General features: G+C 40.6%; 5 protein-coding genes across 12 annotated transcripts; 1 reads left to right on the top strand and 4 right to left on the bottom strand.

The window, feature by feature from the left end:
* Window positions 1-7,723: 7,723 nt before the first annotated feature.
* Window positions 7,724-23,268, bottom strand: ADNP2 (ADNP homeobox 2). 4 transcript variants are annotated; one of them, XM_083825866.1, is made up of 6 exons: window positions 23,091-23,268; window positions 20,751-20,938; window positions 17,512-17,663; window positions 16,316-16,435; window positions 12,611-12,700; window positions 7,724-11,139 (listed from the first exon to the last, which is right to left on the bottom strand). In XM_083825866.1, the coding sequence occupies exons 4-6, from the start codon at window positions 16,421-16,423 to the stop codon at window positions 8,128-8,130; spliced, it is 3,210 nt and encodes a 1,069-aa protein (XP_083681992.1). In that variant the 5' UTR covers window positions 16,424-16,435; window positions 17,512-17,663; window positions 20,751-20,938; window positions 23,091-23,268; the 3' UTR covers window positions 7,724-8,127. The 4 variants fall into 4 exon arrangements, with proteins under 4 accessions (XP_083681992.1, XP_083681995.1, XP_083681994.1 ...); XM_083825869.1 differs by lacking the exon at window positions 20,751-20,938 and adding an exon at window positions 14,732-14,782; XM_083825868.1 differs by lacking the exon at window positions 20,751-20,938 and having other exon boundaries at window positions 17,512-17,624.
* A 13,687-nt stretch (window positions 23,269-36,955) lies between these two features.
* On the bottom strand, window positions 36,956-56,579 carry RBFA (ribosome binding factor A). 3 transcript variants are annotated; one of them, XR_014579880.1, is made up of 8 exons: window positions 56,389-56,579; window positions 55,896-55,938; window positions 54,486-54,662; window positions 51,765-51,877; window positions 50,484-50,568; window positions 47,300-47,370; window positions 39,535-45,559; window positions 36,956-39,351 (listed from the first exon to the last, which is right to left on the bottom strand). XR_014579880.1 is itself a non-coding variant. In XM_083824478.1 (7 exons), exons 1-7 carry the CDS (start codon window positions 56,517-56,519, stop codon window positions 45,169-45,171), a joined length of 1,011 nt encoding a protein of 336 aa, XP_083680604.1. In that variant the 5' UTR covers window positions 56,520-56,579; the 3' UTR covers window positions 36,956-45,168. The 3 variants fall into 3 exon arrangements, 1 of the variants encoding a protein (XP_083680604.1); XR_014579881.1 differs by having other exon boundaries at window positions 36,956-37,859; window positions 44,624-45,559; XM_083824478.1 differs by having other exon boundaries at window positions 36,956-45,559.
* Window positions 56,580-58,464: 1,885 nt separating this feature from the next.
* Window positions 58,465-81,207, bottom strand: LOC310895552 (uncharacterized protein; the record flags this gene model as incomplete). Its single annotated transcript, XM_083827021.1, has 14 exons — window positions 79,799-81,207; window positions 76,487-76,871; window positions 75,234-75,405; window positions 74,242-74,420; window positions 73,360-73,456; window positions 72,812-72,959; window positions 70,161-70,408; window positions 66,994-67,172; window positions 64,033-64,087; window positions 63,030-63,183; window positions 61,809-62,193; window positions 60,699-60,870; window positions 59,129-59,307; window positions 58,465-58,565 (listed from the first exon to the last, which is right to left on the bottom strand). The coding sequence occupies exons 1-14, from the start codon at window positions 80,276-80,278 to the stop codon at window positions 58,465-58,467; spliced, it is 2,934 nt and encodes a 977-aa protein (XP_083683147.1). The 5' UTR covers window positions 80,279-81,207.
* A 1,127-nt stretch (window positions 81,208-82,334) lies between these two features.
* On the top strand, window positions 82,335-92,155 carry TXNL4A (thioredoxin like 4A). Of its 3 annotated transcripts, XM_083824475.1 has the most exons (4): window positions 82,335-83,182; window positions 83,363-83,536; window positions 90,238-90,341; window positions 91,332-92,155. In XM_083824475.1, exons 1-4 carry the CDS (start codon window positions 82,943-82,945, stop codon window positions 91,501-91,503), a joined length of 690 nt encoding a protein of 229 aa, XP_083680601.1. In that variant the 5' UTR covers window positions 82,335-82,942; the 3' UTR covers window positions 91,504-92,155. The 3 variants fall into 3 exon arrangements, with proteins under 3 accessions (XP_083680601.1, XP_083680603.1, XP_083680602.1); XM_083824477.1 differs by lacking the exons at window positions 82,335-83,182; window positions 83,363-83,536 and adding an exon at window positions 84,682-84,759; XM_083824476.1 differs by lacking the exons at window positions 82,335-83,182; window positions 83,363-83,536 and adding an exon at window positions 87,998-88,027.
* Window positions 92,156-93,107: 952 nt separating this feature from the next.
* On the bottom strand, window positions 93,108-96,184 carry HSBP1L1 (heat shock factor binding protein 1 like 1; the record flags this gene model as incomplete). Its single annotated transcript, XM_083827020.1, has 4 exons — window positions 93,108-93,410; window positions 94,353-94,447; window positions 95,462-95,528; window positions 95,687-96,184. Coding segments are annotated over 4 exons (666 nt in total), but the record flags the coding sequence as incomplete, so codon positions are not given.
* Between the last annotated feature and the right edge of the window lie 5,702 nt (window positions 96,185-101,886).

Below are 101,886 nucleotides of genomic sequence, written 5' to 3'. Positions count from 1 at the left end.
CTTCTATTTTCCAAATCATTAGTAAGTACCTCTTTAGCATCTATCCTATTACCTTGTTCAGTGCTTAGCTGAAGCAATCTGACGTCTACTGAAATTAAATCTACACCACACTGGAAAAAGTAAGAAAGCTCTTAAAAGCATAGCCCTAGTGGAACTGCATAAGCATATATTGTGACTTTTTTTTTTGTACACCTGTAAAGATTTTATTTGATGAAAGATAATATAAAAATAGTTCTCAATTTGTACACTGAATTAAGAAGCTGGAAAAAGCAGAATTTAAATCCAGGGATTTTTGCAGTCATATGTGAACATCTAGTACTTCATGGAAAACAGTGATGCTTTTGAATGGGTATGTTAAATATAGGCAGAACCAATGAAATTTAGTATAATCCCAAATATAAATCCAGCATCAAAAGCATACAGGGCTTAGGTTCTTTTTTGCTGAATTAACAAAATTACTTGAATATTTTCTAGGTATTCTCAGGATCTCTGGCTCCCTCACAGGACTGAAGAAACTTATTTACTTATGGGTTTTGAATTCAAAAGAACCAGAAGAGACTGAGCAAACCAAGCACAATTTTACTTGCAATTTGTGAAATTTGAGCTTACTGGGGAGACATTTGATAGAGTGTTCAGATGCTATTCCATTTAACATTAATGAAGTTCTGTCAATATCTGAATGGAAATCTGGGTTTTCTTAAGAAGGGACAGAGAGCAATTCAAAGCAGCATAAGGCTGTTTGTTGTTTTTCTACAGGATATGGCTGAAACATACAAAACGTTATTTTCTTGTCTCCTGAAAACCAGAGTTAACATCAATAATTGGCTCTAGCGAGATGCCTCAGTCCTGTTTCTGCTTGTTTAGTTTGACTCTTCTCAACAGAGTGGTAGTAAGGCTGAGATGCCAGCAGTGCATATTCATATGACCCGCCCCCCCCCCCCCCCCCCCCCCCCCCCCGAAGTGGACCAGCCAAGGGAACAAATATCAGAGTAAGCGATTTCTGGCTTACAGGTTCTATTGAGCTTTGAGCCCAGCAGGAGCCAGGATCTCTGAATTTTCAGCATGGTAATAGTTCAGTTCTGTAAGAAGCAGTTTTCTGGGGAGCTGGAGGGCATGAAATCTGCACCTAGAGCCACAGTGTCATTTCATAGCCCTGCTCTTCAGTCATGCTGTAATGAAAAAAAAAACTAGCAAAGGAGGAAACTTAAAAAAAACTAGCAAAAAAAAAAAAACTAGCAAAGGAGGAAACTTAAAAAAAACTAGCAAAAAAAAAAAACTAGCAAAGGAGGAAACTTAAGTTATAGCTGGAGATGCCAGTGGAGAAGACAAGAACAAGAGACGTTAAGCCTTCTACACTGTATTTGGCAACATCTCAAGTTGCTGGACCATTTATCTATCATTCAAAAAAGACATCATGTGTTTCTAACTAGTATTTTAAAACCTGAATAATAAACTCTAGGCACCAGCACCATTTTCTTCTCTGATATTAGGGACCTCTGTAAGGGGAGTACTGGGAAGACTGGTGTAGAGTCAAGGACACAGTTTGGTGCATGCGATCCAGTTCCAGTTCACAAAGCTAACATCCCACCCCTGCTGATGGTTGTCAGGGCAGAATGCCCATCTTCTAATTATGGCAACGTTGAATTGTTTGATATGCAACCACCTGGAGATGTGTATAATCTGCTGTCCAGAAGTACGTAAATTGACCATCATTTTACAGGAGATGGTGGATAATTATTTCTACTGAGATTGCCTAGCACTGTTTACTATCAGCTCATTTCTTTCATTACTTTTTGGCACTAGGGCTCATGTATTCTCCATAGGTTTCCCAAGTTGCATACCAGCACCTGAAGTGCACAAAGTAAGGCCTTTAAAGGCCTGGTGTTAGGTGGCACCACTGCTCCACTGAGGTGACCACACAGCTAGTTTCTCCAGCAGCTCCATCTTCAGGAGAGGCCCTTGTGTTCCCCTAAAAGAACTAAATTCATCCCTACAGGTTCTGCTGCTAGAAACCCTCACAGAAGTGCCAGAAGCAAGGTCCTAAACCTGTACAGCCAACCCCTTCCTACTGCGCGGAACTATCACACACACCTCGCTCTTCAGAACTGAAAAGTCTTGTGCCCTAATCAGAAAACGGGCTTTTTGCCCTAACTGCACTGAGGTTGTAGCCCTCACTGAATCTCTACTAGGTTGAATTAATCTCTTCTAGCATAGATGACTATAACGGTGGTAGAATGATCACTAGACCGTGTTTCAGAGCAAGTTTCACATTACAGCAGCTCCTTCACTTCCAGCAGCCATTTCTTTCTCACCCCTGGAAGCACATCATATCACTGTCACAGCTGTGTCACGATGACAGCAGGATAACTGAAACAGCTAATATACTCGTTAGAGAAGTCCCTAAACATGACGCTGTATTAGATCTCAGCACTCCTGTTCTTCAAATAGGATACTGGCTCTGCTCTATATAGATGCTCACAGCTTTTCTTCCATTAACAAGTTTGGTTAACACAACTGCATTTTTCACATTATTAACATTAGTAAGATCTGTCCTAAAAAGTACCTTAAGCATTCTATTCTAGAATAAGCAAGCCAAGATACAGTAGATTCAGCTGCACTGTCCATGGCATCCATGCTCTACCCTCCATCTCTGCTAACGTACAGCCCTGCCACATGTAGGGTCGTTGTTGACCAGCACACTTTACCTTTAGCTCTACTGATCACTGGAAGATGAAGTGCAGTCACTGTGGCAGTAATCAGACAGAACTTTATCACATGCATGGTCGCACATACAGCTGACTGGCAGAACTTGCAAAGGTAACTACCTCTTTTGGCATAAGTAATACCCTGGCAACCCTAATCCTCTATCCAGATCAGGAGAGGAAACCATCCTGAAAGCTCCAAGCACGTAAATCAGTCCTCAGCCTCTATCTTAGCATGTGATGCCAGTTCTCAGGTAGATGGATGATGGTGCATGGTTTTGCACCACACAAAATGAATTAAGGGGAGTTTGTTAAGGAGACTTGTCCTTCATGATGTAGAAACTATACCTCACAACCCATGTTCTGGAACTAGGTTTCTATGTGATATGCCAAGGATAGTATCTTACAGAGTCTCCAATAGCATCCTTTCTTCACTACCTTTTCTAAAAAGTGACCTTTTGGTATACCATGTGCATGACAGCACGGCTAACAAGCCCAATCCACAAGTGACAATCTTCCGCATCTCTCAGTGGAGACTGGAATGTGCCAGATGAACTTCTCACCCCTTTCACTGTTGTTCTGAAAATAAATAAAATCTGCAGTGTTTACTCTGTAATCTCTCTTTGCTACTCACTTACTAATACTGACTGTGCTCGAGTAGCTGCCTTGGTGTTTTTCTGAAGCAGTTCATCAATCCTAAACTGTGTGTTCTTCGGTTATACAACAGCTGCTCTAAAACCACGTGTCCCACTCCCGATGTGGGCCAGTCAAGAAACACGGAGCAGCAAAAACTACAGCAATTATACCAGGAAGACTGCCAAAACCCAAATCTTACTGTTGTCCTTTCATTCACCACAGATCTATGCAATACAGCATGCTGAGGACAGCTATCTAAAAGTCACCAGTGTCTTCCTTAGCAAGCCTGTCACATACCCATACAGCAAATGAAGAGCAACACTTCTTTAAACATTTTTCACTTCATTCAAAATTGAGTATCTTTTTCACTTCCAAATGGGTTGTAAGCTAAAATGACGCACTGACTCAGATAATGCAATTCATCAGATCTTTCTCCAAAAACGTCCATGCCCGATGGCTTTCAGTCATACGCTTGTACTGTCAGTTGTTCAACACTTTGCTTTCTTGGTGAAGGTCAGTGCATAAAGTACCTACCAGTCTCAGTCTTTACGACTTTATGCTATTGATAGCAAGAACCGCTATTTCTTTGACAGACAGCCAAAATGAAGAACAGTACTTTCAAAGACACCCAAAGCCTAAATTGATTTCATTATGAAGTGCATTTTAACATACCACTAACAAATAACACTTTATGCAGAATGAGAAGATAGGCATCCAGTCCATGTTAACGTTCCAGGTATCTGCAGAACCACATTCTTCTCGAACACATAGGGCAGTACTGTAAGCACATGCTGCATATGCCCTGTATAACTCAGAACGTTAAGCTAAAATTCAAAGGAAAGAGATAAAGACTATGTTATAAATGTTTGGGGATGCTGTACTTAAGTAAAAAAAAAAAAAAAAAAAGAAATATTTATGGTCACAGTTGCAACTTGCCCCTCAAGTCAGAGCAGCAGAAACAGTGATGGCACTAAAGCACACCGTTAGGTCAGACTTTAAATGCAGCACCACCAAGTTCTGCTTCATTCATTAATACCCTCGATTTGTCATTTTCAAATACGTTGTGAAGGAGTGAAAATTCATATGAACTTTAAAATAAGCCATGCATATTTTTGGAAGGCTTTTTTTTTTTTGTATTTTTCCCCTTGCTATTTATTAGACTGCTGCTTTTTTCTTTCCATGTATCTGTACTTTGCTACTTGACTTCAAGCATCTTTACCCCCCGCAAAGTGCCCACAGTTAAGTTTGACAATTGTATGTTTGAAAACTGCATAGCCAGGTGCAGCAGAACTAGATTTATAGAGGTATCTGTTAGGAATTGCAGACCCAAAATTGTATATAGCAGCTACTTCGATAAGCCCCTGATTTTTGCTGAGCAATATAAAGCAGTGAAGGACAAAAAGCATTTGATTCTGTGAACTATTGTGATTTGAAAATAATCACACTGGTGTTTTTTTGTCCCTCAAGAAAAAGTCAGTTTACCAAACACTAAGAACTTAACCTCTAGAACGTATGCAGAATAGGTGCGACCAAATCCCATTAGAGTAACAATCCTTCCTATTACATATCCAAATAATAAGCCATCACAGTATTTCACAAACATGATTTTCCTGCTCAAAAACTTGAGACCACAACAAAGTATTTCTCAAACACAAATGCTTCTATGAAACCAATAGATTACAGAAGAATAAATACAGTTTTGTTTGCTTTATTTCCATGAAGAACAAATACTTGCCACAATCTTCCTGTGAACGAACCAGGCATTCCTTCCAAATGCATTTCTTTTACAGCGGATCAGAGCTTTACCTGCATGCTTTCAGGATTTACATTTGGAAAGCCTACTGCAGACAGAGCACTTGGTTAGACCCATCTTGCCCAACAGCAGGTACCAGGAGTGTTAAGCTCTTTCCTTACAAAGAGAGACGCGCACTTACCAGACTACCCACACCATGTACTCCTAGACAGGTGCAGCATCTTCCCAGAATAAAAATTTCTGACCAAGTGACTTCACACTTGAGAAGCCTATAGCAAAGCTTAAGCTTAAGCTTAATTTAGATAAAAAGACAAGTTTAACTTTTTTTTTTAAACCAGCATCCTCAGCTTTTCTGATCACCACAACCGTACTGTAACCTGCGCTTTGATATTTCAGTTACTTGTTTCACATTTCAAAATGTATGTTTGTTGCTCGTTTTTGGAGTCCTAATTTAATGAAGAAAGGAGTATTTAGCAATAGCAAATTAGTACCGAGACTTCAGTTTCCTGGAAAACAGTCAGTATTTAATGCACAGTATTACAATAAGGCACTATTTCACTTTAATATTTACCTAAAGCATCTGGATCTAGGTCCTACTTTACTTTTGTGTCTCTTTCAACACCAAGTTGCCTGAATATTTTATTTCATAAATAAATATAATGGGGGGGGGGGGGCAGAGTGGGGCGCCACACAATTATTTGCGCACACACCTAAGAGAAGGTTAGAAAGCTGGTTTATTTAAAACTGTGAAATCCAATATATAAAATGCTTAACATCACCACTAGATGCTATGTAGGAAAGCCAGTAAGACTGGACTGTTTCCTTGATGCCCCAAGCATAGATGAACTCTGATATGACTTCCCAGCTACCCACTCCAAGCAGCACTCTCATCTCAAAGGTGAATCTTCAACCATTTATCATATGCCTTCCCCAGATGCACACTGGCAAATTCCTTCCTGCCGGAGTCTCACCGATATCAGCAGAACTACCCCAAAGATGACACAGCACAAAGTATCAACATTTGAGACTGAAAATGAGTGCCTAAGATTTCAGGACTTTTACAGCATCCCTCTTTCTCACTTAAGAGTCTTTCAAACTGCTTTATAAACTGCGCTATGCATAAATCTCAATTTTGACCGTTTATTCACTGACTTTTTAATGAGCTAATATTAAGCTCTAAGAATGCACTACTACTTGTTGTAGCAGGGTGGCAGGTGTGGGCAAACCCATCGAAGGTGATTAAGTTTGTTCAACTAAGTTTTTTCGGTATTAAACAAATAGATTTTTGCAAATAGACTGTTTAGGTAACTGCATGTTACATATACATTAAAATTCTTGGAAGGGGTCAATACGAAAATATCAAGATTGTATCAAAAATAGAATTTTTAATTGCTTATAGAACCTCAGGTAGGCTGCTACAAAATTATGTTAAAATGTCACATCCTTTTAGAAACAGCACAAAAACAATCCTGCATCTGCTTTAAAAAATATTGCATACGATAAACATATGCTTATTAATTTAAAAAAATAGAAAATAGTTTGGGGACATTACCTTTTCCTTATAACACTGGCACAAATTAACCGGTAGAACAGTTTCCTTTTTTTTTTTTTTTGTCTTCTACGAAAGACGAGGGGGAGGAAGGAAAATAATAAAAATTATAGGTTATTACATGACTGGCTATTAATGAATTTTGGAAGCACTGTCTTACAAGCCAGCTGAAACCAAGCATATCCTGAAAAAAGGAACAAAACTAAAGACCTCAATGTAACCACCAATAATTCAATATACAATTTGTTATAACCAACTTTCCTGTAGTAGGGATATTAAATCATACTGAACAAGATAATCTATTGGAGTTTTATACCATTCTTATGCTCTCTGTAATAAAAATAATCACTATATATATATATAGCTCTGTTTCAGGAAATGGGCAATTCAGAGTCTTAATGCCGCCTATTCAACCAGTTTGTGTTCGTATTATTCCTCACTTCATGCACTTAAAGATATACTTAATTTGCTGGGGAAGAAGCACTGCTCAGTTACTACCTCATGCAACACCCATTTAAAATGAAAGTAAAAATCAGATTTTTCACCAAACTTCAGTGATACTTGGGTAGGGCTTCTAGAGATCGGTTACGTGCATGGAAGTCATATTCCACGCTATCAGAGCAATGTGACACAACCCAAAGCAGTTTTGCTTTTTGAAAAAGGAAAAACTAAATGCTGGTACCAAGCTTTGAACAGCATTTAAACAACCAGGTTTCAACACCAACAAAAAAAAGAGTAAACAGTTCTGGTTAGCAAGATCTATTTAACAGATAATAAACACAACCATTTCAAGTCAGTTAACTGTAACACTTCAGTAAGCACCCCCAGCCCCTCAAATCCCCACCACGTTAATACTAGTTGGGTATTATGAGTCACCAGACTTCACTGGCACAGGTGTTATTATGATTCAGAAAAGAGAATGCCAGGAACTTTATTGCTACCAGCACATTCAGAATTTGAAGGGACCAATGGATGTAAAGGCTATAAGCAGTTCTTCAGCAGATTAAAAAAAGAAGTTTAAAAATTACAAGGACTGAAAAATACAAATAATCAAATAGATGTATTTCATCTAGTTCACCTCAGTATTTTAAACATTATACATTTTATTGTTTAGAAAAGATGATGACATTGCAGAAAAATAAAATAAAATTTGTATTTAATAGCACAAAAAGTTTTACATGGTGGTATAAAAAGTCTAATGGGAGCCTGGAGGAGGAAAAAGGGAAACAGAACAAAAAAAAAGACTCCAAAAAAAGTAAAAAGCTAAAACAAATTCCAGAAGTGTAAATCTGAAGGTTTTAGCTGTTTCAAATACACAACTATGTGTGCCTTTCACAATAACAGTCACAACTGAATGAGACTTTCTGTCCTACTGCAACCCTTCAACAGGCCAGTCTGCAAGTTAAAACAAATATTTCAATATAATAAATTGCGAAATTGTTAAGTATACAATTATGGATTGCTTTTAGTTGTTATAAAAAGCTTGTTTACATATCTAACGCTTCATCTTTTATATTCAAACGGTGCTTAATGTTTTTTAGTTCAGACATACTGAAACCCAGCAGCACAGATGGTTTGTGATTATTTATTGCCTTTAAGCATGTATTCCTCCTTTTCCCAAAAAATGACGCAACATCAATTTTCCAAGCATACAGCAGCGAGGATAGCAATTCCAACTCTTTTTTTGAGGGATAGGGCCTCTCATGAAAGTAGTCTGTCAAAAACTGTTTCTGAGCATCATACGAATTGTGATCATATTGTTTAGGATCTACTGCTAGAATATGCAGATCCTCACTGGAAGGAATTTTCTTTATCTCAGTCCTATTAATCTTCTGTCGTTTGAAAGGCACTAGCCCTGAATACAATTCTTCTTCTGGAGATAGAGCTATGCCAGTACACAAGCTTAGAGGCTGCTGTTCCTTATTCCTTTGGTCTTCTGCAATGAAACAGGAATCAGATAGCTTTCTTTTAAGTATCACGGAATCATGCTTTTCACCATTCACAAACAGTAACTCTTTCTTCTCAGTACGTTCAAGCTGCATCTTCACGCTTGAGTTGCTGTCTTTGGGAGCACTTCTACAACGGAGCAAATGCACAGCAATAGCTGTTAGAGTCATATTTCCAGTGTACACGCCACAACAGTGGATGCACTTGAAAGCAGGAGACTTTAAAATTGTATGTACAGTTGGCATAATATGATGCCTTTCTTTCAAATGCATTTCATAGGTTCTTTGACTAACAAATGTTCCAAAACAAAAGGGACAGGTTAACACTTTTTTGCTGCACCTGTTGTTCACTTCTGCTGCCTGAGGTTTCACTTTGATGTAAACGGGGACTAGCGTCCTCGAATTTACTCCAGCAAGCACTGCCAAATGTACTTCTCTTTCACCGATGTCTTCTTTTGGTAACACTGTACTGAAATCAAAGTGAGGAAATACAAGGTCACCCTGAGCCTCATTACCTAACTGAAATCCTCTGTTGCTATAATCTGCATGTAACTGCTTTTTCCCGTTATGAGTAGTTTTATTGTGCTCCACAAGGCTTTTTAAGTCATGGAAAGTAACTGTGCAAAACAAGCAAGCTAAGCCATGCATCAAGAGATGTTTCATGAGCTCTTCTTCACAGAGAAAACACTTACAAGAAAAACACCGGACAGTCTTCTCTGTCATCCACCTTAGAAAGGGTGCACAAGCTGCAAGTTTGTCAGGTTGCTGCATATCCTCAATTTTTACTTCACTATGTTTGTGGGCCACTTCCATGTGTACCTCATACACATTTGATGGGAAGAGCTCATTGCAAACAGGGCAAGTCTTCCATTGCTTAGCCTGTCTGACAGCCTGACTTGTTTCAGGACCAGGTGGGGGAGCTTGTAATGATATATTCTGAGACGTTAAAAGCACAGGTGGAGAGGGTGCACTAGCTGGTGACTGAGATAACTGAGTTACTGCTCCAGACTGCATTAGTTGGATAGGCATTTGTGGTGGAGTAACTGTTGCTACTCCACCACCAGGAGGTACAGGCAATGTCACTGAAACTGGGGCAAGCGTGTATGTGGGTATCCCATTAACCTGCTTCCCAGTTGGAATCAACTGCCGAAGTATAGAACCTGCAGTCAAAAAAGCTGCATTTTGGGAAACTGCAGGTCTAACTGGCTGATTTACAGGGATAACTGCTGGGGCAACAGGTTGATTAAGCTGAAGAAACCCAGGTCCAACAGGCTGTCTGACAGGAACAACTCCAGGTGCGACAGGCTGATTAAGCTGGAGAACCCCTGATGCAACCGTCTGAGCCATAGGAAGGACTCCAGGACCAGTGGGTCTATTCACATTCCCAACCGCATGGTTGACAGAGAGAACTCCTGGTGCAACCGGCTGATTCACAGGGAGCACTCCTGGCGCAACCAGCTGATTCGCAGGGCTGACAGGCTGAGTAACAGGTAGTGTCGCAGCTGCAACTGGACTATTTATAGTACCAAGAGACTGATTAATAGGAAAGAGTCCAGGCCCGACATGTTGATTAAGAGGAAGAACTGCAGGGGCCACGGTTCTGCTTAGGGTCCCAACAGAATGATGAAGAGGAACAGCCGCAGTCCTGACAGGCTGATTAAGAGGAAGCCTATGAGAAACAATTATAGGCTGAGAAGGTGACGGCTGAATATTAACACTATTCTGACCTACAGGAAGATGACTGGATACAAGAGTAACATGTGATGGGGTAACAATCGGAGCAGAAGTTGTATGTGGAACACTACCAGAGGCACTTGGAACAGTCAGAGATCTGACTGTGTTCTGAACTGGTTTTGACTGCACCACAGTCTGGTTTTGATTATTCTGCGGAAATGCAAGTTGGATGCAAGCTGGAGCTGTGATGGAACCTGCTGAGGCTGCAGGAGGCCCTGAAGATGGAGCAGGCGCAGCCACACTTTGAGGAGGCTTTGGAGCAATATGCATTTGTTTCACAAGTCCAGGTTTCTTAATATGTTCTGAAATCACAGACCGAAGTTTGTTCTCCAGGTCTCTGTGTGTTTCAGCTGTCAAGACATGATACATTAAAGAATCTTGGCTGTTTGCAGAAGCATTACATTTTTTACAGTAGTGCTCAACCACATTCTCTTCACTTTCATCAGATCTCTGGCCAAAATATATACTTATTAAGTTTTGAAAGTGGTTCATCAGAACATGTTTCTTCATATTATAATACAATGTGTCTGTAAAATTACATTTTAGACACGTGAAGTTTATGATATCACTCCTGAATTGTTTCATGCCATCCAAAATGCTGACTGTATAGTTCTGTATTCTCTTATTAGATGAATGAAACATCCGGATATGTTTTCCCACTATTTTTGGCTCAGAAGCAAATGCACATTTTGGGCAAGGAACCACAAGCTCTTGGTCCATTTCATCCTCATGGCAACGGTGCAAGTGATTCTTGAATGAAGTAAGCAATTTTGACGAGAACTTGCATAAACTACAGCAGTACGGCTTTGTTCTGTATCTCTGCAAACAAACAACAAACAAACAAAATCCACTTAGAAACTGCCATTTCCTAAATCCCTGTTATCTGTTTTAAAGTAAGTCTGCTCTATCACCTGTCAAAAATGCTTTCACTGTATGTATAGCATGTATCTTCTCAGTTTCACGGAGATCTGTTTTTGTTGAAAAGCAGACTTAAAGATGGCATACTTAAAGGGAGAAAAATTTGTGCCCACCTTCTTCCCTTGTAATTTATTACGCCTTAAGTGGATTCATTTCTACTCCAGGTCATACAAACTAATTATGAAGCCATTTTTAAGAACACAGATTTGACAACTTTTTCTCCCTTATTGCAGCAACTTTGGAATAGGACACCTTGAAGGACCATCTTCTTTTCTCCCAAATCTAGGCAGCATGAAACCAAATAAGTGAATGACACAGATCAAAGAACCAAGGTTGTCTGAAGAGAAAGACAAGCTTAGCATTCAAAAGACATAGCTTGGCAAATCGGATCAACATCTGGTCCCAAACCTGTGAATCCAAGTTCAGAAAAGGAGAACTAAGAACTAGAAGACAAAGCAGACAAAGGTCATGGGAGAGGGGGAAGTCACTTCCTACTAAATGAGCTTGGCAAAGTCTGATTGATTTGGTAAGCCTGGATGTTGAAGGCTTTGTTATTAAAGGCAACTACTGTACTTGATAGCCTTAGTTCTCATTTTAAACATAGTAAATGCAGATAAAAAATCCTGGCAAACCACCGCCATACAATTCTAAACCATTACCTTTTTACTAGGATGAAAAGAGGAGACCTACTACTGTTTACAAGTTGTAAAGGCCTTCCTCATGGAAAAAGGAGTCTCAAGACTCTTCAGCAAGACTCAGAAAAGACTATCTTTTCTCTGGATATGCTCCTATGCTTTATACAGGATTTTGATGATTTTATACTCCAATGGGTTTCTAAGATACTTCGTTTTATCCATCTCAACCCTGCCTTTCTTGGAGATTCTAGCTTCACACAAGATTCTATATAAAAAGTAAAAGCTGTTTCACATACGTAAATCTAACTGGAATGTGTTTTCCACTACAACCCTATCCCAAGCTGCTAATGAGAATTTCAGCTTAATCCACTTCTACCTATGTAATCCCATTTTCATCCTTCCGAAGGAAAAAGAAGCATGTTGTGTACAAAACCACGTTAAGACTACATATCAGATGAGGCTAAAAAGGCAGAATGTTAGCATGATACATGAAATATTAATGTTCAGGGTTGTATCCTTCAAGACGCCAAACAGCAAACAGAATAGTCTTTATAACCTGATGAATTACAGAAAAGAACATAGACAATGAAAGATTATTACCCAACAGTATTTAGAAAACAAAGCTATTTATTTTTACCCATAAACATGTATTTTAGCTTTAGAAGGACTTCTGAAATTAGTAAGATACAGCAATTCCACATGTACATCTATTCAGAATTTCTAATACAAAAACATACCTTCCTTTTGCCCACAGACTCCCAAGGAGAGACATCACTCCATGAAGTGTTGCAAAAATATTTTTCACCTGGGTCAAAACTTTTAAGATTCTAAAGAAAAAAAAAATAATCTGGTAGGTCTGTTCTCAACACAGAAACAGTCTCAATACAAAGCAAGTAAACAGGATGAATGCAAAGTTCATACAGTATTCAGATACAGGTTTCAAAACTCAGTCCAGAGTTACTTCTCTAACTCAACTTTGATTTATTTTACCTCAATTACTAGCTCAAATGACTGCCTCCTGTGATAGTGGGAATTCTGAGAACTTCATGGTTACTTAAAATAATATGGGAGCAAAAACATTTATACTTTAATTCCCTTGCTTCTAGCCAAGTTCACAGTGAACAATGAAAGACCTTTTCTCCCTCTACCTTCTCCTTCTAAAACTGTAGTATTTCAGCATTTACTTCCATTTATTAACTTATCACTATGGTTTACTTTGCAACAGGTTTTAGTATTAAGTTTCCATAGCATTACTATACTTTTAACTTGCAAAGACAAAGACATTCCCAGAACCTTTTCCCAAGGACTAGCAGTATTTCTCCTAAATCTGTAAGAGTGGCATTATTATTATATCTGGAACAACCATATCAGAGTAAACAACTTTCCTTACAGCATTCTTCTATGCAATTATATTAGAACAATAAGTTCCCCAACCTTAAGTCAAATACTACTATAAAGTTCCTCTCCAATTTTCTGAGGCCCACATACCTCCAAGTACAAACTTCATGAAAAAAAATAAAAATAAAAAAACAGATTCCTGTTTACTAGGCATTTCTAAAGATCCTTGGCCAACTCCAACAATACACTAGGGTGTCTTAGGTGAAACAAAAGTTTTCATTTATGCACCAAAACCACTGGAACAGCAGAAGCAGGTAATTAAGACTAGCTAAGATTAGCTCACCTACAAGAGACGTGGAATTTATGCATCCCCATAGTTTGTGGTCAAAAACATGATACAATACTTACAAGCAACGCAGAATATAAGTAGCAACAAAAAAAATCCTGTAGCAGTCAATGCTACTTAATGCAGGCTTTGTTTGCACTAGGTTCCTGCCTGCATGGTGCTAATGTAAGCATCACTATCTGTGCGACAGAAAGGCATGCTAGTGATAATTTGATTTAAATGATCTTTTTCCAGGATTTAGAGAAGTGTAATCAAGTCTGCAATAAGCTTTCTAGCTTTTTCAACTTGCAAGTTGCCCCAAAGAGAATCCTGAAAAGCTCAAAACAATGAACCAACTTTTTGCGTTCTAATTAAGGTATTGGTACTACCCAAGTTTACTTCTTAAGCCAAACACTCCCGAAAGCTCATGAACTTAGAGAGAACCCTTACCCTGAGCAAGAGAAGTTAAGTTCCACACCCTTATAGCATACAGTGATTTTATTTTAAGTCTTGATAGAGAAAAAGACTCAAGATTTACTAACAATTGTTTAGTTGAACACACCAGAGTGAGCTTCCTGAAGTTTATGTGGCCTACCTGAAATGTTTTGCTTCTTGTTTGAGTACCCTCCACCAAGAGAGGCTCCTAGACTTGAACACCAGATTCCTACAACCCAGGCGTGTGCTAGTAGGTCTAGATCATTTTGCTGAAATGTCTATTTTGTACAGAGAAATATTCACTGATAAAGAACCATTCTTATCACTACAACTGGTAAGTGATGCAAATGGCTTATTCTGAATTCTTGCTTGATGTCCCAGAAACAACCAGAAAGGGAAGGAACCAGAAGGGGAGGAAAACAGGGAGGAAAACTGAAGAAGTGAGAGGTAACAACAGGAGAATAAAACCCTCCGAGAACCTGAAAAACTCTGACATTAGAGTAATCATACTTAATAGTGTTACTTTGAGAAACGAATGTAATTTAGCACAAAAGGTTGTTATCTCCCTAGCAGAGAGCAATTAAGAACTTTGAGCCTAACACCTAATCCTGCTGGTCTGAGCTACAAAGAGATAGTGAGCTGTACATTAAGTTCCTTCACTTTCCTCAAGCTACTGCGCACTGTCATGCCTTATTAGAATGTTTTAAAACCAATCTTAAGCCCAGATAAGAAGTCAAGTCTGCATCATATCACTTCATACCGTTTTCTCAATTGTCCTGCCTCCTCAAAAGCACGATGTCCAGAAATCCACCTTAATATTTGAAGAAAAAAACAAAAAACCTTAAGCTACTTCTCTCCTACTAAAATATCAGACACCCTCTTCTACTAAAACGACAGTCTGTCATCATACAAGCCAAGTACAAATCAATCCTAAAAACAATCCTTGTTGCTGGTTAAGTCATGGACAGCCCCAGATTGTCTGGAAAAACAAAAGTTAAGTTATAAGCTTGGTTGAGAGAGAATTATTTGCAAAATATACTAAAATGCTATTTTGGGGGCCTGCATTTCACATCATTTCCAGAATCAAAATGGTCACTGGGTTCCCTGCCACCATTTTTTTATTTTTTTTTTAAGTTAAAACAGAAATACGTATTCCTTATTCACCATTAAACCTCAAAGAGCCTTCAAAAACTTAAGATTGTAATCAATTCCACAACAAAAAAACTAACATAATCAAAACATGTTTACTTCAAAGGATCAAAATAGAACAGCTTCTGAATGTTAATTTCCAAACAATATATAACACAATGAAAACAGTGCACAACAATTACTAGACAAATACACTTTCTGAGCTCTTACGTTTATTTAGAGCTAACGTTGTTCAACCACAATAACCAAGAATGTTCCAGAATTAGATATGCATGTAGATCTTAGGTAAATGATTTGAAAAAATGCTTATGCATTTTCATTTAAAAAAACATACCACAAAAGACACAACAGCACCCCTACACAGAGTTAAATTATTTTAGTCCCATCACAGAGAATTAATCCAAACTCTTGCCTACAGTCAATGTGAAGTTATGAACATATCAAACAGCCAAAAAAGGCCACTTATCAGCTGTTTGAAACACACTACTGTTTAGTAACTGAGTTGCATTACTAATACTTGCACTTTTTCTGGTACTAGGCTTGCCAATCTGATGGCATAAATTCTTCATACAGGGGAAGGTACTGTGCAAGAAGTAAGTGGTGACAATGGCACTAAATTCACTTTGATCACCTCAGTACACTTACGTACACTTTTGGAGATATAGAACTGAACTACAACTCAATAAGCCAAGTTTGGTATTTCTCCCTGAAAACAAGTTTTAGAGGCCTGCAGCAAGATTACTTGGATCCAACTGCTTGTTGGTTTTAAAAATTCCAGTAATTTGTATATTCTTCAGAGATTTGATTCAAGTCTTCATCTGCTTGTGATTTTAAAAGAATCATAAAAAAGTCACTTGTGTATTACACAGAAACATTTCACTTGTCGTGTTTTTCTTCAAGTTGTACTGTTTCCTTTTGTTGCACTATTACTAGTAGAGAATACGCAGTACCATGTATAACATATCTTGTTGAGAAATGGAGCGTCTTTCAACCTGATGTACTAAAAAACTAAGTTCCACACCTAGCAAGTAAGTACTCATACTTAAGTAATCCTTCAAGTCAATATGCAATTTTCTTTTCTTTACCCCATCATAAAGATCTAGGGCAGAGAAACATGATATATACACTAAACACTGAAACATTTTTCAAGTTTTTTTTTCTTCAAGATTATTTTACATTATTTCAAATGCTTTACCTTCAACAACTCCCTGCAGCTGTCAAGCCCAAGATCCACAAGAACGCCCTTCACCTTTTTTCGAGCCTTCCTGATATTATCAAGATTTTGCACAGGAATTTGAAACATTTTGCACTTTTCCTGAAAAAGAAATATTTAAAAAGTAATATTTGAAGTCATATTTGAACACAGGCACTTGCATTTAACAATATTATGTTTTAACAATAAAAGTATTAACATTTAACAATAAAAGTATTAAAACATTAAAATCTCAAAAATATATTCCTCAAAATGTAAGAGCAAAAGCTTTAAAACAAAGAAGTGGTCTCATTAATAGTAGCCAGTAGATCAATTCCTTCTTCAGGGTAGGAAGTGAAGGTGTAGTAGGATGGAATCCCTTGGTTTCTTCTCTGCTATCTAAACAAAATTTCAAGTTCCTTCTTTCAAATCTCTTCATGTCTACATGCAAGCTATAATGCTTTTTTTTTTTTCCCTGGAGAACGTGAACATAAGAATTTTACTAAGCTGTCTTCAAAAAAAAAAATTGCCATCAGTTCTTTTAGGAAAGAAGAATATCAACACTTTTTCACCTTGAATGTTACAGTGCCTAGATGAGATACTCTGATAATCTGGTATGTTGACACATGCATATATGTCTTAAATACGACTGCTAGCAGAACCTCGAATTTCCTTTTTTCTCCTCTTCCTAAAGAGATCTGCTGCTTTATGGGCTCTGACATAAAACAGGCTATTCCAAGATTAACATAGTAGCAAAAAAAAGTCATTAAAAACTACAACTGTATGGCACTGATGGCTAAATATGCTAAAGCAGAGCAAATTTTTGAAATGCATATATGCTTTTAGTGCCCTCCTCTGAAGTGTACACAGCTTTATTGCCTTGCCCTTCTCCAGAATTTGGATTTACACCCTATCCCAATCCCTCCAGAAAGGTGGGATAGCTGGAGGTCAATATATAGAGGAGGAAGATGACTGCAGTCAGATTGCAGAAAGATAATTTAATCTGCTGGTGGTCACCTATTTGAAGGGTTGTTGCCAAATGTGTTTGCCCATCTGTCTAAAACATACCACCAGCAATGGTCTAGTACTTCCCCAACAGCTGGGCTATGGGGGCATCATTTGTATGAAAATCTTAATTTGTGGACAAAACATACAATTGAAATGGTTTAATCTGAAAAAAAAAAAGTCAAAGAACTCACATGCTATTCTCCTCTTCTTCTCCCCCCAAAGGAAAGGTATGTAGAGAGAAATGGAGATGGAGACCCATTTGACAGATGCTAGTCTTGTTTTCTAATCTTCATTGGCAAGAAGTCTGGAAGACATTTTGATACCACCATGGGTGTGGGTGAACCTATACGGAATGGAATAAATCACAGTGACTAGTCTGACATTCTACTATCAAAATCCAAGCAGTAAAATGAAGATTTGAAATCCTCTTTTTAAACTAAAGTCAACTGGGTACTTGTATTCTCTGGTTAAAGCTTTATCAGTCACTCTATGATAGCAGGTTATGTGCACAAACCCCATGGTCCATTGCAGATAATGACAGAGCTGACAGGATGCTCAGATCAGCAAGAGGGAGATGGGGTTCAATACATTAGATTCCACTGGAAACAGTTCCTTCATCTCAGTCCTTTATTTTACACACTGACACTACTGAAGAAGTAGACATCTCTTGAGCCAAGTCTATCTCACAAAACAGAAATATTAGTATATAAAGGTTATATAGTACATCACATCCACACATCTTAATTTTCTTAACCAGCAAACTTTCTGAAAAGTGACTTCCAGCCATTAATCCAGGAGAAAGATAAGTAAAAACAATAGCAAAAGAGAATCTTGAATACAGGTGAATTATTTTCCAGTTTTCAAGTAGTTGGTCTTCAGTCCAAACAGATGTGTTTCTGTACCATGTACAAGGTTATTCAGCTGGTCTTTAAACAAGCTGCTTGTGAGTAAGATTTTAAGTTATTCACCTAGTGTACTCGTATCCATTAGATACAGCGATGTCCTACCATAAAGGTCATGAAATTTCAACTTTAAGTTAACCCTTCAAGCTCTCAGTTAATACCTAGATTACTATACAGTTTATTACCCATACTCATTTTCTATGGATTTATTTCTCTTATTTTGGACATTCTTCAAGCCTTAGCTTCTACACTGTTTCCATCTGTAACTTCGTCAACCTTTTGTCAGTATGCACCCCATTCTTAACCAGCAAATTGAACATAAAAGCACTACAGTAAAATTAAACCTGAGCTACTCTAGCGAAAGAGTCTTGATCCATTTCCTGTGTTGTTGAAGGTAAATTTATTTTAAATTGTACCCAACCATTGTTACGAAAAACTACTAGTCCACTAAGTTTTCAGAGACAGCACATTTTATAAAGGAAACAAGTTAAGAGCATGATAAAATAATCATTACAGCAGCTTGTGTCCCAATCCAAACTCAGTTAACATCAACAGTTCTGAACAGGTCATTCAACCATTTCCTGGGCATTTTATCTATTGATCTATTCCTGCATCTAGTGTTCAAGTAGATAACACAACCGTAACAATACACTTCATTGGAGTTTTACATAACACTAAAGGTTCCCTTCCCTTTCTACAACATCTACAACATTTTGGGCCCCTCACTACAAGAAGGACATGGAGGTGCTCAAGAGTGTCCAGAGAAGGGCAACGAAGCTGGTGAGGGGTCTGGAGAACAAGTCTTATGAGGAGCGGCTGAGGGAGCTGGGCTTGTTTAGCCTGGAGAAGAGGAAGCCCAGGGGCGACCTTATCACACTCTAGAGGTACCTTAAAGGAGGCTGTAGCGAGGTGGGGGTTGGTCTATTCTCCCACGTGCCTGGTGACAGGACGAGGGGGAATGGGCTGAAGTTGCACCAGGGGAGGTTTAGGTTGGATATTAGGAAAAACTTCTTTACTCAAAGGCTTGTTAGGCATTGGAATGGGCCCAGGGAACCCAGGGAAGTTGAGTCACCATCCCTGAAGGTCTCTGAAAGACATTCAGATGTAGAGCTTAGCGAAACTGTTTAGCGGAGGACTTGTTAGTGTTAGGTCAGAGGTTGGCCTAGGTGATCTTGGAGGTCTCTTCCAACCTAGATGATTCTGTGATCACATGTTATAATGTACAGTTACATTCAGCTTTTCAACAAAGACCACTACCGCAGCTCTACCCCTTTCAGTAATAACAAGTATTTCAACACAAAACAACAAGGTAACAGACAGGACAGTGTCATCCTAGCAAAAGGTAAATACTACCTGTTCACCAAGTAACTATGTTTGAGTATAACTTCTCTGCATTAGAAAAAGAAGTAAAAATATCAACATTTCACCTCTTGAAAGTGAGAACTCACAACATGAAAGTTCCTGCTTGCCTTCCTTTTAGACATTTTTTAAAACAATTCTCATTCACCCAGGAGGTGACCCAGCCCGGCCTGCTACACAAAGCAGGCACAACAACAAATCGCAACCATGGTACTCAGCGTCTTGTCCATTCAGGTCTTGAAAACCTCCACGGAGGAATTTCCCAGACGCTCTGTGAAACCTGTTCCACTGATGGACTGTCCTCACAATATTTTTTTTTTTCCTTATATCAATCAGCACCATTTTAATTTGTGTCCCTAAGGAAACTAGGTATCTGCAATCCAATTAGATATGAGGCTGATATGGAGCTGGACCAAAGACATACAAGCAGGCTGTCCTCGCGCATGCAAGATGTTTCCAGAAAATTCATGCAAACGGGCAGCTAGATAGAAACCCTATTAGAAAAACCCAGAGAAGAAAAGGCCGCAGTGTGGCCCTTTTTAGACATCAGATAATCTACACAGAAGCTAAATCTGCAGACATGTTCTTAGGAAGCCAACATTCACTAGCCATTGCTCATAGAACTGTTTACAATAGAAAAATTATGAAATGTTTACAGAATTTCATCCTTTCGTATTATCTGCTTTGGAAATTCACTCATTTTTAGTTTTTACACCTTCTCAACTAGGAAACTGCTTAATGAGTAACTCTGGAAGGAGAGTTGTAAAGATTGGTTTTATGAAGACAGCTTTGAGGTATTTCAGTCAGAAGCATTTTAAAAGGTTTCTTTGTTAGGTTATATTTCCATGATACCCAGAGTTGACAAATACTAAGGAATTTTTTATTCTCATTTTAATAAACTCATTTGAAGTTGGTAAGTCAATTTTAGTTGAGAAAACAATAAAACCAATTCCATTCCTGAAAATGAAATGAGAGCAAGCAATCTACTAATTCTCAAAATCTAAACAAAAACTCTGAATGACAAAAACAGCAGAGAGGAGGGTACGCACACTACGAAACTGCCTCATGGAATCCAAGGTCAGCTTGGTCATGCCAAATTATACTTTCATCAATTTTGTTTCAGTCAAGGACCATTCTGAAAGGCATACAAGCCCTCAAAGAAGTCATACCTGGATATCCGCTCAACCGTGTGTTATACGGATGGCTCCATTCCCTGGACTCTTATCCATGCTTGTGACATACCCCTAACCAAATTTAATAGTACATTTGTACCAAAGCCTTTGAAGGGAGAGAAGAAATATATATAGCTTTCTATCAACATCTGTAGGTGTCTTAAGAGCTTTGAAAGATTTGACTCCTGAAAATAGAAAAACAGTCAACTGATTAGAATCGGTATTTTTTTTCTTTACTATTTCATTTGTTGTAAATTAGTATTAAATTGACTACAGGGAAAAAACACAGATTAATAAAACAGAGTAATTCTCAAACAAGGTAATGCACTGTATCTTCTCAAATTTCAATTTTTAATCCAAGCACAACTTGATAAAAATCTCAGGTGAAACATTTTTTTTTTCCTGCAACTAAATCAGAAACTTTTAGGGGTCTGGAAGTATACATCTCTTCTAATGACAGTAACGTTGCTCTTTTCTTAGCTATAAGTCACATACCACTTAAAATAGTCCTCTAATCCAACAAAAAGATGGCCATCAATTCAGTATTTGCTAACAAAGTAAAAAGCACTGAGATATGTGATTATATAGATAACAATATCAGCCTGCATCTTATCTGCAAAGTCAAGCCAAAACAAATTTGGATCACTAACTTTAGCTACTTTGGCTTAAATAACTACTGCAATTACTATGAGAAAGGGACTACATCCCTCAAGAGCAAGAATCCTTCCTAGAGCGCTGTAGTATCACACAGAGCTTGACTCCTTTCCAAAGTCAGCAATTCAGCATTAGCCAAAGATCAAAAACAGCAGGACACAAACTTCTTCTGGAGGCCTGGAGCATCTATTTCTAGATTACTCAACTCCAGCAGGGCTCATTAGCCCCATGCATGTTAGGAGAAGAGTCACACGCAAAGCCCAGCTACTCCAGGAAGAAGCTCAACTGTGTTTGTACTTCAATCATAGGTATGGCATGACTCAGAGACATCTCACACAGATGCATATACAGATTCCATAGCATCGATAACCCACAACCTGAGTAATTCAGCAAGGGGACAGAACTGAAAATTATTTAAGACTGCGCTATAGGTTTCAATTGAAAGATTAAATCATTCAAACACAAACCAGTTCTACCAGTGTTCAGCAAGACTAACCCCAATCAAGGGATTTCCAGTGCTAAAACATAAGACATTAGAACTGTTTTTATATCCTTTTTCGTTGTTTCTGAATATTTCCTATAGTTTTTATCCCATTAACACTCCTTAGCTTTTCATTCGTAATTTTGCACGCATACTAGTCATGTGGACACTACAGCTTTCTGGAAAGAAAACTATTTCAAATATCCATTTTGTCTAGAAGTAATTAAAAGTTATCATCCACAGACTTTGAGACACTTCAAATCAGTTCCTTAGGTACTCCATCACTCAGCGTAGACAGAAACTGGAACAAAATGTGGCTGTAAGAAGCTGTTTAGGAAACACTAATCATAAGGCATTAAAACTCTATGCTAAAAAACCTCATTACGCTAATTTCTAGTTCTCGATCACAGGCAAACCCAGAAGTCCCTCTTTCGGCCATGTGCAATGCAAACGCAGGAAAGGGAGATTATTCTGATACAATCTTTTGAGACAGAAGGCTGTCTGCAAGAAGAAACAGGTGGACATCACTAATTTAGTGAACTATGGCTGCAGTCTCCCCAAGGGACAGAGGCATCCAGCAGCCACACCAGGAAGCCAAGCACCCTGGAGTCGTGCCTTGCCTACCTCCTGCTTTAGTCTTCTGCAGCTAGCTACATCCCTAGAAGCATGTCAATTGATGATTTACACCACGCCAGCATGCTGGCATTCTTTTGAAAGCATCTTCCTGGAGGATTGGATGGGCTTTGGGGTGCTGGTAGCCAACAGGAGCCAACCTTGGGCCTGATGGAAAGGGTGGTTGCCAAAGGGCCACAGCCCCTCTGACAGCTCCTGCCTGTGCCACATGGGATGGCTGGAGAGGCTTTGGCACAACATCCTCCGGTACCTCGAGGTGCTTCGCCGGGATGTACGACTTGGGAACTTCACAGCAGCGCCCCGGCTCACCGACATCAGCGCCGACCTTCTCACTGCCCGGGACAGCCCCTGGGCAGCCGGTCCCCTGCCGTGCTCCCTTATCCCCACACCCTTTGTGAAGCGAGCCGAGAAGCGAGCCAGTCAGCCCCGTTTCACCCGGCATCCCCATCCAGCCGCCAGCGGGCCGGGATGCCGGCACGCCCCCGCCGCCAGCGCCGCCCCCAGCTCCCCGCGCCCCCCTCGGGGCGGGCCGCCCGCGGGCTGCTCGGGCTGAGCCGCGCTGCACCTACCCGGCCGGGCTGCAGGGGGCGCCCACCGCCGCTCTGCCGCCTCGCCGCCGACGCCGCCGCCGCTGCTGCTGCTGCTCCCGCCGCCTTCGCCGCCTGCCGGGTCGAGGGCCCGCTCCGCAGCCTCCGCCTCCCGCTCGGCGCAGCGCCGGCCCCGCCGCCGCCGCCTCCGCCGCCGCGCCCCCGCCGCGCTGCGCCCGCCGCCCCGCCCCGCCCCGCGGCTCCTCCTCCTCCTCCTCCTGGTCCTCCGCCGCCTGCTGCCCGCCGCGCTCGCCCCGCGCCCCACGAGGCCGGCGGCCGCACTAGCACGGCCCGAGCCCGGCCCCGCGCACAGCCCGGGCCCCGCGCCTGGCCCCCGGCCTCCGCCCGCTCCTCATCCGCGGCCAGAAAGAGAAAATGGCGCTCGATTTACCGCAGGAAGTGACGTCGCGGGTCATTTGCATGCCAGGCAGGCGGCCAATGGGGAGAGGGCTTGGGCAAGGCCCCCATTGGCTCCCCCGAGGAAGTGGGCGGGGCCTCAGGTGGGAGGGTGGGCGCCGCGCCCCGGGGGCGCACCTGAGCCCTTGCACCTGCCCCTCCTGGCCGTGCCCCCCGGGGGGCACCACTGGCAGGTCTCGCGAGATCTCGGGCCGTGACGTCATCCTGGGAGGGGCGGGGCCAAGCAGCATTGATGGAGCTCACCTCCATGGGTGGACATCCAAGGGTTCACCTCCATGGGCTGGTCCCTTGGGTCGTGTCCATGGGCTGTCCTCTGTGGCATGACCACATCAACCAGCCCTACCGCAACCAAACCCGCCAGACACACCGCTGGCGTGGGTGCCTCTCAACTGTTGGGGCACCTGGTGTGGCTTCGTGGCTGGTAGAGCTGGGATGCAGGTCATGGCAAGAGTTGCGTTGCAGTAGGAGTGTGTGGCGCCATGCTGGATCCCATTCTGGGCACGCCACAAGACGCTTCCCACCACCTCTGCCGCCTTCATGGGGTGCCTTCCAGTGTCACTTCTCTCTGCAAGGTTGTTCTGGCTTCACTCAGCCTCTCTTGGGCGCATCTCCAAAGTGTTCTCAAACTAAAGACTTCGCTGTGAATGAAATGGTCATCCCATGGAAGTGAAAGAAAATTTTGCCATTTGCCTAGCCATAAATTTCACCATATGTGTAAATATAGATCATATGCAGGTCAATGTGTTGGCCACTTTCCATCAAAGGCTGTGAAGGCCACAGCAGTAGACTGACTGGAATCATCCCAAAAAACAATACTAATAAAATTTTCACCTTGACAGGCAATTATCCTGCTTGTTGGTTTTGTTTTTTTTTTACCGTAATGACCACGAAAAAATTCATCTTTGTATTCAATGTTCCAATAATTATATTGAAACGTTACTTGTAGAATGTTTTGTATGATACCTTTCCTATATTAAAAACTGATAAAATACAAATTCATTAGTGAAGTATTTTCGGCACAATTGTATAGTCAATAATGGTGTAGGCAAGTCAAGACTCAGAAAATTTAATGCCAAAAAAATGGCAGCCGTTTATGAAAGATAAATTATTCATAGTAGATACACAGCCACAATATTATAAAAAGTTATTAGTGCCAGGAGTTACAATTTGACACAGTAAATTACAACATAAAATTTTTTAATAAAGTTGTTAGCTTCTTTTTAATATGTTGCTAATAGTTCATAAATAATGAAATATGACACTGCCAAAATGGAAACCCCCAGTGGCTCCCATATAATCAACAACATTAAATTTCTGTTGCAACAAAGCATCACCAAATAATTACGGAGTGTTTTAAACAGCAGATGTGTTAGGAAGATTAACTCAAATAGAGAAAAAGGTCGTGAAAGGGGCCTTCCACCGCCGAACTGCAAAACGGGAACCTCTTAACTTTTGCAGAATCACTGAATGGTTGAGGTTGGAAGGGACCTCTGGAGGTTATCTGGTCCAACTCCACTGCTCAAGAAGCGCCGTCTAAATTCGGTTGCCGAGGACCATCTCCAGACAACTTTGGAAATCAGCCCGTTTTCTAGCACTGTAGTAAAAATGGGAGGTACTTTATAAAATGCATAAATTAATCTACCTACATGGTAATTTAAGTTGTAAATCTGTTATGTACTTATCTCCAGCTGTCAAATCCTGCAGTGTGCTCAATAAATTCAGCTCCTATTTGAATTAATTTGAGTTATTGCTCATTTACTTGGAATGGGAGGTTACATTTTCACACTGCAGGACCAGCACTTAATTATACACATTGAAAGTAGGTCTAATAGCTTCCAGCATGTGCTTAAGTCTTTCTAAAGTGAAACTGGTGGGTAGACTTCAAATTCCTCCAGTTACAGAAGACAAACAGGATAGCAACATGCAGAATTAAAATACGAGGATGACGTAGAAGAATAAAAACGGATAGGGATAAAACGGAGGAGCCATGTATTTTTCCCACAAATCAACAACAATGTCAAAATATAAAAAATATTTGTATAAAAAAATAAAAATAAGTGGTTCTGAGGACAAAGTAGATTTAAAAGAGAAGTCAAAAACACACAATGTAGAGAAGAGGAAAAAGTAAAAAGATGAGTTATTTCCTCTTAGATAAAAGTAATAGCTTTGAGCAACTAAATACAATGGGATTAGACGTTGAAATGTATTTCAAGACAAATAGTTCTCCAAGGCATTTTGTATGGACATAAGAAATTGGTGGATTGTATTTTATTTACAACTTTGCTCTCATACCAGACTTAAGTATTTGTTCAGCTAATTGCACCCTTTTAGTAGCATTTTAATTAACATTTAACAGTAACATGTTAAGTAACGTTTTCGCTTATCCTATGTGAAAGTTCAGGTCTGGAGGAAGGGACAACAGCAAGCAAGCACTTTGGCAGTTTGCAGTGACTTCTGAGCACTTTAGTCCTGTCTTCTTCTTGAAGGCAAGATCCACAACTTCAGATCTTTCACATTAGTTCTACTCAAACAGAACAACGGGAGCAAAGAGCACCTACCTGAAGAAGTACAGCCAACAGCTGTGTTGGCAGAAGGGAATCATCAGTATCTATAGTAAAGACAGAAGAATTAAGTTCTATAGCTGCCTTCTAGGTCCTGGAGTATGATCCCAAACTGGAACTGACCTAGATGGTTCAGGAAGAGCTTCCAAAGGGTCCATGCACCGTTCTCCCACTGTCATCCCCGCATTGCTCCCTTCATTCTCTAGTCCATACTTCCTAAGCAACAATACCCTACAGTCACAACTCCTAGATTCCTCAATTCAAACACAACTACGTATTAAGGGCTGAAGTGCAGTTTTTCACTGAAATCCAGTGAAAATAGCAGAATATCTACTGTGCTCAGGGTTTGGTGACGCTGATAGAGCCTATTTCCTTAAAATGACCCAAGATTCCACTGAAGTCTAGAAAGACTATTACTGAATGCAGTAGACAAAGAAGCAAGTTCTTATTAAGAATGAAAGAGCAATAGCTCTGGGAAAATAAAATGAAGTCAAGAAGCAAAACACAAAGAAACGGTAAAGCAAAATGGAACACAAACAAGTTATGCAAAAAGTAACCATATTCAAAAAATCTGGTTGCTTTCACAGCTTAATTCACACTACCAAGTGAGTGCTGGAGAAGTGAAAAGGATGACAGAGTTGAAAAAATTGACTACCATTGTATAAACAAACAACAACAACAACAACAATGGTAGAGAAGCTCCTTCTCAGGAAGCTATTGTGTCATTTACTGTAACAAATCCCAACTCTTTGAGTTTCCACTGTTCACTGCAAGCAGCTGTCATAGCTAGAGGGCATGTGACTTTTCTGAGAATTCTTTAAAACTCAAACTCTAATTTGGAAATTGCACAATGGATTTTCATTTCTGTGCTGAAGTTAGATACATTAGTAACAAAAGAAGAGGCATGTGCCAATCTCTAACCTCAGTCCTCATTAGGTAATTTTAACAAAACATCATAGGCATATGTCAAAGTACAATATCTAGGTAAGGTTAACTTGTGCTTGATATTTATCCCTAAAAGAATTGTATTAGTTTGGATACTTAATGAAATTACCTCTCCTCAGTTTCTATACAAATATTTTTCTATATGAGCATACTGTAAAGGTTTCCAGAAGAAAAAAATATATATATATTGCAATATTAATTATCAGCTGAAGTAAAATCATCTTATTTATTAAAGTAAACAATAATTATCAATGTGGTTTTATCTACAAATATAGATTTAAAATTACTCCTAGTAATTTTAAATTGTGTTAGCACACACAATTCTGATATTTTATTCTTCACATATTCACTATTATTCAAAGAGGAAATAGAATTAAAAAAAAAAAAACAGTTCTAGCAATGTATTATATCTTTCCAGTCACTGCCTTTTTAACCAGCCATCCCGTTTCCTTCAAGTTTGGTCCAAATTTTGCAATGTAATCCTGAAAGTACATGGAATTGTTTCTACCAACATCAAAGGGATCAACACTGAATACCACTTTCTTTAGGAGAACATATTCAGTTCATAATGTGTGATACTAATAAGGCTAATAAAGCCTATTAGAATTTTAACATTTCTACTCTCCTTTGAACTTACTAAACTGGAGAATATAATATAAAGAATGAACCAGTATTGTTTTCTCCTTGTTTAAGTTTTATCAGCAAGTAAGTTTTCTATAGTGCTTAATATTATCCCACATGCACATGTCACATGTAATTTGTGTGATAAATGTTTATATATGCAGATTCTTACTAACCTACTCAGCTTTTCTTCTATGTTCCACTAAAGACAGTGTTTCCATCAAACAGTTATTAGAGAGACAGCTATAAGCCAGTATATCCAAGCTTCTATTTAAAGTGTGTACACATACCCTATGCAAAGATTTCAAGTATTTTTCTTTGTTCAGAAATAATATTTAGTAAATTCTTAGAACAGATTGTATTTGTGTTTGCATGTATTTATATAGACACAATAGTGACTGGATCTGGATAGGGTATACTCTTTAAGGAAAAGCAGCATTTCAGGATGCGTACCCCATCTCAGCTTAGCATGGTGTGCTGGGCATTTCGTGGGAGATAAGATCAAACAAAACATAGAATGGCTGATATTAATCAAAACTCCAGAGTAATTTATGAGGGAATAATCAGAGCCAAACTCTGTGGTTCATTGTCACCGGATTTAACATTAAGTGGAGTTTTTGAAATTACCTGACTGAACAGATACTATATCTAGTCCTTGACAAGGTATAAAATCAATGTCTTTCAGCTAATTCCATGTAGCTAAGCTGATTTTGGCCAGTCCAGATAAAATGTTTGCAGAGCGATTTGAAATAAATTCCAGCTTAATTTTTCCACAGAGTGTGCTAGATATGAACTTGAAATCATTAAGTGAATGTTTAAATATTTGATCCTATGCTATTCACATGTTAAGGAATTTTCCCATTGATTTGAAAGGCAATAACTTAAAGTCCAAAAAAATAACAATTTTATTAAATATGGAGACTATGAGTCTTCATAGTCAATCTCAAAAAGTTAAAAGTTTATTCACTTTAAAAACATAACAGTTGAATATTTCTAGTGCTGAAACTTCTTTGCCATCTGCACAAGAGAAAAGACATAAATTTGCAATTATAACAATATGCCTATATAACACCCCAATCAATGCCTACTCTTGCATGGATTCAGAGGCTTAATGAAATATTGCTGGGAAAAAAAAAAAAAAAGTAATAGTAATAATAATAAAACAGAATGAAAGGTCACTTTGGAGTTGTAGCAGTCTGTCAGTTTAGCCAGTGTCCCGCACTGATGACTTGCAACCTGTTCCTGGAAAAGAGATGTTTCAGCTGTATAAATGAAAAAATGGTTGTAATGTTGCTTCCTCTCCCAGCGTTGACAAATAAATCCAAGTCACAATATTTAAAAAGGTTAAGAGAGAATTCCATGGTGCAAGATTCAGAGATGTCTGGTTTGTACGTATTCCTAAAGCAAACAGAAAGGTTTGCCTTCTGTTTTGTGAGAGATTAAATTTATGTTGAGTGAGAGAGGTACAAAGGTCAGCTGACAGTACAGCAAGAAGATAATTTGGCTGTTCTGATGGCTGGTCTGGACTAGAAATACATGGGTTGGAAAAAGAAAAGATTGGTTCTGTCAATGTAGCAAAGCAAATTCTGATTAAGTTAGGTGCATACAATTTCTTTTCTTCAGATTCTAGGTATTGCTTGAAGAGAAGGCAAATTATGAAGTTGATTTAGACAATATTCTGAGACCACCTTATGAAAATTAGGGTCTTCAACTTATCTTATCCTGATAGTATTCTAGTGGCTTTACTCAGGTGGGCATCTGAGCTCCACCACAGCCGTTCTCTCACTCCCCCTCCTCAAAGGGAAAGGGGGAGAAAATAGGATGCAAAGGGCTCAAGGGTTCTATTAAGAAAGCATTTCCTTAGTTCATCTCTACCATGCATAGGAGGGTGGAAAACAATTGCTCACTTGGTAATTTCTCTTACTGTAAACGAAAAGAGACTGAGAATACTACCTGTGAATCATAACAAGACATTCACCACAGTTTTCACAATTTGAAAGTTACTGAACATAAATTATTTTTTTCCAAAAATAAAATGGGGAAAGAATTACCACTGCCTGTGTACTTAAGATTAATCATCAACCTGTAGGAAGTTTGGACATTCCCACTAACAACAAATGATGCGTATCAGTTTAGCTGGCACACACCCCACACACACCCCTAATAAATAAATAAATAAATAAATAAATAAATAAATAAATAAATAAATAAATCTATCTTTCTCCATTGGGAGAAAAAAAAAAAAAAAGTTAACTGCTTTTTTCATTGTCAGTTGGTTTATAAGCCATCATGAATAACAACATTGAAAATAGGACTCCAGCCCTCACCCCTTCTACCTCTCTGGAACCTACAGAGTACTAAATATGCCAAAATGAGCAACAGAGCAGACAGTGAAGCTATTCTGGCCTCTTTGCACTATAGTCTTCATCAAGGGAAAAACGCTTAACAGGAAGACATGCTACCTGTGACTGTTCCTCAGAGGCTGTGCACCACTGACTCAGGTGGAAGAGTTCCTGTCCACAGTGCTACACTGTGAGCGAACTCACCGTTAAAGTGCTACTTCATTTACAGACATTCAGGTGGTTAAAATTACTTTTTTTTTTTGCAACACAGTTAATGAAATGCAATTGTGCAATTGAGTTCCTTTTTGTAAATCGCATATATACATATATGTATATACATATACATAGATTGGTATGTCCAGAACAATGTAAAAATATGTGTGACTCAGATGACACTCATTATTTTAGTTATACACACACTCATTATACACACTCATCTTAAGACCTGTTAGGTTTCGTATTTTAAACTATTTAATATAGACCAAACTAACCTAACAGCAGAACAGTGCCAAGTGGATCTGCAGTGGCAGAGGGTCCTCCTCTGCTAGTTCCAATTAAGTAAAAATCGTATCATCTTGGGTCTCATGCTGCCTCACATATAAAAGATTCCCTACACATTTCATTATGGAATACCAGTTACTCATCTTCTATCCTATAAATCATCTGTGTTGTTTATTTTATTCCCTTTTAAACAGCAAGGAGTCAGTTTGGATTTTTTTTTTCTTTTTCCTTTTGTGATCAGTTCCTAGTACAACCACTTCAGGTGCAGTTAGGCTGAAAGGAGCAGGATGCAAGTAGTAGTAAAATAGGAAAAAAACATACCTGTTTTTCCAAAAACAACGTAAGCGCACTAATCATAAAACTGGAAAGGTCTATAGAATTTAAAATGATTTGTGTTTTTATTTGTGTATGGGAGACTTGAGAATGATTGTAGGGGTGGCCATTTCAGAACAGAAATAATTCAAAGTTGTAAGTAGCCTTTCTGAATAAAGGACTGGCACAAACCCAGTTGTCATTAATATTCCTGATAATAAACATCTGATGGAACCTCTTTACCAGATTATCACCTACCTACCAAAGCAAACAAACAAATAAACAAAACAAAAGAAACAAAATAACAAAACAAAACACCAACAACAAAATAGGTAGAACAGGTAGGAGTGAAGAGGTCAAGTCTCCTGAGCTTAAGTTACTTGCATTCATAATGCTCCAAGTCACCAAGCATGCTAGTTCAGCATGTCTCACTAACACAGTTACTGCTCTGCTTTAAAGCTACTCAACAGAGGCCAAGACAAGGCATTAGCAGCATTATCTGGAGCTCATCAGACAGAACTGACACTACCAGTAAAAAAAAAAAAAGTAATCATAGAATTATTAAGGCTGGAAAAGACCTCCGAGATAATGTGGTCCTACCATCCCCCTACCACCAATATCAACCACTAGAACATGTCCCCAAGCACCACATCCAGCCTCTCCTTAAACACCCCCAAGGGACGGTGACTCCACCACTGCCCTGGGCAACCTGTTCCAATGCCTGACTGCTCTTCCTGAGAAGAAATGTCTCCTCATTTCCAACCCAAGCCTCCCCTGGCACAACCTGAGGCCATTTCCTCTAGTCCTATTGCTGGTTATCTGCAAGAAGAGGCCAGCCCCCGGCTCTGCAGAACCTCCTTCCAGGTAGTTGTAGAGAGCAATAAGGTCTCCCCTGAGCCTCCTCTTCTCCAACAACCCCAGCTCCCTCAGCCACTCCTCACAGGTCTTGTGTTCCAGGAACTTCACCAGCTTCTTCACCCTTCTCTGGAAACACTCCAGGGCCTCGATGTCTTTCTTGTAGTGAGGGGCCCAAAACTGAACACAGGACTCGAGGTGCAGCCTCACCAGAGCAGAGTACAGGGGGACAATCACCTCCCTGGTCCTGCTGGCTGCACTATTTCTGATACAAGCCAGGATGCCATTGGCCTTCTTGGCCACCTGGACACACTGCTGGCTCATGTTCAGGTGAGCATCAATCAGCACCCCCAGATCCTTTACTCTGCACAGCTTTCCAGTCACTCTGTCCCAAGCCTGTAGCATTGCATTGGGTTGTTGTGACCAAAATGCAGGACCCGGCACTTAGCCATGTTGACCCTCATCCCATTGGTCTCTGCCCATCGATCCAGCCTGTCCAGGTCCCTCTGCAGGGCCTTCCTACCCTTTGGCAGATCGACACTACCCCCCAGCTTGGTGTTGTCTGCAAACTTACTGAGGGTGCACTTGATTCCCTCATCCAAATCATCAATACAGATATTAAAGAGGATGGGCCCCAACACCAGCCCCTGGGGAACACCACTCATGACCAGTTGCCAGCTGGATTTCACTCCATTCACCGCCACTCTCTGGGCCCAGCCATCCATCCATTTTTTAGCCCAGCAAAGAGTGTACCTGTCCAAGCCACGGGTTTCCAGCTTCTCCAGGAGAATACTGTGGGAGATCGTGTCAAAAGCTTTGCTGAAGTCTAGGTAGACTGCATCAACTGCCTTTCCCTCATCCACCAGGCAGGTCACCCAGTCGCAGAAGGATTTAATTCTAACTGGTCCTTAGCCTTCCCCATTGCATCCCTGCATTCTCTAACGATGTTCCTATTTTCCCCCCAGGTGGTCTGTCTCTTCTTCCACATCATGTAAGCTTTCTTCTTCTGTTTAAGTTTTCTCAAGAGCTCCTTGCCCATCCACACAGGTCTTCTGCCCCACTTGCTCGACTTCTTTCTCTGAGGGATGCACCAATCCTGAACTTGAAGGAAGTAGTGCCTGAATATAAGCCAACTCTCCTGGGCCCCCTTTTCCTCTAGAGCCCTGGCCCTGGGGATTTCTCCAGTTAGGTCCCTGAAGAGGTCAAAGTTAGCTCTCTTGAAATCCAGGGTTACGGTCCTACATTTTGCCCTGCTTCCTCCTCGCAGGATCTTGAACTCCAACATCTCGTGATCACTGCAGTCGAGACTGCCCTCAACCTTCATATTTCCAACTAGACCACCTCTGTTTGTTAGTACCAGATCAGCAGGGCCCCTCTCCTTGTTGGCTCACCTACCACCTGCATCAAGAAGTTACCCTCAGTGTTCTGCAGTAACTTCCTGGACTGTTTGTTCTGAGCTATGCTGTCTTGTGAGCAAATATCTGTGTGGTTGAAGTCACACATAAGAACAAGTGCTTGTGAACATGAGGCAACTTGCAGCTACCTGTAGAAGGCCTCATCCACTTCTTCTTCCTGGTCTAGTGGCCTGTAGTAAACACCCACCACAATGTCACCTCTGTTGGCCTGCCCTTTAATCCTCACCCATAGGCTCTCGGCTCACACTTCGTCCCCACATAGGTAGAGCTGCATAAATTACAGTTGCTCACTCACGTAAAGCACTAATGAATTTGAAGAGACAAATCAAGAAGGCGATTAACATGCTAATCCTACAGATTACTGCAATTCTCACTTTCAGCTGACCAGAAACCATAGTCAGACTATAGTTATCTAGAGCAGGCTAGTGAGCTTGAAAAATTACACTGTCTTCAATTCTTTGGAATGGAAGACTCTGCTTTGAAGACAAAATATCAATATACTTTTGCATAAGATAAACACATACATTAAAGTACTTCTTTCCATTAATGTGAGGTGTATTCTTTTTTCACGCCTCTTTTATATAGCAGTTTATCATCAACTCTTCTATAGTGTCTAGTTTCCCTTGAAATTGCCAACCTCTCTGAAGAGAGAAAACTGAAGAATACTGTCAAAGACAGTCATCTGTTAAGATAAGGTAATTGGGAAGGTAGTCTTAAAAAGAAAAGGAAAGTAAAAAGTCACATGAAATAATACGAAAAAAAATGTTCTTTGGGCACTATCAAATAAAACTTTGTTACAGCTAACAGTTACACAGGAGATGGCGCACAGTCAGATATCAAAAATGCTAGGACCTGGAGACCAGAAAGGACCACAACTGCAAAAGGCAGTGCTATTTGATAGGCGTGTTCTGTTCTCCCTCAGTTCATCTCATCTCATTTTACTGGAAACTTACTGGAAATGTTCCCAGAAAGATCAAAAACACAAAGTAATTGCATAGTTTATAAAACTGGAAGGCAAACCTATTGGGAAAAGTAGAAGCAAGCCTAACCTTTTGGGCTTGCAAATTGCGGTGTTTCTTTACGATGACAAACTTCTCGTGAATCTGCCAGCAAATAACCTGTCAGCATAAATAAAAAGTATGAACTTGATACGCAACGCAATCAGAATAATGACTTTTAAAGATTTTCATCCTACAGATCCTAACACAAAAGGGACACAATTATGAAGAATCATACACCAAAAGGCAAACATCAATGTGAGGATCTGATGCTTACTAAGTGATACACATTCATTTTGTATTCTAATACAAGTGTTGACTCCCACCAACTACTGCTGCTGTGACAGAAATATAAAAGCACACAATATCGAGCTCTTTGACAAAGAAGTCAGAATGACTTCCAATGAGGAAGTCAAAATTCAGGTATCCAAACCAGAGTGGCACACAGAGAGTACTTAGCTGTGTCCTGTTAACATTCAAACACTGATGACATGATGTGCAGAGCTTGTCCCAGCTTGCTCCCTCATAATTTTTAATGCCATTCTTTATTACAAAAATTAAAAATAATAATATTTTTTTAAAAAAGTGAGCCTGATCTCCATTGGAATTTTTGCAAACAGGAGAATTTGGAAGAATGAAGAGTGGAAGAAATTTCCCTTTTCCTTGCAATGCATCTCAGCAGTGAGAAGAACAAAAATACTGGAACTGACTTTCCACTGAGCAAATAATGCACAATTTTACTGCTTATGATCTGTTGAATAACTGTCCTTCAACACAGATTCTTTGAATGAGCTAAGCTGCCAAATTTTGATTTCAATTTTGCACCAAGACCTACAGCAGCCCCACCGCCCACCTGACCCCCTTGCCTCCCTTACCCAGCAGAGGTAGGGGCTCCTGCAAGCCAGCAGGTCTACCCCACTCCTACCCGGGTAAGGGAAGAAGAGTCAGCATATGCCCATGAGGCCAAAGGGAACATGTGATTTGTTTCGTTCCACATGGTCAGTCCTGAAGCTTCCTTGGGGTTTTACCATGACTCACCATGTCTTCACAGTAAATAGAAAATGACTCCTGAGCACTTCAGAATCACAGAATATCCTGAGCTGGAAGCGACCCACAAGTATCACTGAGCCCAACTCTTGGCTTCACACAGGACCACCCAAAAATCAGACCATATGTCTGAAAGCATTGGCCGAACACTTCTTGAACTCTGTCAGACTCGGTGCTGTGACCACTGCCCTGGGGAGCCTGTGCCAGTGCCTGACCACCCTCTCAGTGAAGAACCTTTTCCTGATATCCAGTCTGAACCTCCCCTGTCACAGCTTCATGCTGCTTCCTCAGGTCCTACTGCTGGTCACCAGAAAGAAGAGATCAGTGCCTGCCCAGTGCCTGCCCCTCTACTCCCTTCATGAGGAGGATGTAGGCCGCAATGAGGTCTCCCCTCATCCTTCTCTAAGCTGAACAAACCAAGTGATTTTCCACCATGTTTGAGGTGTTGTCTGATGGCAGAGACCACGCTACATTAATGAATAGCAGTGATGAACAATTTGGCTCTTACGTCTTAATGAGGAGATGGAGTCTAAGCAAAACACTGCTTAGCTCTGCTTTTGAATATTCATTTATGTCTAAGTTATTCAAGATTTCTTCAAGGAGGTGCACACTCTGTAAGCTGCAATAACCCTGTGGAGTCTACCAAGGAAAACTAGCATTGCTAGAAAGACATACCAGTCTGTATGTTATCTCTTTAAGCCTGTTGTGCTGCCTAGGGAAAAAAAAAAATACATGACATAAACACTTTGGTGATTCTTTAGTATCTGATATACAAACTGTGAAAGGCTAGATGACAAAATGTACTGTTATTTTGCAAGAGTTCAGCTTCCTCCCCAGAAATACTGGCCATCACTATAGCTATTTGGGGTCCATTACCTGACAAGTCCCTTTGTCTTTTGAGGATTAATCATTTAAGATTGGTTTGATCCTTGCTCTGGAAAAAATGAAATATTTTATTGCTTTAGTTCCGGATTTTTCTCGCTATACGTTTGCAGTAGGGATTTTTGTTATCTGTGTCTCCCCTGGAGTTCAGGAATGACTGACAAACAAACCAGTGACTTAGGTGCTTCTGCATTGTAGTGTTTTTGTTTGAATTGTCTGCTTCCTCTTTAGCTGCTGATTTAGAAAGGATATAAATATCAGCTCAATATTAAGATGATAATTTATTTCAGAATTATTAATTGTTCACAGTATTCGGCATGGAGCATCACTCATACAAGGAGAGGCTGAGAGAACTCAGCATTGATACAGATCCAGAGATGATCTTTTCAGTGTTTATAATAAATATCTGACAGGAAGTATAGAGAAGACCGAGCCAGACTCTTCTCAGTGGTGTCTTGACAGGAGAAGAGGCAACAGGCAGAAGCTGAAATGTGAGAAATTCTTTCTGAAGAAAACACTTTTCTTTTCTTTTCTTTTCTTTTCTTTTCTTTTCTTTTCTTTTCTTTTCTTTTCTTTTCTTTTCTTTTCTTTTCTTTTCTTTTCTTTTCCTTTCCTTTCCTTTCCTTTCCTTTCCTTTCCTTTCCTTTCCTTTCCTTTCCTTTCCTTTCCTTTCCTTTCCTTTCCTCTTTTTTCTTTTCTTTTCTTTTCTTTTCTTTTCCTTTCCTTTCCTTTCCTTTCCTTTCCTTTCCTTTCCTTTCCTTTCCTTTCCTTTCCTTTCCTTTCCTTTCCTTTCCTTTCCTTTCCTTTCCTCTTTTCTTTTCTTTTCTTTTCTTTTCTTTTCTTTTCTTTTCTTTTCTTTTCTTTTCTTTTCTTTTCTTTTCTCTTTTCTTTTCTCTTTTCCTTTCCTTTCCTTTCCTTTCCTTTCCTTTCCTTTCCTTTCCTTTCCTTTCCTTTCCTTTCCTTTCCTTTCCTTTCCTTTCCTTTCCTTTCCTTTCCTTTCCTTTCCTTTCCTTTCCTTTCCTCTTTTCTCTTTTCTTTTCTTTTCTTTTCTTTTCTTTTCTTTTCTTTTCTTTTCTTTTCTTTTCTTTTCTTTTCTTTTCTTTTCTTTTCTTTTCTTTTCTCTTTTCTTTTCTTTTCTCTTTTCTTTTCCTTTCCTTTCCTTTCCTTTCCTTTCCTTTCCTTTCCTTTCCTTTCCTTTCCTTTCCTTTCCTTTCCTTTCCTTTCCTTTCCTTTCCTTTCCTTTCCTTTCCTTTCCTTTCCTTTCCTTTCCTTTCCTTTCCTTTCCTTTCCTTTTCTTTTCTTATCTTTTTTCTTTTCTTTTCTTTTCTTTTTTAAATTAGTGGAATGTTTGAATATTGGAACAAGTTGCTGAGAAAGGTTTTAGAGTCTTCATCTTTGGAAATATTTGAAGCCCAACTGGATATAGCCCTCGGCAACCAGCTTGTAGCTGACCTTGCTTTGAGCAGGGGGTTGGACTCAACAGTCTCCAGAAGTCCCTTCCCACCTCAAATGCTCTGTGATTTTGTGGTTGCCATTGTGACCTCATCTGGTCAGCATGAGAAGAATTCAAGCTCTGTTGTACTGGGGTTTTCTTTCATCAGGAGCCATCCCATATTCCTAAGAGACTCTTATTATTCTGATTGCAGCTGAAGAACATGTCTTAGGAGGGAAGGCTGGTAGGCTGCCTAGAGTTCAGCAGTAGCAGCTCCTTCTCTCTCATTGTTTTAAACCTCTCTTCAGAATCAGATGATAATTTTCAGTTACAAGTTATCAATATGAATGAACTTAGTAAGGTCTTGTGAACCACATCTTGTGAACCGCATCACTAATGCAAAATCCTGGACAAAAGTTTTCACTGAAAGGGTAAGCAGTAGAAACAACAAAGCCTCCCTCCCCAGAGGCACACACCAGCGGAGGCAGACACTTACAGACTTCCTTGTCTAGTTCCAAAGAAAGCACCTACCAACCCTCATGTCAAATGGAATAAATACTGTCTTCTGGCTTAGTGGGAGAGACAGGAACAGACATTTATGCATTGCTTTCTTTGGAAAGCCACTAATACACCAAAGATAACAAAAAGTTTATAAGTCTTACTATTGCAGATAATTCAACAAAAGGCTACAGTTATTGTCTGAACCTGCAGAATAGAGTAATCTTCACTTGAAATTATACCAGGTTGTCCCAGGTAACTTGCTTAAAACCATGTCAGCTCATAAATCTCAGCCACAGAACTTGTCTTCTTTGCAAGACACCACAGAGCTCAACACTCCTGCCATAGCGCTGCCTTTTTACTACACCTCATTCCCTAGGCTTTGCTCTCTCTCTCTTACTTTCCTTACCTGTTCTTTAGAGCCAGAGAGAAATTAATCAAAATTAAATAGAAGAACAGACTCCTGGAAAGTGAGAACTAAGCACACCAAAATCAGTGGGACATGCTTCAAGTTAGGCAAGTATGGACATGAATTGCAGCTTTAACATGTATCCTAATAAAAGTGATGCATATATTTGTAAGACCCCCACCTGTATTCAAAACAAGCTTTAAACACTTTATATGAATAACATATGGACATTGATAGCCCATATCCTCTCCATGTTATTACAGGTAAAAAGAACATCAAAATAAGCTAAACGGGGTTTATTAAAAGAGAACTGAATGTGTTTTAATTGTCATTTTTTAATTTTAATTCTGTTTTTATACACATGTGCAAGTAAATTGTAATTGCTTTATAAGAAAACCTTAAACCTAACCAAACTCTAAACCTAACTCTAACCCTAACCATAATCCTAACTCTACCCCCTACCATTCCCTAAACTTAACCCTACACCTAACTGAAAACTAACACTAACTCTAGCCCTAACCCTAAACCTAACCCTAACCCTAGCCATAGCCCTAATCAAACCCTAACCCTAACAGTAACCCTAACCCTAACCAATAACCGTAATGCTAACGATAATTCAACACTAACCCTAAGCCTAAAACTAACCCTAAAAATAATCTAACCCTAATCCTAATACTAAACGTAACACTAACCTCAATGCTAATCCAAACCTAAATCTAACCCTACCCGAAGGACTAAACCTAACCATAAACCTTAAACTAACCCAAACCCTAAAATTAGCCTTAACCCTAAAGCTAATCCACCCAAAAAGCTAGCCCTAACCCTAAACATAACAATGCCCCTAAGCCTAACCAGAACCATACCACTTACCAAAACTCTAAATCAACCTCAAACTGAACCCCAAACCCAATGCTAAACCCCAAAACTCAACCTAACACTAGCCCTAGCCCTAGCCATAAAACTAACCAAAGCCTAACTCTAACCCTAAACCTAATCTTAACCCTAAAACTAATACTAACCCTAGCCCTAATCTAAACCTAAACCTAATCCTAACCCTAACCTTAAATCTAACCAGAAACATACTACAAACCCAAACTCTAAACACAACCTCAACCATAACCCTAATCCTAACACTAAACAAATCACAACCCTAACACTAGCCCTAGCACTAACATTAACAAAACCATAAACCTAACCCTATCCATAACCCTAAACCTAAACCTAACCCTAGCCATAAACCTAAACTTAATGCTAATCCACACCTAACCCTAAACCTAACACTAACTCAAAACCAAATCCGACATCACCCTAACACTAACCCTAACCGTAACCCATAATCCTAATGCTAATGCTAATCCAACACTAACCTTAACTATAAACCAAACCCTAAACATAATCAAGCCTAAATCCTAACCCTAATACTAACCCTAATGCTAATCCAAACCTAAACCTATCCCTAAACCTATCCCTATCCCTAACCCTAAAACTAACTATAACCCTAAAGGTAATCCAACAATAAAGCTAACCCTAACCGAAATCCTAACACTGACCCTAAACCTAACAAAAATGATACCACTAACCCAAACTCTAAATCAGCCTCAACCCTAACCCCAACCCTAACGCTAAAACAACACCAATCCTAAACCTAACCCTAACCCTAGCCCTAGCCATAACACTAACCAAAGCCAAACCCTAACCCTAAACCTTAACCCTAACCCTAATACAAAACCTAGCCCTAATCTAAACCTAAACCTAATCCTAACCCTAACCCTCACCTAAAACCTAACCAGAAACATAACACTAACTCAAATTCTAAACCTAAACTCAACCATAACCCTAACGCTAAAAAAATCATAACCCTAAATCTAACCCTAGACCTAAGCCTAACCATAGATCTAGAGCTAACACTAACAAAACCCTAAACCTAGCCCTATCCCTAAACCTAACCTAACCCTAACCCTATCCATAAACCTAACTTTAAAAAAAATTGTAAAAAGGTTAATCTGACCCTAACTCTAACCCTAAACCTACCACTGACACAAATATAACCCTAATCCAAACCTAACCCTAATCTTAACCGTAAAATAGTCCAAGCCCAACCACAAACCTAATCATAACCCTAACTCTAATCCAACCCTAACCCTATACCAATCCGTAACCCTAACACTAACCCTAAACTGAATCCGTGACACTAAACCTAACCGTGACACTAAACCTAACCAGAAAAATAACACAAATCCAAACTCAAAACTCAACCTCAGCCATAACCCTAATCATAACACTAAAGAAATCATAACCCTAACCCTAAACATAAACCTAACCCTAACCCTAAATTTAACCCTAACACTAACACTACCTGAAACTCTAATCCAAACCTAGACCAAGCCCTAACCCTAACAGTAAAACTAAACCTAACCCTAAACCTATCTGTAACCCAAACCTAACCCTAACCCTTATCCTAACCCTAACCCTGAACTTAACTGTAACACAACCCTAACCCTAACCCTAAACATAACACTGATCCTAACCCTAATCCTAACCGTCACTCTAATCCAGCCCTAACCCTAACCGTAACTCTAATCCAATGCAAACACTAACCCAAACCCTAACCGTAACCCTAGGACAAGTCAGACCCTTAACCTAAACCTAAAGCTAACCATAACCGTAACCCTAACCCTAACAATAACCCTAAACCTAACCTAACACTAAACCTGAACCTAACCCTAAATCTAACTGTAAAACTAACACTAAACCTAAACATAAAGTTAACCCTAACCCTTACCCTCACTGAAACTCTAATCAAACCCTAGAACTAATCCTAAACCTAACCCTAGCCCTACATGAAACTCTAATCCAACCCCAGACCTAACACTAACGCTAACCCAAACCCTACCATTAAAACTAACCCTGACCCTAAACCTAAACCTAACCCTAAGCCTGAGCCTATCCATAACCCAAGCCTAACCCTAACCCAAACCCAAACCCTAATACTAACCCTGAACCTATCCATAACCCAAAACTAACGCTAATCATAACCTTAACACCAACGCTAACCCTAACCCTAATTCGAACCCTAATCCTAAACCTGAACCTAAACATAAACCTAAAACTAAACGTAACCATAACCCTAACCCTAAAAATAATCCTAAACCTAACCCTAATCCTAACTGTAAAACTAACCCTAACCCTAACCCTAACCCAAACCTAACCCTAACCCTAAAACTAAGAGTAACACTAACCTTAAATGTAACCCTATTCCTAACCCTAACTGAAACTCTAATCCAACCATAGACCTAACCTTATCCCTAAACTAACCCTAACCCTAATGCTAATCCAAACAATAACCCTAACCCGAACCCTAACCCTAGCCCTAAATGTAACCCTAACATAACACAAAATCTGATCCAAATCCTAAACCTAACCCTAACCCAAACCTGAGCCCTAATCTATCCTTAACCCTAACCCTAACCCCAACTGAAATTCTAATCAAACCTTAGACCTAACCCTATCTCTAACCCTAATCCTGAACCTTACTGAAACTCTAATCCAACCCTAGACCCAACCCTAATCCTAATCATAGCCCTAACCCTCACCGTAAACGTAACCCTATCCCTAACCCTACCTGAAACTCTATTCCAACCCTACACCTAACCCTATCCGTAACCCTAAACCTAATCGTAACACTAACACACTAACACTAAAACTAATCCTGAACCTAACTCTAAATTTATCCATAACCCAAACGTAATACTAAACCTAAACATAACCATAACCCTAACCTGATCATGAACACTACTCAAACCAGAACACTAACCCTAACAAAACCCTGAAACTAACCCTAACCCTAATCCAGAACCTACATATAAACCTATATGTAGCACAAACCTAACCCTAGCCCTGACATTAACCCTAGCTCTACCCGAACCTGAACCCTAATGCTAAACCTAACCATAATCCAAACCTAATCCTAACCCTTACCCGAACCCTAATTCTAACCCTAACAGTAACCCAAACACGAACCCTAACCCTACTGCACCTCTGAAGCTAATCTGAACCCTAACCCTAAAACTGAACCTAACCCTAACCCTTATACTAACCCTAAACCTTACCCTAAACCTAAACCTAACCGTAATCCTAGCCCTAACCCTAACCAAAAACCTAACCCTAACCCCAACAAAACCTTAACCCTAACCCTATTTGCAACTCTAATCCAATCCTAGCCCTAGCTCTAGACCTAACCCAGAAACCTAATCCTAACCCTAACCCTAATTGTAACCCTAACCCTTACCCGAACCCTAAACATACCTCTAAACCAAACCCTAATTACAATTCTAATCCAATCCTAGACCTAACCCTAGACCTAACCATAACCCTGACTGTAACCCTAACCCTAACTCTAACCCTAATCCTAATCCAGCCCTAACCCTCACCCTAACTCAAACCCTAACCCTAACAGTACCCCTAACCCTAACCAAAACCCTAACCCCTATTCCTAATCCAACCCTAAACCTAATCCAAACCTAGCCCTAAATATAACCATAAACCTAACTGTAACCATAACAACACAAAAAAACACTAAACCTAACCCTAACCCTAACTGCAACTCTAATCCAATCCTAGTCCTAACCCTAGACCAAACTCTAACCCTATCCCTTACCCTTAACCGACCCCTAATGTTAACCATAACCCTAAACCTAGCCCTAACCTTAACCCTAACCTTAACCCTAATCTCAGCTCCAATCCAATCCTAGATGTAAATCTAGACCTAAAGCTAACCCTAACCCTAAAACAAATCCTAGCCCTAACCCTAAACATAACCCCAACCCAACTCCTAACTCTAAACCTAATCCCAACTCTAATCCAATCCTAGCCCTAACTCTAGAGCTAACCCGACCCAAACCCTGATCCTAATGCTAACCTTAACTCTAAACCTAACCCTTACCCAAACCCTAACCCTAACCGTAATTTTAATCCACCAAGAACCATAACCCTAACCCAAATCCTACCTCTAACCATAACCCTACTAGCAACTCTAATCCAATCCTAGCCTTAACCCAGACGTAACTCTAAAACTAACGCTAACCCTAACCATAACCCTAACACAAAACCTAATGCTAACCCTAATCCTAACTGAAACTCTAATCCAACCCTAGACGTAACCATAACCCTAACCCTAACCCTTACCCTAACACAAACCCTAACCCTACCTAAAATTCTAACCCTAATCCCAACTCTAATCCAATCCTAGCCCTGACCCTAACCCAAACCCTAACTCTAACCATAACCCTAACGCTAAACCTAAACCTAACTCTAAAGACTAACGCTAACTCTAATCCAACCCTAACCCTAATCCCAAATCCAACCTAAACCCTAACCGTAACCCTAAACCTAACTCTAAACCCAAAACATATCCTAACACTAACCCTAAGTGAAACTAATCCATTCCAAGACCTAACACTAACCCTAACCCTCAGCCTAACCCTAACCGTAATTCTAACTCGAACCCTTACCCAAACTCTAACCGTACCTCTAACCCTAACTTTAATTGCAATTATAATCCAATCCTAGCCCTAATACAAACACTAAACATAATGCTAAACCTAAACCTAACCCTAACTCTAACCCTAAATCTAAACGTAACTCTAACCCTAACCCTAATCCAACCTTTACACTAACCCAAACCCTAACCCTAACCGAAATTCTAATCCAACCCTACACCTAACCCTAACGCTAATCCAACCCTAACCTGAACCCGAACCCTTACTCTAACCCTAACCCTAATCTAACCCTACCCATAACCTCTAACCCTAACCTAGCCTTAACCCTAACCATAAACCCTAACCTAACCCTAACATAAACCCTAACCATAACTAAATCGTAACCCTAACCTAACCCTAACCCAAATCCCTAACCCTATCCATAACCTTAACCCTAACTCAAACCTAACCTAACCCTAACCCTATCCTAACCTTAATAAAAGGTCAATATATCCAAGAAGTGCCATTTCCCAATTTTATATGATTCCTTATTCATTTCTAAATCTTAAACAGTTACTGAGGCACTCTTCCTTGCTCCTTTTTTTCCACCTTTGAGTTTTCAGTACATTTTTTCAGTCACAGTCAGTGCTTTGCCCAATTTTTCTCAAGAGGTCAGCAGTTCTCCATTCTTTTCTGGTTACAATTCTCTTTGCACAATTGTCATTTTCTAAATATTAACATAAATAACTTGATTTTTCTTTCACGGTTGTAACTTTACTGGCCATAGCCTCAATGGGTTTTACCTTCTTGTGGAATGAGTCCCCCCCATTAGACTAGGATCCCTAGAGAACATCCTCTTCTGGTCTTCCTGTGCTGAAGGCTGCTCTTTGAACTCCACTATCAGTATTTCATTTCCCTCTTCCTTCCTGACCTGATCTTGAAATAGCAGGTACCATCACTTAGAAATTATTCTTACCCAGATTACTGAAAAAATAAATAAAATAAAATTTCTTCACAGAAGCAATAATTTTATTGGAAATAACAGAACTGCAACAAGTTTCAGCATACAGTGTTGCACTATGTATGTTTTGTTATTAAAAACTGCTGTCTAGCTGGAATCGCTACAACTGTGTCTGCTTTAAAGCTGCTTAACAGAATGTCACAAACACCATTTTAACTTTTCTTACATACCATCTTGTGCTAGCAAACCTCCATGTGTGGCAAACATCTTTTTTGAAAGAGAAAGTGGTAAACAGGCTATACAAAAGTAATCTTCCAGTGTTTTATTTATTTAATTAATTATGTTTACCGTTGTCAACCTCCATTTCAAACAGTGTCTTTTTCCACTTCATTTCAGTTTAACAGGAGGCTGACTTTGAGTTTTGCCATCACCTGCCTCCAATTCATTTACCTCTTCCTGTAATTCATCTTCTATTTCATAGTCTGAGGTTGAATCAGTGTTATCATCCAAATAATCAGCTTCGTATCTGTCCAGTAAGTGTTTCTGTGGTGTGATGTCATCATCAGGAGGATTTCTCGTCTTTTTCTTTTTCATTTTCTTTTGAATCTTTGACAGCTGCTGCTCCTGTTTTTGTGTCCAGCAAATGCTTTCTGTACCTCTTGACACTTTCAGTCTTTTGTAGTCCATTATCTGCTTATTCAGCAGTTCATGATCAATACCAAAAAGATTAGACCGCATGGGTGAATCAGAAGATTGGGTTGCTGAGGAGAATGGTTTACTGTGGAAAGGAAAAAAAAAATAGATGTATTTTTCCCCCCTGCATATAATTTAAGGAACAATACAAACTGGGACAACTTGAGGAACCTACAAATAAACTGGATTTTTCAGTTTGACTTTATTAATGACCTGTGTTCAGCATTGTGCTCCTTATGTTAAGAAGTAAGCAATACCACTGCACTATGTGTGGACTGGCTATGTATAATCTGGTCAGCATTTCAACAGATTCGGGGGGGGGGGGGGGGCAAACAACTACATTCCAGATTAAAATTTCATTCCAGAGTGAGCACTGGATCTGGGAGCCCCAAGGAAGTTAGACCACTCCTAGCTTTTTCAAGAAGTGAAAAACAGCTGCCTGTGCCTAGCACACATCAGACACACATACCAATGTCCATGTAGCACCTTAAGCTAGACAGAAGTATTCCCACGAGATACAAATAGAACAAGCTGTTAGGTGCCCTGTGGAAAAGTCTGTCACAACAAGCAATTTCCCCCAAGAAGCAAGTTCTGATTTGCAACTGATAAACAGTCCTATGAGGCATTAAAGTCTGAAAAGTCATTTCTACCAACAGACTACAGCACACCAGTAGAAGGCTCCTGGTTTTGAGCATCCAGTTCAAATAATCATTATGCTAGTAGATCATCATTGTCCCTCAAGAGCCAAAAATCCCTCATAGAAGAATGCTAAATTAAGTAACATTTTGTTAATTTAGAGAGATTGATCACTAAAATGTATGCAGGTATGTCTGATAGAAGGTGTACCTGCCCATGGCATGGAATTAGAAGATCTTTAAGGTCCCTTCCAATCCAAAGCATTCTATGATTCCATGATTCTATGCACAAGTATAACAATCCAAACTTATGCCAGTAAAAAAGTGGACAAATGGAAGGCGAGCAATCTATTTATATTGGTAAATATAAGGCTTTTATTCTCATGAGAAGACTAACAGCAAGAAACAAATATTACTGCTCTGAAACATTTTTTTTAAATGTTTAACGATTGCAAACACAGTGAATCTTGAATTCTAAGAAGTTCCAAAAATACTTCTCTAATAAAAGTTAAGATACTAATACCAGAATAAGTATTGGGTCTGCAAGTAAAAAGGTCTTATGACTGTGTTGCTTCAAGTATAGATGTTAAACACAGCTGATTTTTAGAACTATGTTCTGACATCACTTTATGGGTTAGTTGCCTCCAAAAGCATATACAGTACAGTATACAGTTACAAATGACAATTCAGTCATTTTTCAAGCTTAACAGAGGTCCACTTTTATACAAAACCCTTTCTATGTTTGCAAACCTGCAGCAAGGTACCTGTGCACAAGAACCACAGAAAAAATAACCTATAAAAGTGTGTCTGCACTAAAATATGAAAGTAGACTAGAGCATATACAGTAAGAAATATTTTCTCTCAATTTTAATAAATGGGTGTGATGTTAGCAAAGAAAGCTTAAAGAACAAATTAAAACGCCACTGATTTTCTGGGATGATTACATATTTTGTCCTAGTTTTTTTGTTTTTTTTTTTTCTTTTAATAAAAGGCCCCTAATTTGTACGGTCTTCCATAAAGTCTCTTTTCTACCTTTTATTTCCTTACAACACGTTGCTGAACTCTGAGATAACAAAAATATACACATCTAATTAAAATAAACTTTGTGTCATGCCAAATAATACCCTATTTTAAGCTGGTCAACAGAGATGAAAATGGACATTTGTATTATTTTAATTCAAAAAACTCACCTGGAATCATTTTGAGATAATATATTTTCTTCTTCAGGTCCAAAATCAGCAATTGACAATAATTCCTCAACCTGTAAATACACAAAGACAATACATATTAAAGTCACTGTACTAAATTACTTTGTTCATACCTCTACAAGAAACAAATACAAAACAGTATGTTTTTTTCTACGTTAGAATACTTAGCAAAACCATTTCAAAATAGCTTTTTCCTCCATTTACATTTCACTACTGCAAAATATATGTTAGGGTATAATTCTTCACTGGCTGTAAGCTGAATTTACATCACATCAGATCTTGTGAATAGGAAGTTTGTGTCAAATAGTATAACTGAGCCATGGGTTACTATTCTCACAAGGTTTTTTTTGCCTTATGTATATTCTGAACAGCTGGTTAGGGATTGTGTGATAGATGTAATTTTTTTTTTTTATATGGTCTTACTTCAGCCTTCCAAATCATTTTTCATACCATCCTTACACCGGGATTTCACAGAGGTATGGAATGGTTTGGAAGGAACCTTAAAGATCATCTAATCCCAGCCCCCCTGCCATAGGCAGGGACACCTCCCACCAGACCAGGTTGCTCAAAGCCCCATCCAACCTGGCCCTGAATACTTCCTGGGATGGGGCATCCACAACTTCTCTGGGCAACCTGCTCCAGTGCCTCACCACCCTCTGAGTGAATAATTTCTTCCTTATATATAATATAAATCTCCCCTCTTTTAGTTTAAAGCCATTACTCCTTGTCCTATCACTACACTCCCTGGAAGAGTTCCTCTCCAGTTTTCTTGTCACCCCACTTTAGGTACTTGAAGGCCACTATAAGGTGTCCCAAGAGCTTTCTCTTCTCCAGGCTGAAATACACCAACTCCCTCAGCCTGTTTCTTTTCAATTTCTGCAAGTTTTTGTCTCTATTATAGGGGAGTTCCAAGTTCCCTTTTAATATATAACCAGTAAATGCTAAAAATCTAGTATATTCAGTAACGACAAACTTTTCACAATTAGGTACAGTTTATCTCATTCAAAACTTTTATTCCTTCTTTTCTTTGCATTCCTTCCCTTCTAATTCAGGGTTTAATCCTTTTAATGAGAGTTGAATAGTATGTTCCTTCTCTCTTGCAAAGCTTAAAAAAGTTTCGGCTATGTTATTTCAAGCCCTGTTATTTGAATCTGTAGATTACATACATCTGATGGTCTTCAAAGTATGAAAATACGATCCATCCAAGTGCTTTCTAGTGCCATTCACTGATAGGAGCTATATATGGAGGGATTTTGCACTTCTTGAGTGGTTAACTTTCTGGGTGCCTGTGCTTCAAACAACTTCAAGGTAAGGTGGTCCAAGGGTTTTTCATCTTCAAAAAGAGTAAGTGGTTGTTTAAAGAAGTTTGAGATACACTGATTAACAAAACAGGTTCCATAATAATCAACCTGAAAGGTAGGGCCTGCAGGAATATCTATTTGTAGCTCCATCTAGATAAGTTAATAACACAGTGACTGTAAACAAAGCACTTCCATAATCACAGGTAGGTTGTGTAAAAATTCTTGTGGTGATTAGGTGGAGAGTATGAACAAATACAAACAGCCTCCAGAAGTGTTTAGTTCATTTTTATTCTTGTGCTAACGTAGGTTAAAAAGATCTGCACTGTGGATCAGTACACTGTCATCAAAGTATCAGAATTTTTCACCAATAAAAGTTCTAGCCATTTTACTGCATTTCTAGAGAGTATGAAGCTTTGTTATTTCTTCCAGCTCTGCTAATATGCACTACATGAGCCCATAAGTAATTAACAGAATTTACATATGATGGTCACAATAGTAACACATCTAAGAATAAGGCACTTCAGGGCACAGAAATGTGAACATACTCTTTTCACCTAATGTCCTTTAAATTCACATCAACAGCTTCAGGAGGCAATTTTGCACATAATTTCACTCATTGGTGTCACTCTTCTCTTCCAGGATTCTCACTTCACTGTCCTAGTAACAGTGAATTTCCAAATAACATTATTCTAAAACTATTTCCACACCATGATAGAAAATGAGTATTCGGAGAAACAAGCTGCTGGTATATAAGGAATTCAGGTAGCTATTGTTTCACGTTAGTAGAGGAAATTTAGTGATGCCTTAGACCACAGCATGAGCTCTGCATCAGCTGAACCTGGTATGTAGTGGTGACTGAGCAACTGTGAATGGCATTGTGTGGGTACTGGGTGGCGCCAACAGGGAAAGGGGGGATGTATTGACCAAGGGCTGCACCAGATCAGAGCCTGCCGAGATAACAGAAGCCACCCTGCTGTGGGCAGTAAGAGAACCCATCCTGCCCTGCAACAAAGAACCACCATTCTGAAGGAACATAACGTATATGTGCTGAGAACTGATTGGACTATAGAGGACAAAAAAAGATTGTACAGGTACAAGAACCCATGGAAAATTTTGAGCAGGGTCCCTCCTTAGAGGCACCCAGCTTGAACTGATATATAAGTACCGCTAAATTCTTGCTGCTTTAATTAAGAGTCGACTCTCTGAGTGAATCTCAGATGTCTGGTGAGACCCATTCTACTAGGAGAAACAACAGGATCCCCCAACAAATAATAAAGGTAAGTTAAAAAGAAGGGAGAAAAAATAGTATGAGTGAGCTTACATCCTCTATGCAAAGATATGCCTTTCCCCAGAAACATTATAACAATTCACAAATGGAAAAAGGTTGGGGTAAGAAAACTAAAACTAAAAATCACGGATTAGATTCACTGACATTTTAAAAACACATAATATTTAAAATATGGAAGACAGCTCCTCAGACCTCATTTTATACATAATCACGTATGCCCATATATTGACTAACATGTATTATTCCTTAAAAATGTAATATCATTTTTTAGGATTTATTTTTTAGCCTAATTAATTATCTGTCACAAGCTTCTCACATCAGAAGTTTTAATAGTAGCCTCAAAAAAAAGTTAATGAGGCAATGGCTGCAAAGGTTCTTTTACATTGTATATAATCATGAATCTTACTAAAGATTCTTTGCTAAAACGCTTTGGAACATGAAGTACAACGAGCATAGACAAAGACTGATTTTTAATGTAGCAATTAATATATCAGCTTTCTCAGTATTCCTAAACATTATGATATCTAAGTCCTACATCTGCATGATATTTGTACGTTGAGTCAAGGATTACAATTACCTTTTTTACAGCTGCAGCTTCTTTGTCTTTTACAAATACTATCGGGGGTACATTTCCTAAAATTTGCTGACTCATCAGGAGATACCTGCAAAAATACAACATTCACCAGTATGAATAACAGTACAGCACCTCGAGGAAAGGTAAAATACATTAAATTAATTCTAACAGTACCACACATTTAAAGATCCAGATTGCAAAACTTAACAGTCTGACCTGTATCCATTCTGGTTAGTGCAAAGGCACTAAATAACATCACTGCAAAATCCCAACTCTGAATGTGTAACATACAAAAACTATTAGCTGTAGATCCCTAAGTAGTGATGGTATTAGATTTGTCTCCTATATGCACAGGCTGGTTCAAGTCTTTCCAATCCTGATTTGGCTTCCTCATCCCCACTGTAACAGTGAGAACAGTGGTGGGATAGAGCCCTCACAGCATGGCAAGACAACTAGCCCTACATGGTAGCTGCAAGAGGGACTGACTGAGCTTCCCTTGTCATCTTCCCAGCCAGCAACATTCCTGCTCAAAGTGTGGAAGCTGTTGAGAGTAAAGGAGGCCATTGTGATGGAGCAGGAATTACAGGCCTCGGGAAACAGAGGAAAAAGAAATAGACCTACAATTATGCTTCAATGACACCTTCCCCATGGGGTGAAATCCTGATCTTCCAACAGACTGGCTGGATAGCAGAGGGTTAAGCCATGCACAGAGGGAGACAGAAGTCTCCATGGTATCCTGAAAACTCATTGAACCCTCCACCAGAAATGAGTAAATGTATCAATACATGGTAACATTTTTGTTTTGTCTTGAGTATTGTGAAGGATTTCTATAAAATCAGTCATCCCTTCTAGAGGTCCAATGTGTCTCTAGTGATCAGAATTGCACAATGAGCCTGTACGGAGATAACCACTGTAATTGCCAATCCTCTTGTGCAGCATCACATTCTGACCTACTGTTAAGTACAGCATATTCAGGCCACCATCACTGGTATAATGAAGTGCTACTTTAGCCAAACTCCTCTTTCTTTCTGCTCAGTTCAGTCCAAACCTATGAAAGCAGAGAAACCAAGTAAACCAGCTGCACTCCACTGGGAGAATTCACAGCTGGTCTGACACAGCCATCCAGCCCTGTGAGGCTCATCACAGGAGATGCTCTGACTCCAAATGTATAAAATACAAAAGCATCCTAACAGGTCAGATGTAGACAGTCAGAAATACTCATTTGTTACTATAACACAGCTAGGAATTTATGAAGCAGTCTAACTGTTCATCACATGGCAGTACCGTATACGTGGAGCACTCTTCTGCAGTAAACCTTCAACATAACTTTCATTCTCTGTAACAGCAGCAGGATTCCAGTACACACGACATGCTGAGAAGTTTGATGCCAGGGAAACCTGCAAAAAGACAAATGTGACTTTAAAACTTTGCATCTATATACGCACATACACACTTCATATACAACAAAGCCTCTGGTTCATGAATAAACATGCAGTGACTCAAACTAGATATCTAAATTCTGAAGAGAAAGTGTTCTTTCATCCCTGCTTCTAAGAACCAAAATTACACGGTGCCTTCACAGAGCTATGGTTTATGTTCAGTACCTGAAGACCTTTTTTTTTATTTATGCAATTCACTGCCCAGTGAATTTAAATGTCAACACCTCCATGTTACTGACAGCGCTATATTTAGTCAACATGAGGGTACTACCATCTCAAAGGCTGTGGATGTGGTCTATCTAGACTTCAGTAAGGTTTTTGATACCATTTCCCACAGCATTCTCCTGAAGAAACTGGCTGCTCAAGGCCTGGACAGGTGTGTGCTTCATTGGATTAAAAACTGGCTGGGTAGCTGGGCCCAAAGAGTCGTGGTGAATGGAGTTAATTGCTGGAGGACAGTCACTAGTGGTGTCTCCCAGGGCTTAGTACTGGGGCCCATTCTCTTCAGTATCTTTATCAATGATCTGGATGAGAGGATCGAGTGCACCCTCAGTAAGTTTACAGACACCAAGTTGGGCACGAGTGTTATCTCCTCAAGGGTAAGAGGACTCTGCAGAGGGATCTGGATAGGCCGGACTGATGGGCCGAGGCCAACTGTATGAGGTTCAACAAGGCTAAGTGCTGGGTCCTGCACTTGGGGCAAACAACCCCATGCAATGCTGCAGGCTGGGGGAAAAAGTGGCTGGCAGGCTGCTCAGCAGAAAGGGACCTGGGGGTATTAGTTGACAGCTTGGTGATCATGAGCCAGCAGTGTGCTCAGGTGGCCAAGAAGGCCAATGGCATCCTGGCTTGTATCAGAAATAGTGTAGCCAGCAGGACTAGGGAAATGATTGTCCTTCTGTCTTTGGCTCTGGTAAAGTCAACCTTGAATACTGTGTTTAGCTTTGGGTCCCTCACTACAAGAAGGGCATTGAGGTGACGGCGTGTGCCCAGAGAACAGCAAAAAAGCTAGCAAGGCCTCTAGAACACAGGTCTTATGAGGAGTGTCTGAGGGAACTGGGGTTGTTTAGCCTGTGGAAAAGGAGGTTCAGGGGAGACCTTATCACACTGTACAATTATCTTAAAAGAGGCTATAACAAGGTGGGGACTGGGCTCTTCTCCCAAGCACCCAGTGACAAGAAGAGGGAAAATGACCTCAAGTTGCACCAGGGGAGGTTTCGGTTGGATATCATGAGAAATTTCTTTACTGCAAGTGTTGTGCTGCATTGGAACAGGCTGTCCAGGGAAATGGTTGAGTCATCATCCCTGGGGGTCTTCAAGAAACATGTAGATTTAGAACTTAGTAGCGTGGTTTAATGGTGGACTTTAGAACTAGGTTAGTTGGACTAGATGATCTTAAGCGTGATCAAACTTTATTCTATGATTCTATAATGAAAGTAACAATATCAGATCAGAATTAGCATAAGAGTAAATTAGGACCAAGACTCAGTGCTACAGGAACGATAAGCACTATACTGTTATAAAGAAATCTCCACTACATTTCGAAAAAGGCTGTTTCTTTCCCTCACTTTTAAGTTAAATATGTTGTTTCATTTACAGCAATGTCTCCTGAAAGCACTGTGGCTTGCTGACAACAGCCAGTATTTTTATGTGCCATCAGGGTTAGACAAGCAATCCCTAAAGCCCTACAGAGAAATATGGTGTGTAGGACAATGCACATACTGATCCAAAAAAAATTAACTTCACCCATGTAATTTTAATAATTTGTTTGAAGACAGAATGAAATCAGCCAATAAAAAGATCCATTTCAATTGTAAATGACAAACGTTTTGTCATAGATGCGGTTATGATGTATGATTTTTTTTCCACATTTCTAACCAAATAAGCTAAGTCTGCCAAGCTTTTGAGCTTGACATTTTTATCATTTCATTTGAAAAGAACAGCAGACATAGAGAAAAAACTACTGACAGTAAACAAGAATATGGAGACTGACTTAGTTCCTGAATCACAGTTGTAACATCCTTTTTACACCTGTGAATTATGACAAAATGAGACACAATTAGCTACAAATTCCAACTCTTTCTGAAACCTTGCTTGCCAATGCCATTGTCTTAAGTCTTGACTTTTTTGCTCTAAGCTCATGACCCATTTAGGTCATAATGAAGCTGGTAAGGGACTCAAGGATGAATAAGCTCTCACGCAGCTGCATAAAGACTCCTGGAAAGATACATTTGTGTTGGTAAAAATCAGGCTCCTCCTTCTGAAAGGGCAATACAAATTGTACATGTACAAATAACAGGAAAAACAAACATACCAGCAACACCATTTTTTAGTTGGCCTAAGTGGCATTAGCATTATACTGACAAAGGTCTACTAAATGAGGTGCAACAGTGGCAAAACTCTCCTTACATGAAAGGTGAACTGAGGCTCATTTTGCTGTGCAGCAGCAATGCTGCAAAACTCTTCCTGCATGCATCACAATACCTGGGGGCTCCTTCAGCACAACACACCAGCCTCAGGTTGTAGTCACAGCTGCTCAACAGAAACTGTAGCTTTTTTCACTTGCCTTGCAGATTTCCAGCTTGAGGTCATGAAGCTCTTGATTAACTTCACCGGTACTCATCATCTCTGACACAGCTTTATGAATAAGACTATTCAAGACTCTACAGCGTACGGTATCTTCTTTCCTAGTTTTGGTATGGTCATCTTTCATTACAGAGGCCAAATTGGTTGGTTCGTACATCTTAGAACAAACAAACAAACAGTTGTTCCAAATTTACATTAGGAAATTATATATAGTTTTGTACCTCTAAGTATAGTCTTAGAATGGCATTGTTGCAGCTGTCATAGCTTTATACAGGTCTTATGTATCAGATGTTTCAGTAAAGAATATTTCTACTGATAAAATCTTTGACCTTTATGTACTACAGTCAAAATTTCTTACTTTACTATTTTGTAGCTCAATAAATCAGTTTTCTAAAATATAGCTGGTGTTAACTGAAAAACATTGATTGCTTGAAAACCAAACATAATTTGTTTTCTAGGTAAGTTTCATGCACTTATTTTTTGCAGCGTGGTTTGCCCACACAGAGATCTGTGAGAACAATTGTAACTAGAAGTTAAAGAAATCCCAGCATATCCAGTAATTAAAGGCAATGAAGTCAGAGGCCTGTCATTCTGTGACTGGTACCACCGTCTCCAGACTGCTGATCTGAATTTGCCTCCCACCAGTAAGAACTGAAAGCAAATCCAGCCACTGATACTTCTAGCATGTGCAAATCACTGATACTTCTAGCATGCACACTATCATTTTCAGCATACGAAAACTGGTCTGGATAAGATTTCCTGGATCATTAAACCTAGTTCCTTGAAATCACAGGCAACCATGTAACAGACACTTCTTCCGAAAGGATCCACAGAACATCTACTCCACGTACTCCTACACTTCTTACAGGAGAAGACCACAATGCTGTACTTGACCAAAAAGCAACTTTGTCCCACTTGGCCACTGTTTCTTTTTTGTTTGTTTTTGCTGCCACAAAGTAACAATGCCACTTACATAAGAAACTGTCTGCTTTCTCTTGTAGTGTATCCCCTTATTTGTGCTAGGCACAGGTTATATGCACCCAAGACTTGCTGAGAACCTTACTGGGAAATGATCTGGATTAAAACTAAGTGTCTATACAGAAGTTTTAACCTAGACCAGTTTTTTGATACAGGCTCAAAACCACGAAGGGAAGTGCTGGTGCTAGTACAGATTAAAAAATGGCACAAAGGAAGAAATGGTCAAGGGAAGAGCTTGACAAACAGCTTCTCTTGCAGCAATCCTAGCATACCACAGTAAAACTGAAGTGCTACCGTTCACTCATTAAATTCTGCTCTTTCTCCACCAGAAAATGCTTTTCCCAAAGTTACAGGATTTAAGCTTGTTCTCCCTGGAAGAGATGAGCACAGCATTTTAGAAGCCTGTACTTACCATTTTAGACTCCAGGGTAGGGCTGTCATACCAAAACTTCTTTCTTTTGGAAAAAGGAGAGGCACACAGTTTTATCTTTCATCAACTCAGAGAAATAATGGGTACCCTGCTTAATTAAAACGTCACCTGCCTGAAGACACACACACAGCCGCGCCGCTACATTTCCAGTTTCCCCCATAACGTTTACGCATTAGGGTGACACGCAGCGATGCTTCCCGTCCACAGCAGAAGTTACACCAGGGGGGCAAGGGGGAGACAAGCGCTAACGTTTCCGTACTGTGGGATAACTACAACCGGCCTCGCCCTCCCCGTGTGCCCGCGAGCCCGGGCGGCCCCAGCCCGGTCACCGCAGGAGCCCGTTGGTTCCCCAGGCCCGGCGTGAGGCGGCCCCCAGGAGGCGGCCGACGGCAGCGCAGACCGAGAGCCTCGCCCCGGCCCTCGGCTACGCGGAGCTCCGGCGGGCGAGGCCCGGCCCCCTCGGCCCCGCACCTACTTGTTCTTGTGGAGCATTTTCTTCAGCAGGTTCCTGGAGCCGCACGAGGCGGCCGAGCTGCGCAGCGCCCGGCAGCAGGCCGGCCCCGCCGCCCGCCGCACCGCGCCCGCCACCGCCCCGCTCCGCCACATGCCCCCGGCGCGGCCCGGCCGCGGGAGCAACCGGCGGCGGCGGCTCCTGAGGGGCGCTGGCTCCCCCTGCCGGCGCGGCAGCCCCGGGCTGAGCGCCTGCCCCCTGGGGCGGCGAGGTGCCACAGGGCCCCGCCCCGCTGAGGCGACGGCGGCCTGCTGCCGGGTCGCTGTTTTGGCTGGGATAGAGTCGGTTTTTCTTCCCAGAGGCTCACAAGATGCTGATGTTTTTTTTGGCGATAACAGCGATGTTTTTAGTTGTTGCAGAGCAATGCTTACACAGAGCCAAGGATTTTTGTGCTTCTCTTGCTGCCCCGACAGCGAGGAGGCTGCGGGTGCACCAGGACCTGGGAGGGGACACAGCCAGAACAAACCGACCAAGAGATCATCCATACCGTATCACCTCGTGCTCAGCAATAAAAGCTGGAGTAAAGAAAGAGGAAGGGGGGTCACATTCAGAGTGATGCCATTTGTCTTCCCAAGAAACTGTAGTACATGGCGAGCCGTGGTTTGCTGGAAGCGGCTGAAGACCTGCCTGCTGATGGGAAGTAACAAATGAACTCCTTGTTTTGCTTTGCTTCCATGCACGGCTTTTGCTTTTACCTAGTAAACTGTCTTTATCTCAACCCACTTTACTTTGCTGATTCTCTCCACCATCCTACGTAAGGAAAGTGAGTGAGCAGCTGTGTGGTGCTGAGCTGCCTGCGTGCCTGCAAGGGGTAAACCACAACAGCAACAAAGGGGTGATACAACAAAAAATGAACCCACAGGCCAGTTTTGATAGCACTGAATTGTCACTTGGGAATGTGTCTGTGTGACATGGAAAATCCATGGAAAAAATGGGGGAAAATTCAGACTCCTGCCACACATAGCCAACCCCAAGCCCTGTGCAGACAATTTATGCACAGGCTCGCTTATTTGCATAACTGAGTTATCCCAGAAGTGAAAATAAATGCGGTTGCTACATTTCTATAAGAAGACCGTACCAGCAAAGGCCTTGCAAATTATTCTCCAAAGAGAGAATAGTTTCGTTGCTGCTGGACTTTCAGGAGCAGTTGGTCTAAAATGCTGTCTGCAGTTTGCCGCAGTTTACTGTAGGTCATGAGTGGCACCAGAATACAGGGCTATGTAATGATTAAAATGTCCTTCGATTCAGTGTTATGTTGATGTGCAATTCTAAGAGGATGCAAGCAGCATGAATAGTACCAATTTAAGACTCGACTCGAGTTTTTCACTGAAGTTCATGAGAAAATATGGATCTTTTTCACACAGAATCACTTTTTGTTATTTAAATGAATTAAAACCACTAAAACCCTAAATTAAAACCATCTAATCAAAATCATACTTGTACATTTAATCTGTATGACATATATGGGCTAATTACATGAAAGGTTATCAAATTACTGTTTCCTCACACTAGGATAAACACTAATGATGTTAACATTAAATGCAAGGCACTTTACAGTAATACTTCATGAGGGATAGGAAGACTTGTAAGAGCTGCTTGTATGCTTTCAGTCATGTTTTCCATCATAAGGTGGCGTGTCTTTTTGGTGGCACTTCCAATGTGAGGAGTTATTAAAACATTCTCCATTTTTAACAACGGGTGATCCCTGGGAAAAGAAAAGAAATGCTGAGGTATTCAGTCAGAGAGTGTGCTTCTTCAGCACATGAAAATGCACCAGGAAGATGCTTAAAATAATAACTAAAAACTAATTGTATGACTTTAGTGTACTCAAAGTAGAGTTCAAACTGATACTTGGCTTGCAGCTTTTTATGTAATAAATCTTCCAAATGAGTGTGGATTTTGTTTGGCTGCTACAGGACTGGGGACATCATTTCAGTAGGACTAGTGCATATACATTATGTACAGGAATACTAAAAAAATTATGTAATTTCTCACATGCCCACAAACGTGTACGCACACACACTAACTTAAATACATGTCCTACCTTGGCAAAGGTTCAGGGTATGTCACATCCAGAGCAGCTGCCTTAATAACTTTGTTCTGAAGGGCTTCCACCAAATCATCCTGCTCTACAACCAGACCTAGGTTACAGTAAGAAAGATACTCTTATCTTCATATTTCACACAGTTCTTCCACCATCTTTTTTGGCATGATGGTTAGGCAAATTGTAGAGATAGTGATGTTCACAAAGCAGAAATAGCAGCAGAGGGTGGTCAGCCAGGAGGAGGAAGCTTGGGTACACACATCAGAGTTGGACAATTGGGAATTTTAAAAGGCAGGATGTAGCAGCATAAAATAAAGTACAGCACCAGGCTTCAGAGTGAGCTTTGCCACTAGATCTATGTTAGGAAGCACACTGCATTAAGTAGAGAAGAAAATAAAAAGCTTAAGTTAGACATTATATAAATACACACAGGCTTCTGACACTTGAAACATTTTAGAGACGTACTTGCTCATTATGGAAATGCTTAAATATTTTGCTGAGATATGACCATGGGCTAAATAATTTAGTAATCATAAATTTAACTGAAAATTTCAGAGTAACAGACTCTTTATTGGGGTTGGGTTTTCCCAGCTCTTTCTATACAAAAACTTAATGAAACTACATTATGGTTCACTGGCAGTTATCTATACTGTACCCTACCTCTGCTGATGTTAATGAGAGTAGCCGTGGGTTTCATCAGCTGTAGTTCCCTCTTCCCAATCAATTTGTGTGTCTGAGGTGTCAGGTTCACAGCTAGCATCACAAAATCTGATTGCTGGAGCAAATCATCTATCTTCTTACAGTAGATGGCTCCAACAGCATTTTCTTCTTCCTTGTTTCTGGGGGGGGAGGGAAGGGAGGAAGAGAAAATCGAACTCTAATAGTAAGCAACAAGTTGCAGAAAAAGTTCAAATCAGCATTAGAGAAAATGCTTCTTCATTTTTTTCTTTGCTCTTCATTAAGAAGCAGCTAGCTAATTATCTGGCTGAAATTCAATAAAGAAAAATTTTAAGCTCTGTTTCCCACAATATCAAGTGCACTATACAAAAATGTGCAGTACTATACCCATGGGAGGAAAGTAAGAAATGCACATAAATGCACTGAATAAATAATAAAATAAATGCTTTAAATCACAGCTTCTGGATGTAAGAATTGGTTCTTTTCTAACCCAAATGCAAAACTGATGTCTGACATGAATTCCCTTCCCTGTGAAAAGTAACTCATCCGAAAATTGCTGAGGAAACAGATGAGGCAGGGCAGGGCAATTTTCAGAAATCTGTGTCAACAGCAGTCTGCTTCCTATGTGTATCAGCGCTGTCTCACTGAAACTACCTCCTGTAGGATCAGACAGCATTTTGATCCGTATCAGGACAAATCAGGGCGTGCATTGTGTTGCTCCCACCAGGTTCCCACAGAAGTAAATGAGGCACAGGATGTGGGAGCGGGCCCTGACAAACAGGCACACAGAAGGGCACATGCGTTTCATACAGAAGACAACCAAAGGGCTGGCGAGTCCAGTTCACGTGGCCACCTGATTCTAAAAGGATGACTGAGGTTTTTCTACCTGCATCCCTGCTATATGTAAGTCACAGCAGTTATGTCATCCTGGACAATTTCTCCATACCTCAATACATTGCAATGTCACCAACATTACAGGAACGCCCAGGTAACTGGATCATAGGGAAACCCATGAGATTTATCAGTTCTCTTCCCTTCTGACTTTGTTTTTGTATAAACTGTGCAATCAATGACCATCCTGAACCCAGTGTAGGTGTTTTGCCACTTAAAGAGACAGTCCTAAGAGAGCTGCTTATTGTCATGGCCCCAAGGGTACTGTCAGCCCTGCCTGGGCCTGTCCGTACCCCGGCGCTCCCCTGACCCTGCCCAGTGGCCAAGACCCCATGTCAGCTCCCTGGTTTGGTTTCAGCCCAGACCACTCACCATCAACTTGCCTGATGGCTTGGACTTTTGGATGAACCTGGCCATGACCTCTGTGCCAAAGAGCTGGGCCCTGGCCAGAGAGGCCTCTGCCCTTCTGGCTGTGTTATCACTTAGGGAGCAGCTCCCCTCGCTGCTTCCCAACACCTACAATATTCAACAATAATGCAGAGAACACATCATCCTATCCTAGCACGTGGAGAATATGAGATTAATTTGACAGTGAAAGCTATGAACAACATTCAAAAGCAGTGACAAAGTAGACTTTCCATGGAGCTGTAACTGTTTTTACCTCTGTTTCCTGTTGTGGTACAAAATTTTCATTTCAAAGGCTTTGGCTCTCTCAGCCACTTTGTAGCCAATGGTGCCCATTCCAATGATCCCTAGAGTAGCTCCAGAAACCTCATCCCCCAGCCAGTTGGCAGGGAAATATTCAGTGTCAGGGGAAACTGCCATTTGATAGCCTTAGGGGAAAGAAAAAAAAAGGAAAAATGTCATGTAAAGAATTGTACGGCTCCTGGCATCTGGTTACTTTTTATCATAACACAACACAGAAGCAGAGGAACAATAACATAAGGCTATTGTGTTTCTGGACAAGACTCAAAAAATGCTGCATTGGCAACACAATTTCTTACATTGATTCCTTGCTTGGGATATAAGCCTATCCAGACTCTTTTTGGAAGACAAGGAAAGGAAGGCCAAAGCAGCAACCTCACTTTGATGTACAACACCAAACCTACTCATAATTGTCTGCAGTACAAATTATTGTTCAATTAAAATGCACCTCAGCAATACAGCTTCCCACTCATGGTAGTTCATCACCAGCACTAATGTAACTGACAGTGCCACAGATATCACCTATGCTGTAGGCACTGAATAATGTAACTGACGAAATACAGATTGTAGTACCATCAAAAGACTTTCAGTGAAGCCAAAATATGTTTCCCAGTTTACAGAAACACCATAGCTCACAGGGAGAAGAAATACAGTGCATGGTGGACAAATTTCTGGACAGTTTGTTCATAATGACTCAAATTCATAACAGCTTGGCAAAGACAGGCTTCAGGGTTCCTTGCAAATAACTTCTTTTATTAGAACTTGAAAAGCAAGACTGCAGTGAGCAAGTAGAATGAGTAAGTGGCTATGGCCTGAGGGAGAAGAAGCCTGAATTAAGGGCCATCTGGAAAAAGGCATATATCTACCTTGATAATATATCTGTTCAGAAATTGAATGCACCATGTGCAAGTTCTCATCAGCATGACAGATTAACATCTTCGTCTTCATATTTTTCTGCATTTCTACTATTAAGCTTACCTTCACATCAGCACACACTTTCTAATGTTTCTAATGTTTTGAACAGCCAGCTTTTCTTTAAAAAGGCTGAAAGCATTTCAGTTATTACCTTCCACAAGTCTCCTGGAGGATGCCAGCATCAAAGCCATCCCCAAGTCTGCAGTATCAGTGGAAACAATAAATGGAGTGTTAGACACTTTCACACCATAGCGGGAGAGGAGGTTCAGGTCCAAATGATCTATTCCCACTCCAGAGCTTGCAACTATCTTCAGGTTAGGTAGGCTCTGGAGTAATTCTTCATTAATAACAGGTTTGTGATACCACATATAAATAGCTCTGATCTTTTTGCCAAGAATTTTCTTGTTTTCAATATATTCTTTCATGGTGATGAGACAAAAATGTTCCTTCAGAAATTCAGCATGTTCTTCATATACTCCATGCTTCTCTCCTATACAGTCAATTAGCACACAAGGCAGCTTCTGATCCTCCATGCCCTACAAAAACGAGACACCAGAAGGACATCTCCTCAAGTGAGTCATTATACCTTTTTTAACAACAGGAATCAATTGGCTCTATTACACGCCTTTTCTTACTTGATGATATAGTTGGCTAAAGATATTCACTTCCACATGCAGAACTTTTGTGTTCAATTTTTATGCAACCTTGCTCATAAGACAAGCATACATTATTGTTTCTAGCATACCAGCCACGCTAACACTTAAACAAAAGAGCTACTGTATGTTACACCTGTTCAATGTTCAGTCCATTCAGAGGCCAGCATCTTGATAATTTACGACTGTGCCATATGAGTTCAAAACTATCTTTTAGCCCCCAAGTTCTGCTTTTGATTTCCATTTATGCAGTCACATTGATTATAAAGCACGAATGAGATTATCTCAGGAAAGATCTTATTGAATAAAACAGCTACAACTTGTTAACTACGGACTTTGGAGTTAGCGATTTACTTTCTCAACGTAAGGTTACCCTTCTTTTCCCCCTTCAATCTCCTTCAATATCCTGACACCTCTGCAGCCTGCTGACTCTGGAAACCAAGTCCCAGTGCTCTTGCCCTAGCCGCTCGGTGACAAGCACCCTCCTTCTCCCACCCAGACCTCCAGCCGCCGAAGCACGCTTTTAACGGCTATTTTGGCAGGCAGGGCGGGCTGAGCCTTGCGAGAAGCCCCCTCTGCACACACTCGCGGCCTTCCCGAGGAGCCTGCAGGTGGAGCTGAAGACGAGAGCATTCCCGAAGGACCGCCCGGCGCCTGGCAGGGCTCGCCCTGGCCCTGGCCCTGCGGGACTACCCCAAACGGGCCGGCTCCCCTCTCACCGGGGGTCGCTCGCCCCCGCTGAGGGAGCGCCGAGCTCGGGGCCGCCCTCCGGGCGCCTGACGCGGGGCCGCCGCCGCCGGGCCCCGGCGGGCCGGAGCCCTCACACCGCTCACCTCCGCCGCTCGCCGCCGCCGCTGCTGGGGAGTACCGGGGCTGCGGGGAAGGAGGAGGAGCGGGAGGAGGTGCTGTCCCCTGGGAGAGGTGCCTGGGAGGAGGTCGAGGTGCCTGGGAGGGGGTCAGGGTGCCCGTGGCCTCGGCTGCTGCCTTCAGACCGCGTATATATATATATATATATTTGTTTTTTCAGAAGTGTGCTGCTTCTGTGCTGTTAATACTTTCAAAATAATGAAGATTTTGCATTAATGACATGCTCGCTTTCCTTTCATCCATACCCTCTTCGAGTAGGAAGTACGGTCCTGTTCCTCTGGTGGGTCATAAAGCTATACGTGCTTGAGTTACCGCTGCGTGAAGAGTCTCTGGCCGGCAGACACCAGTGACAGATCTCATTGCAAGCATGAAGAATACTCTCAATACTCCTCTGAGATCTAAGAAACTGGGACAGGCTAAGAGTGGTCGTTCACTGCAGCTGTCATCCCGGTTACAGGCAGTCCCGTGTCTATCCCAGATGAAAAATGCGTAAAAATTTTCCTGTCACGGTGACTTGCACCATAAATCACAGGTAATGGAGGCTGCTGAGTACTACTTCAATATATATATATATATATATATACACTTCAATATATATATGTTATATGTTCGCTAAATACATGCTGGAGTGATTCCCCCTAATGTAAAGGTGATGAGCAGCCACTCAGGGAGGGACCTGACTTGTGTGGTGAGAGCAGCTCAGGAGCCAGAAAACCCTGCTTATGCCTGGGGCCAGGAGATCTCTTTTCTTTCCAAGCTGAGAAATAACTCACTTCCAAACTTCTGGGCTTCCCTTGAGCACTGCAACACTGAGATCGTGCAATCATATAACAATTGTATCCCCTCAAATTCTACCAAACACATTTGGACATGCTGAGCAGAGAAGCAATCAAGTTCAACACAAGGTCCTCTGTAAAATAACCAAGAAGAGATAAAGGATAATAAAAAAATTGTAATAATTATACAAAATTATACAAAACCATAACTTGTTATCCTGTTGATGACTTCTGAGTATCATTTGCTTACATGGATTTCAAGTTTGTGCAGTTAGACTTTAAACCAAAAATTCATTAACTAACAAGATGGAGTTAAAGCATATTAACTGGATTCTTACTATAAGCTGGGTTTTGATTTAAAAAAAAAAAAAGAAAGAAAAAAAAAGAAAAGAAAAGAAAAGAAAAGAAAAGAAAAGAAAAGAAAAGAAAAGAAAAGAAAAGAAAAGAAAAGAAAAGAAAAGAAAAGAAAAGAAAAGAAAAGAAAAGAGAAAAATAAACACTTAATGCTTACACATTCCATGTTTCACATCAACCTCTTGCAAGTCTGCTGATGAGGCATAATGCGCATAATGGGTGATCTTTTAACTTAGTGCTTACGTAAGGATGCCTGAGATCAAAGGACCATTGTAAAGCAGAAGAAACAAGTTCGCTCTAGTTATGAGTCTAGGAAGAAAGTCTACCAAATTTTAGTACTGAAGGTAAAAAGAAAAAAAAAAGTACACTACAGTAGTTGCCCCTTTATATATCAAATCAACAAATTTGGATCAACAAAATGAAAACACAATTAGCCAAAGAATAACCAAACAATAATAGTCAAAGTGATTTACTGGTTTTTAAGCAAAAATCCAGGATTTATGCATCAAATGTTGAGAAAATGGGTTTGGTTTTATGGCTAGATGTGGAGACAATCAGACAGCTTCCAAGTTGTTTTGTGTAACTTCTAATTGTGAGCATCTAATTTTCAAATTGTAGTTCAGGAGCTGATATGTATGTCATGTATGTATAGCAAAATATGTGACAGAATGGGTCAGGAAGCCATTTATATTCTGAATGACTAAAGATCTGTTTGAATTGCCAGAACATTGTTTTGAGAATGTATTGAGAGCAGCCTTGAGGAGAAGGATCTCAGGGTGTTGGCTGATGAAAAGTTCAACATGAGCTGGAAATGTGTGCTTGCATCCCAGAAAGCCAACCACGTCCCAGGCTACATCATAAGAAGTGTAGCACCAATGCACTATCACATTCTAAGTAGATTTAATTTTTAGAGTACCTTATAGACCTCTATAAAGTGTGATAAGCTGAATTACATAGTGTTGCAGTATGCTGTTAGTTTTCCATTATAGAAAGGGATCTGTTTTACCAGCATTGTGACAAAGTTCTCTGAAATTCATAATGAAATTCATCATGAAATTCATAATACATAATGGTTATGTAGAGAGAAGTATTGCACAGCCTGTGAACTTCATTCCTTGTTTCATCTATTATTAAATATTGCCATTGGTTTCCATGTAATACTGCAGGGCAAGCTGATGCCTGCAGTATTAATAAGGTATGTGCATAATAATTGTTTCTTAAGGTAAGACTTTTGAAGTTTTGTGTTAACCTAAGAGACTTTTACCTAATATGATGTAATACATTTCCTAGCTGGGATGTGTTGCCTGGCTTAAGCATGAAATTGGATAAGGATATACATTTCTCATACGTTTAAAGTAGTGTTATATGTGACCAGGATTTATAGGACAAAAAAAAAAAAATCACGTGAGTTTGTTGTTTCAGGCAAGGCCAACTCAAGCAATACATTTGTTTTCACTGACTGTAAGTCATCGTGAAGTTACCACTAACCTGTCTGCTTGCTGTAGATAAGGCCTGCTTTCCAATAAGTTATGTTACCTATGGTTTGTTGTCCAAAGGAGGAGGAGTCTTGTTTTGGCTTTTAGCACTGTATTTAACTACAAAGATAATTTAATATAATTTTACAAGTCTCACATCCACAGATCCTGACCACCTGGTGTTCAAGTAGTCTTGGACGTTAGAAGGATCAGTTAAGAATTTATACTGTGCTCTTTTGCCCAAGACCAGAAACAGATTTTTGCCACAAGATAGCAATTATGTCAGAAGAGAGGACTAAGCCCTGCTGGCACGTTAACCTTACACAGTGGTCTTAACTGTACTTATGCAGCTCAGGTAATGGGCAGCAATGTCCTGGGCGTACTAGCATAACAAGACCAAAATCCCCTCACCCCAAAACCCAGCCAGCAGAGTTAACTCCATGAGGCACCATGCTGGTAGATGTGCCCATAGCCTCTGGGCCCAAGATATGTGCAGTACTTCAGCTTTGTACTGGGGAAACGAGCCTGTGGGGAGTGAAAATTTGGGACAATACAGCAGGTCTAAGAAGGGGTGGTGATTCAAGCCCCTTCCACACATTCATGGTATGTTACATCTTCAGAAAAAAGAATTGAGATAAACACTGATGTAGTTTTAAAAAGTGATTTTGTGGATTGGTTTACTGCTCCAGTGTCACACAAGTTCCCTCCTGTTGTTTCCTGGTGCCTACGCTTCCCTTTGGCCTGTTATCAGTCCCAGCATCTGGGCTGTCTCCCATTCTTATGCACAGCACTTTTACACAAAAGCTAGGAGTGTAGGGGCTGTCTCTGCCAGACCCCTGCCTCTGGGCATCTAGTGGGGCTCACTCAGTGTTTCAGAGAAATTAACACAGATGACAACCTGGGCGGTGATTCTGGGCAGGTGATGTCCAAAGCTGTGGCTCCAATAATATCAGTCTGCAGAACTATCACCAGTGCCCCTTTGTCAACTACAGCACCTAATTTGGAGTAACAGTCTCTCTGATTGCTATTTTCAGGTAATGATCTGAGACAGAAAAGAGAGTAGAAAGGGAGAGAAAGAAATTTTCACCATGTCCGATCTGTCTGAAGTACATGCAGCAGCTGTGTGGTTCATGCAGCATGGTGCTGCACGTACCACAGCAGGAGCTGGCTCCCTTTTTGTACTCAGGCCAGTGAACTGTTCTTGCTATTACCTTGGCTGATGTTAATGAGAGTAACTGTGGGTTTCATCAGGTCAATCTCTCCTTTCCCAATCAGCTTGTGTGTCTGAGGTGTCAGACTCACCACCACCATTGCAAAATCTGCCTGCTGGAGCAAATCAACTATCTTCTTACAGTAAATGGCACCAACATCCTGCTGTTCCTGCTCTTTCCTGATGGGAAACAAAGGATCACACTGCAACACCTACAACCCGAAGGACCTGATTATCCCATTCATGAAACAAACCGGTGGCAGATTAAAGTGTGTTTAGTGTCAGCTGGCTGTTTAGGCCTTTCTTCTGCAAGGTAGCAAGTCCTGCTGCAGGGAATGGGTTGCATGCTTGCCTCTCAGCCACTGTGGTGCAGGGTCCATTGGCTTATTTTAGTGTCTGTAAGTGGACTGAAGCTAAGCACTGCGAAGGATGTCAGCACGTGGTCCGTTCTCCAGGATCCTCTGTGGGAAAGGTGCGCCTCACAGGATGCAGTAATCACTCAAAACAGAGTTGTCAGGTTCACGAGAGTTCATCCATGGGACCTCTGAATGTGCTGGTGGTCCTCATCCCATTGCCATCATCCAGCAAGCCTGTCATTTGGTGATGAGTGGAATCAGCAAGGAAATTTTTTGGCAATTTATGATGGGTCCTAGCTGCTCCAGGACTTTCATGAAATAAAGCATTCAACACAAAACGTTACCAAAGTAGACAGAGATTTTTAATTTGAACTTTTCACAGTAAAAAAGGGTACTTGCCACTTTTGCTGTTCTTTGTAAACTTAGCTGCCTGGACTTTGGGAACTAAGGAAGCAATGATAGGAGACTGCATGTACAGTATTTTGCTCCTGATTGCAAGAGAATGACTTTGAATTATCTCACCCCTAATCTAGAAATTAAGAAAGAAGTAACATGAAGAAAATAACTTCAGTGTCGCTTAGGACCATGTATCTCATACCACATCCATTTTGTTGTTTTCTTTCAGTGTCTGGGTCAACAAACAGTGATTAAGCAGGAAAAGAACAGACTGGAATTACAGCCAGTTTTGCAGCACTCAGCACACAACCTGGAAATGTAAATGTACTTTAAAATAGGTAAGTTTCTTCTGTTGCACTGTGCACTGATAATTCATCATTACACTCTCAGGTGAATATCAAAGATCAAAACATATTAAATAGAGGGAGATAATGAAGATGAGCAGGAAAAAAAAAAAGAATTTGTGCTTTATTTTCTCTTTGTGGTTTATAAAGTCTGAAAGATCACTTTATAAATTCTGAAGAACTGAAGGAGGGAGTTTTCTAGTATTTTTTTTTCCAATGTGGGTTTGCTCAGTTGTTGTTATAATTTCTGAAGTAACAGGAATTCCAAGTACGGCTAGAAATATTTGGCCTCATCCAGCCTTGTGGTTTGGTTAGAGCTAGCTAGAGCAGCAACTCTTCTGCTGCAGTCTATGTATGGAGAAAATCACTCAAAGACAGTGGTACTAGTACTGCAGCTTCTCCCTTCAATCAGGGAGGAATAAAGTTGTCGCAGGGTAGGTCACGATCTGTAGCATTAAATATTTGCTCTTCTTCTTGGCTGCACCCAGCCTGATTGCAGATGTCTTAAGTTGTATATGGGAAGCTTTTTCAACTTTACATCAGAGTCCTTTGCCAAATCTCTAACAAAGTTCAGATTTTGATGTAATCTCCCCTAAAAATCCTTTTAGTGCTTTAGACCTAGAAGAATATTGACCTGTTCTGCATCAGTACTACGAAATAATTATTGCCAATAACACTGCGGAGGTTGGAAACATTCTGAAGAGAATAACACCAGATGTTGGTCATGCTATTTAGAATAAGAACAGTTTTCCTGTTCAGCTCTGCCACTCTTCTTTGAGAGGGAAATGTGACTTCTTTAAAAATCACTTCTCAGTAATTTCCATAGATTATCTGTTAAAATTGCAAAATTGTGGATGGTTACACAAACAGAAAATAAACTTATATACACAAAGAAACAGAGCTTATTAGCCTGCTACTAAGGTGAAACGCTTCTGATGTTTCAGTCTTCCAACATTGCCAGCTCTTCTAAAACGTAAAAAAGTGTGTATATATATATATATATATATATATGCCGCAGGATAAAAACTCAGTCATGCCAGCGGAGAGTTATTAGAAATGCTGCCAGGGATAGTTTACGGAAATGGAAACAAGTCATTAATCTCCGCTATAACCTGTCTCCTTCTTCTGAGGTAGAAAAAGATCTGAGGGGAGACAAGTATCTCTCCTTTGAATTTCTATGAATCCTGTGGGGTAGAGGAGGCAAATCAAAGGCAGGTAAATTTAATAGGATAAATCTGAAGGATCCATTCCTGAAGCAGAAGACATTCTAACCAAGCCAAGGATAGGTCTATCTGGGAAAACAGCAATTAAAAAAAAAAAAGAAGAAAGAAAAAATAAATAAATAAATGAAACTGGAAAGGATGCTACTAGCAGAAACCGGAGCAGCCTGCCTTGTCAATCCCTGATGCCCTTTAAATTACTCAGTTCCAGCCTCTAAGATCAAGCCCTGTCCACAAATGAAAAAGTCATATTTGAGTATAACATGATAAGATTCTGCTCAAGTATTTTCAACCCAGGCTGGTGACCTGTGAAAAATGAACCTCTTTGATTTTATTTATACCTGGCTGAAATATGTGTTTGTGTATAAAGTATCAATTTTGATATATTTTTGATATGTAAAATATAGGAAGTGCTGGAGTTGCCATCCTTGGAGGTATTTAAGAGTAATATGCACGTGACACTTAGGCATGTGGTTTAGTGCTGGACTTGGTAGCGTGCGGTGATGGTTGGACTTGATCTCATGGGTGTTTTCCAACCTAAATGATTCTATGATATCAAAATACAAATTATTCTGTTTGCTAACCCAACATACTTAATTTTTACATTTTATTGCACTATGAATAGCTCCAGATAAACAACTCCACTGAAGTCAAATTAATAGTATGTAAATCTTGTATGATGTCTAGAAGCTACAAAAGAACTGAAATGTTACCTCCCATTAGTCTTGTAGCAGATGTCAGCAACAAAGCTATCCCTATATCTCCTGTGCTGCTAGATACAGCACATGGAGCATTAGCCATTTTCATATCAAAACTACCTACAAGTTTCAGATCCAGGTGATCCATTCCTACTCCCAAATCTGCAACCACTTTTCAGTTTGGCATGCTCTGGTGGAGGTCTTGGTCAATGACTGGTTTGTGCCACCACAATCAATTGCTTGGACCTTTTTACTCATATGCTTTCTGTTTTCAAGAAATTTCTTCATGGTGATGAGGTAGAAACGTTTTTTTTCAGAAACTCCATGGGACCATGCAAGTATCCCAAGTATTCCACAAATTTCATTTACCAAAAATCCAGAGAGCTCTCCTCCTTCCAAAATCTGCACAAAGAAGAAAGACAGAGTATCAGAAGAATTACACATAATTATTTCCATACATTTTAAAGAATCATCATTTTCTTATCCTGTTTTATGACAACTATGACAAGAGACCTTATAAACCACATATTTGAATAGAGAGGTAAAGGAGCCGAGAAAAGAAAGCATCTCCTTTACGTATACTATCAATTATATACACCTGAGACAGAGAACAAGATAAAGGATGTTGAGTCTGTAGGTCTTAGCTAGCATGATTGTATGTTGTGTAATTGTATGTAAAAGACTGTATGCATAGATAATGGAACCAGCAAGAACTGGCTTGACTGCTGAAGTCTGTCAAAGAAAGGAAGGGTCAGGAGTTTAGCAGCAAGGAAGACTTCTGGCCTTCATCAAAAGACCACCAGAGTATGCCACACGACCACCCAAGGACTCCAGTATGCATGCAAATAGGAGCAGGAACCTATGTTAATGATTCTTTGGAGACCTGATGAATATGCAAGAGCCTTACAGGAAATGAGATGAATATGTATTTGTCCCACTAATATAAGCACACTGCCAGTAACCCTTGGTGTGTGTGTGTTAGGCGGAGTGATCCCCCACACACCACGCACCCTAATGAAGACTACCTGCTTCATAACTTTGGTTATTGAGTTTTCACTGCGGCACAACAAACATACGAGCAAAATAAACGAAACAAAACAAAATAAAAAACAACACCCCAGTATTCACATAGTGAAGTCTGAACAAGTTCTGTCGCTTAGGGGCTGTAAAGTTTTATACCACTGTCACAAGGGTCAAAACATGCAGTTATTTCTGATTAATTACTGAGTTTCAGACCATAAGTATTCTGGTGTATAAATCTCCTTTCCTACCCTTGTGAGATCACAAATTACTCTGTCTAAATATCTTACGTTGAACCAAATCTTAAAATTCCTGAAAATAAATTCAGTTTCTGAAAATAAATTGCATGGGTTTGTTGTGAACTTTGTGCTACGGGTTAATTTTTAAATGCTTTATTGCAGAGATTTTTGCAGCCTCCTGTCCTGAAGAGACACCAGTGACTTCTTAACTGCAGTGCTTTCTCTTGAGGCTATCAGAAATTAACAATATAATAGTTGCTTAGGCAAGCATTTTCAAACAAGGACTTAAGCACTTGAATTAAAAAGTGTGTTTTCTTTTTCCCCCTCAGGAATCAGTGACCATCTGTTTAAGGGTTCAAGGCAGTCTGTGAATAGACAGCTGTTTAAAAAAAATACACCATTTTCAGTCACCATTGATTTTCCATAGCAATTCAGTAGAGCTGGCGGTGGGGAGAGGGCAGGGCACTGTTCAAGGACTCAAAATCTTGGAATCCCCTATAGCAACGCTGGTGGGGAGAGGGCAGGGCACTGTTCAAGGACTGAAAATCTTGGAATCCCCTATAGCAATGCCGGCTGTTGCCGTGTTAGCAGTATTTCACTATTTGCATGTGAATGTCTTGCTCTTAGCCTGTCTAAAGTTACTGTGCTAAATCTTCATTTTACCATCACATCAAGAAGCCTGACCATAGTCCAGAATAATGGAAATTCTTCACAGTTGTATGGAGGTTACAAATATTTTACTGAATTTTCTAGTTTTATTGCTTGCTGATAGGAAAGAGAATGCAAGAAAAAAGCCTTTGGCTGGAAGTTAGCTCTGATCACAAATTTTGCCTTAGGCTGTGCCCCCATCCACTTGATTTCACTGCTAGAACTACCACTGTCTCATGCTCATTAAAGAAAAAAAGCATAATTTCTGTCTGCAAAGAGGAACTAAATTTCTTGGGATTTACTCTGGTTTTCAAGGGATCCTGTCAGGTAAATCAAAGATATTTTTTCAATGGTTGGCTTCGCTTTGATTTAACATGTAGGTGAGGCAGAGTTCTTCTTACAGTAGAAAACCTTAGGAGTAAAATAATTTCAAAGGAGGCTGCTTTGTTGAGTGTTCTGACATCCAAATAGAATATTGAAATATTGGCTAAAAAGAGTTTCAGGATATGGTAACATTTCTGTAGGGCATTGATGCTCAATTCACCTTAAATATATTTGAGAGTTTCACACTAACTGCTCAATGCACTTGCTTATCATTATTGTACTTGCAAGTACTAGGAACAGCACACGGATATTCATTGAAATAATGAAGATATCAGAGTGCATAACTGCTCAGTTTAAAACCTTCAAACAAAACCCTTTTATCAATTTTTTATTTTTCAGAATTGTAAATGACAATGCAGGGTAAGTCGAGTGAGATGACAGCTTTGCAGTATCATGACAACATCAGGAGTGCAGAAACAGTTACTTTTTTAAAGCTTAACAGTGGTACTGTAGGAAATAGCGCCTTCTTATAGATAAGAGATTTAGCAGTGTCATCTGGCCCGCATCATTTGGGAAACACTTCACTTGGAATGGGTTGACCATTGAGAACAGCCAGCATATTTGCTATTGCTTCTTCTGCCATCATCTGGATGGCTTGGACTGTTGCAGTTCCAATGTGAGGGGTTATAATGATGTTATTTAATTTTAACAAAGGATGATCTCTGCAAGAAACAGAACAAACAGAATGCATTACACATGGAATTTACGCTGTTGCTATTACATGCCAGTTGTTAAGAACCAAACCTCAGGAAACAGTAATGGCATGTTGAGGTAAAGGTGCCACATACACAGGACTGGCAGAAAACTGTGGGAAGCTCGCTACCCATTTATTCTTCCTCTGTATTGCTGTTGTTGTTGTCTTGCTTGCCAGTCAGGTTGGCAAAGAACTTCTAGATTTGGGAAGGGGGCATAGTTTGTCATTTACTTGTGATTGTGCAAGATAAATTGAGGTTCTGCTCTTAAACAGTGAGAGACTCCCCATAGAGATCAAGATTATGAGCACACTTTTGCTCACAGTTTAAAACATTTCAGATTAACAGAGTGGAAAACAGGTTTCTCTACCTTGGCAGAGGCTCAGGGTATGTCACGTCCAGAGCAGCAGCCCTAATAACGTTATTCTGGAGAGCTTCTACCAATGCGTCTTGATCAATAAGTGCACCTGTATTGAAATAATATCTATCATGACAAGTTAATGAACACATTTTTACCTGGCAGTGGGAAAAGGTCTCAAGGCTCTGGTGAGAAAAATTAAAGGATCTTCATTTTGTTAGAAACTAGAATGTCTGTCTAATAACCATTAACCAAAGGAAACAAAATGAGATTTTATTTATTAACCTTTAATTTGAGGTGTATTATGGTCTAACGCATACGTTTTTTCCTGGGATGTGAGAGATTTCAGCCTTTTCCTCATTTTGAGGCTGACTTCCTGTATTATTATAGAATAATACTCCCTGTGTTATTATATGTAGAAAATAACTTAATTCATTTTAGCTTTTCACTCTTTTATCTCTGTTTTGTTTACTGATTTATAGTCTCTCCAGGTCTGCTCTTACATACACTCATTCGGTACCAACAGATCTGTAATCCCATGTCAGGTTTCTTTTCTACATAGCTGCTCCAGTAGAAGCTTATGTTTTTCTTTGTACCCCATTCATCATTCAACTTTTCATGAAGAATAATGTATTTCCACTACAAAAAAAGATGTCTTCAAGTTAAGGCTACAGAGATGCAGAACATCTGCCGGACATTTCCATATTCCATAGGACCTTTGAACATATGGTATCTGAATTATGCTAAGTCATTAATTTGTAGATTGCCAGCTATTTTGTGACTCAAACAACACAGGGATATCACAGACTGAGGCTCGAGTGCAGAATGCCAACATGATCAGGTAAAACACAACCTTAACTATGGAGCCATAACCCATTCTGGTAGATATCCTACCTCGGCCAATGTTTATAAGAGTGGCTGTGGGTTTCATCAGCCCCAGCTCCTTTTTCCCAATCATTTTGTGATTCTCAGGAGTCAGGTTCACAACCAGCATAACAAAGTCAGATTGCTGCAGCAAGTCTTCCATCTTCTCACAGTAGTGGGCACCAACTGCCTGTTCCTCCTCCTTTCTTCTGAAGGAAAAATGCATACCCAATTCGACACAAATATTTTGAATCGGCTTTAACAATCAATCAGTCCTAACAGAGAACTTGAGCAGCCTAAACTTTAAGAGGTCTGAAGTCAGGATAAATGAAAAGACATTGATAGGAACAGACGGCAGAAGCGAGGAAAGGATGTGGCCTAGGAAGACCAACAGGACTGAGGAGTGGTAGGACACTGGTGGAGTTACATAAATGTGAAATCAAAGCACATAGGTGATATTAGGTATAAGAGACTGGATATGCAGAAGGCCCCTGTTTCTTTCTCTCCTGCTTCTGTGCCTATACAGTCGCTGTAGACTCTCTCCTTGCTTGACATGTCAGGTCTTGTGGTGGAAAAGGAATGAAGGTGAAGAAAAGAAAGGAAACTATAAAATTATATGAAGTTAAGATCCTTGGCATTAGCATGGTGACTGAACTGTCTGGGCTGAGGAAAGGGGCGACAGCCTGGAGGACTGGCTGGGCCAGGGATGTTGCCGGGAGCCTGTGAGAAAATTTTGTAGGACAGGGTCTGGTTTGCTTGAGCTACATCTTTAAAATGGTTAGCACAACCCTTGCTCCAGAAGTACCAATAACCAACTAGAGAGGAGCGAGCACAAAGGTGAGGAGGAGCTGCTTCCCAGCAGGAGCAGCAGGGAACCAAAGTGAGGATGTGGAGGCATGGTGATACTTCCTCATGTGGCTTACAACTGTCACAAATGACTAGGAAGAGCAGGGACACAGACCAGAGCTTCCATCACTGCCCCCAGACTAATTTAATTACACACAGTAAATAAACATTTTTACCTCTGCTTCCTGTTGTGGTACAGGATCTTCATTTCAAAGGCTCTGGCTCTCTGAGCCACTTTATACCCAATTCTGCCCATCCCGATGATCCCAAGAGTCGCCCTGGTAACTTCAACTCCCAGCCAGTCAACAGCAAAATACTTTGTGTGTGGAGAAATTGCTATCTGGGAGCCTGAATGTAAAAACACACCGAATGGGTACAAACCAATAATAAATTCAGGCTGGGAATCAGAGGAAAAGAAAAAATTTCTCACTGTCACAGCAGGGTTCAGAAGCACTGTTTAAAAAATGTCCTAACTAATTTAAAGAGGAATCGTGACCAGTTTATGGACAGGCCTGGATGGTGCCATTCTTTGCAACGGCCAAGACTGGATCCAGTGACACAGAAGGGCTTCCTGAAGGTGGTATCCCCCTGGGAGGAATTACCTCCTCAGGGAATTAACCTTTAGTGACTGGAATATTTTTTCCGAAATTCAAAAATAGCTTCTGTGTCATTTACCACCCCACAAGCTTTCACGTCACATTTTTTTAGCAGGGGCAAATCTCACCATCTATCTCCTGGATCATAAACCAAAACAGCCCTACTGCTTGACTGGGGTTGAAAGTACGCTGCAGATTCCAGCTCTGCCAGGGATCTCTGTGAGTTTTTATACGTCAGACTTGAGGTTCAGCAAGATGCAACAGTGGTAAAACATCAAGGGAAAAGAGGAGTTACTTCATACTGAGGTATGCAGCAATGATAACAGAAATTCTGAGTCCCTCAAGACAGAGGCAATCTCATCTCTGTTGTCTCTCTTTCTTGTCTCTACTGACACCTTCCTTCCCCAAAGGGCATTACACAACAAGGGCATGGGGAGAAAGGATCTACATTTAAGCACGTAACTTAAGGTTGGTGGTACAGTTTGGAATAACATTATCAAAAGGATTATCAGCTGTTTCACTAATGATGCTGGTGCTGCTCTCAAAATAAAGCCCATTGGTTTAGACAAACTCTTCACAGAAGAAGGAAAAAATGAAGAGCTATACTCATTCCTGCTCTAGAGATGTAATTGAAACAACAGTCTTACTCTTGTCACTATTGCCTTAAAAAGAAGTGGGACATGAGAAAAGAAGAGGCCTCTGAAAACAGAGTCCTCAGAAAGTTTTTTCTTGTAAAAGCATCCCCAATATCGATTCTGACAGATCATCTGTAACATAGGAATGTGAGATATGCCAAAGAAATACATAAGATCCAGGAAGATTTAAAATATTACCTTCAACTAGTCTTCTGGCAGAGGCCAGCATCAAGGCCATTCCAATGTCTGCTGTAGAGTCAGCAACGGCATGCGGGGTATTGGTGACTTTCACACCAAAGTTAGAAATCATTTTCAAGTTTAAATGATCCACTCCAACCCCAGAGTTTCCAATTACCTTTAAATTAGGCAAACTTTCTAGAAGTTCCTGGTCAACAGTTGGCCTGCACTCAGACACAAAAACGGATTGGATTTTTTTGCTCATTTCTTTTTTGTTTTCAAGAAATTCCTTCATGGTGATAAGGCAAAAGTGTTTTTTCAAAAGCGCTACAATGTTTTCTTGAACACCATATGTTCCTCCAATATCCAGAATCAAAAGACCCGGCAACTCCTTTTCTGACATGGCCTACAACAGAGGAATAGGAGAAATACGCTGTTGTTTAGTAGAACATCCTTAAAACAGTGATGGTGTATCGATCATTTAAATTCACATCTGTAAAACAGGAAAGTAATGGAACCTAATACTCCTTTAATAATACAGAATAAATCCACTATCACTTGATATTAGCATGCTCTTACATTAGAAATGTTCCAGTATCTTCATTAAGTGCTGGGTTAGGCCGTAACACCAAGGAATATCCAGCCCCTTGGATCTAAATCCAGTTTAATTCCTACAAGGTGCTCTTAAATAGTTTCGTTTTAGTCCTGAATTCATACTGGTTTCATACAAATCTGGTAGCTTCTCAATCTTATTCACAAATTTATTATATAAACAGTGGTATAAAACTTCTGCTAGAAAGTTGCTGAAAGTTTCCTGTCTATTGATTACAGCCGGTGAAGCTGTAGGTAGTGTAGGGAGGCACTGGGGCTCAGACAGGTCTGACAAACATCTGTCTTGAATGGTTCAGGTCTAAAAAATTTGCACAATGAAGAATCATCCTTGGACAACTGCTACACTGCTTGCCTTCAGTGTTTTAAATATCTTCACCTGAACCTACCTCCTGTAAAATTTAGCATTAAAAGTCAATCTTTTGCACACCCGTGCCTACATGCTGAACCACTGGGGAAGAGCACTAAAGGTGACAGTGTAAGTCCCACCGATAACACAGTCCTTCATACTAGAAATTTTCCCATGCCCAGGAATTTTTGAGACCAGTCTTGCCTGCAACAGACCATGCAAATACATTGTATCCTGCAATAACTCAGAGGCTCCACAAATAGCTACACACCTAATTAGAAGAGAGAAACTGCAGCCCTTATTGACAAAAACATTAGCTGAAGATTTGCTACATATCTTAACAATATTCATGTCTGATTTCCTATGATTGTTTGTTGTGCTCCACCCATTTTAGGTCTCTGTCCCATACACTGCATCCTAGATTTGCATTAGGAAACCTGACATCATGCTAAGTGAAACCAGGCCTATTATCCACTGCAGTATTCTGATTAATTTTGGACATCCTGTGCTAGGCAGAAATTTCCTGGTGCTCCAGTCTTCTTAGACAAATCATCAGAGAGTAACCAGAATCCAATCCTGTGACAAAAACCATATTGGAAGTTTCTGTCAAGCTGTGTTTTCCCTTGTCCTCAGCAAACTCAGACTTATCCCAAATGCATCTATTAAATGCTTACAATCTCAGTAACAGTCATAAGGTTTCATCCTAGCCCTGACTGGTTGCATCAGTTCCAGTATGCTGCTATGCATGGGCTAGTTGGCCTCTATGTTAGGACAGCTCTACAGCTCACCACAGTTTCTCTGAGAACAATAACTGGTTCTGAACAACAGCAAACAAAGCAATGAGATGAATAGTGCAACCATACAGCAAAGAAATATTGAGATCTTAAATATATCTCATCTATTTCTTGCCAACTGAAGCCTGCCCTACATGGTTGTGAAAATTGTGCAAATTTTCCCAGTTGTAGTCTGTATATTTCTTAGAGTATCACGCAACATGGTCTTAGAAGGATAAATTAGATTAATTCTCCAGAAATTATCCATAAAATAAAAGACAAGATTTAATGTTATATTGTGACAGCGTTATCCAGCTTCATGATGCTACTGCAGCAACTTAATCAGACTGGATTGCAACTAAATCTTCTGCAGTTAAATCATGGAAAACTATTTAGGTACTGGACATGATCACTTGGCTGGCAGATGCCAGTAGGTCAGGATTGTATTACACCATTTGCTTTCATCGCCATTTCCTCCTCTGGTACAATACACCACTCGTGATGGTCATAGTCAAACCCACATTTATTTTAGAAGCACTTTCTAAACTTTGGAAAAATTTAGACTCATGGGGAAGCCACCGTACAGCACACCAAGAGCTGATTTAGCTTTAAACAAACCATCTTGTCCACACAAAACAGGTTAAGTCACATATAATTACTCTGCTCATTACTGTGGATATGCTGAGTAAGCCACAGTTTCAGCCACATTTGATGTGCACAGGAACAGACTGCAGCCTTGGTTCAAGAACTGGGCTTCTGCAAGTACCAAGTACAATATTAAAAAAATATATTGATAGCAGTACTGTAAATACATTTAAAGAAATCTTGCAGAGGGAAAGGGGCTCTCCAGATACTAACCTTGGTCTGAGGAGCACTTAGTGTTCTTCCTCCAGCACTACCTGCACCTGTCTTGTACCTCTGTCTGTATCCCACACTTCTGTGAGAGTGATGTCCATGTGAAGCAATAACTGGATGAATACCTTTATAAGCCAATTTTGGCTGGCCAGACATCAGGTGAATAGATTTTAACAGATTGAATGCTTTGCTCCTGAGCATAATTATTCAGATATTGGATGTCTTGTCCAGTGTGCTAAATGTAACACCTGTTAAGCATATGAACATTTTGGTTTTGGACTAGTATCATCTGCAGTAGCGCTGACATTTTTTTTTTTAAGCTGTCTCTCCACTCATTTTCTATTTACATAAAATTGTCTGCTTTCATGTATCTATACATCCATAACCACATATAACATGTTGTTATAATGTATGTGCACTGGTATCAAGTTCAGGTCTTTGCAATGCAGAAAAAAAAACTCTGAATATGTGACTGATTGAGACAAATAGGCAAATAAACAGGACTACTTGTAGTTATTAACGTCAGTGTCACTGTTTTCCTAAGCTAGCCTCATTTCTTTTGTGGAGCTTGACTTGCTACTTACTTTCAGATTCATTGGCACTGCTGTATGACTTTGGATTTAGCCAACTCGTAGCAAAATAAACCTCCACACTTTTTCCTATCTCCGCTTTAAATTGAAATTAATAGTGGATTTCACCCAGAATAAATTCCTCCCACTTACTTATCTACAGAAGAAAACTAATTACCTCGATAACAACCAAAGAATTAATCTGGACCGGTTCCTTTCTGACGATGTTTTCCTTACAGATAAATCTCGCGGCTCCTGGGGGAAGCAAACCCGAGCAGTTTCCTGGTACTCGCAACGCACAGCCTCTGTTCCCCTCCGCGGCCTCCGTGCCGGGGCCAACAGCTGCGTGCAGTTCCTTTCTGCCAGCAGGGGCACGTCCTCCCGCGGAAACTTCAGCCCCTGGCTGCTGCACGCGCTTGCTTAACTCTTTCTCTGCCTGGTTTTGTCTGGAGGATGTATATGTATCTGGTAAAGCCTCTGAACGCTTCCAGAGAAAACCACGGCATGCGGCGGAAAACTGACACAGCGTGGCACGCGCTTGCTTCTCCGCTTGATCACCGCTTGCTTCTGTGAGGCCATATGAAACAAGAGTGCCTTTATCTGAAATGAACCTAACTTCTCCTCTCAGTTTTGAAACTAAATTTTCTAGAAAGGACATCCCATGTGATACTGTAGAACAAGCACTTTTTGGTACAGTTTTTTTTGGGGAGAGTTTTGCAATTCTGTGGAAAATAATTTGGTGTAAATTCCACCTACCCTTCTAGGACTATTCTCCAAAGCACTAGTTCAGGTTTGTGTGGATTGTGTTGAAAATATGCGTTTAGTTTCTCCTTGCCTGCTGCAAGCTAACCTTTTGAAAGAGTGCATATATATATGACTTTCAGGAAGCAAAAAGATAGGCCTGAGATGCCTTATCTCAAAGATCAACTCAGTTCTTTTGAAACCTAATGCTGGCAATGCAATTGTCCTGGTTTCATTACTGATAACTTCAACAGAAATATTTACCCAGTATGTTCAGGTACCAACCTTTTGGTTGTGGGAGGCTGTGGTGGTTTTACTCAGCTGGGCAGCCATGCTCCGCCACAACCATTCTCTCACTCCCGCTCCTCAAAGGGAGAGGGGGAGAAAATATGATGGAAAGGGCTCAAGGGTTGAGATAAGGACAGGGAGATCACTCAACAACTATTGTCATGGGCAAAACAGACTCAGCATAGGGAGATTAATATAATTTATTACCTAATATTAACAAACTAGAGCACTGAGAAATAAACAACAACACCAAAAAACTAGAAACACCTTCCACCCATCCACCCTCTTCTACGTCCTCCCCCTGAGTGGCACAGGGGAATGTGGAATGGGGGCTGCGGTCAGTCTGTGACATTTTGTCTCCAACGCGCCTTTATCAGTATGTATCAGTACAGGCTGGGGGATGACCTGCTGGAGAAGAGCTCCGCAGAGAAGGACCTGGGGGTCCTGGTCGATGACGGGTTGGCCATGAGCCAGCAGTGTGCCCTGGTGGCCAAGAAGGCCAATGGGCTCCTGGCATGCATTAAAAGGAGCGTGGCCAGCAGGTCAAGGGAGGTGATCCTCCCCCTCTACTCTGCCCTGGTCAGGCCTCACCTGGAGTACTGTGTCCAGTTCCGGGCTCCCCGGTACAAACAAGACAGGGATCTCCTGGAAAGAGTCCAGCTGAGGGCCACAAAGATGATACATGGCCTGGAGCATGTTTCCTATGAGGAAAAGCTGAGAGACTTCGGTCTGTTCAGCCTTGAGAAAAGAAGACTGAGAGGGATGCACCAGGATGTAAACATCTTATTAATGTTTATAAATACCTGAAGTGTGGGAGACAGAGGGATTTGGCCAACCTCTTTTCAGTGGTTTGTGGGGATAGGACAAGGGGTAATGGCCACAAAATGGATCACGGGAAGTTTCGCACCAATATGCAAAAGAACCAATATGTGCACCAAAGAACCAATATTCTGTACCGATATGCGAAAGAAAGTCACCTGTGAAGGTGACGGAGCACTGGAACAGGCTGCCCAGGGAGATTGTAGAGTCTCCTTCTCTGGAGATACTCAAGGCCCATCTGGATGACTACCTGGGCAACCTGCTCTAGGCAAGCTGCTTTGGCAGGGGGGTTGGACCCGATAATCTCTTGAGGTCCCTTCCAACCCCTACAATTCTGTGATTATGTGATTTACAGTCACTGCCACTGCGCCAACATGGGGTCTGATCCCTCCCACAGGATGCCATCCTTTCCGAACTGATCCTGTGTGGGATTCCCTCAGGCAGCAGCTCTTCAAGCACTGCTCCAGCACGGGTCCCCCACAGGCGGCAGCTCCCCCCAGACCCCCTGCTCCTGCGTGGGCTCCTCTCCACGGGCTGCAGCTCCGGCCCGGGGCCTGCTCCTGCGGGGGCTCTCCATGGGCCGCAGCCTCCTCCAGGCCACATCCACCTGCTCCACCGGGGGCTCCTCCACGGGGGGGCTGCAGCGTGGAGATCTGCTCCGTGTGGGACCCATGGGCTGCAGGGGGACAGCCTGCTCCACCAGGGGCCTCTCCCTGCACAGGCCGCAGGGGAACTGCTGCTGCGTGCCTGGAGCCCCTCCTGCCCTCCTGCTGCACTGACCTTGGGGGCTGCAGGGCTGTTTTGCACTCCTTTCTCTCCCAGCTGCTGTTGCACAGCAGTTTTTTCCCATTTCTTAAATCTGCTCTCACAGAGGCACAAATGACATCGTTTATTGGCTCGGCTCTGGCCAGCTGTGGATCCCTTTGGAGCTGGATGAAACTGGACCTTGAAACATGGGGCAGCTCCTGGATTCTTCTCAAGAGGGCAACCCCTGCAGACCCCCACTACCAAAACCTTGCCACGTAAACTCAATACAAGGAGACAGGGCATAAGGTACTTTGATATGACTAGTACCAGGAATAGGGCACTGCAGCTTCCAAGGACAGGATTAGCTTGTGGTGTAAGATATATTGGAAAGAAACACAGAAGATGTATATGCTGTTGTGATCCGCAGGGTTATGATGTATCTGTATTTTCACCCAGCATTCAAGCCACAATTATCACTAGCTCAATCATTGTTTATTGTCACAAATTAATGTACTGAGAAAATAATCCATAACCAGAAAATACATGCTGCTCTCTGTGTTGCAGTATCTCCTTGGCCAAATCCAATGGAGGCAGAGGAAGTTTTTAATATCCATAAAATGATAGTAGCAGAAATTAGGAAAAGGCCGAGGTGACCTCAATTTTACCGGGCTGCACCAGGCACCCCAGCACGGCTCCACACCCCTCTTGAGAGGGGGGACGCCTGTGGATGTGGCCGTCAGACAGCACAACCTGCCCAACCACCTGGGCCAAGCAGCCTCCAGGCAGCAGGGACACCCCCACAGCAGCCATCCACCATTTCGGCCGTCTCTGCAGCCAGCCCCCCGCCCGGGCCCGGAAGCACGTTTATCAGCGCCGCGCCGGGCAGCGCTGCCTTTTCTCGTCATTTCCCCTCCGTGCAGGCAGCGCTTGTGCCGCCCGGTCCCGCCGAGAGAAGGACGCCCACGGGGTGAGGGAGCGGGGGGCTGCGAAGGGGCTGCGGGGGGCCCGGGCTCGCGGTGGCCGCCGGCGCCCCGCGGGTGTTGTGGAAGCGGCCGGGGCGGCGGGCGGGAGCCGCAGCCGGGTGGGGGGGGCTGCCCTCGGTCGGGGAGCCCCTCTCAGCTCCGGGGTGGTCCCTGTCGTCCCGCAGGCCGGTCGCTCGCCCGTCAAGATGTCGTACATGCTGCCGCACTTACACAACGGCTGGCAGGTGGACCAGGCCATCCTGTCGGAAGAGGACCGAGTCGTGGTCATCCGCTTCGGGCACGACTGGGATCCGACGTGCATGAAGATGGACGAGGTGTTGTACAGCATTGCCGAGAAGGTAACTCGGAGCTGTACCGCGGGAGGGACGCTTTCAGCGCTCGGTGTTTTAAGTGGCTTATGCAGAGTCTGAGGTGGATTGTAATTTGGTGTCTGGAGAGGTATTCCCGCATTAGGAGGTAGCGGTGAAGCTGTTTGGCTCACTTTCCTGAGCATCTCCTAAAGCTGTCGACTACCCTGATGTTTATAACATTTAGTGTCATGAAAAGCATTGCAAGTTCAGAAGTCATGGTCACTAACTGTTAATAAAACATCACCTAATGAAAGTTATCGTTCAAACAGAGGCAAGTGCTTGGCAGTAGGACTGTCATGGCTCTAGGTAACGCAGCACTATCGCTTCACAATCAGAGTACGTAGTAACTTCAGGCTTCCATTAACTTTAAAAGTTACATTCATACTGACACTTAAAAATGGTAAAAGCCTGGTAAAGTTCAGGCTGGTGTTGATTAATATATCAATGATATTCTTTGTGGAAATAGATGGCGCTCTCTTGAGTTGCATGGGCTGAAATCAACTTTAGGAGCAAGATGCTAAAGCTGTTTTCAGACAGAAACTGAATGCCTGCTGACAGCTGGTTTCTCACTTAAGAAAAGGATGTTGAAGAAAAGTTAGACTGTGTTTACATGCTTTAAAAGGCAAATCAGAGCTGATCATGTATTTAGTAAAGGTTTTGCACGGTGATAGGTGTAGAAAACTGAGAGCTCTTGTGTACCTGAATCACACAGAAAGAAAGCAAGAAATCTGAATTGGAATTGGTTACAATTGAACTCGGGTAGGAAAAGGAGTCAGCTATTTTCATGTCAAATTATGTGTACTCCATAACTTATACATAGATCTTCTTGTGGCATTTTCCTTTCTATTCTAATGGTGTTGTTAAATAAATGTACTTCTGTCTCAAATCCCTACGTTAAGTATCTATGTCTGTAGTGAAATGTTAAGACATGACAGAATACAGTAAGGAGTTGTGACATAGTGACATAGTTTAACTTAGTCTTTTTGTGTTTAATGTGGTGGGAGTGTCTGAGAGTATTTTTATTACTTATTTTTGGCAGGATGCTTGGCAATTTGGCAGACATTTTGGCAGTTAGGGGTGATTGGGGGATGAAAGAACAATGTAACTTGTTATTTAAAAATCTCCCTCTGCAGAATTGGCAGATTAAAGGGGGAGATCCTTCCTCATCCTCTTGCTTACAAGCCATATTCGGATCTCTGCTGTTTTAAAGAGTGAGTAAATGTTCAATTGCACAGGTGTTTGTACAGAGAATAACACAGAATGTTAAGATGCTGTAATTACATGTTATATTTGAAGAAAACACAGCCATATTTTACTTTTTTTTTTTTTTACATTTGGGGGTAGCAGTAATATTATCTATACTTTAAAATATGAAATCAGGTGGGCTGTTATGTTGGTTTTTACTTTTTTGTTTGTTTCTTTGAATCCTTTAGGGAAAAGAAACCAGAACACCATATGAAAATACAAAGCAGATTATTTTCCTTGAAATGTATTCCACGTATAGTTAACCTGTAACTTTTTTTTCAGTGTTAAACATGAAAAAGAGGCAAGATTTCAATGAGTTTCAAAACAAATAATTTTAAGATGATTGATGTTTTGGTTGAAACCCAGCCAAAACAAAAATCTAAGAACCTGAGTTTCACCAAATTCCCCTGGAACTCCTTGTTTTTTTTAAGAGAAGGCTCAAAATTGCAAAAGCCCATTCCTTGCAATGATTTGCTTTGGGTGCTAAATTTCTTTATTACCTGTTCTTTAAAATAATATACAATCCTACCCTGGTTTGAAGCCAGGTCACTTCACTGAATAGGTTGTATTGGGTGAGCGTTGAATTAGGGAGGATTGTTCAAATGTTTTGCGTTTACTTAACCATAATCAGAAGTGTGAACAGCTGTGGCTTTTGCACAAACATTAGTTGTACCTCTGCCTTTCTGTTAAAGTTAGAGGAAAACTGGGGGGGTGGAGAAGGGAAGGAGAGGAGGAAAAAATAAAACCCAAAGCATTGGCATTATAGTTACTGGTGTTTATCGTTAAAGTTGAGCAAAGCTAATCCATTTACTTATGCCTATGTTTTTCAAAATTGTTAGCTCTATGCATTACATTTAGTAGTATAATGTCTTTCTCTTCTACCATATAAATTTAACACCTAAATTTACAGCATAGTTGGAATGAGAAAATTGTCTAACGACAACGCAAACCTTCAAGTTTCTACTTAACGGTGTTTACAGCCTCTTTCAGTTCAGTGGTGCAAGTCTGCTAGGGTTCTTCAACTTAAATCAATTGTTGCAAAAGCTATTCATAGTTCCTCTTTTTTTTTTTCCCAGTGATTTCTTTGTCCATAGGACATCTAAACATGAAAAATAGTGTCTAGAAACTTGTTAGGAAGATACAATATTAGTTCTTGACTCAGATTTCTTTAGGTATTTGCTGTATGCATTTTGGGCCTTAAGTGAAGAGAAATTTCTTCTTACTTCTTCAAGGGAGTTGAAATTAAAACAAAAGATGGCTTTACCTCCACCAGAAACGCAAAGAAAGTTAATGTGATCCTTGCAATTCATCCTAGTCTTCGGTCATGCTGTGGCAATCTGATGTTGCATTAAATTTATTGGAATGATAATGAAATTTTGCAGGAGAAATGATATTTATTTTATCTGGCCTATGATTTTTCCCGTGTTTGCATCTTTTATTTACCAGCTAAGTATGAGACAGGATCTACAGAATCTGTATATTAAGTTCAGCTATATCTGATGTTAAGTGTCCTATATATTCCTCTGCTTTATAGTCTTGAGGCATTCCATTTAAAGATTTAATAGTAGTCCACTGAAACAGATACAGTTCTGTGAAGTATTAAAATACTGGCCTGTAACTATGGTGAAGGAGTAATGTACTTTAGTTTCTGTGTATATTTGTTGAATAATGTAGATTAATACGTGAAACTACTGTAATTAAGGGGAAAAAATCAAAACAAAACCAAAATTAAAGCTCAATCTATGAAAATAAGTTTTGATAAAATTTTGTATCTGTGTTGCTGTCTGGCTTTTTATCCCCTATTCTCTCCTGTCCCCAGGGAGAGCAGCTACAATAGTCTTGTCAGACAAAGTTTTGAATTGAAAGATGGATAAAGGATGTCATAAATAAATACACCTACAAGTCCTCTCTCTTGTTTTTCTGTTGAAAATGGGTTTTTATCTTCAGGTGTTGAGAAAGTGGTACTGTTTGAAAGAAGGTAGATCCAGTGGAGTTTTTTTTTCTTCAGAAAGAAGCAAACTTACTATATCCCCGTGTGTGTTATGAGGTTAAGTACTTTCACAATAAACTTGGGTTGTTATGTGTTCAACTTCTAAAACACCACAAGATTTTTGCACATTGTACAGCATTTTTTTTGTTTAAATTCGGTACCTTAGTGGAGTCTGAATTGTTACAACTTTAACTGTTTTTGCAGTGTGGTTTGCTTCCTCAGAGTTGCGTTTTAATTCTTGCTCTGATGTCCCCGTATCGTATCTGTAGTTAAAACTTAAGAAGGAATTTCTAAGCAACTGCTGCCTTGAAATGATAGCAAAGGGATGTAGTTTTGAGCTGACAGCTCTCTGGAACAAGGATTCATGTTGCGATGGATGGGGAGAAATTAAGATATAAGGAGTAAGTCTCCATATACTTAATAGCTCAAGTATAGATGAACTCCTGCTTCCGTGCCAGCTTGAATCCAGAGAGACTTGAATTGCTTTTGCTTAAAAAGCCTAGGCTAACAAGCCTTAGAAAATAAAGCTGGCTCTGTGGGACTATAGCTCAGGTGCTCTGTACTACTGTTTTTGTTCCAATACAGTGGCTGAGATAGTAAGCACTCCTTCAGGCTGTAAAACTGGTCAGTACTGTGTGGAGACATTTGAGTAGTTCTGTAGGGCTTGTCTCTAAATAGTGTTGAAATAAAATGCCTCTCAGTGACAAGCCTGCTCAGTCTGGCATGCCACTGAACAGTAGATGTTATGGCCACTGTGGTGCTTCTGCATCACCATTTCCATTTTTAGCCTCTTACCTACCTCTTTATCTATTCCATTCTTAGACCTGAATGCCAACCTTATGTTCCATATGTTGTAGGGATCTGTGGCAAGGCCGATGTCATGGGTAAATTTGGCAGCCAGTGCCCAGGTACAGAACAAAACGCATCCTTTTTCAAGGCAATTGGAAGCTAAGTGGTTTCAGAGGGGTAAATGCTGTAAAATAGTATCTCTTCATTGTGCTGCTTGATTGTAGTCATCAGATCTGAAATTAAGAAACAGCAGGGAAAAATAGAATTTTTAAATCTCTGAATTAAAATGTCTTCTATCTAGCTTTGAGGTCTGCTTTAGACATGATAAAAGGTTTTGAGCAAACCACTGTGTGTCATCAGTTCCACTTCTTTAAAGTGAATAGCCTTTTTTCTTTTATTTCCATGTAGGAGAGAAGGAAGATTCAGTTAATGTCTGAGATACTTGGATTATGTTGGTAACTTGCGTATATGCTGTGCAAAGGTGATTCAGATGAAACAGTCCACTTGAGTGATTTTTATTTAATAATTTTAAAGTATCCGAGTTTCAGAAAATAAGATAATACACTCTTTAATTCTGGTTCTCTTTTCTAAAATCTTATGCTGCTGCAGCTCATTAATAGTGACAAGTATTTCTGGTTCTGCAGCAGCTTGACTAAATCAAATGTACATAATATAAAACTAACTTTAAAAGTTTTGTTGTTCTAGTACTATGTGAAGTACAAAGTTCTTGGAAGTAAAATCTTAGTTTAAGACTTGTAGTAATACTTGGTTTAACTTAAAACCATTTTCTTGTCTCCAAATTAAAAATAATTGTCCAAAGATTGTTTAGCTTGTAAGAATTACCAAATTCTTGTGTTGTTGCAGAAATTTCTGCACACAGTAAAGCTGTATTGCTGATGCTAGTAATATTAGTAGGATGGAAAGAGAAATAATAGGAGAAAATTAAAATAGGCTCTTCAAGTTGCTTCTTTAAGCCCGTCTTTTGCCTCCTAAGGATAACCAGAGATTAACTTCAGTCAATTCTCAATAAAATTGTTCATTTTGAACATTCTCTTAATTTTCTTAGAAATATTTCATGCAAAATTGAAATGAGAATGAGTAATCAATTCAGAGGATGTTTAATCTGAGTATGATATTATGGGTAACTTGGGTTTTTAAGGCTTTACCTTTTGACTGGTTTGGAACATTTTTAAAATGGAATGGTTTCATTAGATTATACCAATAATCTAAGATTATAAATGGCTCCATCATAGCACAATAAAAACTATTTAAATGGTGCTTCAACCCAGAAGAGATTTGACTTCTTTTCGCTACTTATTTTCAAAATATTTTTGAAGATAATAATCACGCTTTAAAGATGAAAATAAGTTTTTTTTTATAATGCAGAAACTGTTTTGAAGTCTGTCAAAATTTATTTACTATGTGCTGCTGTTTTTTTTTGTGAATGAGCATCTCCACACTTTCTCAATTGAGGTGTTTGCTAGGATGTGTAAGTACAGGATACACCATGAATAAGATTTTTCTCATGCAGTCTGTTTTCTGGGCTAAAATAAAACATCTTTACATCAACCAGAAATTACACTTACCATAGCGCTTCCAGATGCTAGATAGCAAAGGTAGCAAGTAAAAAGCACTTTGAAGCAGTAAGATTGTCACAAATCTTAGACCAGTTATACTTCAGGCGTTGCATAGTCAAATGGGAAGGATGAAGGTAGTGTTTGTATCTAAGGATGGAGGTAGCGTGCATCCATGGAACAGTGCATGAAAATTTAATTATATACCTTAAAGGTCTGTGTAATCTAGATGCCTGCAGTCATGTATTTTAATTTATGTGTATGTATTAACTTCTGCTGTACCTTCACGTGTATAAACTAAGTTTAGAAACTAAGGCCTAAGGCTTCCTTATGGTCAAACATGCTCTGTATAGAAAACAAAAACATGACAGTTTTCTGTCAGGAATTAAGACATTCACTGTGCAAGTAAATGGGAAGAATCTAGAAATTCTGGAAAATGAAAACCTATCTTAACCAGAATTGCCTAGAGAACAGCTTCTCATCAGGGTATTTTTTCATTATCAATTAAAATTTCAATCTCCTGTTTTCAGCTTTACAACTGTCAAAAACATTAGTTTTTATTACTGAATTATCGGGTTTATTTTCATTTATAATGAGCCTAGTTAAATTAGATAGTTTAGAGGAGAAAAAAAGCTTGGAGGTAGGCACCAAGACATTTTAGATGATTAATTTTCTGAAGTGTGTAAGCAGCTGACAACAGAGGTAAAATGTGTAAACGTGTAAAATGGGTAAAATGTGTCAGCATTTTTATTTTTTTTAAGTAGTTACTTATTTAGAGCTGTGCGTGTCACTCTAAGGTCGCAGCAGTATACAAAGGCTTGTTTCTCTGGATGTTCATTTAGCATAGTCTCTTTCCATTTGAAACTGGATGTGAAATTAACATATTGGCTGTATCTAAGGGTATTTTCCATGTAATTGGTCCTTGTGTGGTTAGAAAGAATGACAAGACTGTTTACTGTGATTTCCTGACTTAGTATTTTGTAAAAATAAACGTTGCAATTATGAAAGCCTAGGTCTTTTAATCACTAATACAATTAATCAAAGGCTTGTTAATATATATTGCTTTTGTATTTCCTGTTTCTTTTGTTTAGGTAAAAAACTTTGCTGTTATTTATCTTGTGGATATCACTGAAGTACCAGACTTCAACAAGATGTATGAGTTGTACGATCCCTGTACAGTCATGTTTTTCTTCAGGTACATGATGGTTTTAGAATATAACTCAACTGTGAATGTGTCTTTAGTACGGTGTCTCAGTAGAACTATAGATCATTTCCAAATGCATATCAGCATACTGATGCTTATGTTTACGTTGGTCTAGAAAAGAATAAACTCTTTTTCAGAGAGTATACTCGTAGGAAAAGGGGTAATTGCTTTAAACTGAAACGTAGATTTACATTAGACGTAGGAAGAAATTTTTACTGGGAGGGTAGTGAGGGATTGGAACAGCTTGCCCAGACGAGTTGTGGATGCCCCATCCCTGGAAGTGTTCAAGGCCAGGTTGGATGGGGCTTTGGGCAACCTGCTCCAGTGGAAGGTGTCCCTGCCTGTCGCGGGGGGGAGGGGTTGAACTAGGTGATCTTTAAGGTCCTTTCCAACCCAAACCATTCTAGTATTATACGATTGAATAGGCAAATGACTTGTTTTCCAGTTAGCATAGTAACAGTATTTTGATGATAAAGCACAAATTAGTGATAGTGAAAACTGTTTTTATTATGCTTTGGGTATAGTTGTAACTCTAAAAAAAAAAAAAACTATAGAATGCTGCAGTAATACAGGAGTCAACCTTGTCAAGCTTGCTCTAAAGATATAGCCAAAGTACTAAAATTTTTCGAGCTATGACACCTACTTTGGTATAAAACATACTACTGGTAAGTGTGGGATTCTTGCGTTAGATAGTAGTGGGAAGGAAATACAAATAATGAGGAATATGCTGAAGAAGAATTGTATTGAGTAGCATTCTTGTTGTGGGAGCATGTTTGCAGTCTTTGTTCTAGCTTTAGGAATAGGCAATAAAACGTCAGTTTGAGGGTGACAGGAGCGGATACTTTTTCTTTGACACTTATTATAACCTCATTGTTATAAGGCTTCTTTTGAAACCTACAAAGCATTCTTAGGGGGATAGATAAAGTTTCTTTTTGAATTGTAACTCTGTTAACCTGTTCGGTTTCTTCTCTCCCTGTAAAGGAACAAACACATCATGATTGATTTAGGTACAGGTAATAACAACAAGATCAACTGGGCAATGGAAGACAAGCAAGAGATGATTGACATTATAGAAACTGTTTATAGAGGAGCCCGAAAAGGTCGAGGCTTGGTGGTATCACCAAAAGATTATTCCACTAAATACAGATACTGACACGTCTTTGGGGCAGCCTTTTCTTTTAGCCCTGCATCTACTGAAATTTATTATTGTGTATGTGCGTACTATATATATGTCTATTTAAAACAAACAGAAAAAAAACGGAAGAAAACAACCTCACAAATCGTTCAACTTTGAGCATATTTGAATTATTTAAAAGCTTTGAATTTTGTTTTGAAAAGGTAGAAGACAAATCCTGGAACTGTCTGACTGCAGTAATACTGTAGCTGTATTTTTTTTTGACATTTACTCTGTGTTGACCTTTTAGTATGATGCATTTTCGTACACAAAAAGCCTGTTTGTAGAAAAACATTTCAACTGTCTTTGCTTGCTTTTGTTACATAAATACCTGAGAAAATTATAGTATAGTTTTTAAGTAGAATAAAACGAGGTCCACTGATTTGCCTTAATGTTCTTTAAAGTTGAGAATGAAAACAAATGTAATTGGATGCAAAATCATAATCTTAAAGATAAAGGCTTGTCACTTTTTTGTGGATTTTCTTGCATAGTGTCTTGGTCTTTTGTATCCAGTAACAAAAGGGAATATACTAAGGTGCATTTGTTAATATTTAACAAAGCTAAATAAAAACATCTTCAGTGATCCCCCACCCCTCAATCAACTTAATAAAGTTGTGATGGTGGAATTTCATTTTCATGGTGATTATGTATGCTAGTCATTTGAAGTACGTCATAGTAGATTCTGTTCCAAAGGCTAATTTCAGTTCTGGAGCTGGTTGCATAGTTGATGCTTGAAGAAAGGATGAACTGTGCTTTCTCTAGAGCTGAATTTGTCTAACGGTAGAGCGAAGTGTTCATATACTCATGAAACCTGGATTGGATTCCACTGTGGTATGGCTTTTGAAGTTTCCATACATGTTTCTGGTAACTTCTGTTTCACAGTAGCAGAGTCACTGGTGGTTTGTTATTTGCTTTTTGTTATTGGTGTTTGTTTGTTTTTTTAAACTGATACATGAATATTTAGAGAATTAATGAAAAGCAAGCCAGACTGCAAGAAATGAGGTATGCGTATTTTGAATCCAGTTTGTCACAAAATGAAAAAAAAAACAGAATTTCTACTTCTGCTGTCCATTCTTGACAGAAAAGTAAATACTATTCAAACTATTTCAAAGGTTTTATCCAACTAGCTTAGTACACAATGTTAAAGAATGGGATTAAGTCTAGTTATTCTTAGAGTTGCTTCCATGAACCTAAATAGAAAACTTACTCTGTTACTGTCTAAGCACACACAATTCATTAATGACTTGGTTGCATATTCTGTATTGCCAGTTGCTTACAGGCTTATCCATAGAGGTAGAGTTTTTATACTTTGTCTTCCCAGTGGTAGCAAGGCTGGTCTACAGTGTGAGCTCAATCCATGTGATTTTAGCAAGACATTGTAATACGGTTAGGCCATAAACATTTTGGTACTCAGATTATAAACCATTTCAACAAACTAGTCTAGTGGATGGCAGCTTTGGTACAGTTGGGTTCATTTTCTAATGTGAAGAATTTGAGCATTAAAATGGCACACGCAAGTGGAAAAGCATTGTCATCGAAGGAGCTTGTTATTCTGAGAACACTTAAAAATGCAACAAAGAAATATGATGAAAATTTTAATATTAATATCAAATGAAATACACTTTCTACATTGAAAAGGTTTGTGACTGGTAAGCTTGCTGTATAGGATAGTTTTCTATCATAATACTGTTTTTGCCTCCCCTGAAACGTGGTTCATTCCTCATTACAGGAATTAGAGTTTGGATGAATAAACCCAGCTTCTACCATGGCATGGTGCAAGTGTATTAGTTTTCACTGATACTTTTTGTGACTGATTGCAAGCAATGACACATTCACTGCAGTGCTGTTTTCCCATTATCTTTCTTGATCACATCCTCATTTCAGTGCTGCAAAGAAACAGTGAATAAGTAGGTTAGTGGTTTAATTATTCATGAATGTGATTCAGCATAAAATAAGATCTCTATACAGTTAAATATACAGTTAAATACATCTTCATGAGACTCTTTCCATATTCGTAAAAATAATTTCACAGCTTATCACCAGGAAAAAGGTAGGATAAATAGACACCAAAATCAACATATTTACAGACATTTCTGTCTTTCACTGCGTAAGCGATCTCAGTCGGTTTAAATCAGTAAAGCCTGCAACAACAGGAAGAAGGCAACATCAGCACGTACGGCACTCTAAAACAATGCTGAGCTAAATACCAAAGAACACCAGCTAAGTCATACATCTGGGGGGATCATTTGTAACAGACAGCAATAGAAAATCTATCATGCAGCCCACCTACTCATACTACTGAGTATTTGACAACAATACCTAAGTTGTCCTTGTTAACTTCCACCTCACATTTCACTGCTGCAAAGAATAAATCATTGCTCTGTTCTGGGCAAGGTGTTTATGAGGTGTGCTCTGAGTCACGCTGGGAAGCTGTAGCAGGTTTAAAAGAGATGTACATAAATTTATACCACAGAGAATCCTCAGCCACATCTGTTAGCATACTTGAGAGACTGGAATAGTGGACAGGAGTGCTTTAAGCCACGCACATTTTCTTACAAATATACAGCCTCAGTTTACATATTTTGGATTAGTTTGCACAGCATGCTACAGCTTGGGTTCTTCTGCAAAAGTGGTAGCATTTTTTGGCTCTTGGGGAAAAACAAATCCAAGGTAACTTTAAATATTTTAAATAAATTCTCGGTATATATTAAAATCCAAGTAACTGCAGGTATAGTAAATACATAAACACTACTTTCATGCTAGGTGCTGCCCAGACTTCAAAACTGAGTAGAAATACATATAATACAGGAAAAGTAAAGTTTCTTTACTCTTGACTCTTCATCGGTATTCTCTATCCCAGCCTCTGTCATTAGGTCAGCAACGTGCTTCTCAAGGTCATCGATGCGCTCGCCCATTTCTTCCAGTAACAAGTTAAAGATAACTAAGAAATATGAATGCTACGATTGTATTTTTTCTTCTATGAGAAAAATAAGGAGCTTTCTTCCAGATGCCTCAGCCTTTTCCTTACTTGTGTTCAACATTAATGCAAGGTGAAGCTCACAGGCGTAGCACAAGATTGTTTTATAACAAGACAATCCTACTTTCTCTTGAAACAGGGAGGCATTGAAATTATAAATGTTTTCAAATGCTTTCCTGTCTGCCTATGAGTGAACTGGAGTATCTTCTGAGTAAAAGATTGTTTTCTGTCCAAGGAACTATTTTAGGTAACGCCATATGGTCAACATAAATAATCAAAATATAACTGCTGCTAAACATTTATTTTTCTTCTCTTACACTAAAGATGCAACTTCCTGAAAGGGGGGAGTTTCAGAAGAGTAAAATGTGGTGAGTCTGTAGTTTCAGAAAGCAGAGAGAGATCTTGTTAACCACATCTAATGAGAAAGCTCAGTGACCCTTCATGCCTTTTTTCTCTATCTGTGCTTACCTTCCCAAACTCAGGAGCCTAACAGAGTTGTTTCTAACCCACCGACATGCAATGATACACTAATTTAAATGCATTTTTGAAGATGGCTCTTTTTACAATGTACCTTCAGAATAGTTGCACATAATTTGTCCTGTACTTTACTTGAAAGCTAGAATTGATGTACAGAGACTAGCTCACTGGGACTGATCTGGCTTTTAGGAAAGCCTTTTTTAGGATTTCCTTCTTAGGAAAGGTAAAAAAGAAATAGGGTACAGTTCAGCTGTCTTTATATCACAGGTGTCTAACAACATCAATCATATCTTGATGTTCTGAAAAAAAAAAAGCACATCCTGATTTTAAAAAGAAAAGAAAACAACAACAACACTCCTTACATCTATTTGGTAACCCGCAGAAGGGAAGGGAAAGCAAACCTAACCCTGTGGAGGAACTACACCTCCAGAAGTTACGAAACTTGGCTCACAGAACTAGTAACCCAGATTAAAAAGAGGATATTTCTCAGCGTTATCTTTTCAGTCAGAGCTTGAAAATTCTCCTGCAGCTGACACAGCAGACTCTCCGCCTAGGAAAAAAAGAAACGATGAGATAAAAAGCAGGACGGTCCCGCCAAGGCCCCGGACAGGAGGGAGGCGCGGCGGGGTCAGCCCTCGCACAGCCGCGGCTCTCGCTCCCTCCCTCCCTCCCTCGTACTGCCGGCCTCCCCAGGCGCAAACCCCGTACCTCCCCGGCTCCCCGAAGGGAAAGCCTCGCGCCCCGTGGGCTTTTTGCCTTCTTCCATCCTATTCCTCCAGAGCAGCCGCTCCGCTGCAGGCGGGGGGGGGGGCCGCTGAGGCCGCCCCAGTACGAGGCAGGCGCCTGACCGGGGGGAACCCAGCCCGGCCCGGCGTTCCGCGGGGCGGCCCCGAACCGTGGGCGCCCCGACCCCCTCTGTCCCAAGCCGCCCCCCTCCGCCGGCCGCAGGGCCTCCCTGCCGGAGCGAGCCCCGAGCTCACCAGCTGCGGGAGGTCCCCCGCGCCCGGCGGCTCGGCGGCCGCCATCGCTCGCGGTGCCGCGCCGCGCCCCGCTGCCCGCCTCCCCGCGCAGGTGAGCGCCGCGCCGGGGCCGGGCCGGGCCGCGTCGGTGTCTCTCAGGCAGCTGTGGGAAGCAGGAAGCAGGTTTTGTTTGTTTCTCATCTCCTGACAAATCGCTGGCGTTGCTTGCTCCGACCTGACAGCGGGATTATGGTCTTCCCCGGCTGGCTTTCAGCCTGGCCTCACGTTTGTCTGAGCTCACGGTTGGAGTCGATGGTTTTGAGAGGACGATCGAGTAAATGCTGGTAGCTACTACTACAAAGTTAGTAGTAGCTCGACTTTCTGTTCGCTTATTTGTAAGGCATTAGGGATGGAGCTGGTGATTCTTCAGCTCTTTCAACACTGTAAAACTTGAGAGGTATGGCAAGGCTAGAAAAAATGGTCTCATAAATGTCCTCACAAAACAACTATTTTTGGTTAAAGAATCATTAAATTTTATCTACCTGTGGTATTCCTTTTTTTTTCTTTTTCTTTTTTTTTTTTTCTTTTTCCCCAAAGTAGTTGTGCAAGGCAAAAAATAAGGATATTAAGGATATTGGGGTTTGATCTTCAGGGATCTTACAGTTTCACAGGACAGAAGTAATCATTTAAATGAAGAAAGAATTTTGTCAATTAATAAGGCCGGAGCTCTTTTTTTTTTTTTTTTAAGTTTGTTTCCTTTTTCCTTGTAATTAGTTTTATAATACAGAGTGGCCCAAATACCTGTGCTCTTTGAAGCCTGTTGCACCAGAACATCTAAACAGACAGGACCAAAGGCATTGACAAGAATTGCGTGCTGCCTCCTAGCAGCCCAGCTAGCACGTAGGTCATCCATGGTTTTCAATTTTGCAGCACAAAAACCTCCCGGTCTATCTGTTGCAAACGTGTCTTACTGTATGTAGAGTATTCCAGGTGCTGTAACTGTTGCCTGATGCAAATGAAGAGGTTTTCAATTTACAGTGCCTGTATAATTAGAATATTACTGTTGGGCAATAGCTTTCCTTAGTCTGTTTTTCACAGGTGTGCCAAATACGTAACAGTGCTTTCCTCCATAATAATTCTCTCTGCTGAGCTAGTAACCTCAAATGCTGGAAGGATTATTTTTTGTAAGCCTACCAGTTGGTATCTTTCTTAATAAACATAATTGTTTTTCCTTTTGACGTTATCCTACCTGATTTAGGAGGGAGTGGTAATCTCTGTGGTGAGATTCTGGCATCAAAACAAATCTCCCCTTTGCTACCTGCTTCCCATAATCATGGCATCTCCTCTGTACATCCTTATCTTCCTATTCTTGCAGATTCTTCTCTTTGCCTTTCCTGTTGTAGAAAGAAAAATCAAGCAAGTTTTTCAGAGTTTGAGTAATCTAGCAGCATCACACTGCTCTAGAAGTCTTCCAGATAAAACAATTTGAAAAATATATCTATGTTGATACACTTTGCATTTGTACGTAGCAACTCGCTGCATCCACATAGCTTTTTCATTCTGTTGCATAAATAATAAGAAACAATTTTTGCTTCTTACATGTTTATTAGTTGCTGCTAGATCTCCTTTCCCTTGAGAGTAGATAGTAGAGCTGTACTGTTTTTGCATTCTTACTCCAGATAACAACAATAGTCTTGCTGGTTTTCCCACTTGCCAGAACAGCTACGTAAGCTTCCCTCTTATGCAGCTGCATTTTCCCCTTGAGGCAGTTGAAAAGATTCTGGCTCCTTGGGTCAAGCTATCTTGAATAAAGTCCTGTTTGTGGTGAAGAGCTTGCAGATGTACAGAAACATCTGGAAATACGGAGGATTCATCATACGAACAACAAGCTTGTGAGAATTGCACTAAACCTGTGTAGTGCAGCATTTTAGCAATGGCTAGGTGAGACTCCGACTAGTTCTCGTTGTTGGTGAGGCAGGTAAGTGGGGTCATGACAAAAAACAAACAAACAACAACAACAAGAACAAAACCCACAAGATATTCAGCCAGTACAGCAATGGAAGAAGGGCAATTTAAAGTGTGAAGGAGACTGGAGAATAAAGGAAATATTCATCATGCTTTTCCCTGCCTCCCCCCTACCCCCCCCCCCCCCCCCCGGTTTTGTTTTACGGCTTCCATAAATAAATTTAATAGTTAGTTTAACAGTGTGCCCTGGCAGCTAAAAGTGCCAAACATATCCTGGGGTGCATCAAGCATAGCATTACTAGCTGGCCGAGGGAAGTGATTGTCTTGCTCTGCGCTGGTGTTCTCACAGTGCTCACCTTTGAGTACTGTGTGCAGTTAAAAACACCACAATATAAGGACATAAAACTATTAGCATCCAGAGGAAGGCTACCAAGATGGTGAAGGGTCTAGAGGGCATGAAGTATGAGGAGCGGCTGAGGTCCCTGGGTTTGTTCAGCCCAGAGCAGAGCAGGCTGAGGGGAGGCCTCATGGCGGCCTGCAGCTCCCTCACGAGGGGAGCGGAGGGGCAGGCGCTGAGCTCTGCTCTCTGGGGACAGCGACAGGACCCGAGGGAACGGCATGGAGCTGGGACAGGGGAGGGTCAGGCTGGGGGTTAGGGAAAGGTTCTGCACCCAGAGGGTGGTCGGGCACTGGGACAGGCTCCCCAGGGCAGCGGTCATGGCACTGAGCCTGCCGGAGTTCAAGAAGTGTTTAGACAGTGCTCTCCGACATATGGTGGTCGGCCCTCTGTGGAGCCAGTAGTTGGACTCGATGATCCTTGAGGGTCCCTTCCAATTCAGGATATTCTATGACTCTGAAACATGTAGTTGTGTATGGCTAGTACAAAGCTGTTTTTATGGAGTAGAAATAAAAGTGTTTGTAAATCCAAAAAATGGTTGTGGAAAAGTTCCAAAGTTCAGCAAACCTAAGAATAGAGGGGACAAACAGAAGACAGTTTTGCTTAGCAAAGAATATACTTAAAATAGCTTTCTCAGCTCGGCCCTGCTGTCCACTGTTCTCTCCCTCCTTACAGGGCTTAATTTTTCAGAGCTGAGCTGTTACATTCATTTCCAGGGTCTGAAATCCAGGAATATAAATGAACTGTATTTTAAAGAGTTGTCCATGTTAGGAGTGCATTCATGGGCTAATAGAACCTGAGCAAAAATGTTTTTTTTTTTTTATTGGTTTCAAAGGCATAGGTTTAGATGAGAACCCATAAATAGCCAGTGCTACTAGTATTTATGAGTACTTACTCCAATAAGTAAAGAACAATTCATTTATTAAAAGGGAAGTTGATGTCGGTAATGAATACAGAAACAGATCTTGAGGGGGCCAGAGAGAGGAAGAGATTTGACAATGTAAATTCAATTCCCATCCAAAATAGGCTCTATGTTACTTTCTTTCAGAAAAAGTCTTGGACTTTAGTCTCTTTCAATTTAAAAATGTCCTTGGTATGAAGCGCATGAAATAAAAATAAAAATGGGTTGACCTAGAAACTGGGGAGCCATCTTCTTACATTCTATTTCAGAATTGTAGGCCTGTACTATGAACTCTTCAAACTGTGCTTTTATGATAGCCAGAGCATACTTCTTCCTCTTTTCTAGGGAAATTCCAGTCCCTCTCATTCTGGAAGGAGATGTCAGGGCAGCAAGATAGGAAGTAAAAATATTTTTAAGCATTTACAGTTCTACATTCTGTCAATGCCATTACTATAAGACACCATGCTGTAAAAGCCCGCATTGTGGGGAGAGAGAGGAATTGTTTTGTAGAAAAGCATTATTCTTGTTTTTCAGGTGTTATGTGAAGACCCTTCCCTTTCCTCTTTGCTAACAAATGAGATTTCGTATAACAGGGGTCAGGAATCCTTCAGTCGTGTACTTGGAGCATGTCTGGCTCAAGGCTGCTTTGGAGCAGTGATGGTGATGGAGAGAGAGCTTCCCAACAACAACAAAACAACAAAAAACAACCCAAACATGTGTTTGGTAAGAAAGAGATCAGGAAATTTAATCTTAGAAGGAGACAGGAAGGCAAGCATTCCTGGGACACCATGGTGTGGTAGCAGCTTGTCATACTGTAGATCAGAAGGCGGTATGCAAATCACGCTGCAGCTTTTGGGGGTTTTGCATTTTTTATTGGGAGGGTGGCACAGGCACGAGCAATTGTTAAAATTTTATTCTGAAGAGAAGTGGTCTAGGTACAAGCTAGTTCTTGCACCACAGATGTGCTATTTCTGCTACCAAACTGGACAGTTGGGTGTTTGCGTCGTGCTTTGCTTGGTCTTTCCCTGTCTCTTAGGAAGTCTCTCTTACATCACAGTTTGCAGTCATTGTTCGGAAGGATATAATGTGCAGAAAAAGCATCTGTCATTGCTAGGTAATCAGATTTTGTATGTTGAAATCCTAAATGTAGCTGGTGTTTCTTGCAAGCTGTGAATGTTTATTTCTCTTGACTCGGCATAATCTAGTTCACTGGAAACTTGTTCCACTGGAATACTCACTGGTGAAGGCATCAGTTTTCTTTCATCTGGTAACATCAGGAGAAGTAACGTTATTGTTATTTTAAAGTATGAAAAGGTGTGGTGAGTGAAATGTAAATGCTTCAGGCATGGAGAAGAGGAGTTGAGGTCAGCAGTGTCTGGCAGGTCTAACACTTCTTTGAAAGGTGAGTCATTTGAGGTGAAGATTAAAAACCTGGGTGTTTGTGCATGTTTCAAATCTCAAGTTCTGTGTCTCTGAGGAGAAAGGGGTAATTCCAGTGGTCAGGAAACCTGATTCCTGATTGACACGTTTTGCCTTCAGCGAGGTTGTTGCTTTTTGTTTCTGCTGCTTATGAATCCCCTAAACGTGAAGCTTGTTCAGTCAGCCCCTTTCTACAAATTTCTCCAGAAAGAAAACAGTCAGGGTTAAAGATATTCTTTATGAGAAGTTCATTGTGGGAAGTAGGGTGTCATGTATCACCAAGTAACTGTAAGAGAAAATAGGGTATAGTTTTCTCGCTAAGTATTCTGCACTGGGGATAAATGTGCGTTTGTAGGAGGAGCAGAACGCCCACCTGCAGATGCTTCGGCTATGGAGACTGGAGTGGTAGTGTCCTTTGGCTGTGAGAAGAGTTTTGTATAACTCATAGCTGTGTGAAATCACCTGTCTAGCTGCTGTTGACCAAACTATTATGCTGTAATCCAGAAATCTCAAGCTCTCTTTCTCAGGCATGGGTGGCAAAAGATGCTACTTGTGCTGTTTTCTGCTCCAACCTTGTTCCTACTGTCCTTGAGCAGTGATGGTAGAGGAGCATTTGTTGTGCAATTTCTGTCCTGAACTGCTGCAGGAGGGGACCGGACGACAAATCCACAGTGGAAAAGGGAACAAAGTCTGTCCCTGTGGCCCACCAGTGGCACACCTGGCACCAGATCTGGAGTTTACATTCAAATCACCCTGCAGTCTTGCTTTTTATGCTTGGATGTTGTAGGTGCCAGATGGAGCTTTCCAGCTGAAGAAAAAAAACGTGTGACAGGTAAGGATCTGCCTGTGTCCCACCACACTGGTGAGGCAAAGCAGCTTTTGCAGCATAGGAATGGTGATCCAGCTTCACGTGGGAAGGCCCCCTGCTCAAATCCCATAGCCTTGCCTGTCTTTGTTTAGGTGCCTCATGGCCACCGCAGAATGTATGTTTTATATGCAGAGATTAAATGTGGTAAGGGTGTGGGCAGGGGTATGATGGAAAGAGTACAAAATTTGATGAAAAGGCCTGTGCTGAAGAGGTTGGAATCTGGGCAAAAGATGGAATAGTTCTGCTGGTGGGAGGTGGTGAGTGGTTGCCATTGCATCGCTTGTTTTTCTTCATGTACTAAACTGTCTTTATCTCAACCCATTAGTTTTTTTTTTCTTGCTTGTGCCCTTTTGATTCTTTCCCCCATCCTGTTGGAGTGAGCAGCTCTGTAGGGTCTTT

Source organism: Anser anser, assembly GCF_964211835.1.
Source record: "Anser anser genome assembly, chromosome: 2".
NCBI lineage: Eukaryota > Metazoa > Chordata > Aves > Anseriformes > Anatidae > Anser > Anser anser.
Note: the sequence above shows the minus strand (reverse complement) of the source record. Positions and strands in the feature narration are given on the sequence as shown.

Coding starts and splice junctions, on each gene's coding strand:
- TXNL4A (XM_083824475.1), top strand. CDS start 82,943: ATGTGGCCGTCAGACAGCACAACCTGCCCAACCACCTGGGCCAAGCAG. Junction 83,183..83,362: donor GAGAGAAGGACGCCCACGGG/GTGAGGGAGCGG, acceptor GTCGTCCCGCAG/GCCGGTCGCTCGCCCGTCAA. Junction 90,342..91,331: donor ACAGTCATGTTTTTCTTCAG/GTACATGATGGT, acceptor CTCCCTGTAAAG/GAACAAACACATCATGATTG.
- RBFA (XM_083824478.1), bottom strand. CDS start 56,519: ATGTGGCGGAGCGGGGCGGTGGCGGGCGCGGTGCGGCGGGCGGCGGGG. Junction 47,371..50,483: donor AAGCTGCAGCTGTAAAAAAG/GTAATTGTAATC, acceptor GTGTATTTACAG/GTTGAGGAATTATTGTCAAT. Junction 45,560..47,299: donor TTATCTCAAAATGATTCCAG/GTGAGTTTTTTG, acceptor TCCTTTCCACAG/TAAACCATTCTCCTCAGCAA.
- ADNP2 (XM_083825866.1), bottom strand. CDS start 16,423: ATGTTTCAAATTCCTGTGCAAAATCTTGATAATATCAGGAAGGCTCGA. Junction 12,701..16,315: donor GCTGCAGGGAGTTGTTGAAG/GTAAAGCATTTG, acceptor TTTTTTCTTTAG/AATCTTAAAAGTTTTGACCC. Junction 11,140..12,610: donor AGTCTGTGGGCAAAAGGAAG/GTATGTTTTTGT, acceptor GTTTGTTTGCAG/AGATACAGAACAAAGCCGTA.